At 31.8% G+C, this 144,179-nt stretch overlaps 11 protein-coding genes across 15 annotated transcripts; 7 read left to right on the top strand and 4 right to left on the bottom strand.

The window, feature by feature from the left end:
- Positions 1–8,094: 8,094 nt before the first annotated feature.
- LOC110998716 (RNA polymerase II-associated protein 3) lies at positions 8,095–15,925 on the bottom strand. 3 transcript variants are annotated; one of them, XM_045630807.1, is made up of 10 exons: positions 15,806–15,925; positions 15,294–15,407; positions 14,964–15,083; positions 14,390–14,517; positions 13,916–14,048; positions 13,296–13,373; positions 12,413–12,604; positions 11,616–11,894; positions 10,089–10,281; positions 8,095–9,539 (listed from the first exon to the last, which is right to left on the bottom strand). In XM_045630807.1, the coding sequence occupies exons 3-10, from the start codon at positions 15,057–15,059 to the stop codon at positions 9,451–9,453; spliced, it is 1,188 nt and encodes a 395-aa protein (XP_045486763.1). In that variant the 5' UTR covers positions 15,060–15,083; positions 15,294–15,407; positions 15,806–15,925; the 3' UTR covers positions 8,095–9,450. The 3 variants fall into 3 exon arrangements, with proteins under 3 accessions (XP_045486763.1, XP_022123166.2, XP_045486764.1); XM_022267474.2 differs by having other exon boundaries at positions 15,642–15,918; XM_045630808.1 differs by having other exon boundaries at positions 15,294–15,433; positions 15,806–15,914.
- A 9,666-nt stretch (positions 15,926–25,591) lies between these two features.
- Positions 25,592–31,560, top strand: LOC110996280. 2 transcript variants are annotated; one of them, XM_022263876.2, is made up of 4 exons: positions 25,592–25,697; positions 25,881–26,544; positions 28,911–30,036; positions 30,070–31,560. In XM_022263876.2, the coding sequence occupies exons 1-4, from the start codon at positions 25,689–25,691 to the stop codon at positions 31,484–31,486; spliced, it is 3,216 nt and encodes a 1,071-aa protein (XP_022119568.2). In that variant the 5' UTR covers positions 25,592–25,688; the 3' UTR covers positions 31,487–31,560. The 2 variants fall into 2 exon arrangements, with proteins under 2 accessions (XP_022119568.2, XP_022119567.2); XM_022263875.2 differs by having other exon boundaries at positions 28,911–31,560.
- Positions 31,561–38,700: 7,140 nt separating this feature from the next.
- LOC110996274 (pro-resilin-like) lies at positions 38,701–41,754 on the top strand. Of its 2 annotated transcripts, XM_022263869.2 has the most exons (4): positions 38,701–38,746; positions 38,852–39,713; positions 40,102–40,378; positions 40,409–41,754. In XM_022263869.2, the coding sequence occupies exons 1-4, from the start codon at positions 38,738–38,740 to the stop codon at positions 41,625–41,627; spliced, it is 2,367 nt and encodes a 788-aa protein (XP_022119561.2). In that variant the 5' UTR covers positions 38,701–38,737; the 3' UTR covers positions 41,628–41,754. The 2 variants fall into 2 exon arrangements, with proteins under 2 accessions (XP_022119561.2, XP_022119560.2); XM_022263868.2 differs by having other exon boundaries at positions 40,102–41,754.
- Positions 41,755–46,560: 4,806 nt separating this feature from the next.
- On the top strand, positions 46,561–48,125 carry LOC110996276 (cuticle protein 3-like). Its single transcript, XM_022263871.2, has 4 exons — positions 46,561–46,643; positions 46,904–47,292; positions 47,504–47,634; positions 47,877–48,125. The coding sequence occupies exons 1-4, from the start codon at positions 46,635–46,637 to the stop codon at positions 48,077–48,079; spliced, it is 732 nt and encodes a 243-aa protein (XP_022119563.2). The 5' UTR covers positions 46,561–46,634; the 3' UTR covers positions 48,080–48,125.
- A 3,538-nt stretch (positions 48,126–51,663) lies between these two features.
- On the top strand, positions 51,664–53,568 carry LOC110996282. The gene is made up of 2 exons (XM_022263878.2): positions 51,664–52,654; positions 52,726–53,568. The coding sequence occupies exons 1-2, from the start codon at positions 51,865–51,867 to the stop codon at positions 53,556–53,558; spliced, it is 1,623 nt and encodes a 540-aa protein (XP_022119570.2). The 5' UTR covers positions 51,664–51,864; the 3' UTR covers positions 53,559–53,568.
- A 17,871-nt stretch (positions 53,569–71,439) lies between these two features.
- Positions 71,440–80,070, top strand: LOC110996275 (pupal cuticle protein 36-like). The gene is made up of 4 exons (XM_022263870.2): positions 71,440–71,567; positions 72,578–72,909; positions 73,041–73,315; positions 79,063–80,070. The coding sequence occupies exons 1-4, from the start codon at positions 71,559–71,561 to the stop codon at positions 79,419–79,421; spliced, it is 975 nt and encodes a 324-aa protein (XP_022119562.2). The 5' UTR covers positions 71,440–71,558; the 3' UTR covers positions 79,422–80,070.
- An 11,596-nt stretch (positions 80,071–91,666) lies between these two features.
- On the top strand, positions 91,667–92,915 carry LOC110996264 (41 kDa spicule matrix protein-like). Its single transcript, XM_022263854.2, has 3 exons — positions 91,667–91,779; positions 91,975–92,299; positions 92,428–92,915. The coding sequence occupies exons 1-3, from the start codon at positions 91,771–91,773 to the stop codon at positions 92,865–92,867; spliced, it is 774 nt and encodes a 257-aa protein (XP_022119546.2). The 5' UTR covers positions 91,667–91,770; the 3' UTR covers positions 92,868–92,915.
- A 1,841-nt stretch (positions 92,916–94,756) lies between these two features.
- On the top strand, positions 94,757–97,666 carry LOC110996272 (pupal cuticle protein 27-like). The gene is made up of 4 exons (XM_022263863.2): positions 94,757–94,843; positions 95,179–95,383; positions 96,845–97,093; positions 97,490–97,666. Exons 1-4 carry the CDS (start codon positions 94,832–94,834, stop codon positions 97,591–97,593), a joined length of 570 nt encoding a protein of 189 aa, XP_022119555.2. The 5' UTR covers positions 94,757–94,831; the 3' UTR covers positions 97,594–97,666.
- Positions 97,667–99,290: 1,624 nt separating this feature from the next.
- On the bottom strand, positions 99,291–104,526 carry LOC110996285 (cuticle protein 3-like). The gene is made up of 4 exons (XM_022263881.2): positions 104,405–104,526; positions 103,714–103,902; positions 101,117–101,315; positions 99,291–99,866 (listed from the first exon to the last, which is right to left on the bottom strand). Exons 1-4 carry the CDS (start codon positions 104,411–104,413, stop codon positions 99,766–99,768), a joined length of 498 nt encoding a protein of 165 aa, XP_022119573.1. The 5' UTR covers positions 104,414–104,526; the 3' UTR covers positions 99,291–99,765.
- An 11,416-nt stretch (positions 104,527–115,942) lies between these two features.
- Positions 115,943–118,444, bottom strand: LOC110996263 (cuticle protein 3-like). The gene is made up of 4 exons (XM_022263853.2): positions 118,387–118,444; positions 117,966–118,203; positions 117,083–117,310; positions 115,943–116,097 (listed from the first exon to the last, which is right to left on the bottom strand). Exons 1-4 carry the CDS (start codon positions 118,393–118,395, stop codon positions 115,979–115,981), a joined length of 594 nt encoding a protein of 197 aa, XP_022119545.2. The 5' UTR covers positions 118,396–118,444; the 3' UTR covers positions 115,943–115,978.
- Positions 118,445–123,994: 5,550 nt separating this feature from the next.
- LOC110996262 (cuticle protein 3-like) lies at positions 123,995–128,161 on the bottom strand. Its single transcript, XM_022263851.2, has 4 exons — positions 128,116–128,161; positions 127,626–127,818; positions 125,770–125,997; positions 123,995–124,156 (listed from the first exon to the last, which is right to left on the bottom strand). Exons 1-4 carry the CDS (start codon positions 128,122–128,124, stop codon positions 124,056–124,058), a joined length of 531 nt encoding a protein of 176 aa, XP_022119543.1. The 5' UTR covers positions 128,125–128,161; the 3' UTR covers positions 123,995–124,055.
- Positions 128,162–144,179: the final 16,018 nt, after the last annotated feature.

Genomic DNA, 144,179 nt, shown 5'->3' with positions numbered 1-144,179 from the left:
GACTATATATCATTATATATTTAAACCTTGGCAACGCTTACTGATACATAAATAAGAAAAATAAAACAGAATATTTAGTTAAACATGAACCAACACAAAAAACGAAAAGAAAAAGAATACATCAATTCATAAATTTTAAAAACTAAAGAATATATTTTCAAAAAATCACCAACAATATCTTGTTAACCTGTCCTATGCTGATACAGAAAATATTCTTACTATGCAAAAATAGTTTGAATTTAATGTGTTATGTCGAAGACATTAAATACAATACTGTTTACTGAAAATGAAAAGTTTCCTGCCAACAACACAGGGAATGTTAGTGTGGAGACCAGTGCACTTTACTTCATATATATTGTTTCTAATAAAGATTTTTTTTAATTACTATTCGTAAGATTAATGTCGCTTATAATAAAATTAATTATACCACGTATCATAATGAGGTAAGTATGCGAGATTGTAAGCGGTTCTCATGCTGAAGACTACGTGCAAAAGATTAGCTATAATAAATGAAGCACAATGTATTGTCGGTACATCATTAAAATTGCATTAGGGCTTGTTTATATAGTGCAATGCGATAAAATTGTCAGTAATGGGAACCTCGATAGTTTATCTTTCGTAATAAAATTGTGTGCTTCAGTTTATGCGTGGAAATTTGAAAATCATTTACCACAGTGGTACTAAAGTTACAGAAGTATAGAAACGTGTCTCAGGTATACCAGGTCAGGTAGGACTCAGGTATCTGTTACTAATAATGTCTTTGTTTGTTCCTTCATATTAAATATATATTTTAATCTACCAATCAATCAATCTTACAACTGTGCTTTATAAAACTGTGGTTTATGTTTTTGTTTCAAAGTGTATTCCGTTTTGGCTTTTGTGAATAATGTAATTGTTTTGATATTGTTTAGTGATTAGCTATAATACAATAAATGAAATACTATGAAATAATAAATGGAATACTTAAAAAAAAAGAAAATAAAATGAGATAAAATAGAATAAAATAAGATAGAATAGAATAAAACAGAATAGAACAGAACAGAACAGAATAGAACAGAATATAATGGAATAGAATAGAATAGAAGAGAAGAGAATAGTTGTTTTTGTTGTTTCACAACTGAGCGTTATGTCAGTTTCTGCGCGCACCACCACTATGCGAACCAGCTGCCCACTAAAGTATTTCCGAACCAACTAGACTTAGACTTAGGGTGAAGAAAAGTGTACCAATTCTTAAAAGGCTGGCAATGCACTGGCGTAACTTCTGGCATTAAAGGCCGTGTGATTTCCCAAGCATGAGGTAATGTATTCGAAGTCCGCTTCGTATGGAATTTTCAATATATAACGGTTAAAGTGCAGAAAACTTTTATCGATTTTACAGCGGTATATATGAAACAAACACATATGGAGACATAATGATGCCTTCATTATGCTACAAATATTAATTTAGTTCGAGATTATTTATACATTGACTTTGTGTTATATAATTAGAGAACTATAGAACACTGAACGCCAAAAATATAGGTGGGACCACACGCTCCTGAATTCAAAGTTCATGACGGGAATTTCCAAGGCAAAAGAAAACGTGTTAGACTTGGAAACGAAGCATCATTGCAGAGACGATAAAGAAAGTGGTAGTAAATAAAATATATCAATGGCCCTACAACCTTTTTACTTCTGGACCTAAGATTTCTGTATCTGTTTTATGATCATTTGTTAATTAAATGGTTGATCAGACGACTTTTTGGGTCCATTGTCCACACTTATTCTACCTCTTATGTAATTTACTTTATACATGTTTTATTTTTAACAAAATAAGATGCAATTATATTTATTTTAAAACAATACGTGCATATAAATAAATAATAATATATGGTCCATCTATTTAGTTTCACTAGTTTGAATAATAATTATTTGCACGTCCCAAGAAATTATCTAGTTTTGTTCCAAACTTGAGATCTCCAAGTTTGGAGTTCTATTGTCTCAGACGAATTAATTTCATGTTTTGATAACTTACTCTTTGAATTAAATACGAGGGTCTTCTACCTGAGTTTCATAATTGAGAAAAGCCTCGTTTCCCGGATTCAATTGCGTTAAATTTTGTCAAAAAAGTATTGTATAATATAACTAATTATTTTTACAAACATTAAAAATCATATAACTAAATGTTTGTATTTTGTGACTATTGTTTTACATTTCAACTTCAAAAAACTTGTAGAATTCTAGTAGAATTTTAAATATCTACTAGTGGATCCGACAGACGTTGTCCTGTCTACACGTCTTTAATTTCAAAATTTCAATTTTTAATAAGCCATTTTGATGAAAATTATTATTCAAATGTTATGACAATATCTAACGATCCAGCACATGGTCACACACGATATAACACAATGATAACAAAACTTTTTTTAAATTTCGGGACAGACTAAAATTAAAATTCGAATATTATATAAAATTTGACACTGCGATGGTAGCGCCGTCTGTCGGATCCAATGTAAAACATTCCAAAATCAACAACAACTAATAAATTGAAAATTAATTGAAAAAAACATTGTCCAGCGGACAAAATTGTGAATCTAAACCATTCCCAGATCCCCTTGAACACACACAAAAAATTTCGTCTAAATCGGTCCAGTCGTAAGAAATATATATATTAAGATATATTCTAACTCGTTTACAAAGTCTGAAAATTTTGACCGATGTCAAATATGTCAAACTTTATAAACCAAAAATTGACTGCACTTGAACTAAATTTAACTTGTATTTACATTAGGGACTTAGACGACAAAGCACGTTTGCTAAAGTTGTATACACAAGTTTCTTGGAAATTTAAACCATATCGAAAAGATGCTTTTTACTCCAACTTCACAACAGTCCATGTTTCATCCGAATGGTTTATCAGTGTTTGAATTTCTCACTCTCTCTTCGGACCTTGGTAAATAGCATTACCAGATATCTGGAGTGACTTTCATTTTTCAAGTCTCCTCCTAAACGACTGGACCGATTTAGACGAAATTTTTTGTGTGTGTTCAAGGGGATCTGGGAATGGTTTAGATTCACAATTTTGTCCGCTGGACAATATTTTTTTAATTAATTTTCAATTTATTAGTTGTTGTTGATTTTGGAATGTTTTACATTGGATCCGACAGACGGCGCTACCATCGCAGTGTCAAATTTTAAATAATATTCGAATTTTAATTTTAGTCTGTCCCGAAATTTAAAAAAGTTTTGTTATCATTGTGTTATATCGTGTGTGACCATGTGCTGGATCGTTAGATATTGTCATAACATTTGAATAATAATTTTCATCAAAATGGCTTATTAATAATTGAAATTTTGAAATTAAAGACGTGTAGACAGGACGTCTGTCGGATCCGCTAGTATTGTATATTTTTTTATGTAGCCCTCTACTACCAAGCTAACCCACGTTGGAAAACTTAATTTTAAATAAAAATCTAAGAGAACACTAAAGTACTTCTTTTATTCTTTTTTATAATTCCTAATGCCATTCACTAGAAACTTGTACAATCGAACACAGACGAGTAGTCATAGATAAAAAATTTTGTTGCTGAAAGATACTAAAAAAATAGTTGAACATAATAACTTTAACTTTAACTAGGAGTACTTTAATTCTTCGTTATAACACCTTAATAAACCTTCGTTTGGCATACAAAACGTACCAACACAGTGATCGTAGAAAAAAATTATCGTCTATTGCTGAAAGATATCGAAATGTTGAACATATACACTCGATTTTATTCATATGAATCATGTGATTCTTATATATCTTTAAACAAATGCACATATTAAAGAAGTTTTATTTTTTTATATTACAATAAAGTGTCCCTTAGCGAGTGAATCCTAATAAGAAGAAAGAAAGAATCCTTACAAGATTTATTAATATGTTTTATATGTATTTATTTTTTATTTTTTTTATTATTTATATTTATATGACAGTTTTTATTGGACATAAGATAAAAATGCAGGTGAGTTACTTTGATTAAAATGATAACTGCCGCACATGTACACCTGCAAAACCGGTGGCTAGTGGATGTATTGCTGACCTTTCAAAGGTACGCTTTCTTCGTTAAAACCCCTAAGTCGTTATTTATACTTACCTACCTATCAGAAGACAAAATATCCCAGTAATTTATTGAACTATCATCATGCCTTTCAACTTTTTAAATATCACCAATAAACTTCAGCGGTCAGTGTTTAACAAGATGGTTGTTTATGACCGGTGTACAATTTCTGAAATTAAGATTGTTTTCCAATTGATTTTATTTAAATACAATGCAAAGAGACAACAATTAGTATTGAACGCGTTTTATTAGTGTGGCTGGTCGAAATCTGTAAATTTTTTGAGAGGCCAAACGATTTTTTTTAATATTGCTTAAAGTTGATAGGTATTTTTTATCAGAGTAGATAATATAAATATAATGCTTCAGAATTTTATACCGCATGCGAAAATATAAAATCAATACCTACGAGTAATAACTACGAGTTTATTCATTTAGAAAATGAAAAGTGGCCGAGACAACAACTTTGCTAATTAATAATTCAGTATAGACAATGCTAATGACACTTTAATGAATTCCAATTCACTAACCTTATTAAATTGAAATTTATTTCGAGTTTTTAGATTTATTATATACATATATAACGCCAAAAAGCTAAATGATTAAATATATGAAAATAATCACATTAGAAGTTCTATCTTCTACACTTTACTACATTCTAGAAGAAACATGTTTTACGGATTGTAATAGCATCTGTCCTATAGGTCGGATCGGTGTATGTGGATAGACCTTTGTATGAAAATGACAGTTCAATCTGCCAACATCCTATCTTAAGATTTTAAACAACCGTTTTAAACACCCGTTTTTAAAATAATTAAAAAGCTATTTGATATGTTTTAACCATAGACATGTATATTTTAATAATATTTGTACGGTTTAATTTATTGTATTTGGTTTATATTGATTATCAAATATGAGTGTACGAAGAGATTGTATTCCATCCGTCGCCAAAATTTGGATTGTCTTCGTAGGGTTTGGTTATTGGGATGCAGATAGGAGTTCGATCGACTGTCACGATCTGATCTCAGATTGAAAACAATTGTGGATTCATTATTGGGTTCGGGGTAAGCCGGGTTGTGGCCAAGCCAAGACCAGATTCACATAATCGTATTTTTTTAAATTAATTAATTTAGTTATTTCAATACATTTTTCTATCTTAACAGTAATTACTAATACGATAGAATTCCAAAATCCCACACCAACTAAAAACAATTAAAACATTAAAAACATTAAAAAATTGAACTTATATTCCTAAATCTATCTATCCATAACTAACGATATAGCAAGCAAAATTATATTATATATAATTATATAGTATTATATTGTTATTGTCTTGCTAAGTCTGACATTGTTGGCGTAGACGTCCAAGTTTGACTTCTTTTGTGGATTTGAAATGTGGGAGTCCGTTGCGCTAAGTTTCTGAATCTGACCCTGATTTTCAAGTGTAGAATTATCGCGAATATATTCCAAAGTGAACTGTGTCCACCGGGAATCAACCCATGTACCAGTGCGTGTCCTTTGGAAACTACTAATTAAACCTTTACATTTGGCGCATTTACTTTCTTGTAAATGTTTCTAGACTAGGAGAAACAAGCGAAGTATAGTAATAATAAAAAAAATTCTCGACAGTGATTGGCAAATTCATTTGATTATATAATTATGCATTCTTTTCAAAATTACTAAAACGAGTTAATTGTAAATTATCATCGGTTACAACCGTGCCCTATTAATAAAAAATATCAGAGTAATTTTTAATGTAACATGTAGTGACACTGCTTTTTTTTAATTTCCATGACTTTAAAGTACGTAACTAACTTATTTTTGTTTAAAACTATATAAACTACTTCCTATAGTAAACTCCTACACTATAACTCTGAGACGCTCTCATCCTATTGACCCAGAAGCGACCTAATTGCCCCCTGACCCCCTCCAATCCAAATAATTTCCTCCCCATCAAATTGTATTGTGCTCGGAATGTTATTATTTTTCTGTTCGCTCCACCCCTATGTCAAATCTTATATCTCCACTAATTCGTTGATTTACTAATAAAGAAATGTACCGTTATGTTTTCTTTGTATTTTTATGGTTGTGTTATTATTAGATAAAGATAAATCTTCTAAGCAAACAAATTTTGTTGTAAATAAACATATTGTCCTGTAGTGTCTGCCAACTTGTACTAGTTTAATGTATTGTTTGACTATCATAGACAAATCTATCTATAAATAGACGACTTAAAAATTTGAAAAATGCAAACAGTTTTACTTAAATCATTGTTAGTTTAATAATGCATAGTTCCTAAGTCTATGGACTTTGCTCATTGACGTGTTCAGGCTGTAATTAAAATTTGACGGAGGTTTCGACCAGTATTCTGCTGAGGAACACTCTGCTCCTCAGCATAATGCTGAGCCAGGGCCATTTACACCCACAGCACACACGCAATACATGCTTGAGACGAACCGAATGGGAAAAGGAAAAAAAATTATATACCTCTCTCTTTGATTACTGCTGTGTTGTGCATTTATGTGTGTGTGTTTTGTTTGTAATAAATAATATGTCTATATCTATTCGGATAACTTTCGTATCATAATATTGAATTGAATATGGTAAATTTGTAAGACAAGCGCTTCGTGAGGGTACCAATATAGAACATACCTACCATCGAACATACAACAAAACATCGTATTGGCGTTTACGATCGTAAATTTGGAACTGATTTGTCAAAAACATTTTTGTGTATGCGTATGACACGTGTACATTTAAATATATTTTTACATAATACTATTATATTCCTTTCTTTTATACTATATTGACAATACCATTTAAGGTGGTTACCGTGACTAAATAAATACACCGTACATATACAAATATATTTAATCATATATTTCATGACAAGCAGATTGTTACTTGTTAAAATTTTCGAAAAACTTTCTTAATAAAACGAATTTCACAACCAAGTCGAGAATAAACAATCCAAGCTTAAACCGTGCTAGCCCGTTATTAAATAAATTACTATTGAGGATTTATCAAAACAAAACTAATTTTGTTCTTTGGTTTCAAAAACACGCCAAATAATTAAGGAAAACGTAAACATCTGAGCATTGTTTTGTAATTTCTTATTCCGCTCACGGCTGATTACTAAAGCTTGTTATCGGCTAAACACTCCCTTGTTAATTTAACAAAAGATTAAATTAGCATGGGATAATTTTCTTACAAGGAGATATTTCTGGATTCAAAATGAAAGTCGTAAGCTTAATTAACTTAACCACAATATCGGTAAGAACACAGGATTATATATTATAACGAAGTCCGAACGGGTTCTAAATTTGTTTTCACCTATAGGTTTTAATATATCATTGATAAATTAACTGAAATAATACAGGGATTATTGTTGAATAGGCTGGTAAAAATCTTGCCATGTATTCAAAATCCACACAGGATACACATATTATATACGGAGAGAATAAGGTTTCTAACAACTGTTAGATATAAATGCTATCAATATCATTATATTTAATAAAATATTTATTTTAATAATATACTAGTCTAACCACTAAAAGAATCCCACAAAAGCGCGCTACGACAGATAAACAATAAATTTGTCATAGACAAGGAAATGTAATCTTCAGAAAAAAGTTAAATGAAAACTCCTTGGCGACAGAAGCTTCGTGGAATTTACCATTAAATTATACCATAATGAATATTTGATTGCTTCCTTATATAATCGTTTATACGTTCCTTATTTGGAATCTACCAGGAAATTGTTGATGATGATGATACAGTAAATACATTTTTAAAATAATGAATAACTGAAATACAAAATCCAAATAATTTTAATAAATATTTAAATTGGGTCCTAAGAAACGTGGGCCCGTTGGGTGACACTAGTGTATGGATTCTCCATAGACTAGTGTTCAAAGGCATATGGAATGCATTCTCAGAATTATTGTAGTGGTATTCAAAAATGCTTCTCGACAAAATAACTTAAAACATTTTGAGGGTTAAAAATGAAACACATATATATGTATAAAACTTATATTTAGAAAATAACCCTTCGCACCATTAAAACCATAAAACCTTTCAATGTGATTTGATCAACTTAAACTATACTTCTGTTAAAAAATGAAAAACTAAATGATCATTTTATAGTCTATTACCAAGAATTTGATTTATACTCTGACATTTGATTATTTTATGTACTAAAACGATCTACGGCATCAAAATGTATTTTTTTATTATTCGATTCAAAAATCTAATCAAAATTCGTTTATTCAGTTTAGATGCATCTTAGGGCATGCTTATGAATGTTACAAACATTTACAAATAAAAAAATGATCATTCATGTCTTAAAATAGCATATTGTATTTCCATAATATCATAATTCATTTTCAGTTAAATAAACTGTAGACAACATTTGTGTGTAACTGTTTTTGAAAATATTTAAGAAAGTGATGGCTAACGAATTTGTATGGAATTAGTGACGTCACAGGCGAGATTAACCGCCATTTTACCCGTTTTATGACAAGATACTATTTTCATAGACAACAATCGAATTAATAAACGATATTCAGGGTTTTATTAAATGAATATATATTATAAAATGAATTGGCTATATATTCATAAACCTCCAAAGCCATATATAAAGTTTTGACAAAACGAGAATTGTATTCCTGAAGACTTAGGTTTAGTTTTATAATAAAGCCTTGAAGTTCCTATTCGAAGTGAACAAAATCCTATAGTTTAATTTTGCAATAAACATATACTAACAGGAAGGATCTTTGTTTCAGATATGCTAAATAAGATACGGGTATTTTATTAAAAACATGAAAATGTGACAAAATGTATTGGATTGAGGCCATAAGAATCATCACGCGTCACATCACTTCCCTTCCATAACAGTAACTATACGTGTTTTCAAACGTACCATAAACATATTGGCACGCTTTTGTCATCTATGACAGTTAACAGATAACAGACGACGTAAATTTGATTTAAGAACGCAATACAAATACTTTTTAACAATGGAATGAGGTTCAATTCGAATTCTCTAAATGTCCATAGACTGAATTAAATTTAAATATGGAATTGGTTAAAAAATATTAGGGCGAGCATATACATGAAATTTTGTGACAATTCAAAATAAGAATATTATATTATGCGACATGCCTTATGCTTGCGGCACGCTTATTAAGTTCCATATAATTTTGACGTACGGCAGACATACTTGCTGTATTGACTTTGAATTCATTTTTTAAATCTATTTCGTGTATTAAATAGAACTTTTAAAACGTTTTAATTTCAACTAAAATTAATGTAAAAAAATTGTAATCACACGCGTATTCCGTTAATTAAATTATTATCTACAAATTAATTCTAACTAAAGCTCGTATTTGTTCTTCAGTTCATTTATCACGTCATCGCTAAGACCCTCCTTTGTTTTACAATGTACCAGCATTTTATTGACCACTGAAAAAAAAAATACAAAATTTATTTATATGTAATATTTTTTACATAATTAAGTATTAAAATTTTGACATATTTAAAAAAACAAAATAAACATTTATTGATCACCGAGCCCCATCACCAAATAGCGACGTTGATAACTCTCCCCCAAGGCACATCTTAACCAAGTAAAATGATAAGAAACATATAAAACTCTAATAAACACAGTATTTATGACACGATCACACACACACAGCCATACATTTTCGAATTTAACCAAATTTAGTTTTGTACTCCACATTTTTTGTGTATCCAAATAATACTTTTCAAATTTTTGGTATGCCTGGGTTGGGATTTGGTTGCACCACCATGTTATATGTATGTTGGTTCTTATTTTAATTTTGGCATGGAAAATTATTATTTCTGGTTACAGCAACTTAAAACTTTAAGCGGATTGCTGTAATTGTTTATGTGTGTGTTTTAACAATTATATTATTATCATCTAGATATGTTAAAAAGTGTATTTTTTTATTTTGACAACATCAACGCAAATTAAATAACGTTTATACTTACAAAGTTTATCATTATCAGCCAAAAACATAGCTAGAGCGGAAAATCTTTTGACGCGTGTGAAGGCTTGAAGGTAATGACTCAGACCTCGTGTGTATCTGTCCTTAAATTCGTACAATGTACTCAATAATTCCGATAAAACATCACTTTCTAATGCATTCGCAAATATCGATGGTATATTTGTTGGATCTATTATCTGAAAACCACATAATTTAATTAGTAATAGAAATATCCCCCCCCCCTTCCCCTCTTCTAATAAACCTACTAATCTACCCCTCTTAGAATAAACTAGGAATATCTCAAAAGCAGTACCTATCAACATTTACTACCTCCAGAATAAACTTGAAGTATCTCAAAACTTACATAACAATATCTAGCAACATTTACCCCCTCCAGAATAAACTAGGAATATTTCAAAAGCAGTACCAATCAACATTTACTACCTCCAAAATAAACTTGAAATATCTCAAAAGTTACAGTACAATATTTAACAACATTTACCCCCTCCAGAATAAACTAGGAATATCTCAAAAGTTACAGTACAATATCTAATAACATTTACCCTCTCCAGAATAAACTTGAATTATCTCAAAAGTTACAGTACAATATCTAACAACATTTACCCCCTCGAGAATAAACAAACAATATCTCAAAAGCTACAGTACCTATTAACATTTAACCCCTCAAGAATAAACAAAAATATCTCAAAAGCTACAGTACCTATCAACATTTAACCCCTCAAGAATAAACAAAAATATCTCAACAGCTACAGTACCTATCAACATTTAACCCCTTCTTGAATAAACTTGGATTAAGTCAAAAGCTACTGAAGACCCTAATATGATGAAACTGGGTATGTTCCCTGAGTTGAATATCCTTCATCATAATATCAGAACTTATTTCAATAAAAAAAATGAGTAAACCTTCTTTGTTAAAGACGGCAAAAGGTTTATTTTGCCCAAAGGGCAATTTCAATTAGAAACAATATTAATAATATTTCAATTTTTTTTAAAGAAATAGAGGCTTATCGGCAGGAACGTTACCATATGTTAAGTAAAACCGCAGTCCATGGACACTCAATGCTAGTACTCGCGAGTGCACTGCCAGCTGTTTTATGGGAGTTATTTCGCTTAATCACAAAATCAAAATCCCTATCATTTTATTTTTCTATTATATTTTATATGTACTATGTATATTATTAGCTGTTGATTATGCTAACAAATGCTGACCATGCTAGAAAAGCTGACCATGCTGGAAAAGTGCTATGTATGCCGACTTTTACGTTACAAGTACTAAGTATTCTAAAGTTTACCAATGATTATAATAAAAATCTATAAATACCATGCTTGCTAAGCAAAACAATGGTTTTAAATTTAGAATTATACATTTGGCAATAAACCCGTTTATATCTGATCAAAAATGTCAAAACGACGACACGACTTACAATTTATAATCAAAATAATACAAGTTTTAAATAGTTCAAAGTTCAAATAGTTCAAACTGTAAATAAAATATAGTTATTATACTCACATTTAAGTAGTTACTTCTAGCCTCAACCGAACCCTTCAAACACTTCCATTCATTCATAAATTGAACACTATTTACTGGCGGCACCATTTTGTCTATAGATTTAATTTCGGGTGAATTAATTTCAATATTATCGCCTTTAGCTGACAGAGCACAGTCTTTTGTTTCATCTGAGTTATTGTTGGTGTCACCTTGGGCTAAATTGTCGATTGTTTTGGCTTCCACTTTGGGTACAGTGCAGCCAAGGGGTATTTCTTGTATAGTAATATGTTTTAAGGCTCTCTGAAAGTCAATTTAAAATATATATAAGCAACTTTTCTATTGAAACGAGCATGTGTGCCGTACGCTGAGCAAAACGGTGCCAAAATGGCTTAACAATAGTGTATGTAGAAAGTTGAAAACTTAATTTGTATGAAACTGACAGTTCATGTCGTCTGTTGGTAGCCCAAAAGGCGTAAGTCGGGATACAATAAGCGACGCCATGACAGTGCTACGAAAAAACACAATGTTTTCGGTAATCAACTACCAATTAATGTTTCGACAGTTAAGAAAAAGCGGCATTCATCCGCCATGTTTTTACGTGATCTCAAAAGCTGCTGTTAGCAAAATACAGGGGTCTAGACAAAATGGCTTAACACTACGTATGTAGAGAAGAAAAAAACACACACTTTTCGGTAGTCAACAGCTAATTAATGTTTAGGCAGTGTAGAAAAAACGCCGTTAAGTACACTGTGTACTTGAAGTTTAAAATACGCAAAAGTTCGTATACCACAGCAAAAGCTCAAACTATCAAAGATTACCTTGGATCTCAAATGCGGCGGCTTCTTCACCGTTTTAATGACTGTAATATTTTCACCAACAGCGGTCCTCCATTTTTCCTGTGGCGTTGATTCAACTGAACTGATTTCCACCACTTTTGCTTTAGAATCGGTAGGGGTTATGGCCTTGGATTCCAAAGTTGGAGTTGATAACGGCGATGACTTAGATTTAGACTGGAACATTTTTATATTACGTGAACATGTGCAAATAAAACTCTTGATAAATCTTCTTCTTCTCTTGATAAATCTTGATGTTCTAAAGGGGCAGTCAACGCAGCCCATTGACACCTATCTTACGCATGTGTTGCCTGCCTTTGAGGTAATATGCTCAATTTTTAACTAGTAGATAGACTTTTTACCAAATCTTCCTTCCTAGCAGCTGCTTATTGTACAAAGTAAAAAATACTGGAGGGTCCTAACTCTTATGGACTTAAGTGTAAGATTCAGCACTAAGCATGACTCCTATATGTCAAAAACGAATTGGTTTTCTGAGTGGGAGCCATTTCGAGCTTAGTACCGATCCTATTTACAAACGTTATTTATATCATCTAACATACACATATAAACATTGTTAAATATAAATATTTAATATATTTTTATATGTAACAACTTCAAAATTACTGACAAGGTTAAGTAATATGTTCAACTGGAATATCTCTGAAATTTTCCCATGCAACAAGAGCATTGCTTTGTGATCTATTTGGCCCAAAAGAGAATTTTACACAATGTTCCACTCAAAACATAAACTTAAATTCATAACAAAATGCAGGTACTTAAAATAGTTTTAACTACATATTACTTTATATAAATATAGTCACATATAAATACCCTCTATTATAGCAAAATAATATAAATTAATACTTACGCCTTTAGTTCCCATCCTAGTTTTAATATTTTCCAATTGTTTTCTCGCAGCTACATTATTAGGCTCAAGTTTTAGCACCTATAATTGCAATAATGCCATACAGTTATTTATAGACTTTTAAACTGTTCAGAAAATTAGAAAGTACAGTGAAACCCACTTTGAAAACGAAAGAGAATTTAAATTTAATGTATGTGGAAGATTTTATTAAGTAATTATGATAAAATAATATCAATTTTTTTTTTACCAAATTAAAATAATATTATATAGATAGGAACACATTTAGTTTAGAAAGTTATTTAAAAGTGGATAACTTGTGTACAGCCAAAAATTTTATAACAATAAGTTTTTTAAATATAAATTTAATAAAGTATTCTGTTTTACATATATACTGCCAACTTCAGAATCAAAAAAATATTAGATCTATCTATTCTAAAATATTTCTTTTTTGTTGACAGGCCTTTATATCTATCTTTATACTTCACCATATGAGTGAGTTTTAACTGTGTATGCTGTAATGGGAACACTCTACCCCAGGGTCAAAAGGTGCACAGAGCACAGGCACAAGAGGTCAGAGTCTAGGACAGGTCATTTTAATAATATATAAATAGTTTATTCATTACCTCAAAGAGATCAGCACTGGCCGATCTCAGAGACCCAAGTTTCTCCCTAGCAGTGGCTCGTCTCTGTAATGCTTTTACATATGTTGAGTCCAATTTCAAAGCTTCAGTACAGTCTTTTTCTGCTTGATGAAGGCTGAACAAATAATTATTATTATATTGTGTAATAAAATTAAACAATAGGTTAAGTGAAATTAAAAATTAATCCCAGAGAGCTCTTAATATATAATATTTTTTTTTAGTTGTTAAATTTTTCTGTATATTTTTTAAAATAAATCCATACATTTGGACAGTTATTTGCCTTTATGATTAACATCGTCTTTTAGTAAGTTGTATTATTAGTCAAAGCTCTATCTACAGCTAAAAATAATTTAAAACGTAAAAAGAATTTTAAAACTAAATAATATTACCAAAATATCATAGTGTCAATTAATAACAATACTGTTAAATGTCTATAGTTCTAAACTGAATACTAACCTGTCCTTCTTAAGATAACAAAGTCCTCTATTAGCATAGTAAATAGCATCATTTTTGACTAATTCAATAGCTCTATTATAACAAGATATTGCATCATCCCATTTCTCTTGCTTAACAAATGTATTTCCCTGTTAATAAAAATCTGAGAATATCAGTCTTATACTTGTAAAAAAGCTATGGAACTAATTTAAAAAATAATTCTTTATAGTAAATATATTTGGCCCATGTCACTTGATTGACACAGGAATTTGTAGTTGTAAGAGTTTTTATACTATTGACTGATTGAAGCAATGATATTAAGGAAAAATAATCTATTAATAAATCATATATTTAGTTAAACAATTTATTCAAAACTCTAGTAAATAGTTTCAGTAAGAAAGAAGAATTTTCATAATTTCAAAACTAAATTAAAATTTAAAAGCCTTGAATTATTTATATTGGTATGAACATTAAAAGTTAAATAAAATTACTATATTATTTTGATTTATTTGAATGTTCCCTTTTAATGAACACTTCTCAGTAAAATTATTACTACTTGTTAATAATATTATAATGAACACAAAAAAACCATTACCCGCTCTTTTTCATATTGTGCTTCCTCTCTTAACTTCTCCTGTTTCTCTTTCTCACTCTGTTTGCTATCAAAGGACATCGGGCCCATTTCTGCCATATCTACTTCTTCACATGCTTTGCCCTAAAATAAATGTGTTTATCTATAGCTATCATTCTTACAATTTTATTTTTTACCTTAGCTAACTAGAACTATAGAAAGAATACATACAAGAATTTATCTTAAAATATTGTGTGATAAAAAGTACCATAGAGCTTTTGCTATATTTTTAATTAATTTCTAGATGAAAAAGGTAAAAACTTCTTAAACTGCACTTCAGACCGAAATACATACCACATCAAATTTCTCCCAGGCACTGTAGTCTGATGAGGAAATTCTATTTTGTTGCTTCTTTTTCACTTGAATTGGCCTCTCTTTGCGTGTCTTGCTTCTCACTGGAGGTAAATCCTATTGCCAAAATTATGCATCAAAGTCTAAAATTAAACTTATTAATATACAGTAATCGTATACTGCATAGACAAAGATACCAATAATCAACACTTGAACTACAAAATAGCGACCAAAGTAATAAGCTAAACACATTATACAAATGTGTGAGTGGATTTTACTTGCTATTATTATAGGTCTAACTATACGACAATACGTTTTATAGTGCAAAAGAACATGTAAATGACTCTAAACCTGCTCAAAGTTTCCGTTGAGCGCGGCCTCTTTACGTTTCATCTCCGATTCCCAATTCTGCAAGTCTGTGAGATACGTTTGTAAGGACTTCACATTGTCTCGAGCATTTTTTTGGATCTCAAAAGCTTTATCCATTTTTATCGCAAGAAAAAAGGGTTCTTTACCTGCGTTCTGCTTGGTCAACCTATTATACTTAATGATTTTGTTTGGTCGATATATTTTTTATTTATTCCTTTGTCAAATTGCCAGGCAACCAGCTGTCAAAGAATTACACCAGAGTCTAAAACATTAATTTATAAATATCAATTAATTAAATAAAAAATGGGGAAATATGATTTTATTTTATTGTTGTCTGGTCAATTAACGTTAATTTTAATCAATATAAATAAGTGGTTAGCTAATCACTTTCAACTGTCAAAATAATATAAAGACACACGAGATGGCGCTTTCTACACTTATGACCAAAGAAAACATTGCATTTGAATGATTTTAATTTTATTCTTTTATGATAGATGACGCTTTTAGCAAACTAGAAATAATAACTTTTGACAAAACTTGACTTTTTTGCTTAGTTCTGTCGCTTGTTCTTGTGCGAATTAACAGAATTTTTTACCATAATTAGTTTCCGTGATGACGCTATCGACCATACAAATTGTCAAAAATAATGTGTTTCTCATAAACACATGACTTTCTGCAATATAACGATTATTGTTTAGAAGGTAAACGGTATTGACGCAATGCTAGATAAATATTATCCTCAAATATAGTACTGATAATATCTGACCTTACTTTATATCATGAGTCACTTAGAAACATTCATCACAGCCAATCATGATATTTGCATAATCCATAAACTACGTGATTTCAATTTTCTTGCTAAAATTACACTTCCAAGGACGATGTCCTACTTTGATGAACTGTATTATTTCAATTACAATTGTGTGTCAATTTTGCATTTACTTAATAACTACCTATAGTTATTAGTAGTTAGTAGTACCTATCTACTATCATTAAATCCAAAGAAACATTCATTAGTATCATTAAATCTAAAGAAACATTTAATCATTACGAAGTATTGTTAATTTAATTTCCTAAACCTATAAAAATTTAAAGGCCGCAACACACTCGCGAGCCTTCTGGCATTGACAGTGTCCATGGGCATCCTTCACATAGCACCACATCATTTGCCCTCTGTTCCATAAAAGTAATATTAATTTTGGTTTAGAATTTTCTTGTATCATTGACTGGTTCTTCTCGTGGTTTCACCCTAGCATTAAAAAAAAGTGTATCTTTTACAGCTTAGTAATTATACAATGTTTCTTACTTACTTTTACTTCTTACTTGTTATTGTACAAGCAACAATTGTTCATACAGTAATAACGATTTGCCTCAGTGAAAAAAAACCGGTGCCTTGCGTATTTATAAATTACAAAAACAATACTGATTTCCCCACGATGTTTCCATTGCCAACATTGAGTATGGCTAATGTACTCAAACGCAGGACCTCTATGAATTGTACGCTTAATTCTGGTTTTCTAAATACAAGAAAATCGTATTCAAACGTATCAAGGAATCCCAAACGGCTGTTGGATCCGTCGGCCAGCAAGTACGATGATTCTAAACAATTGTTTCGCCATGGCTACTAAACTATTTAAAAACCTTACCAAAAGTTACACATCACTGCCGAGTAATTTCAAGAAGGTGATTCCATTTTTAAAGGAAAGGTGACTTAACAATATGGAGAGGTTTTAAATCAAAAGTTTTGACAACAATAATTATAAATAGCTTGTTCTTTTTATTATGAGATTATATTAAATATTATGACATTTGCATGAAAATTTAATATGGCTGATTGTGTTTTTTATAAGTAATAACTCTGAAGCTTTAAACGGTTTATTTATCTTAAAAAAATATTAACATTTTATCACAATCATAATTCACGTAGAGTCTATTTTATTTTTGATAGTTTAGATACCGCCGCAAATGGACACTCAATGCCAGAGGGCTCGCGAGTGCGTTGCCGGCCTTTTAAGAATTGGTACCTACGTTCTTTTCTTGACGGACCCTAAGCTACAATGATTCGGAAATACTTCAGTGGGCAGTTAGATTTATCCCCTCCAAATATAGGCCCTTTAACCTTTGTAAGTCAAAGCGAATGCCATCAAGAACTTAATTAAAATATATAAGTACAGCAATATTGATTCAAATATCGGATCGATAAAACGTCAATCTGAGGTTGCCTTTGAGTACAACCATTGAACGATTTCATCACGAATTATTCATGCAATTTAGACAAAGTGTGTAATTTGCTTTATTATGGGCGGGTGTAAAGTAAAGTGAAAATTATAGGGCTGATGAAATTACGAAGACTGTATGCATGTGGAAAAATTTTGCAACCTTTTGACTGGATCTCCTTCTTCAAAATCTTTATTACAGAAGATCGTTCCTGTCTTATTCCTGTTTTGGTCCCTAACCGATTAGTCGACATACGTCTCAGCCAGTGCCGGATTAAGCCAGCGCGGGGCCTGTAGCAAATGCTATCAACCCTTCTGAAGTTTAGGGTATAACAAAACAAAATCGTTACAAATACTTTTTTTTATTTTATATCGGAAAATATAGAGACAGTAACACTTTTAATTAGACATATGCAAATTATAGTCTATATTCAATAACGGGAGATGATTGAGACATTCATATACAAAAATAAAAATCTGACTGCTTAGGTACCAAAATAGCATACCAATTCTTAAAAGGCCGAAAACGCACGCGAGCTCTCTAGCATTGAGAGTGTCCATGGGCGGTGGTATTATTTAACATCAGGTGAGCTTCCTGCCCGTTGGCCACCTGTTCTATAAATAAATTACAATACTAAAAATTAAATTGCACCGTTATAAAAAAGTACATCTCGTTACATCACAGCTTCAACACAATTGAGTGAAATAAGACAGATAGTTGTCCCCTTGTTCATAATAATCAGATTTTAAATATTATCATAAACATTTTTACAGTAAGTACAAATATTACCTTCAACTTTGAATGTTTTTTTAATAAAAATGTTGTTGTATTTGTCAACCATATTTTCCATAAAAAAGCAATGTACACTTAGTATGTAGAATAATGACAACCATATTATCATACATTATGCTAAATAGTAAATAAGGTTTAGGTGTTAAGTTAGTATATAAGCATACTAAGTTCCGGATTCCCAAAACAGACATGTACTTGGGACCAATTATCCAGTCGGCGGTAATGTGCGTTCCGGACTAAAACGTGCTTTTCGGATCAGCTTCAGATAACTCGTGTGCCGTGAGAATACACTCAATCACGTATTCACGGAAGCTCTAGAAACCTTGACCCAATCTCCATACATTTAAAGGATTCTAACAATTGTCCTAATCTATGTCTTGGGTTAATTCTAATAGAAAATAAATATTTCTGATATCAAGCTGCAAGTTCGGCTGTTGCTTTATTTTGTCTATGTGCACCAGTTCTTTTCTTGTCTAGTAAATTATCGTTTAGTTACTGTGATGGTTCTACCATTACCAATAAAAAAACTCTTGCTGACATATTGAAGGATAGCACAGGGAAGATATTAATTAGCACTTCACATATAAAATCGACGGCGCATGTGACACAAAAGATTGGACAGGGAAACCGGTTTCATCTTAGTTTTGACGCAACTTAGTCTGTTATTTCAATATTTTTTTATAAACAAACAAAATAATAAATCTTTCATTTAATGCATTTGTAATAATGAAATGAATTACACAAAGCAATAAAAATTGTCTTACACATCGTGCACAGTATTTCGTTTCGTCAAGGAAAATTTTAATGTTTGATATATTTAGTTGACTTTTAGGTTTTATGATAAATGTAAAGAATTATATGATTATGCGTATGTACTTTGACCTTATCAAAAGGTATTCAATAAATAGTAAACTTTATCAGTAAAATGTTGTAAACTTACCCGTAGTCGTACGTGTCAAGAAACGTAGTTAAGTATTTACATTTTGTTTCATAATTAAAGTATAATTTACTTCTTTTTAAACATGAAGGTAGAAAGAGAACATAGAAAAAGCCGTCATTACCTAATCGAATAGAAAATAAGATAACCCATCTGAAAAACAATTTCTAAGCTTCTTTGCGAATAGCTAAATCCATGAAGGCGGTTGCCGAAGACTAACCATAATTAATAATAGCCTAATTTATTACTTAACTTGACAAGTTCTCAATGGTTTGATTAATTGCTCTCACAGTCCTGTCTTAGATACTAATCGCCATGAACCGTTTTAACGGTTAGTTGACAAATTTTTACAAAATGAAAGTTCGTTGCTCTTGTGTTATAATAATAAAAGCAACTGCACACAAGGATAATTAATCTAGTGTATATTTCTTTAAATAAATGATTTTTGCAACGCTAGTTGTGTGGTTTCACGTCTTATTTTGGTTGTAACTCGCAGGTTAGGTAGACAAATAGCTTAAAATTACTTTTCAGTTAGAACCAGTAATTTCAGAGATTACCGCGATAAACAAATTTTTACTTGATTTTTGTTCATACAGAGGGTTGTTGTACAAAAAGAGGTTCTTCAACCTTTGGTTATGGCCTCCAGATTTATTTATCTTTCGTTGGTTCGGTCTATTATTTTTATAGGCAAGTCGACTTTTTGGGTTTAATGCAGGGTTCTTCACGAGGTTTTCCTGCATCCTAAGAGTGTGTACTACTAATGCGTACATAACAAGATAAGTTGAGTACACAATTAGGATTCGTACCTTCAACTTCAGGGATTACAATCCCAGGCTCAATACACTAGAACAATGTTTTCAAGCGTTTTTGTAATGACTTTTTCAAGATTTCATCCCGCGAACGATTCATTACAATTTGATTTTTGAAGTGAAACTTCTTTAGGCGCATGAGGTAAAATTTTTACGGAACGTCACGAAGCTGTGCAGCGTTTTTGTTGAAGAAAAGGGAGAGAGTGATTGAGACCGTTTGATAGAGAGTGAGAAAGGGAGATCGAGAAAAAATACACGCTATTGGTTGATGTATTCGTTTAGTAGTTACATATTATTAGAACTTTAGATGGAAATTCTGTCGCATAACGTTTTGTGCAGTAAAGGTAGATTTTTATTTTTTTATATTATCATTAGCACGTATACAGTATGTATAGTATACGTGCTAATGATATAGTATAAACAGTGTCAATATAGATATACAAATACATTGTTTACGCAAAATGGACCAATTAGGTGGGCTCAGTTTCCGCAACTAGACTCCTATACTAGTACATGATCATCTATTGCGGCTTTTTTTCGTTTCACTTCTGTCATGTGTACTTTGTACGCACGCACTTTTTTCATAAATGTGTATAGAATTTTTTTGATTGTAATTATTATTAGTTCAAGATATAGCATTTTTATTTTATTTTAGTCATATTTTATTTTATTTTATCATTGTAATCGTACGTTGAACAGAAAGGATTTAATCTATTTATTTTCCACCATCACATATTTTCTTTATATTTTGATTATTAAAATAAAGCATAATAAATAAGGTATATCTAGTAATATTAAGTTTTACTTGTAATATTTCTACGAGTATATGTTATAATTAGCTTGCTTATTAAACTAGCTATTCTATTAAGAATGTTATAAGGTAGAGCACTAAAATAATAGTTCAAATATACATAAACGTTCTCCATTAAGTAAATATTATTATTACACCATAATATAGTAAGTGGCATACAACAAGAGTTTTGTAAATGTCACTGTGTGGGCATTTATAACTTCCCTTTCATTATAGGTCAAATGAAACGCTTTTACAATTCTTACTTCATTATCTACGTGAATATATAATAATAATAATAAAGCTGTATTTACATATTAGGTACATAAAATTGTGCAATACTAAAAAAAGTTATGACACTAAAAATAAAAATAAATACTTATTAATAATTAACCGTCAATATACTATAATGTAAATTATTCGAATCGTTTAAAATGAAAAGATTTGGGAACGCCTTGGGAAATATTTAAAATTTAGAACGTTCCCATTTTGTGTGTTATTGTTATAATTATATTTAATAAAAGACAAATACAATAAAACTTTAATTGTTTAGCTGTTAACTAAAATTTTACAAGACATTCCTCAATCAATAATATTCACAATAATAAAAAAATCGCTTATTATTTACGTCTTTTCCTCATTATGTGAAATTACATAAATCTGTCTTTGCGGTAATGAATATACACGAAAGTATAAAAATATTTTTAAATAACAACTGTACAACCGTGGAATGACTTTTGTTTTATGTCTACGCCATCTTTATTTAATATATCCGGTTCATATGTTTTACGTCCTTTGTTTTAATTTTCACTTCTTAAATTGAGAAACAATTCATTTGTAAAATGTTTCATAATGATCCTACTGAACATTGTAGTCATTACTCAAATATGTATTATTTATTTATTTCCCACATTTAAGTTATATCTTTATTACAATTTGTTTTATTTTTGTTTTGTGTAACAGGAGGCAAACTTCTGTCACACAAAACAAAAATATTTATATATAATATATAGGTATCGCTCTCGGCGCCTTGCCAAGTTGGAGTGTGCGCCGGTAGAATTTAGGACATCCAGACACAGTCTGTATAATGTAGACCCAGTCTCTTCATTATATTTACATTATGTACTTAAATCATGTTAAAAAGACTGAAGGTACGGCACGTTCGACAGTTGACTGTTGTTCGAAATTTCCGGAAAAATCTAGATATATAGAAAATGTGTTAATGTTTGCTATAAAAATTTATATGCGACATATTTGCCTTTCAAATGACAATTACTTTAAAATACGCTAAGCTACTCGTCGCAATTTCTAAGATATTGTCACACCTAAAAAGTTTTTTCTTCACAATTATTTAAAGTCAACTTGTATGCAAAACCCTAGTTGCAAACAATAAAAATTAAAGTTAATCAACATAAAGCTGCATGCTTTAAATCATCTGTGATTGACAGCTACTTATAATATACAATGTAGATAATTTAAGCACCTCATAAATCCGGAATAAAACATTATTCTGGTGGATTTAACGCTTGTCAGTGCTCAAGGGCCTATCTGTAGCGAATTCGTATGAAATTTAACATTTGAAGAATGTTTGATTAATTAAAACTTCCGCCTATGAGTGAGTTCGTTAACGTATAGTATATACATCGTAGATAAGGTAGTGGTCAATCTTATTTTACAAAATAATACGTCATATATTACATTTGAAAACCACTGTGATTTATAGTAATTTGAGCCTCTTTCTTGAAGGACCCTAAATCGAATTGATTCGGAAATGGTTCCACAAAGTGTTGATGCGCGGCAAAACAAAAAACATCTTCAAATGACCGCAAAACTGAACGTCCGATGATAGCCGTGGCTTTAAGCTTTATGAAAAGAGGAGTAGCGACAAAGGGTGTTTTTAGCGAAAAGGGACTTTTTCATAGGACTGTCCTTTTCAAATGTCAGTGCAAGAAGTTGTTCCTTATCTACAAATAACCAATGCATAATTCATTTATTAAAGCTTTTAAATATACTATAAATAGATAATAATGCTGAACGTTGTACGTTAGTATTTGTGGTTACTTGACGCAATAGTTTTACCCTTTATTCGTCAGTCGATTAATGGATATATTAACAAAATAAACCTGTAATAAACACCAGTGATACCTTGAAACCCAAGGAGACTGTTGACGATTTAAATCCAGTGATGCGGAAATGGGCACGCATATAGGTCTCAAAGAAAGAAAGAAAGAAATAAAAAATCTTTATAGATAATAAAAAAGTATTTATAGTTAAAAGATAATGTTCTCCCACATAGGATTCCCTGTGTCGTGGGCAGCTAGTCCCTTCCATTTGTGGTCTTTATTTTAGGTCATTGACCTAATAAATACTACATAACGCTAAATTGTATAATTAACTTGTATTGTAGGAGATTAATACATGGCGCATAGGATAGGTTGAGATTTTCTTAACATTCTTAGTGAATATGGGGCATGGGGTAAGTTTTATAGTCGAGACAGCGACTCGAATATGTCAAAAACGTATTGGGTTTGACCTATAGCAGTAAAATCTTGAATTAATTAAACAATAGCATGCTAAGGTTTCTCAACCAAAACGTCTCATAATTAATATCGAGCATCATTCTACAGGGAGCAATGACAGCCAATGTTTCATACAAATATTTATCGTAGGTTGTAAAGATAATGAAAACATGAACCATACATGTTATGTACCTATGCTGATGGGATATTATCATCCTGTTGGAAAAAATCCCCTGATTCGAGTTTAATAATTTGGGATTCCCATCATTATTGTATCGTATTCAGTGTGTAATATTATGTTTTACGTATTGTTGGCTATCTCTTAAGTTGATTACACACTCGTCTTCAAAGTACTCATGTACAAATTTATGGTTTATATCATCATATGTTGACACTTGCCGATGAACAAAGATGGTTTAGAAGGTACTGTTCTTCAAAGTAAAAAAACAATGCTCGTCCAGACTAGACCTAGACCAGACTTCAGACAGACAGAGCCTTCTGCCAATGTGATTGTCCATGGGTATCACTTAAGATCAGGTCAGATGTCCTGCCGACATCCATCCTAACTAAAAAAAAATTCGATTATTTTTAAAGCATTTACAGTTACACTTTATATAAAACAACTTATTTAAAAGAATTAAATAATATTTTCGTAGACACAAACACACTTCGCGTTTTTATTTATTTATTTTATGGTTGTGCAAAAAAATACCTAGTAAAAATACAAGTGCATACGGTACATAACCAATTAGGGTCGTACATACCATGCGCATGAGTTAAAATGTCAATGAATTGTTACCACGTTGCAGTATTATGGGACGACATTTTAATCACTTAACCATCAACGAAATAAAAAAAATACATCCGCGATAAACTATTTTTACAATTTCAAGGCGTCTGAGAGGTTTTTAATGCTACTTTCAATCTTCTGATGGATTCAGAAAATTTAAAATGCTGACACGGATAATATAATATCCCTCAACTCTGAAATTTTTTTTTTAGTTTTATATATAGAAAGTTTAATTATTTATAGACAATTATTGATTATTTTATGAAATAAAAGTATTAATCGTGTGGCACGCGCTGGTATAGGTCATACGTACATATATCATATTTACTACATTACAGGTATTGACAATGACTTTTTTATAAGGGTATACACCACACAACTTTAACTAATAATAAAATGGTAATGGAAGGTCGAAATAATGTAACATTTTAATTGCCATAGAACTGATTTTCTGACAATCAGATCATAATACTTTTAATATCATACAGACGAAATGTTTGTATTTCTGTAATACATAAATTTGAAAAAACTACTGTACGGATTTTAAATACTCTTTCATCATTCAAGGGCGTCATTATCTATGAGTAACATAGGTTATTATTATTATTATTATATATATTCATTTCTATAATATATAAAAAAAAAATCAGCAAAGCGTAGCAAGCTGGGACCGGCCATAGTTAACTACGCTCAAATTATAATATTATTTAAAAGCTTAAAATTTTCTCTTTCGGAACAAAATTCTAACAGAAAATTAACAAAATTTAGACTTATATTGATTTTAAATAATTTTTTATAAATTCCTTGACACAATTTTGACCTTACCACGTCCTATTAGTATAACATTTCACGACACACATAAAGGCATTTTAAATCTTCATTAAACCGATTCATTCCCAATTAAAATCGTGTGTTAATCACTCTTGTAGGCACTTGAACTTGAAGTCTATGCCTGCATCAGAATCAGAGCAGCAATATGCAGCTAAACGATTATATTTTAAACCTTATGCTTGTTGTAATAAGGAATATAGTGCTATATGAGAATGCATTAACAACTTGGTGGAAAGCTATAAGCACGTTTTTTTGGATGAGTTTGGTATCAATATAAAAAGCAAAAGTCGGTTTTTCTGGGCATCAGTGTGTGGTTACTCATCAGTGTGGAGCTGTGCTTGAGGATGAAAGCGGTAACGAGCTTTTGTGATTGTGTTGTGAATTAGTGCTTCCTGCGTGGAAAGCTTGGTTAATTGAAAATGGCTGTTGTTTTAAAAATACGATTTTTGAATAATTTTGACAATTTTATTATCGCTTAAACTCTTATTAACACTTGTAAAGAAATAAAACTTAATAGTACATAACATTTTTTCCAGATTATCTTCACCGCTTTAATAGCGGTCTGCAGCTCTGCAAATCTAGATCGGACATATCTTCCGCCATCTTCAGCTAAAGCGGCTGGAGGCTCATCGGAGATCCTACAACTTCCGAACCTACCTATCGGAAGTTATGAGAACGACCATCAAGGAGTCGTGGTTGATGCCGCAGTTGGAACTAGAACCTCAGAACAATCTGGGCTGTCAGGTCTAGGAGCTTCAAGAATCAGCTACGGGTCCACAAACTCAAAAGTAGGAGAAGCAGCATTCAGAGACAAACATCTTCAGGGTGGAGCTTCTTTTCTTTCGCAAGGTTTTGTAGACTTTAATAGGCCAGAGAGGGTTCAGGCCAGTCGTGATCGTGTCTCCAATATAGTAAGGCTTGAGAATAATTTGACCCCTGATAGCTATAACTATTTGTACCAAACTGACAATGGTATAAGCGCTGCTGAAAAGGCTGTTTCCGTCGATGGAGTGAAGGCGGAAGGCGGGTTTTCCTATACTGGTGATGATGGGCAAGTGTACACCGTGACATACACAGCTGATGAGGATGGGTTCCGGCCCAAAGGAGCTCATTTGCCAACACCCCCACCGATCCCACCAGAAATTTTGAAGGCCTTGGAGCAAAATGCTAAAGATGAAGCTGCGGGGTTGATTGATGATGGTGAGTAGATTTAAATATATTTATTGTTGAGAATAACATAAATCTAACTGTATTTATATATAGATACTAATTAACGTAATTAGAGAAACATAATATATTAGGGTTGGTAGGCAATATTTTATCAGGTTCTTCCCTTAAATAATGATGAACCATCAATGGAACAGAATAAAAAAAATTTATATAAGCTAAACAGTAACAACAATAAGCAAGCTAAAAGTATAGTTTAGGTTGGACATGACGAATTATGACCCATTTTATTTATTTTTTAAAGTGTGTGTCACTTGTGTGTGGCACGAAAAAGCCTGTAATGTAGGAAAAAATTGTGCATGAGCACTAAACTAATATACTAATAGGGTTTGGTTACTTCTAGAAATTTTCTAACATCCACTTTGGTATTTTACTTAACGCGAGTCTATTATTACATTAGATGTAATTTTATAAATTGTCACTGCCCACTATTAATCTATTAAAAAAATCTCACTGTTAAAAATAACTGTTAAAAGCAATAAACTAAAAAGTTATTGTTTATCTGATACATCTTATTAATGGTCGAGGTTGTTGACCGAATCTTAACTCGATTCTACGATCGATTAAGTGAAATAAATGACTTGATAGCTCCCGAATATGTAATTGAGAAACGGATTTCATTATCGTGATGATAAAAATCGTAATAGTTTAATAGTTGTTGATAGAAATGGATGGGAATTAAAAATAGCTGAGATTCAGGGTTTGATTCGCGGCGGAACATTGAAGTAACAAAGAAATATGAAATAAATAAATAAATCAGTGGCGCTTCAACCTCTTTAGGTCTTGACCTCAGATTTCTTCTGTTTCATGATCATTTTTAAAAACTAATAGGCAAGTAGTAGCCTCTAGTGCCTGACACACGTCGTCGACTTTTTGGGTCTAAGACATGTCGGTTTCCTCACGATGTTTTCCTTCAACGTTCGAGCAAATGGTAAATGCGCAAATAGAAACTCCATTGGTGCACAGCCGGGGATCGAACCTACGACCTCAGATATGAGAGTCTCACGCTGAAGCCACTAGGCCAACACTGCTCTAACAAAGAAATATAACCGTCACAAACTGGACGGTAACATTTATCCAATTCACTGGACGTCATAACGTACAAAACAATTTTGCTGCGTTTAACACGATAATTTATAGTTGTTATGATAAACAAAAGTTTATGTGAAAGCAATTTTTATACGGAAGTAATGAAATCATTATAATATAAACCTGTTCACAAGCAGGTTCGCCCACAATAATTATGGTCACTTAATTTAAACATTGTTTTTTTTAAGAACGTAATACATTTAAATATTAACAAACATTTATGACACCTTTAATGCACTAAGCAAATTGCAGTGGCGCCTAAGTTTAAGTTTACTAGCTGTTGGTATTTTCTTAGATTGATTAAGTGTCAGAATAGCATGAACTTGAGGGTAAATTATTTTATAAAAATATTAAAATAAAAATTCAATTTTAATCTAGTAATTATCGGGCTAAAAAACCACGATTAATTCAACCTATTTTATGATTTCTGTACACATAGAATAATATTATAATTCGATTTAGATTATTAAGACAAATTTGAGTACTTATAGTAAAGATTATTGCGCAAACAAATACAATTAAACATAGCCCATGTTTTCAGGAAGAAACTTTGAAGACTTATTTGTATCAAAGATATATACATAAATGCCATTAATAAAATATAATGTTTTCACATATTTTTTAACTATTTTTAACGTAATATTTTCGGAAATGTCCTCAAACTGAAATTGATTTTTATCTGACAATCCGTTGTATTAAGTGAAAGGTTTCATTAACCTTGTCATTTTGTGTATATTTTTAAATGTCAAAACAATTATTCTAGCACATAAAAATTTAAAAATAGATGTTTAATTGATATTTAGCTGCCATTTTAGACTTGTTTTTATTATTTTAAACAATAATTCTATTTCCCCAATTTCTCTAGTTTTATAGTAATATTTAGATCAAGTTCATTGAAGTTCAAAAGAAAGTACATAATTATCAAACTAACAAAAAAATAAAAGCGTTTGTAATCAGAGAAGAACCGCTAATAGAAAATAATATAAGATGAGCGTTAAATGATAAAATAATTAACATAAATCACTGAATAACAGTAAATATATTATTAAGATATTAATGTTATAAAACTGACCTACCCATATAAGTTACAAAATCCTTTTCATTATAATTACTATTAAATCACAAGAAAATCTGCGACAAGACCGATTAGTGTAATCCCATTGTATTATTTGATGAATGTTTAAGCGGCTCATAAATACTAGTCAGAGGCGTTGACAAATGATCAACTAACTTTCATTTTCTATTTACAGGCTCCTACGACGCGCAGAAGTACAATACCGCCGGTGATTATTCAGACAGCAGCGATAATGATAGATATAACGACAGACAATCAAATAAAGTGGCCAATCGACCTGGATCTAATTCCCCTACAAGCTTTTCCATCAATCAGAACAATCAGGCGTTTAAACCAAACTTTAATAACCAGGCAGGCGACTTTAATAAAAAAGAACAAACTAACCAATTTCAAACATCAGAAGTTTCATCTAATCTCGCAAGTGACACTACTCCAGGCCTCATTAACAAACCAGATATAACCCAAGCAAGTTTTTTTACCAGCAATAGGTTTGTAGAAACAAATCCCTCACAAAATTTTAATCAGCAGACAATCTCAACAAGTCCACAGTTTTCTGAACAAACTTTCGAAGGAACGTTAAATGCATCGGTCAATGATGGTAAACCTGGACCATCGCAAGATATTGTAATACCTCTTTCCCAACAACCTTTACAAAATGAGGATAATGCACAAGCCGCATTTCCATCGGGAAAGCCGATTAATATAATGAATACTATACAGGGTATTCAGCCTACACAAACTAGCTCTTTAGTTTCAACCATAAACAACAATGGAAACATAATCAAACCATTCACAGAGACAAAGCCATCAGATGCTTTAAATTCACAAGCAACTATTATACCAACCAACCAGCCATCGAGGGAGCTTACTACTCCTTTTGAGACAACTGTAATGTCAAACGTTGAAACAGACCGTAAACCTGTAAACACCTTTACATCTCAGGTGTTTGAATCAGCAACAGCTAACTTATTTACCTCACCTCAAGCTGGAAAGCCGCAGGACAACGGACAACAGAGTCAGTTGACAAATAAATTTGAAGACAACATTTATAATTACAATAAACCATCATTATCCCCAGACACTATATTCCAAAAGCCATCATTTCAAGGATCTGACGATAAGCAAAACGTAAATGGAATACCAGTCACACCGGAAAACGCTTTAACACAGCAACCAATTACTTCATATGATGATGAAATTTACCAGTACAATAAGCCAATATTGTCTCAGGGGTCTTCAAATATTCAAGGCTTTGGTCAAAACCCTTCCATAGAGAGCTTTACACATAGTTCAGATATTAAACAACAAATATCTGCAATTCAAAGTACACCGACAAATCAACCGGGATCAACATACGAAAGTAATATATATCAATATAATAAACCAACTTTACATAGTCAATCTACGCAGAGTCAATCTACAAATCATGGTGAAAAACCGGATCAATACAATAAGCCGTCACTGCAATCATTCATGTTAAACCAGCAAACTTCACAATCAAGTATATCAACAATTTCTGGAGAAATTTATAATAAACCTATGTCACCGTTTCCAAACTTGAGCGCACAAAACCCATTTCAAAGTAACTTTATGCAATCTCAACTAAATAATAATCAACCACAGAACTTAGTTGGGTCAGTAATAAGTCCAAACTCCAAACAACCAGTATTTCAAAGTACCCATAGCTCATTTTCGCCAACAAAACCCTCCTTTGCAAGTAGCTTTCCAATTATGTTAGAACAAAATTATAGCATACAAACCCCTAATTTAAATAAAGACCAAACAATATCTGAGAATTTAAACAAGAGACCACCACAAAGTACAATTGTACAACCACGACCCACTGTACCTTCGTTCAGTCAAACAATAATTAATCAATTCAGACCACAAGTGCCCATTGGTACCTATAATTATGACGTACCTTCCAAGTCCTTCCAGCAACCACATTCATCCTCTGATCAAAGTAAAATAACTCAAAGTGCTCACTCTTTTGGAAATAATAATAAACCAACCTCGCAGCCGATTCTACCATCCACAACTGGTCAATTACCGGGTTCATTCCAAAACAATGGCATTACTCAAGCTTCAATTTCTTCATTTGCCCCGAACACTGGCTTACTATTAAACCAGCCAACGAATTCGCCATTCAATATTAGACCTAGTTCTACATTTGCCCAAGCTGCTGCATCAACGGGACAATTTCCAACATTGCCCACTTTAACACCTCAAGAACCAATGGCTACTTCACAGTTTCAACCTTCTAATACATATGACGGTGCAATCTATCAGTACAATAAACCCCAAGAATCCTTCCCTGCTAAGCCTGAAAAAAGTGAAGAGAAAATAATAGAAACAGCTCCATTAAATGGTCAACTCAATCCCCAATTTATATTTAGTATAGATAATAAAGGCTCTGTTATTGAAAAGTTTGAATTCAAACCTGTATCATCGCCCCAGGGGATTCCTACACTTCCTAACACACCAACTTCTGATCAATTAAAACCAGATCATAGTAAGAATGAACTCACCAAAGAAGCGGATTCTCGTCCGATCGGTTCAACAATTCTTGGTAGCGCCTGTTGTAGTGGGCATTTGCAACAGAACAAACAATTTGGTAAGCCCGAAACGAATCGTAATGAATTAAACGCACAATCGTTAATGCCGCAAGAGGCAAGTTCAACAATCAAAGGGGAACGATTTGATGTTAATAGAATACCATCAACCTTCGACTCAACGGGCTATCATTATTAATTAACTGAAACGCATAGCAAATAATAGTGTGATATTATTCTTAATGTTTGGAGCAATAAATAAATTATTTTTTTGTAAAATTGTTGTTTTTTATGTTAAATTACTTACTATTTTAAGTTACAATACTAAATATATTTGTAGTCGATTAATAATAATTAATAATTAATTATTAATTAATTAGTTATTCGTAATAACTAACCTTTAAATTATAATTTGTAGTATTAGACTTAGAAAGTATGTATGGATGACAATAGTCAAATGAGATTGAGGTAATACATATTTTTTTACTTAACTACGTAAAATTTAGACACAAATATTACAGATATTACAAAATTGAAGAATTTCTCGAAATGCTAGATCGAATTAGTCTATGTTTGTCTAGATTGTGCTAAAGATTACAGACATCATACTATTATATTTAAGAACGTAGAAGTTTACTTCTAACAATTTTATAATTAATTTGTAAGATCAACGCGAGCACACAAAATGATGTTGCAAATACCGAAGTCCAATCAAATCTGTTTATATATTTATTAATTAGGGGTAAAAATTTAAAAAAACTTCACTAATCCGTTTTATCAATATTTCACCTTCAATGTTTTACATCTATCGTTACGTCCATCACCTTCATTGTAACGATCTACAAATATCAACCAATTAACTCATACACGCAACACGCAATAAAGGGCCTATCAATAACATATAATATTATAAACTGGTCTGTGTGCAAATGGTTGAGACATGAAATGAAATAATGAAAAATACATTTAAAATATCATAAAAAAAAACAAACAGAAGCGATCTTTAGATACAACTAAGTATTTTGTTTTATACATAGTCTGTTATATATTGCGCATCTGTAGATTTGATTGAATGTAAAGGCACAATAACTCGTGTAAACGAGGATTCATTTTTAATATTTATTACTAATTTTATTGAAGTACGTTTGCTGAAAATCAGTTTGTAAATAATTATTTAAATAGATTAAATCTGTGTAAAAATAATGGATAGATTGCGTTACATGTTTCTAGAATTATACGAAAACGATGTATCACAAAAGGCAACCGGGCGGAACCTAATACTACAAACCTTATACAAGAATTATAATAATAATAGATATGTAATCAATTAAAACACGTGTATAATAATATATTTTAGATACCTAAATTAAATCAAGAGAAAATGCTAAACATGACAGTTTGGGTACCTTACTTGTGGAGAAAGAAAGGTGCGACTCATATGATATCCTTGATTCGTCAACATCTCACTGTCAGACCTGAAAGCTACAGTAGCTATGGTTAAGAAGTTATAATATATATCCTTAGCGATCGGAATAATTTTGTTAGGACGTTTAAGAGTACGCGAATCATATACCATGGTAGATACGATAAGTATACAACATTACCATGAATAAAAGTCGGATACTTATGGTAATATTTAGATTCGAGTCTTAGCGCTAATTAGAACTTCCGTATGTCAAATCGATTGATGCATACAATCACCCTAAACTTCAAAATATAACTTGTAGCATTAGGCATGCCCGAAGTAGCAGTGAATAGTTAGTTCGGGATGTCTTCATTAGTGTGTTAAATTACAGAAATAGGAATGATTTAAGATTTTAAAATGTTTTAGCAAACCCTTTTGCACTGTACCTAGCACTTAAAGCTAGTGTTATTTCCGCAAATAACAATGCGTATTACATTTTATTTTATTTGCCGCCTTTAGAGTCACAAAAGGTCAATGATATTATATATAAGCCTTTATAAAGTCAACAACGACTTTAGGTAATATATCAGTACAAAAATGATACAATTATGTGTATTAGATTCTGTTTTTAACAGATTATAAAAAAGGTTTATTTTTATTAATTTTTAAGTTACGCAACAAAGATATTTTTTATCTTAAATTAATTGGTCGTTAAATATTGCGCAATGAGTCCATAGCCATCAAAATCTATCTAAAACGGAGGTAAATGATAAGAACCCATCTCATTTGGTCTATTTATTAAATTTCTTTAGTTTGTAAAGATTACAGTGCAACATAAACTGTCTTTTTTAGGGTTTCCTCTGGCTTTAATTCGGGTATCTTAAATAACTGGCTTATTAAGTTGTTGATGTTATTTCTTAAGCTTTAGTAGTTTAAGTTCATAATGAAGGTTTACATGTAGGTATTGACAAAGCATATAATATATAAAAAGAATTTCATATGTCGATACTCAATCGAACCTTTCAGTGGAAAGCGATCAAAAATACAGTGACAAACAATTTTTATATAAAGATATTCCCCATGTAAAGGCCGTTACTTTTATTGATTACTATATTTAAATCCTTATTTCTTAGAAGTACAAATGTATATAAAAAAATCTACTGACTCAATGACGGCTCGAATCCTTGAAGTTAACATACTATCACTTTTTTGTCCCACGCTTATCCTATTTAGTCTTTTTACTTATTAATATTCTGCCTATAAAAATATATTCATAAATTTATATAGAAATGTGCCTATAGAGCTTGAAACAATATAGGTGCATTTTTCGATTAAAATATAAAAAAATCTATATTTGGATATCAAAATCTAAATTATAATAAATTACAGGTTTGTTTTGTAATACTGAGCCAAATTGAGAATAAATGATTTTAAAAATTGCCTGTTTTAGTTACCGCTTGCTTATAACGTAATAATATTTACATAAGTTTGATAATATAGTGTGTTTTGTTATTTTATGACAAGATAAGGCAAAGTTCTATAGTCTCTGCCTACCTTTATGAAAAACGTAAAGAAACTTAAATAGCTTAATTTATAGTTCGGAATGTAAAGTACTTTTATTCTTATTCGAATAATAAGTAATAAATAAACTGAAAAATAATTATTGTCTTTCTACTAAACAAATGACGCTTAATATTATTGTTCAGTATTTTGATTTTTAATATCTGTTGTAAGTCTAGCCTTCATCACGTGAAATATGAAATGTTGAACACGTCAATCAATAACAAAAAACCATCAACAAATCACGTTGATAGAATTCACAGGTCGTGGTCAAAGTATCCGTACATAAATTTGTTCACTGTAAACTTTGTTTACTAATTGTTTTTTATAGTAAGAAAAACCTGGTAACAAAAAAATGAAAATAAAATTAACATGCACAAACAATTATAGCAAATTCAACTCTTTCTATTGCTTCTTTTTATTAAACATTTTCCGTCTTTTGGATTGAATGTTCATAACTTAAAAATATAATAAAAATTAATCTGCAATATAATTTTTTCATAACCGTTTCGTAATACTCTAAATATGCACAAAAATCCTAGATTTAAAAATATAATAAAATGACAGACATGGAATATTTTCTAACGCAACCAAAACAAATATTGTTTTCTTGGGAATAAAACCCATTACTATATCCACGTTACATTAAGCGAAGTCTATTAAACTACAGCGGTTATAATTAAGAATCCGATAAATTATGTATGGAATTAGAAGCAAAGGTTTCGTCCAAGACAAGACGAGTATTGGTGTCAAAACGAACCCAACTAAGACAAAGATAATGACCAACAGCCGAAAGCCAATTATAAATATTGGAAGAAAAAAAAAATTACAAGATACACATATTCAGGAAAACAATTACCCTTTAATAAAAATAATTTTGAGGAAGAAGTGGCAAGTTTCAATATAAAGCTTGGAATAGACATCCTCTTATACCTGGTCAACGGGAGCTTATCATGGCTGTTCAAGGACTGGTGCCCAGAGAACAATAGAAGGTAGCATCTTTAAAAATAAAAAATATACACAAAAAGGTATAAACGCAGAACACCGACGCGTTATCCCACGCCTGGTTTTTGGGGGGCGGTGGATGGAGGAAGCTAACAACAGATACAAATGGAAATTTCAGGAGGCCTTTACCGAAACGGGGTCCATACTGCAGAACACAAAGATACCGAAATAACAATAATTAGACGCTAAAACTAACGCCCATTTGATATGTAATTTTTTAACAGTATAAAATTAAAGTGGCTTTATATTATAAATTCTGTATCATAAATGGCTAAAGCCAGATCGAATAACTAGCATTATAAATTAGCTCATTCACGAAATAATCGTGGGCGAGATGACCTGATGTGTTAGCGTCACTTGATGAACAGTCACGCAGCATTAAACAAATAATACGTACATTTCGTTATAGCTACCTCAATACTTTAGTTAGGGAAGGTTTTGCAATGGCAAGGTAGTAGGTCCCTCCCACTAAGGGTTCTTAATTTAAAAACTTCTTTTTTTTAAAGTAATCTGGATCAGCAATGCTATCCAAGTTATTCAGCCTATGATTCTTGGTACTCAATTTACTTGTACTTGCTCGGAAAGTGATGGAGAAGTGTAAGGCTAGCGGATGGCGGATGTAGTGCAGCTACATCCGCTAGCCTCCTAGCGAAACCACCTGAGGGAGTGGTGTGTTTGAATTACGGCAAATCTTTCAATGTCCGAATTTACTCGAACCAAAACTCGTCTTCGACTCAAAAATATAGCTGTGTCAGGCAAAGAAGGCTGGTTTACCTATAAACATACATAATATAACATACCTTTACATATAATTGATTATTTTCTATAATTTTATAGAAAACTATACAAATATTCAATTGAAAAATATTTTTCTCATATGTATGTCAGTATGAAAAATAAAATCATGTTTTTTCATTATAACATCAAATGTGTAAGATTTGCTAACCCTTTTAGGTAAAAAATACCTGTGTCAAGGTTCCATAACATAACTTTAGTTAACAATTTTAACACAAAGCATTACGCGACGCGTAACACGCGAAACATAATTTCATACATTCATGAAAAGGCCAATATTTCATTTACTATAGAAAATAATCTGAAGCCTTCTGGTATTCAGATATGATTTTAGCAGAGCATTTTTTAAATTATCGGCTGTCATGCTACGATAAACAAAACTGTCGATGCGTCTAACAGTGAATAATGTAATTTATTTGATTTTATATAGAAGTGACCATAAAAATCTTGATGTCTTAATAAACCTACAGTCATATTATAATGATTAAAAAAATTTAAAAAAATCAGTGGCGCTACAACCTGTTTAGGTGCCTCAGATTTCTGAATCTGTTTCATGATCATTTTTTAAATCTAATAGGCAAGTAGGTGATCAGCCTCCAGTGCCTGACACACGCCGTCGACTTTTTGGGTCCAGGACATGACGGTTTCCTCACGATGTTTTCCATCACCGTTCGAGCAAATGTTAAATGCGCACTTAGAAGGAAACTCCATCGGTGCACAGCCGGGGATTGAACCTACGACCTCTTGTATGAGATTCGCTCGCTGAATCCACTATGGCCACTATGGTCCAACACTGCTTTTTTTTTCGTGATGACAATAAATACTTTTTAATATACATATATAGATCAACAATGGATTTTTTAATAACTACGATTATGCAACATGAAAATAATGTTCAGTTCAAATCAGTGGGTCAAAGCTTCCTAAGCTAAACTACAATTAGTTAATATAAATTTTAACGAAGTACCTACCGTCGTTAAACTAATATTAAGTGAATCGCGCCTGTGAAGGGCATTGCATCAAAAACTTGAGACGAATTATGGACATGAATGACTATAATTAACAGCATACTTAACATTACACAATTGTTTAGGAATTTTAAATAGATGAAGATGCTTAACCTAGAATTAAATTATTACGCCTCTAGGTGTAAATTATATGATATGTGATTACTGACGAAGCGCTCTTGGTTTTAAAGAGAGATGGAGCCACTGTTCGAAACACGGTTGATATTATCTTCAGGTTACGTCAAATCAAAGCGACTGTCGATGTATGTAGGTTTCTAGAGACTCTAATATCTGTAGTTCCATAAATTTACAAGTCGAGGGTCTGCTACAAACGAATGAAACAATGCCTTATGAATCAATTTAATTCAGACGAATAACTAGGTTTCATAAATTTATTTAACGATTTTCTCACGATGTTTTACTTTATACAGATTTGAAAATTACACCAACTATGATGACTATGATATTAGATATTTTAACCTCAGTTATATGTGTCAAAAATAATTGGCATAGAAATCGGGCAATTTTTTTTTTCATAACGGGTCCATTTGACGTGCTGTAAGCCAATAAAGACACTAACTTTTAAGTACGCTAAAGAGGCTTTTATTAATAATTCGAATAAACTATTTTTTCACCGGGAATCAAACCCAGGGTACAGGAGGACCTTTGATTATTTACGCATTTTTCTTGTAGATTTGTGGTTACCAGATCGTGCGTTTGCATATCACTAGATATCTCAGAAGTTACTTTAAGTATTTGCCTATGTATTTGTAAGCTTTACAAATAATACATTGCTGCTAATTAATATTATTGATTAATTACCTAAATAACAAATACTGTAAATCTCGTAAATGCTATGCTTAATTTCACTGTTAACACATTACCATTTTATGCCCTTCTGTAACGAATACCAATTACTAACTGTAATAAATATTATCATATAATGTTAAGCACTTTCATAAAGTAATTGGAATGAACATAATTCCAACATACTTGAGAAATAGTTTTGGTAGGCTATGAGGATTGTGATAATATGAATTTTTTCTTGTATTAAACATAATTTAAAAATGAAATCATATTAAGTTTGCCTTTTCGGGTCCTTGCTTGGGTCTACAAAGCTGTTTACGCTAGTACCTAGTAATATTTATATTTTTTGTTTTTTTTGTTTGACCAGTAAACATTTTAACATATTGAAAAATCTATATTTTCTATATACAATAACTTTGTAGACCGAAGAAGGTTTTCCTACGATCCTAAAAATAATAATATTTTTTAAGCATGATACATTGCTTTATACATTGCTGAATACAATATATTATTATTTCAAACACTTTTACCAACAAAGGGAATTTCACATGTACATTTTTTTCATTATATTTTAAATAAAGATAATTATTATTATATATCTCGTTTATTATGAAATACTATATTTATACAATGAGTCGCGTGCCTTCGCAAAATCAACAAATCGTCGATCAAAATAATTAGTGTATCAACAAAATCGATCGGAAAATTGTGTAAGACGGCACTCACACAGTGAAATGAAGATTCACCTACAGTCAAAGGTTAGGTCCGTGAGCGCTTTTAGTAACTAAGGTGAACGAATTTCGAGATATAAATATAGCATGGTTCTGACGAACGGTACATTCTGTGTCTGTCCTTACATCTAGCAACCGTTATGAAGCTGGTAAATATTTAATTTTACCCATACATAAGACAAACAACTTTAACAGTAGAAAATATTGTTTTACAACACGAAAATATTTGACTAAAATATTACTTTTATTTTCAGCTAATATTATTATCGATAGTAGCATGTAGCTACGGGGATAAATTAGATAGAACGTATCTTCCACCGGCAAATGCAGGGTCTGCTGGTGGTAGCCCGGGATCTTTAACAGCTCCAGGCTTGTCGAATTTCGGGACCACAGGACCAGCCAAACAACCACTTGAACAACGACCTATTGGACAGCCTTCCAGACCTAATTATTTCGGTCAAGCTAATCAACAAACGCCAGGACAGCAAGAGTCAGGATCTTTGAATTTTGAATCAAACCGGCCATTTGGATTTACTTCTGGATCTGGTGCGAGGAAACCCAGTCCAGTTTATGGACCAGCTGACAGCAGACCAAACCTAGGAAATAATGGCTTCGTTTCTGGTTTTGGACCAAGTAATTCACAAGGTGATAATCAGGCACAATCTTTAGGGATTTCCAATAGCCCCAATGAATTGGGTCAGCAATCTTTTGGACCCAATGCTGCATCTCCCGTTGGATACAGCCAGATAAACGGTCAAAACTTTGTAGGAAGTTCTTCACAACCTGAATCAGAACGCCCTCAGGCGGCTGCTGATAGAAACGCTGAAATCCTCAATTATGTCAACGAAAACGACGGGGACAGATTTAATTACAGGTTTGAAACATCTAACGGAATAACTGCTGAGGAAGCAGGCGTAGCTTCTGGTGGTGTTAAAGCCCAAGGAGGGTATTCCTATACTGGTGATGATGGAAAAGCTTACACTATTACGTATACTGCTGATGAACAAGGATATCAACCACAAGGAGAACATTTACCCACACCTCCCCCAATTCCTGAGGAAATATTGAGGTCAATAGAAAAAAATGCTCAAGCTGCCGCAGCTGGCACACAAGAAGGTAGGATTGAATAAAATAATGTACATATTGTGTGATTAATTAACAATTAAATAACTATAATAATCGTTATGGTTTCAAAATTAACAAAATGCTTAACTGATATGTTGCACTTGAAGATCGCTATAAAAATATATTATAGTAATTATAATAGTAATTAAGACATTGTAGTGATGTAATACCGATGTTTATTTTGTGTGTGAATTATAGGATAGTTAACACATTAATGCTTAAAAAAATTGTTTAAGCATTAAATGTGTTGAATAATCTTACAATTACTTATGCACACACATTAAATACGCTTTAATTCAACTTTATCAAAATTGATTTATTTGTGTTTTGCTGTAATTTATTTTAAAAATATAAATTATAATTGACTTTTTTATTTCAGGTGCTTACCGTCCAGAAGATTATGAAAACGAAGATAATTCCCAAGGTTATTCAGGCGCCACTTCTATTAACAAACCTCAGGGACAAGATCAGTTCTCATCTCAACAATACATCGCTCCAATTGATAAGCCAGCAAGTTCTCAAATCGGATTTCAACAAACGAAACCTGAATTCCAAAATGTACCGACAAGTGAGAATAATTACAACGATAGACTCACAAATGGAGTATCGAGTTTCGAACCGATCAGGTCTTCCAATGTAGGATCAATTAACCAAGCTCAGTCACAGAGAAAACCTGGCTACGAGTACTCTCGCCCTCAGAATACACAGGACACTAAACAAGATTTTGTTAGTCAGTTCAGCCAATCTCGTCCCCAGTTTGGATCCCAAATCCCTTCAAACTCTCCATTTTCAAAATCTGGAAATGGACAGGCATTAAACCCTTTCAACGGTGCCTCCAGACCTGAGTCTCAAATAACACCAAGTGGGCAAGACTATTTTAAACCAAGCCAAGTGTCACAATATCAACAATCTGGGTTTAAACCCACATCAAACCAACCAGGTCAAGGACCTCAGTCCAAATTACCTTCAGCTCAAAATTACAACCAAGAGTCTTCAGGTTATCAGTATCAACCAGTAAATTCAGGTTTTGGCGTAACAGCGCGCCCTAGTTTCCCTAATCAGCCCAGTTTTCAAAACTTAGACCAGGGTGTTACAACTCAGGGCGGAAATCAATATCAAACCAACCCATCAAACAAATTTTCGAAGAGACCTTCTTCAAACCAACCAGGTCAGGAACCACAGTCCAAATTATCTCCAGCTCAAAATTACAACCAAGAGTCTTCAGGTTATCAGTATCAACCAGTAAATTCAGGTTTTGGCGTAACAGCGCGCCCTAGTTTCGCTAATCAGCCTAGTCAGCCAACCATAAACCAGGGTGTTACACCTCAGGGTGGAAATCAATATCAAACCAACCCTTCAAACAAATTTTCGAACAGACCTTCTTTAAACCAACAGTATCAACAAAACACGCAAGGTTTAACCCCTTCCCCAAACGGTTTCAATAGACCTAATGGTGCTCTTCAAAATCAAGTATCCTCAACCAACTTGCCTTTAGGATTCGTTAACTCTATTGCAAAACAAACCGCCCCAATTCAAGCTCCATATCAATACCAACGGCCATCTCAACCCTTCAACCAAAATCAGGTGTCGCAAAATGGTTTCAGACAACCAACAAGTCAAGGTCAGATACCATCTGGCGCCAATGAACCAGCATTTGGTTCGCCACAAACTAGTTATAACCAGCCAATTCAAAGCCAGGGCCCATTGCAATCTACTTTTAATCAGAACTCAGATCAAAGGCAGACTAACCCTTCACAAATTCAAGGATCATCGATGCCTAGTTTCAACAGGCCAACCCAAGGTCAAGGCTCTAAACCGGTATTTCCATCTGGGAACCAACCGGAGCAGTTCAGTGGACCTCGTCAACCTCCAAGCTATAACCCAGATGAAGGCTACAAATACTAGAATAGTTTAAGTAACAACGAAAGAGGCATTAAAATGTAAAAAAACAATAGTTTATCGGGCATTTGTAAATAGAACAATTTATTATGTTTAAGATCACCATGTGATCGTGGCAATAAATGATTTTAAAATATTTCCTGTTTTTATATAATTCCTTGCTTCATGAACTTCATTACTTCATATTGTTCTAAATATTATAGATGATTTATAATTTAATTTAAGAAATGTAATTAATATCATTGTAGTTAATTCTAATATACCTAATAACTAACCTTAAAATTCAATAATTAAAATATATTAAAAGGAGTCCCTTTAGGCAAGGTTCCGAAGATACTGGCAGCGTTCCCCCTTTGAATAGCTGAACTAATTCTTTGTCCGAGGTAGCTGCCAGCTCTTCGGTTTCCTGTGATGTCGACTAACCTTTTTGATATTTTTTTTTATATATAATTAATTTTAAACATATTCCTACGCAACATCGAAATCTACGGCTCACGCACTCGAAGCTTTTTTATAGGTATAAAAGGTCAATCTATAGAACACGCAACTTTACTATGATAGCATGACATTACGGATCAGTAAAACGATTGAGTAAGACATGACAAGACATGTAGAGACTACTAAGAAATTATTAAATTGCTCTAAATTTACCTTGAGGGCTTTGAGCTTGTTGTTGGCCTGTCATAAATATCATGAGATGATTTTATTAAATCCCAAATACGTATATGAATGATTCATTTGGGTAGATAGAGGTATTTTCATAAAAAAGACATTTAAAACAAATATTGAAATTGCGACTATAAGCATGATGTACAATTTATTTGTTCGGAATAAGAAATATTTATAAATTTCCAAATAGGTTTTTTCGAACTCCAAGATAAATTGAAACCGAAATTATTTTCCTTATTTATAACGGCTGATTACTTATATATAGCCGCGTCTTATCAGATTATTGTAATTGAAGCAAAACACGAGAAAATAATTACAAAGACAAAAAATTATTGACCTTCTTTAGCTGGATTGTCGTGTAGTCGACTTTTTAGGATGGCACTTAACTTTTTATTTTAAAAAAAGTTATATAAAATATAATAAGCTATCTTTGTTTTAGAAGTTAGCGTAGTTTTACATATTGGATATAGAGAGTATTTACAGCTTGATAAAAAAAATGTTTGTCTCTCAATTTATGGTCCAGAATAAATGTCGATACATTATTATTTAGGTATTTATTTTTATAATATTGGAGAAATTTTCAGAGAACCGGGGGAGAATAGCTACTAAACTCTTCGGGTATGCCTCTCGATAAAAAACTCCCAACGACTCGCATGTAACAACACAATTTATGACACGTAGAATACTAAAAGCTCATCATAACATTGAACCATAAACAAGACGGATTACATGAACATTACTTACATTGCAACGTTAAATTAAAACTGTTACAAAACTAAAAACTTCACGCTTGGATCTAATGAGCCATCGTTAGTTGGACTACTCCACGTACACTATTAAATTAATTTATGACTTGAATTTTTTAGGAAACATTCGATGCTGATATAAAATATTTTTATTTACACCATTTATATTCCTTTTAAATAAAGATTACTTAAAAGGATTGGAATGGAAATGTATTGCATCTTGTGAGAATGAAAATCTTGTATAAAACTTGGCGAACTTAAAGACAAGAGGTGTGTTTGTTTTATGTATTAACCCGAACCTTATATTTGGTATAAATTCTTTCATATACATATAATCACATATTAACACATGCAAACCACTCATGCTTTAGATTCAGTTTGTTGAGTTTAGTCATAATATGTATTTGTCTGTTTGTTTATTTTCTGGCCGCGATGGAATGCTGGTGACGTGTATCACACGACTTCTATAGTCCTATAATAGATACCAGCCTCTCACAAGATTCTATACCAGCAGCACATAATCTATATAATCCAATATTGTTAAGAGGCAAATATATTATATTGATTATTAAAGTCAAAAGTCAAAATTTATTTATTCATATAGGTAATGTACACTTATGAACGTCAAAAAATTACATACCCCTAGCTTGATTTTGCCTAAATAAACAGCTTTATTCCTAAATATCCTAGAAGCAGCCGATCTTAAATATCATTTAAAGATTACACTGGTAAATTATAGTAGTAAGAAATAAATTTAATAAAATAAAAAAAGATTCAAATAGGTACAGTCTCTCAACTCTTTTACTTTTAACAAAAACCAACAAAAGACCTAAGTTAAAGACAGAACATCACCATTCATTCTTGTAAAAAATCCTACATACATTTAACAAATAATAACAATCCAGTGGCGCCTGTACAACTGTGGTCCTAGATTTAAGTTTGTTTTCTTTTATTTGTTCATAATCTTATTAAAGTGAAGTACCTAGCTTATTAGCGTGCCTGATACATGTGCATTTTTGTATCCGTCCAATTGATTGTAAAAGTCACAATCTCTAATTTATAAATCCTTATATGGAAAAAATAATTTCACAACTCATTTTCAAAATTTTTATTTTATTAAGTTAATACTTAAGAAATAAAAAATTTCTTAACCTTCTATGTATTCAATTAACACCGAATGTTTATGCGGAGATAAAGAAAAGTACATTGATGCTCAGTTAATTCGCACGTTCAAAGCGATAGGGACAATTGAACGAAACCCTATACAAAATATTCAACCAGCTTGATCCTTCATAAATGCAGTTATAAATCATGTTTTTTGTTTGCAGCAAATTCATAATGCAATTGCACGGTTCATTTGTCGCAGGTCGTCACGAATTTAATTGTATATCCCTTACACATTCATTAATAACTAACTCGTTATACATTAATTGAATTATATTAAATTAAGCTATATAATATAGTATATGATTTCACAAAGATAACTTTTTAGGGGTCTAATTTCAACTCTATTTAGGAATGAATTAACCCACTATTTATTTTGTAAATAAAGTTACAAAAATTACATAATGGTGGTTACAGACTAGCGTACTTTTCTGCACGTATACAGTTGTTTCAGCATTCGCACTTCAAAAAACAGGACATGAGTAAACTTCGGCATATTTTAGCATGTTCGCTCGAACTGGTAGTAGCATCAGCATCAACATGGATTCTGACGATGAAACGACGATGAAACGAAAAGTGTAAAAAAAAAGAAATATGCATTAAATGCATATTTCATTAAAGTCCCAAATCATTTTTTTTATTTCTTACCTGTATAAGAAAAGATTTGGGACTTTGAGTTTGACTGTCTTGCGTCGTAGAATAATCTAAGTGCATAGCGTAATTCTAGTTCACGATCGAACGATAGACAATAGGCCAACACTGCTTGAAAGCACAGAGCTATGAAAGAGTTCAATCATTAGTTGGTAACGTTAATTAAGAGCTTAGTTAAATAACATTTTGTTATTTATTATTGCAAACATAATTTTAAAAAAGTGCGTGCGTATAAACGATATATACATGTCAGAAGTCGAAACTTCATCTTCATGTACCCGTATATGATCACGCCATGTATTTGCATATCTATAATCACACCGTTTACACACTATTTACATGCTAATGATAATGTAATAAAAATCTGCGTTTACTACACAAGACATTTGACAAAATTGCCATCTAAAGTTCTAATATGTAACTATTAAACGAATACATCAACCAATAGCGTTTATTTCTTCTCGATCTCCCTTTCTCTCAATCGGTCTCAATCGCTCACGGGGCGTATTTTGGTGAAGATCCGTAAAAATTTTACCCTCATGCGCCTTAAGAAGTTTCACTTCAAAAAATAGGTTTGTGGTGGAAACATATACTACTTTCTATTCCTCAGGACGTTGAAAAAATTTAAAACTTATATGCATGCTGTAGCATTACATTATAATTATTATTATATTGCGCGTAATAAGACAGTATTAAAAGCCCATCAAAATATTCATATAAAAAATGTTCCTCGGATAATAGATTTTTGTAACAAAACATGCACAGCAGGCTAACTTACTGACTTATAGATCTATTCTTCCACAATGACAATAGTTTATACATTTTTTCATAATATAAATTGAAATATAATATAAGAGAGGCTTAGGCGCATAAATAATACTTATTAAAGCTATTAAGTTCTTCCATTTAATAGTCTAGATCAATGTATCAACACGGATTTTTAAAATCACGAGTGCTAATATACCACTAATTAAAATAAAAGTAAAAATATTGAGGTCGGGCGGTATGCAAGGTCGCGGAGACCATAAAGAAGCTTGATCGTAGAAGTTACGTTTGTTACTGGTGGATGGTGCTATGCAACCTCTAAATGGGCATTTCTAGGCATTTTTTGTCTTATGATAAAGAGATTTAAGAATTTTCATACAGCTTTCACTAATAAATAGAGTGAGTTCTGATAATAGTTCGTTGTAATAATTGTTAAAAATTGTGTTATGTGCTACACATAACATGTTGTATGAAAATAATAAATAAAACATTATTTTTATTTTACCTTGTGCCAATTTATTTAATATATTGTTATATTAATTTATTATACATATTATATTGTCAAAAATAATGTAATAATAGAACACGAAGCCATTTTATTAAACTTGCAGGTTGTAAATTGTCACTGTGTTAATATCAATTACTCAGTAGTGTCTTATATATTTCTGTACGATTTTTGTATTTCTTTTCATTAAAAGTAGATTTCTACTGGCCACTAAGAATGCAATATAAATCTCAGTGATCAAATATTTTTTTTTTCGGAAGAAACTAAAAATATAATAAATCGCGTCGATAGTTCATTCTCATGGCCTCTATGTTCAAGTTCGTCATGCATAACACCGTCCAATAATGATACGTCCATCTTCACGTATTTAGATTACAAAATCAAGACACGATTTAATAAAGAGCAGAGTATTAATGTAGATCGATATGAAGAGCATTCGCTATAAATAAGCACATCATTTTTTTCTCAACACATTCGGACTATTAGCGTTTTAGCAGTAGCAACATCTTCGCAATGAAACTGGTATAGATTTGTTATTATAACTTCGAATTTAATTTAATTGCAAGATCAACTTTTAAAGATAAATTTATAATTGAGTTATGTGTTGAACCACTCCACCATTGATCTGTTAGCTCGTTATAATTATCATTGTTTAAATAGGCATCAAACCCCTGACTTCTAAGTATCTAATAGTGCCAAATTATACACATCATTTTGAATGTGAAAACACTTTTTACCGAATCTATTACCTGTATTTTCTAGGTTAATCAATTTTTTTTCAGTTCATTATCCTAACCGTGGCTGCCCTATCTAGCGGAGCCAAACTGGACAAAACGTACCTGCCTCCTTCATCAGCCCAATCTGCAGGGGGAGACTTTTTGGATACACCGAATTTCGGTTCTGGTGATACCTTCACTCCCGATGGCCAAGACGTCAACAGATACAACTATGAAGGCAACTTTGAGTACCGCCCGGAGAGAACGCAGGCGGCCTTTGAAAGGAACGCAGCGATTCTCCGACAAGACAATGTGAACAGTGGTGATTCCTACTCATTTGCATTTGAAACAGAGAATGGTATTGCTGCTGAAGAGAGCGGTGTAGCGACAAACGGTGTAGAGGCTCAAGGCGGCTTCTCCTATATTGGTGATGACGGAAAGCAATATAGTATTAGGTTAGTAATTCCTTTAAATTTTCATTCATTATTTTTACACTAGTTTTCCTAAATCAATTAACCATGTTAAAGGTCTTTTTGGAGAAGGGCGTTGCACAAAAATTTATAAAATAAGTAAAAGCTTACACTGAAGTTAAATATTTTTAATATTTATTTCAGTTTAATAGAGAAAACTAAACCTTTATTCTCTAATCTACAAATTTTATTACAGATATATCGCTGACCAAAACGGTTTCCAACCACAAGGTGATCATCTTCCCACGCCCCCACCGATTCCAGAAGAAATCCTTAAAGCTCTAGAACAAAACGCAAGGGATGAAGCCGCGGGAATTTTTGATGATGGTTAATACATTATTTTTCAATTATTAGCAATAAACTTGAAAAGATTTTGAAAGTAACATCTCTATTGGAAATAATTAACTTAAGATTTTTCAATATTGGTTCAGCGAGTTCCAGTGCAAAAACTTTGCTCGTTTTGAAATTATTCACGTATTATTATTATTATTGTTATTATTATTATTGTTATTACTATTATTGTTCTTATTATTATTGTCATTATTATTATTATTAATTTTGAATTTCAGGCTCTTACAATGAGGCCAAATATGAAAGCAACTACAAAGAGAACTACGGAAACTATGAAAACAGATATACCGTTGATCCATCCAACGCCCAAACAGACGATGACTCCGTCATCACGGATTCCGCAGCCTTCAGAAACCCTAACTATTATCAACCATCAAGAATTCCTTCGGTGACCAAAGCTTACTTACCTCCAAGATATTGATATAGACTGATGCCTTCCGACGGACTTAGAATTAATAAATTATAGAAGAAAATTGTTTTTTACTATACCTACTCTACACTCGTACAACTACGTAATAAATGCTTATCAATAAAAAAACTCATGTCCATTTAAAAAATGCAATTTTAGCCGAATGATATAAAAACGTATGTATGAAATGACCCACTAGCTTTTTATTAATAAAAAATAAATCAGAATGGCATTTATAATATTTATGACGAATTTAAACACAATTAGTTAACAATAATAAGCCTTTATTCTTCCACATCCTATTTACATAAATTAAATAAAATAGATATGAATACAATTTTAACTAAGATGCGGCCCCTGTCTATTTATTTTGTGCCATCATTATCAAATTTCTTCCAGCTACCCTCTCGACCCATCAACCCATCGCTCTATTGGTAAGGCAGCAGAAATTATTTAATAAGACCTCATAAATAAAAAAAAACTACAGAAGTGAGAACTTGAATATTAACGTTGTGCATTTTTGATTTTTTGGAAAGCTTAGGGAATAATTTTGCACGAATTACTTTAATTATCAATTTTAAAGTATTATCTTGTAGTAGAATATAATATTTAAATATTGCATACGATACGGCACATGACAATTTATATTATATTAAATACGCCGCGCCAACTCTCCATCCGTCTTACAAATTTTCGATCAGGTACCGTGTCCTGACGCGAGTTTCACATTTTATACCAATTCCAAAAAAAGTGAACAACGCCACTAAAGAAGTTTTCACTTCAAAAAAATGATGGCCCTAAACAGGCCTCTGTGCCTGACACACGCCGTTGACTTTTTGGTTCTAAGACAAGCCGGTTTCCTCACGGTGTTCCTTAACCGTTAGAGCGAATGTTAAATGCGTACATAGATAGAAATTCTATTTCTACACAGCCGGGGATCGTACCTACGTCTTCGAGGATGAGAGTCACACGCTGAAACTACTACGCTAACACTGCTCATTAATAAAAAAATAAATCAGAATACTATCGCCGTTTTGTTTGCTATATTAACACAATTAGACAATAGGTAAATAATATAAAATCTTTAAAAATAAAAAAATAAAACTACAAGTTTTTTAGATCTGGGGCACAGATTTATGCATCTGTTTCATGATATTCCTATAGATTTAAAGGGCAAGTAGGTGATGAGAGTTCTGTGCCTGCGTTTGACCCAAAAAGCCAACACACAGCGTTGGCTTTTTGGGTCAAAGGCAAGTGCCGTACGTGCGAATGTTTTTTTTTATAAAACAGGGGGCAAACGGGCAGGAGGCTCACCTGATGGTAAGTGATACCGCCGCCCATGGACACTCTCAATGCCAGAGGGCTCGTTGCCGGCCTTTTATGAATTGGTACGCTCTTTTCTTGAAGTACCCTAAGTCGAATTGGTTCGGAAATACTTCAGTGTGACTGAAAGTCCATTCGTGCACTTCCTGGGATAGAATCTACGGCCACAAGATAAGCGTCGCACACTGAAGCCAAAACTGTTCAGTCTTTATAATTAGTGATATATATTATGTAAGTAGAATCTCGATATTGTATTATCTAATATAGACGCAGACGTTAGCACTTTCACAAAATTCGTGACGGTGCAGATTTTTAAATTTAGAACATATTTCAAATCTAGATAGAGAAAAGGTTGAACGTCTTCAAGATATTTCAAACAACTTGATCTGATCTTGATAAAATTTCATACTACATAGATTTTTATATTCAGTCTTGCAAGATCTCTACCAGAGATAATCCTACGTATCAGGTATTGCACGAACAAAAAAAAAGAAGCGCGATGAAGAAACAAAATCGATATTTTATAACATATAAAAGCTAGCTAGGCGTATCTCCTTTTGATATTATATTTCATACTATAAATAGTAAATTAACGATTTATTAATAATTAATAAATTAAGATTTTTTTAAGTTAAAAATGTGCTTAACACCATTTCCTTTAATCAGTCTTTGATTTCGTTTTAGAACGTTCCAACATATAAATTTGTTTTACATTTAAAAATATTTTCTAAGCGTAAACTGTATTTATGAAAAATTATTGTTTAATCTTATATTCTTATAAGTTATTTAAATTAAACACTTCAAATGTTTTTTTTTAAAGAACAGGGGGCAAACGGGCAGGAGGCTCACCTGATGTTAAGTGCTACCGCCGCCCATGGACACTCTCAATGCTAGAGGGCTCGCGAGTGCAGTGTCTGTTTCATACAGACATTATATTATATGCAAATGTGACTTGTTTTATTACTCAAAAATAATTTTCACATTTGTCAACTTCCCAGCAGTTATTTTTCACATAGTGATATCTTACGACATTTACTCCCATAGAGTATCATTATAACGAGATGTTGCTAGGTGCAAGCTGATGTTCATAGCGATGGCCTGCTTTTAATTAATTCATGGTCAGTACATGATGATCTGTCTTGGATTGACAGTTCACTCATCATGAAAGGCGCTAAAATGTATAAAATCTAAAAGTCACTTTAAGTATAAACTGAATTCTATAAGCTTGTACTAAAAAATACATGTATGTAAGATTTGCTTTTCATAATAAAATTGTCACTATTACATGCCCTTCGAAGCCGTCAATAGTTAATTGGTAAGTGATGAGATCAAGCACGCATAGACGTTAATTATATCGATATTGATTACAAAACTTGCCAGAGTCAAAGATCAGACCAAATTATAATGGAGACAATGGTCGGACGATTAGATTTCGTGTCTATTTTGACCTTTCGCAAATAAATGCTCTGAATGGTAAATATTGGTTATCTATATCCTTGCTTCAGATAAGGGGTCACGATTTATGGATGAGGATCAAAATATGATTAATGGTCCTAGACAATTTTGTTTAGTCTGCCACCAAAAAATATAGTGAAACCGCTTTCCCATACATGCTATGTTGCGGCCTCTCTATAAATTTCCAATTACTGGTTGTGTAATAAGAAATATCCTTTTCATTTCTTAATAGACCAATACAAATTACAGATCTGAAATGTATGGACAAATGCTTGATTAAAGATGTTTCCTGGCTAAATTATAGAATCGAAATATTTTTTACCATTAAGTTTAACTAACGCAAAATTCAAGTTTACGCTTAAAATATTTTTTGTAATTACAGTAATTCATCGTTTTTTCAATTATATATGTTGCAAGTTAAATATTTTTAAATATGTAAATACATTTAAGTTATATAAAACTATTATACTACAACTTAAACTATAAAATTGCTTTAAAATATCATTTAGAATAATTTTATATTACATTTTTAACCAATATGCCAAGGATCAATTATTACACGACTACGACAATGCGTTGCCGAAATGTGAACGAAATCGTCTTCACATTAAACATTTGACAGCAACAATTAGACTTTTGTCACGTTGTCTGTCCGTCACGTCCAGTTTATAGCAATTAGATAAAGATACTATAAATATCGATTTTGGATGACACAAAGCACACATCAAATCTGGTGGCTGATCTTAAAACATCGCTATGGAAATATTTTTGGTTAGTACTTCTTAATATTATATTGCTTCAACACTTTCTAAAATATTAATAACCTTTTACAATTACAGATTCTCTTGTTTCTAACTGGATCTGTGTTGTGCGACAAATTAAGTCGTAGCTATCTACCACCTCCTGGTGCGCATTTGTCAGCGGGAGACCTTAACTACAGCGATCTACCATTAGAATTACCAAATCATGAAGTGTATACGGAATATACAGCCCTGAAAACTATTCCAGGACTTAAGGAAATGGAAAATTACTTTATTGGCTCTCACGGCAGTGAACCTGTATTCCATGATATCGATAATAATACACCAACAAGCACAACACCTGCTTCAGCGACCACTACGAACTTAGTTCCCGAGTATATTTCTACTCTATCTACACAGGTGCCTACAGAAGCTGATTTTACTTATGCCACCACGGAATCCAGATTTCCACAGGTTATCAACCAATCACAGAGATTTGATGAACCCTCCAGCTATGGCGATGTTAATAACTTTAACGGTACAGAAGTAGCTAGACCAGTTTATGGAATCGATGAGAAATATTCATTCTCTTCAATGTCATCACTATCCAACTTTGACCCAAATACAATGTTCGCAAATCAAATGTCTAACATGGACTATCAATATCCTAGAACTGATTCAAGTAAAGAAGTTGAAATAGAAGGTGTCCAGCGACAATATGATATATTGTCATCTGCTAGGAGGATGGAATCAAAAAATAGTGACAGAAACGCTATAATAACAAATCAAAACAATAATTTAGAATTAGAGGGGTATTCCTATAGCTTTGATACTTCTAATGGTATGCACACTGATGTTATTGGTACTGCTAAAGATGGTATAAAGTTAAAAGGATCTTTCTCTTATACCGGTGATGATGGCAAAGTCTACAAGATGGAATATATTGCAGATGAAAATGGATTTCAACCAAGTGGTGCACATTTACCTACGCCACCTCCTATTCCTAAAGAGATACAAAAAGTTATTGAACAAGCTTATATCAATAAAGCTGCAGGAATAGTCGATGACGGTATTATATTTTTTTTATAATTTTAAATTTTACATAAAGATAAGTGAAACTATAAATATATTCTTTTTCAGGTTCGTACAATGAAGAAAAGTATGGATATAAGAATTATATGCCTCGCAATGACAATAAAGTTACGAAACAAAATAAAGGACTTCTTACAAAGAAAACGATAGTCCAACCTTCGAATATATTTTACGATAATTTAAATAATATTGACAAATCAAGTACAACTAGTAAGGTGCCATTGAATAATGAAATAATCCCAGTGCAAGTAATCTATGATCAGGGCTACAGTTATGATCAACCACAAAATAGGTTACTTTCACCTGAAGCTATTGGTAAAGAAACAGAAAGTAGCTTATCAGAATCGCCAAAACCTCGAATGCGAATAGGTAGCATCAAATCTATAGAGAATGTTACTGATGTAAATTTATATAAAAATTCTCCAAATAATGACACCAACTACTCTGAAAAACCAAATCTATTTGATTCAACAGATGAAGTAAGAATTTATGAAAATAATCAGCCATTTATATCCAACAAGAAATATAAATATGAAAGCGATAATTATAAAACTACAATTTTTCCAACAATGTACTATATGAACTTTAATAACCTAAATGGTGATTCTAGTCGGGTAACTGATTCCCAGACTAAGATAATGACAAATTTTCCAACAACTGCATCACCAAATTATTCTATAGAAAATGCAAGCACCGAACCATCATACATGTCAGAGAACGACGAACCAATGATATCTACCGGGAATCCAAAATGGGTAACTTCGGCCAGTCCTCGCACGGAAGCTATGCCTGTTTACATTCAAACGCAGGTTCGTGGAGAAGATTTCAGCGGACCCAAACAAATACCAACATATAATCCTAAATCTGGTTATTATTATTAAAATTGTTACTTAAATGTTGTTATTAAATATTTAGAATGTACTAATGTTTTTTATGACCTAATTATTATTCAAATCTATAATATTTTTATACAATCCCACACATCATAAATAACAGGACATAATCGGTGAATAATTACACATTCAATATAATTCGTCTCCATCTAGTGAAGAAAACGCTGACCAAATAAATGCATCAATACAATCGATTGTAATAGAGTAGGGCCTTTTTCTTAGTTCGGTGGATCGTTGGAGCTTCCATAGATGGCGCTGATTACAAATGTTGCTTATTTATTTACGATCTCTAACATTATTGTGGTAAACGCTTAATATATGAGATACATCAAATATTCCACAATTCCTAAAATTATTTATTAATTATAATTATAATTATTATTCAAATATAAATTAATTTATTAAAATTAATTATTAAATTAAACTGCTTAAATAAAGGGAATACCGTGGATTTGAACTATAATCTCGCTCAGTCATAGCACTTTATTTAAAAAAGTCTAATAATTGTGATAAATTAATTAAATCTATAAATTTCAAAAAGAACAGTGTAACTATATAGCAGTACGTTGTAAATCAATGAATTATCTTTCTATGAGTCTGTACGATAAAAATTCTTGATAGTGGCATGTCTTAATCGTATTGAAGTATGTCGAAATGAATCTACACCATGCCCGATGAGTGGGACATCATACAATATATTTATCATCATTTTAGAAGCCTTTGTTTTAGGTTCATCATTTTATTTAGACATATCAGATAGCCTACATGACACTTATTTCAAGCACCCATTGTTCAAGCTCTAGATATTGATAACTTGAAATGTCAAATATAAGTGTTAAATTACCCTGTTGTTTCTGTAGTGAGTTCGTTTGTTGGACAATTTTTGTACAAAATTAATCGATAATTTTCTTTATACTAATTAGCTTGATACGCTACGCTGAAGGTGAGAACAGCGCCTATACTGTTATTGCCAACAGCGAGATCCCAAACCCGGCGTTTTTGTATGCATTTCTGATGTTCACTGAAAATCAGTCTGATGTCACCTTGGTACAAAAATGCAGTATTGAAGCCGGGATAGCAATTGCTGTTGTTCATTACAAAACAAAAACCAAATCATAAGCGGGATGCTATCCATGCCATGACAGCCAACTTTTTCACTACTCACATAGGTTCTTAGTCTAAATTAATGCTAACCTATTTAACGCACAACGGATCGATTTTCTAAGTTCAAAAACTGAGAGCTGATATCAAAGAATATGGAGATTTTTTATACATTAAATTGCCAGTAACTTGTTCCTTAAGATGAGGCCTTTGTAAGGTCAAGTATCGTGTTGAGAAATTTTAGTTTCGATAACAATACCGTTTATGAAACTATAAAGCCTTGATATTTCCTAAAATAAACTTTGATTGTAACTCTTAATAGAACTAGAATTGACTTAGGATCCTTCAAGAAAGGAGTGTTCAATTCTTAAAGCCGGTAACACACTCGCGAGCCCTGACATTTAGTGTCCGTTTTATCACTTAATATCAGATGAACCTCCTGCCCGTTGCCATGTAAATATTTCTTCTCAATTTTCAAATTTAATTTTCCTAGCTGTAAAATCATACACATCATAATAAAATAAAACCTAAAGCAGTATCATCACCTACATACTGTTTGTACCTACACCGTTTGTCCAAATTAAGAATCGGATGTTTCTTAAAAAAAATACCTTTATTTGCAGTTTTATGTTTGCAGATCCTTATAGGTAGTTATTAGATAGCTGTTCTGAAAGAGAAAAATACTAGAATACCTTTTAAAAATAATTGCAAGCTAATTTCTGAAGAATCGTATTTAAATTGCCAGCTGATGTAATCTAACAAATGACCTTTGTAATACAAAATTGTATCGTCTGCGGTTTAATACCATAAGCGAGTAGAGATGTCTTCATTAATAAATCATGAGACTACTTATTAGGTGATGTGAGCCAGTTTCACACTATGGTAAGTATTTCTCTACCTGTTCATCTCGAAGGCTATGCTCTGACTACGAAACCTTCTTACCAAAGAGGGTGTGAGGAAATATTTTAGGTAGTGCCAGGACTTTGACTTTATTTAGCAGTAGTAATAATTTGATTTTTCTTTAAAAAATAATTTGTTTTTTGTTCAATGTTTGATTTCAGATTTCGTTTATGAAGTTACTTTACTTTACGTTTACTTTTGGCGCGTTAGGGAAAAAGATGAGAGTAAATTTTTATGATGCGAAAAAACCACCAAAGAAACTGACACCCGCACACCGTCACAAAAAACTGACTGACAAAAATATGCCTGGAGTTGGTATATAATTATAGTCAACATTTTAAAATAAACTTTATTTAATTTATTGATTGAATTAACTTGATAATGCGTTATATTAAAACTTTCAGTGCCTTTATCATTAAATGCCTTTTTCTATTGTTTTAGTCAGGCAAAAGTTGAAATTTTTTAAAAGATTTTTATCTTGTTAAGGGATTAAATTAAGGTCTAACCCTTAGCTTACATAAATTAAATATTAAGAAATTTAATAAATCACTTATCAATACACACAAACAACTGAACATTTCTAATTTGGTTAGAATCAGTCTCAAGTCTTCACTTTGTGTAATACTTGGGCCCCACATTGGGAAACGCTACTATAGAAATTCATATACATTTGCCTATGAAATATGAGACATTTATTGGAAAATAAGATGAATTATTATACTTTAAGCACGAATTAATCTAAAGCAATCTTGCACCGTAATGTATTTTATCTAAGCAAAAAGATTCATTTTGTTAATAACAAAATTGCAAGGCGTCTATATAAGGCTATATATATATTTGGCTCACACGAGTACTACAAATTTAAATTAAACTTTTCTACAGCTTTTTGGCTATCTTCAGCGAGAGACATCGTCTGCCACGGTTAGAATGAAAATTAAATTATGTAAACTATAAAAAAATGTTTTACTACTACTATCTTACTTTTGACGGTACTTAAAACTTTGTTGCTCAATTTGTTCGAGTAAAGCTTATTTCAAATTAGAATATTCTTAATCAAAAGAATGATAAATGAAAATGCAATTTTCTCAAAGTACTATCAGCAAGGAAATTAATATTTTGAGTTTCTTTTTTTGGGTACTATTTATTTCTATCTACTTCTGGGAAAAAGGTTATTTTCGTTTCGAAAAAGGACCCTGTTTAAAAATGGCGTCAGATGAAAAAATCTGACATTTTCAAAATTCTTATGTGTTTCAAATTTAATACATTTTATTTCTACAGAGAATACAAACTATATATAATTCTTCTACTTACTTCAAGGTGAAGAAAGGATATATATATTTATATATATATAATATATATATCTTAATCATAAATTATGTGACAAAAAATATATAGTATAGATATAGTCAAAAATGGAATATAAAATATTAACAAAATGAAAAAAAACAATAAAAATGATCCAATTTTTTTAACTAAGTAATATCTCATTCAGATGTATTTTCTGATGGTGTGAAAGTGAGGGTCTGTACGAGGTGTGTATGTGCTCATGATGCAGGTAATTTTGCGCTTTGGATATCATTAATACTCCTGTTAAGCATATCCCGCGATACCTTAAATAAGTCAAGGCCTTAATATCGGTATTTATGTTACATATGTATCGATAAATTCCCATAAGGTAGTAATATATATTATGAATTATACCAAACGAGAGTATTTTAAGAATACTTTAACATGTATTACCGAATACACATTTCCTTCATACACGCTATAGTCATAATGATACAATCACTCTGCTGCTGAAATTTCCATATTTCAAACCAAACCTACATTAATAGTTTTCCAACAACGCCATCTAGTGAGCTTCTGGCGTAATAATTTCTGCGAAATCTGAAATGTTTGAAAGTCGTTTGCTGATAGTACATATAAGGCTCATGGGAAAGTGAGCTAAGCTAATTAAGTTTTACCTGCGGGCGAGCGCTAATGAAGGCATCTTGATAGATAATGCTTCATCTTAACTTCTTGCACCACAGTGTACTTAGCTATTTGAAATAGACGATTTAGTTAGGTAAATGGTTTGACGTGAGAGGCTCTTGAATGTCAAAGCAATAAACTATTAAGAATTTTTTATATGTATGTAGTTACAGTTTTCTAAGCTTTTGTAGTATTTTAACGGAATATGGCTATTTATTTCCTCTTTATTAATAAAATAAATATTCAATATTGGGACTTTTATACTTTCCAAAAAAATTTTTTACCAGAGATGTGTTACCTGATCTTTGTTTTTTTCTCACTATGAATACTTTGCCTGATACACGCTCTCTTTTTGGGGCTCATATCCGTTTCCATACGATGTTTTCTTTTACCGTATATAAGTGTTGTAAATAGACGAAAGGTCCATTCGCGCACAGCCGAGATTCGAACCTACCTACGACAGTCACACTTCCAGTACTTGTTTAGGCCAACACTGGTCTATATAAAATTAAACGCTTATTAAATTTAACATTTATAATATATAATTTAACAAAATTGAAACATCTATTTAAAATAAATATAATATTTTCGAAACTGTATCTATGTTATTGCTTAAGAAGGGAGCGTTCAAGGATGCGCAAACGATTTGCACTAATTACTGAAGTTGAACTATTATATTGCATCGTTTAAGATTACGGTCGCGACATACACTAGAAAGTAAGTCTAGGTTACTTTATAAATAAGATATCCATTAGTTGTTACGTATTTAAAAAATAAGTGTAATAAAGAAAAGAAGAATTGACAAAATAAGTAACAAGAATTTAAGAGATAAAACAGGGTTTGCTGACGTCGTATATAAAACAAAAGAACTAAAATGGAAATGGGCTGGACATACTATAAGAGAAACAGATAAATGGAGTAAAATTGGAACACTATGGCAACCAAGAGGCCATAAAAGGAACCGAGGTAGGCAATTTAAAATTGTGGAAATGGCTGGAAAGTCCTGGACGAGATTGATATACAATAAGGAAAAATGGAGGAAAAAAGGCCTTTGCCCGTGGGCCCACGGAATCAGTTACCGTTGATTAACAAAAACAATAGCTATAATGTGTATATTTTATATTCTGATATAAGGCTATAAATAAATAAATTTAAAAAATGTAGTATGAAATAGTTTATTAACGATGTGGTCATGTCAAGGGAACGAAGCGTCTTATAAATAAAAATGATTAACAAAATTCGAAAAGACCACTTTAGTGCGAACAATAAGGTCACAGACGCACTAATAATTACAGCTAAAATGGAAATAGGTGGCCACATTGGACCCTTTAATAAAAAGGAACTTGGAAATAACACAAAAGAGACATGTCGGCATCGTCCAAATTAATATTATTATAGTATGAATCGTCATTTAATAATGAGGTTAGAAGGGTGAACATTAAGTTGTATACATATATATTTGTTTATGATTTTCAATAAGGTTCACAAAACAGAGCACGACTTTACATGAATTACACACTAATTATAACTACTAAGTAATATTATGTTGACTCAATTTTCTACAATACAAGTGAATAGCTTTAACTAATGTTCATTAACTAAGTCTAAGCGCCCGTAGAAGGTCCTTCACCGATCTGATAACCAGATGAGACGTATTTTTTATAAAGAAATATAATATGCTTGCCTATCGAAAAGTGGTACTGGCTATTTTGAATTAAATTAACTTTATCGATTTTTTTTCATCACCTTCATCCTTTTGATAACCAAATGAAATTTATTTAACTGATAGTTTTTGATACACAGAATATGCCTAGGTATGCTTGCCTCCCATGGGCTCTCCTACTATTAGTATTCTATAATGTTTTGACAATATGTTCGTGTGTTCCAGATACCTCACTTGCACATATTATAATATTCACTACATTGGTTTTAGTAACTCTAAATATTTAGATTTCTGCGTCGTGTTCTTATTGTATTTAGAAGTTAGATAAATTATTAAGAAACCTTAACCTGCTCCTTCAACTTGTTTGAAGATGATAAAATTAAATGTATAAATCAAATGTAATCCAGATACCATATCTACTAGTGCCACCATTGAATGATGATCCAAATTAATACATAATTACCCAATTTACTAAAAAAATATTACTTATTTAATATAAGTGTTATTCGCGAGGATTTGGTTTACGTCATGCTCTGAGTCACATTGATACTGTTAACCTTTTTGAAATCCTTATCCTGTTACTGCAGATATAAAGGGCAAAATTAAAATGACGTAAAAATTTGTTATTATTAAATACCAGTTTGAGTTAAAATAGGACGCAATCACAAGGATATGAAAGGGAAATTGTATTCGATTTGCAACAAAATCTCAAGCGAAATTAGAGAAATATCACTGAATAAATTCAAAATTAACGTTATTCGTAACTTAATCAATAAAGCTTTTTAACATTTTTACGAATATTTAGTTCCTAATCCTACGGATTGATTTGCTCTAGTTTAATGAATTTGTATGACTCAAAACTTTGCGATTAAAACTAATGGCGGAGAGTTGCTTGCCAGTTCTTCTTGCCCGCTGTACGCCCTTGACTTGCAAACTTGCAGTATATGTAAATGTAGAATATATTTATATATTTTTTGTTAACGTACATAAGTGTATTTGTTTAAGGAAACAAGTAAGTAAAGACTTATTTAATGAATAAAGTTATTTTGGGTTTCAATTTGAGTTTGAATGCTTCGGTGGTTTGGCCATGTAGAATGAATAAGAAAATCTTTATAAGTAGGATATGACAACCGTTGATGGTTTAATTGGGTTGGGAAGGTACATTCATACTAGGTCCAAATCCTAGGACAAACTAGAGAAGGGGCAAGTTATAAGTGTCCATAACTGACAGGCCTGCATGGTGAATGTCATGAAATTGGATGAAGCGAGAGAGGAATCTCAGGGCCGCATCGAGTGGAGGTGCGTGATGTATGCCTACGGGAAACAGCACGCCGATTTAATTATAATAAAAATAAATTATTATATTACCGAGGCTAAGTTTAAGTACACGAAATTCAAGCACTTTTTTATATATTTTTTTTTCGATTCTAATCTCACATGAAACTCTAATAGATTTATTTAGGTCAAAACCTCTTGGAATCAAGCCTTATTAGTCTGTTGACCTTAACAATATGTTGCTTCATCTTCAGTATGCCCTGGGCACAATAAAGTTTTTGTTCGTTTAATTACAGAGAAACTTAGAAAGGACTGTCGACCCTTGACATTAACGCTGTACTGTGTAAGTGGATCACGCAAAATGACATGCAAATATGGGGGACTTTTTATACATTCTCGTTTCCAATAATGTTATTAACATGCAAATAACAAGGTGCTGAAGAATACGATAAGGATTGAATTTTGAATTTGAATTTGGGGTCTTCCCTAGGAGATACGACTTTTAATCGTGTAAACAAAGTTTATGTTCATGCCTCAAAGGCCGACAACGCACCCAATTAAATAGCCTGCGATAACTTCCCTTTTGTGATTCCTGTATGCTTGTTGGTCCCCCTATCTAATAAAAAACCATGTATTAATATCATCTATTTATCTTTTTACTGCGATACTGCAGTTTTATCACACATGGTCCCGAAGACGTGCATTACTTAAAAAACTACCGCACAAATACAATGCCTACTTCGTTGACAGCAGTTTATTGACGTTGATAACCCTACGTACGTGTCATATTAGATGTATGAGACCCCTAGAACTTAGGACCGATGTCATCCACAATTCACCTTAGCATTCTTCGACTCGGCTAATTTCAAACTCTGACCAACTATCTTAACATTTAACGTAACGGTAATAATAACGCAACGCAATTGACGAATAACCAAGCAATTAATAGCTTTTAACAAATAGTGTCTATTAGGTGGGCATTTCATATTTGTTGTTATTTATTACTTTTAGACTATATTACATAGCTTCCGTGCTTTGCGTAACTATAATTGATTTCACACTAAACACTAAACAAATAATTGATTCAGCAGAAGGAATTTATACCAATCTAAGGTCCTCATACTAGTTGTGGATTATATCTATAAGAAGCTTTTTTGTGTTCTCGTTCATCTGCAATCAGCCATAATCAGATATTTTCTGAGGTTAATTTGTGTTGGGTGCGATTCCATTGAAAGGCACCGTACGTGTTGTAGAAACTGGATTTTAGGTTACTTTCTGGTCTAGGCTCCCTCTTTTTAGACGAGTGACGTCATCCCCTGGACTTAACAGATTCTTGGCCAATTGATTTGTATGTTTTCTTAACCTTTCCCGGAATCTTCTACTGTTTTTGTGGATTACTTCTTTTACGGTTGGCATCTTGAAGGAGTGCCATCCATGAGAAAGTAAATGTAAACCACACAGTATGGCACTTACGTCGTCAGTCCGTTGCTAAATATTATATAAATTGAGTAATTTTGCAAATTATTGGTCTGTATAATATCCATACAAAGGCTTCGAAGCACACCTAACAAATAAATCACCGGTTATTATGTAGAAAATTGAATATAAATTACACTTCACGTTTTGTATGCAAAAGTGCTGATTTGAGCATTACTAATGCCTAATGAAGCTTTTTGTTAATTAGCCATCAAGAAATTAAGATTTTATTATTAATTTATTCATTTTAAAAATAATTGAACAGTGGATCTTGTAACCATATTGCGACTGTGATCTCTTCCACGTAATCAAAAAAAAATGTTTTATAAAAGACTTCGGTTTCTTTCTAGATTAAAGATCTTTCTGAATAAGGTTTCTTGCGCTATAGAGGCAAGTGAACCTCATTATTCCAATTAAAAGATATAATAATTATTTCCCAATTATTAGGGATCCCTGGAGATAATCACGACTATCACAGCAGAATAACAGGAACCTTACATATACGCGACCTTCACCAAAAAAGAGTACGACTGAGAAGAGAGACTGGTTATATGACAAAAAATGCAAGAACTCTTTGAGGTTAAATTTAAATAATTCTATTAATTTTTATTACTATTAGGTAGGTTGATTAAAACTTTCCTACAGCTGAAATATTCTTTATACTTTCTTTTGTCCTATGGAGCAGTAGATTGATATATGTCCTTTTTCTCCAAGCACATTTATCGGTAACATTGAAATGAAGAATGTTTAGAGAATAATGATATCATGTAAATTAAATCTGGTCTTTTGTAGGTGACGTTAACCTGTGAATGTATTTTCCATTTGGGCTGTTTAATTACTTGTGGGTTGGGTGAGATTTCTTCTTTTGGTTGGATAGTTTCTGCATACATTTAGTTTCATTTCATGTTTCTTTTTAGCTTTGATTATTAAAACCTTGCACAGGGTATTTTGATTATTAAAAATTTGCGCCTGCGTGTTAAGTGACGTCCCTATTTACTTGATTAAAAAAAATGCTTGTAGTTATCTAGATCATCTGCAGCCTGTTTAACATTTCGGCTGTTATAAACTATTTATTGTATCTTTATATACAAATACATATTATCAACAACAAATATACGATATGTTTAGCCACCTATATGTATGATATTACAAACTCATTTAATATTGTTGTTTTCCTAATTCCGTATCTGCCGGTATTTATTTTACATGTATAATGTCTGGTTATTGAGAAATAATCGTGACTAGAGCATCAAGTAGTACTTATATATTAAAAATAAATGATATTGTGGGCGAAACGTTTACTTGTTAGTGGCGTCTTCTTGAGGAATCTAGGTGTGTAGATCAATTAATGTACCTAGCTCTGGAGGCTTATTCACGTAACTAAGGGCTTATAAAGCATATAAAGCTTGCTTTAAATCGCCCAAAATAAATAGGCATTAGTGTTAAGGTAGCGACTGACATCGAATTTTCGCTTGTTGTAAAAATTTGCATGAACATATTTTGTTCGTTGTGAGCATTCTCACAACAATGCTTACAACACCAGATTATTCGTCTCTGCTCCATCTCATACATAGTTGCAGTAAAAATGGCGGACGTACAGGTGGTGGCGACTGACGTGTAATACACTAGCTCTGGGATCACTGTTACTATTTCAATTTAAATGTTTAATTAGTGCCTGTGCACTTAAACCCCACAGCCCTTGAATTTCTACTCCAAAGGGAACCTAATTAAGGAAATAATATTTCAGCCATAACATTTATTATGAATATTGTAAATACTGTATATTTTTGGATTTAAGTAAAATTATAATTAAATAATAATAAGAATAAACACCAAAGCTCCTACGCGCCGCCTCAAATGAGGGTCAGCTAAAATTAAAAAGAGTATGTATTTTTTAAATCAATTCGGATATTTGCTGGCATATGCTCGTCATCTTCCTTTGTTACTATATATAACATAATATATGCTGAATCTATTACGCATAAGTAACTCTTCCAATTTCTCATTTCTGATGGGGTATGATTCGTAATAATTGGTGGATCTGGTAAAGCAACATTTGTTATATATTATCCTATTGTCAGTCATCTTCTTTGACTTCTTAAAAGGTTTTAATCGTATTACCTGAATAACCCCGTTAATTACTGCGACTGAATTAAACTATCCGTAGGAAAATTACAACTTTTATTGATATTGACGTAAATTAAATTGATTCAATAATTATTTGTTAAAAGGTTAATTTAAAATGTTACGTTAATATTAAATCCTTTTTAACTATTATTTTTTTTATTTTAGTTATACATTTAAATATAACCTTTGTTTACATAAACTAGCCTTTAGTATTTTATTTTTCTGTTAAATTGTGTTTACGCTACGACAGAAAGAAATTTATTAATGAAAACTACTAAATTAAGGAAGTTTTAATCATACATTTATGATAAAACAGGTCACCGACGTATGATACCTTGTGCACTTCATTTATTAACAAAAACAATTTAGTCCCATTCTCTTATGTATATACATTATCCTCGTATATAATATATGCATCGCTGAATACAAGATAACACAAATACGTTGTAAAAATCTAGAGTATTAAAAATCTGGACATATAAGTTTGAAACTAAAAATTATTATTACAATTTCTACTTTAGATACGAAATTCTATCCGTATCACTTCTTTCGTCGTTCCAAAATTGAGCTTTTAAATGCAGTTTTACGGTGTACCACAACTATGTAGAACCAGCTGGCCACTGCGTATTTCCGAACCAATTCGACTTAGGTTAACACACGAAAAGAGCGTACCAATTCTTAAAAGGCCGGCCGGGCACTCCCGATTTCTCTGGCATTCTTAAAATGTCTAAGGGCGGCGGTATAACTTAACATCAGATGACACTTCTGCTCATTTGCCTATTCTATAACAAATATAACCAATTATAGATAATTCCAAGCAAAAAAAATAACCCTATTAATATTTGCTTTATTATCGTCTGTTGTTCTATATGTTTATCGTCTGGATGTCATTCGAATTAATACGCAATTTTTTTTTAAAGACATGTTCAGGAGATCTATTACCATTATCCATTTACAAGAATTAATCTCCAAGGAGTATTCATCTGTTTTGATAAAATTTGGAGATCAAAATTATCTCTGTAATAGTCCAATATATCGAGATTAAACGAGCGATACAATTTGAAAAGGTCACATCAAGAAGCAAAGTGAATTCGCAATACATTTCAACAAGTCATGAAGATGAACAGTAAAAGTAGTTTTGGAATAGTCTCAGTCACGATTAACACAAACTAGTTTTATTAATTATTGAAACATTCAAAGCTCAATCAAGTTCATAAGAGCTTAGATAGATTAGAACATACCTCTGAATAGGAATTTGATATTACCTTTCTTACTTTCAAATTTAAAAACAAAAACCGGTCTTAAAACAAAAAAAGAAGGTTTTTTTTCTGAAAACTTTCTTTGCTGAAAACCGTCGATTTTAAGTCTAAGACATGCAAAATTCCTCACGATTGTACTTCAAGGGAGTATGAATTGGGCCCAATTAAACACAGCCGCGATTCGAATTCGAATGGGTTGATGGTCACGCCTTAAGCCACACAATACTACGAAATAAAGGGTTTGATTAGATGCAATTTTAAAACAAAATAGAAACTAGGCTTCTATAAGCTTTCTTGCATCTAAGGAAAATAAATTACATGAATTATGTATATTTCATTGAGCGATTTAACATGTAAAAATTTTAAAGTCAAGAAATAATGTACCTACTTGATTATTTAAGGTAAAATAAATAAAATGCGTAATAAAAGTGTAAAGTGCTTTGGTATTTTTGACGCACCGTTTTACTTAATTACGTGGCCTTGAATTCTATGAACCGGTGACCTGCTCAGCCTTGCTCGAAGCTTCATATAAAATTAGAGCGTCTGATATATGTAGTTTACTAATGCGTAGTGAAGAAATTATTTTAAAAATTGGTCGATTTTAAATAACCTTTACATTACTAAGAAATTTGAAGACTATAGCCTAACTCAAAACCGAACGTGATGGACGGTCACTATGCGCTGGAGATAATATAGTATATAGGTCATTAAAGAAATGGATGGATTAAATATTAACTGTATTAATTTCTTCCACAGAGAAGGATATTATAGACCTACGGTTAAACTTAAATTTGCTTTAATTTTCTATTTATTATTTTTTAATTATAAACAATAAGATATCTAGATTAATTATTATTGAACCATTTATGTTAAGAACATAGTATATATAATATATATATATTTTTATAAACGAAACAAAAGAATTTTGTATTCTTTTACAATTATTATTTGCGAAACTGTTAAACCTACACGCTATGGCATAAACATTCGGACTTTATGTAATGTGATAATCATATAAATATTACGATTTTACGTTCTATTTATTATTGAGTGATTACTGTACAATATACAAATTATTATAATAAGTTGATTATGTACAATATTAGCAAATTATAGGTTACCATCATTCTGATATTAAACATGTAGAAACTTATAAAATATGTTTGTAAAATTACCTGTACTATAAATGTTTTATTGGAAATCATTCAAACATAATATAGAGTATTTACAATTTTAACAATATAACAACCTTAATATAATTTCTATAATTCTAAAAATTAGAACAAATTTAAAAAGTTTGGTCTTTTGAATCTTTAGGGCACACTCTGGCAGCATTTCCTCGTTGTATAACCTTTAATATTTATTTTAATTTTCAATTTAACCATTTTAATTATTATTTTTAATATGCATCTTAAGAATATTGTAGATTTTTGTATTTTTATATTTTACAAATAATATAATATAATTCAGTTTTTTTAAATCTTTTTTTTGTCTGTTAATGTATATTAACTGTTTAAAAAATTGAACTAATTCAGTTCTTTTCATATATATGTAAATAGAAGACAACCATTACTTGCGTTGTATGACATACATATATTAATAATATTCGGCACACCTGCTGCGCCGATTCGGTCACGATGTCAAATTCTCGTGAAGAATCCGATCAAACAATGCTTTTCATGATATCAATTTAACCTCTAGTGAAGGGACAAAGATTCGTGCTCATAGGTCTGCCGCACACAGGGTGTTAAGGCCCTTCAAGAAAAGAGCGTACCTACTAATTCTTAAAAGGCCGGAAACGCCTTCAATGGCCTCCTGGCAATGTCTGTGAGTGTCCAGAGGGGAGTGACCCTCCTGCCTGTTTGCTACCGTTTACATACAAAATGTAATACAATATATTTAATAAAATATTGATAAAGATAAGCTTCATTAAAAATGCCTATGTGTTTTTGATAGATAATTGTAATCTTGGTTACCAAAAAAGCAATTAAGTATTAGTTTTTGGAAATATCTTCCAGAAAATACACAAAACAACTTAATCTTTATCTAAATATCCCTTTTATCGTGTATAATAAAGTTTTTTCTGTTCTTCTAAACGTTTTTATTTTATTTTATTTATTTAAGTAATTACTAGCTTTTTTGTATATATTGCAATAAATAAAGAAGTGTCATAATAATGTGACGTACCATTATATATTGCTATGTAATTGATAAGAAAATTATTTGTTTAAAATGCATCTATCTCTAACTATAAATAATACGCATAATATTATATATTTAAAAAAAATAGTAATTAGTATTTTCTAAAACTCAAGGTGTTGCAGATACTTTTTTATATTGAAACAAAAACGGAATGGTATATAAGGCTGGTTAGTATATGAGCGTTAAAATATGAAATCTCCGGTCACCTTAACAGACACCTACACGAAATATTCAATATGTTCGTGATTCTCACAGAACCATCTTGAGTTATGTAGAAATGTTCTCATTATTGTATACTATAAGTACAAAATGATCACTAGTATAGAACAGTTTTGGCTCAGTAGCTTCAGCGAGCGTCATTTATGAGAGTCCCGAACGAACCCCGGCAGTGCCATAATGAAACTGGCATGATGTCGCCCCAAGTCGACGTCATAACCAAACTATCAAAACAAATACCCAAATCTAAGACAAAAAGTTTGTAGAGACACTTATAAAAATATATATATTATAATAGAAGCATACAAGCGCGTTCCAAATATGTGTGTTTAAAATACCGTGCCCCGTTTTGGTATGGGGCAGACATATTTCTTTGTCAGGTCTGGCTTTTCTTAAGGATATAATACTGTATTACGGCTTCTATACTAGCCAACTCAGTTACTATTTCGCCTAGAATAGAGTACATGCTGAATGTTATTTATGATAAGAATTAATTATAATAGACGGTGAAACATATTTTTATACGAGAAACACGAACTTTTTTATTCGAATTACGAGATATTTTTATAATAATAAATCTTTACTCATAATTTAAATAATTACCGTACTAAACATTTGAAAAAGCCTGAAGGTTTTTACGAATAGACTGTTTTTATTATTTAACTCAAGTTAATTGAGGAAAAAATCGCACCCATTACGTGATTTGTTAATACCCTAAAATAGTATAGTAATTTAGTTAATTTATATTTTGTTTTTTATTCGGTACCGTAAACATTTAGAACCTCTTTGTTCTAGTAAACAATGGCGATCTTTTAGAACTACCGTGTTTGTTACCATGGTTACGGGTTATTAATGGATATAGATTATTAATGATATATATACATTGAACTGCTTTAATCTAGAGTTTCTAGGTTCGATTAAGGTCGAAATGAAAGTTTATTCTTGAATACTTGGCTTGAATACATCTAATTGTTCATAAAAAAATTTAAAAGAAGGGATAGAAGTATGGCTTTAATAGACGCTATTGCGGATCCACTAATATTAACCTATTTTTTTTCCGAAACTGTCAAAGTATGAAAACATTTATATATTTTTTTTTTAGTTCTGTTTTATTTAATCAAAATATGTTTGGAGTGTAAATATGCAAATGTACAAAATATATACACATATTTTAATTTGCTTTTAAAGTAACTTAAATTCCAAGTTCATGGATTCGAAAGTACTTTTTATTAATAACCTTTATTGAAAATTAACCTTAGATAAAACTGTATACTAAAATTTTCTCATTAAGACATAATCAAACTAAAACAAAATTAACTAGTTAATACGCAAAAAGTAAGCTAATTTGCACCAACAGTAATCTCTGCGAAATGGCTGTACCCTTTTAAGTGCACGAAATCGTTCAAATAACTTGTATAAAAAATATTTCAAAACCATTCATTGTATTCTCACGTTAGAATGAGAACATACGGATATAAAACTTGTCAAACATGGCTGGTTATTAATATATTATGTTTTTGTTTTGAAATTTAGAGGGTATGAGTTCTCGTCCGGGGAACAGAAGCCATGATCCTGGAGCTGGTTTAAACAGCATATAAGCATCGCGAATACAATACAGCGAGAAAATGCTGCTAGCATAAAAAAATAATTCATCAACTTTTTATTTGTACAACGGGGAGCAAACCCGATGTTATCATCAAGAGAGCGTCGTGTCCGTTTCTGTCAACGATGCTGCTACCAAAGGATACTCACAACTTTGTAAGATTCACGTGTGCGTCGCAAGGCTTTAAAAAAGAACACTCTTTTCTTAAATGACTTTAAATCGAATTGGTTCGGAATTCGAAATTGGAAATACCGCATCGGCAGGTGGTGTCACTTACTCGTGGTGTGCACCAACAAGAAAAGAGTTCTATTATTAAAAAAATAAGACGTTACAAACCCTAACAGAATATAACTACGTAGTATACGTTAATATAATACATCTCTATTGGAATTAAAATAAATATATAAATTTAATTAAAAACTTGAAATATTTCTAAATATCAATAATATTATCCACAATGAAAACTTAAACAGAATGCTAGGCTTTAAGTATACACTTACAATGCATAAGAAAAAATTATACCCCATATGTTTTCACAGCAAGAAGCTAAGTAATTACTGTCCCCTGAGTAACATAATAGATAATATAAATCGCATCTCCGTTGTTTCCTAACGCGATTACTTCGTACATTTATACAACCTGTGAAGTTTATGAAAATATTCTGTAATAACTGTATCATTTTATTTATTGAATTAAAACCTGGTGTTATGACAAAAGAAAACGAGGAAGATAAATAAAAAGATGGGAAGAAGATATTATGGCCCGGTGGCTGAATAGCTCTTAGAGAAGGCAATACAGAAATTAACTTGCTTGCAGTTTAATTATTATTAGTGTTAATATACTTCACATTTTAATGTACTAGGATAAGTATTTTACATAAATAAAGCTATTATTATTATAAAAAAGCCTGGTGTTAAATATTGCTTGCTTAATTATCAGATTTTTACCCCGGCTGAATGTCAATTTCTTTTTATATCTTCCTTATTAACGGGTGCCGGCCTAAATCAAAACTATGATCTAAAAATCTACCGATTATAATTATTGCAGAAATCTTAAGCTAAATGATACATCTTCTTATATTAACGATTAATTTCTTCCTTAGTTCGAGTGGTCTACATATAAGTTTATAGTTTCCATTATATTTTTATGAAGATTTTGACAGTTGTTTCATTTATTTAATTAATTTATATAAAAATTACAAAAAGTATATTATAGCTAATAAATAATACGGACGCTAGTCCTCATGATGTAGCTGATACTGTCACGTGGACCCCGTGCCGTGGATGACCAAATACTCTTCCGCGGTTCATATATACAACAATACATAACAGTTAAGAACTATTTCCCAATGTCCGGATAAGTTCCAAATAAGCTATTTACCTATTACTTATTGGTAGGATAAACAGTATTTTTGCGTTTCACGGCTGTCAAATAGCGCTATTCGTCATGAAACGCGAAGTATCTTATTCGGAACTTTTATCTTTCGAATAATTTATGTGATATTTGGTACTTTATCCATACATTGTGAAACAGGCCCTTAGTCTAACATGTAAACTACTAATTAGTTATTGAAACTTTAAAACTAAACAAAATCGATGATAATATAAATGATAAATAATTTCAGATGTTATTAGAATTTTAAAACTTTTTATTAATTCATAATATTAATTGAATCTAACGTTTGATACGTTGATTTTAATATATCCTTAACTAGTCGACAATAAATTATACAGCGTAGGTATAATTGCCATAATTACGAAATTTATCAAACACTTTTATTAATATTCAATAGATACTTAAGCCTATAAATATTTTATTGAATCCATCTTTGAAGTCTAGAACCAAATAACAAAAGAGTTCTACAAATGCTACCATTTATTGCAAGAATAATATTATAATTATTAATTTCTTTTCTTGCATATGATTCCTTAAATATTTTTTTTGACAAACCTTGATATAATAGATTATAATAAGGATGCCAGACTTTGTCGGCTGTAAAAAAGTAAAATTCCAGTCCTTATCGCAGTTAAAGATGCGTTCTCTTAGAAGACCTTACTATCGAATTGACCGTGATACCATTTAAGCTGGTATGGCAATCTTAGTGGTATAAAACCTAGCTCCTTGCATCCATCAGCACAGTTTGTGCCTAACCGGAGCAAACATCACTTAGTTAATATATTTATTAATTTATAAATATGAAACTGGTAAGTCATATTTGTAGCATCTATCGCCTACCTGCTTTTAGTAATGTGGTGAAGTTTTCGATATTTAGTATATAATTTTTTTTTAATTTTAATGGGTGTTTTTTGAAAACCTACTTTTAATATTTAATTTATTTAGTAAAAATATTTTTGATATATTTATAAAAGTTATTAAATTCTTTTGAGGTTTGATATAATTCCAATTGTCTTGTGATTTTTAGTGAATATCTTTAATGTCATAATATCTTACGGGTGTCCGATAGCTTCTGAAGTTTACGACAAACCATTTTCATTGAATTTCAATAAATATGAAATCTTAGTCTAGTCGAAATTTTTCTACATTAATATACCTTTAGATACCTTTTGGCGTATAATAAAAGATTTTCGTTGACAAGCATATTTTCCAAGTTATATGGGTTATATAACAAATTTTCTTCTCAAGTTTCTTACGTCCCAAATACTCAAAATAATTTTTTGAATACATAAATGTAACTTGGTTTATATTTGAACTGTATAACATTTTCATAAATACAAATGCGTTTTAGCAATGTTTCAAAACATGAGTATTATAAAAATTACAGTAAAAACAATGTCTTAAAAATTATTAACATAATGTGCTTTTAAGTATTTCTAATGCAAAGTTTCGTCTATAAGATATCGAATCATACGTAAGATAAAGATGGTATAATTACATCAGATTTCACAAGTGCAAATCGAGTGTTTGAGCAAGTGCCCTACAAACTTTGCCCCAAGCCAACTGTCAGACACGAACTACATTTGTTAATGCATTCGGTTATCGGAGCAACCAACTCATCAATTTATGAAATAAATCAAAAGGTCACTTATATTAGAGTTTTAGTTTGTCTGGATCACGTTGTACAATACTTAATTCGTAGCTAATATAGATAAATACTTCAAAGTTTGTTAAAAAAAAGTTAGTTTCATAATTTTATTTGTGGAGTGTGTAATTTAAACCTTATAAATGTATTACTTTTTCTTTCTTTTCTTTTCAGTTCATTGTTGCCGCCGTTCTCGGTGTCTGCTCAGCAGCCCGCTTAGACAACGCCTACCTTCCTCCTAGAGGAGGAGATGGTGCAGGCTATGGAGCCACAGGTTCTGGTTTCCGAGGATCTAGTTTTGGTTCCGGCGGTAGCGGATTCGGTTCCGGCGGTGGATTCGGCTCTGGAAATGGTGGCTTTGGAGCTGGAAATGCAGGTTATGGTGCCGGCAACAGTTTCGGAGCGGGAGGCGCAGGCAGTTTTGGAAGTGGAGGCGCTGGTGGTTACAACGCGGGTAGTGGCAGGCAATCTGCTGATGCCAGTGCTCAAATTCTGAAACTTAACAGGTAACAACATACTCAGGCTACTTTTTCATATGTTTCAGTTCGATTAGGTTCGATTCATTATTAAATTTCTAAGTATATAGTCGAGTTACGTAAAGATATTATTATTTATTTATATTTAATTTTCATAACAGTGAAGTCACCGCTGAAGGCTTTTCTTACGAATACGAAACCTCAAACGGAATCAGAGCCGATGCCTCTGGTGTAGCCACCAATGGAGTTCAGTCCCAGGGAAGCTTCTCCTACAAGGGCGATGATGGTCAGGACTACACCATCACATACACCGCTGATGAGAACGGCTACCAACCCCGTGGTGCTCATCTCCCTACCCCTCCCCCAATTCCAGAAGAGATTCTAAAGAGCTTGGAGCAGAACGCGAGAGATGAAGCTGCCGGCATTGTTGATGATGGTAAGTTATAATCAATTAATGTGTTCCTATTAAGTATTAAGTATATAGGCTTTCCTGGCTTATGGAGACACGGCGATTAAGCTTAATTAACCCTCCCCATTTACCCAGGAGATGTTAAAGAGAGAGAGAGAGAGAGATGCGCAGGTGCGAAGTGATACGAGTGCTTTAGTAAGAGTATTGGTAATCCTCTTTACCTTTGGAAATGAGATCGGTTTTTAGTTCCAGTTTTACATTTTGAAGAAGCATTTAGATACCTTACCCTACTATTACCACTAAGAATATATCGACGCAGTTTTCTATAGTAACTGACACAATACCATATAAACTGACTTACAATACCCAAAGTGATTCTTGGCCTCAGAAACAAGAGAACATCACATATACCGATCAGCTTGCTTTTCCCATCTTTCAAGACGGGTCGGCGGGAGAGAGCCGCTTTTTTAACACTCCGATCTTCTTTTATCCACTCAAAATACTGGTCATTTTAACGTAATTACGTTTCGTCCTACGTAAAATAATATTTCTATTAACAGAGATGTAAATGCTGGTAATAGTATCCAAGTAGACTTCTACGTTACATAACATTTGCATATCTTCATTTGCATTTGTATATTGAACACTATCTCTTATGTCGCTATAAATCTTTGCTAACAGACGTATCAAACGTATCTTTGTTAATATGGGAGAAATTTTATTCCAGTAGGTTGAATAGTAGATTGAAAGTTTTTAGAGACCTAATTAAAAATGACGTTGATTCAATTATTATGTGTATATTATACCGGTAGATTTTCTATAATCATAGTAATCATAATCCCATAATCATTCCAGTCCATAGTTTTCATCATTGTATTAATAAAACTAAGTTACGATAAATTTGATAATGACGAATAAAAATAGTGATGTAATTTCTGGTCTAGTTAATAATAGCAAAAACATAAGTGCTTACGTTTTGGTAATTCAAATTGCATGAACCACACTTTGACCTTCATCACATCAATTGAAGGATAGCGTGACTATGAACAAAGGTTTTTTTTTCGATTAAGTTCAAAAAATCGTAACAATAATAAAAATTCAGTTAAATATAAAACAGAAACATATAAATTACTTAAACTAATTCAAAAAGTTTAAAATAAATTTCACATTAATAGTGCTAGGTTTTTTTACCTCTTTTAATATAGTACAAATCCAGATATAAGTATATTTTTTACACGAATTTCATGAATTTGAGATCACCCTTCGTAAAGTGAATCAGTGCGTAATATACAGACAGACCGGCAAGTGAGGTCATGATTGCTATAGGTCATTAAGCTAAGATTACCTTTAGTCATTAAGTTTATACGTAATTAATATCGCTTTTTTTATTCAAAATTTTTATCTTAGATGACGATTGCATCTATAGAGATAAATATTTTTTGAAACATTGTCATAATTAACCAAATTACTAGGAGTTTCGATTTCGTATTATAAACATTAAGATATTTCGTCTTTTTATGATAATTATGTTTAAGCAGTGATAACAAGAGATAGGTGAATGAGTAATCGTTCCGTTAAGAGAACTTTTTACAAACGAAGATTTGATTAGGTTTACGATATATCAAGAATCTAAAATTCTTACTGCTCTCGTCAATCAGTCGCTAATGGGAATTACGTAGCTGATACATTCTTGCACAAGAAGCCCATATTTCGAGTTCATACAAATACGTCAAGATGAGCTGTATGCGTTCTAATTACCAAACGCAGCCTAAACTTCTATTTTAGTAGACCTCAGGTGATAGGTCACTCGCCTAATTGTGCACTAAGCGCGCCAATATACCGTGTAAGCCTGCGAAATAGGGCTGACTAATTTAAATTTTTGGGTCTAAAATTGTTTATACTTTAAAAGCATAAGTTTTTCTACATAAAACTTGCACAAGTTAAACATCTTCCGAGACAGTTATTTTTTTCTTTTGTCTTTCATGAAGTTAACAAGTCAGGCACTGTGCATCACATAGTTATATCCTTACTAAAAGTATAAGACAGCCTCTCCACGGTCAATTTGGCATATGTCTGCTGAGGCCTAAATCTGATTTTCCATTGTGCTTAGACGCAGCCCTAGCGTTGACATTTAATGAGAATACGGGCAATAATGTCGATTACAGACGCTTCAACGAACCAATTAGGCTTACATTTTGCGGTAACCGGACGTACTCACAAATTTGGTGCAGTTTAAGTCGAACGCTCCCAAGTTTGTTATTCTATGTAGATGTCATTCTTCGTGCCCAAATATGGTGCATTTTTTTTATAGAACAGGGAGCAAACGGTAAGAAGGCTCACCTGATGTTAAGTGATACCGCCGCCCATGGACACTCTCAATGCCAGGAACTCGGCGTCTGTTGCCGGCCTTTTAAGAATTGGTACGCTCTTTTCTTGAAGGACCCTAAGTCGGATTGAATATGTAAATAACATCTCTATACTATATCTTTATATATATATTACCATCGTATTTTTAAAGAATGGAGTATAGTATCAATTATTTAAAATTATGCAATATTTAGGTCGCAAAAAGTTTGAAAAACTCTAAACGAAGGCACTGCTAAAAAGTTTAATTTTAGTAAATTTTATAATTTCTTTGTCATGGATTTCAACTGTTAATATATTTTGTATTTCCAGCTAGTATTTATAGTTCTTTAATATTTTGGGTTCAAATTCTCAACTGCACAAAGGCATATTTCACAACGGCTAAGTTAAAGGGTAGGAATGAGATCAGAATAAGTTTGCACCTTTGATCGTGACTAGAAAAGGTCGCAACTTGTCATCCGTTTGTGGCTGCCATTAAATGAGTCATGCTGATATCGACTTCTATAAGTTCTCTAGTAATGAAAGATATTAAAACTTCTTAGTTTCGCTTGCCAACTTTTTTTTGTTTATTTATATTATTTTTTATTACTCTTATTTCTAGACGTAGGACGATGATTTGAAAATTCTCCGAAATTTTGGCGTCTGTTTTCAAATCTGAGAACAGTACCTAGTGGCTTCAGTGCGACTCTCATACCTGACGTCGTAGGTTCGATCCCCGGCTATGCACTTATAGTTTCTTTCTATGTGCGCATTTAACATTTGCTCGAACGGTGAAGAAAAACATCGTGAGGAAACCGACATGTCTTAGACCCAAAAAGTCGACGACGTGTGTCAGGAACTGGAGGCTGATCACCTACTTACCTATTAGATTTATAAATGATCATGAAACAGATATCTGAGGTCAACACCTAAAGAGGTTGTAGCGCCACTGATTGGTTTTTTTTTAAATCTGACTTAAGATCGAAATTCCCAAAAACAATTTTTTATTTATTTAGCAAATTTTCGTGATTTTAATTAATAAAACCTTATGTACAGTTACATAGTTATACATTCGATTATGTTCAACTATGTTCAGTTTCCGTTAGCGTTAGCTTCATAATTACGAAATAGGCGTATCAAACAAGTCGTGAGTGACCGAAATATAATTTTTTATTTGGCAGAAAGCTTATCACCTGTCTGTAGAAATTATGAAGTAACTATTAAAGGCATATATTCCGACATTCCAGACTTTATAATAGGTATAATTCATCGTGATGAAACTACAATATTCTTAGTTGCAAGTTGCACTGTGGCATCATACGCCACAAATGAATTTTAAGATTGCTCGAATTACTTCATTTGTTCCCTTAATGCGATTCCCACGATTTGAAGTGTAGAATCAAAACATATAAATTCTTTTTTCAAATAAATAAACTGTATGAACATCACGCGTAAATCTTTAACCTTTTTTCTTTGTTTTTTTTTTGTTCCGTGTTTTGAATCGGCCTCATACGGGTCACAAATTGTTTCTTTTAACTGTTTAACATAAAGAATCTTAATTATGTCCAGTTAAAAAAAAATATTTCGCAAAATGTATTTTATACATAATCGATTTTTTCTTCTTTTAGCATCGATAATAGTGTAAATGTATATTTAAAAGCGAGGTCTTTTTGACATTAATTTTGCACATGAAACAAAAATCTTTGTTTAAGTATGTTGTTACATTTTGTATCTATCTTAAAAATCTTGTCAAGGTCCATAAAAGAGAGTTTAAAACTTTTATAATAAAGTAATGTATGCCAAAATGAGCAATTAATGACGGACATTGTGTGTGATTCACACGCTGATCTCTGTACTAAATCTCACACATTACCTCTGAGAGAGGTTGCTTAGGTTAATTCGCATCACTTAACATACACGAATCTTTTCAAAATTGCATTTAAATAAGTGTAACGAGTGTGAAATTACATTCTTTTGACACATTTAATCACTATTTATTGCAAAATATCTAGGACATTTACGAAAAAAAATAAGTAAGGTAGATTCAAGTATGCAAAGCGTGTCATTAATTCTAGCTCAACCTTTTTACTGAAGGCTTTTACAATTTTATTTTACTACCACATATTCCATTCACTGTAAATTTTTCTCTGTTTAAAGCTCAGAATTCAATTCATAAGTTTTCAATTAACAAATAAAAAATAGGGGTTTATCGTGGGGGGGGGGGGGGGTCATTAAAAACCTAAGAAAATTGTCTAATAAATAAAAAATCTTTTTTGGGATGGGCACCCCTTTTCGGTTAGGGGTTTAAAATATAGATACTTAATAGATTCTCAGACCTACTGAATATGCATAAAAAATTTCATAAGAATCGGTCGAGCCGTTTCGGAGGAGAAGAGGATAAACAAACATTGTGAGAATTTTATACATTAGATCATCATACATTGATTTAACCTGACATGAGTGCCGCTAAGTGGGACACAAGAACACCAGCCTTATCGGTCCTGGCCTATATTAACAATATTAACAATTTAATATGATGATTAACTTAAATTGCATCTTCAAAACGGTACAGCTTTGTAATTGTAACGGAAGACGGCCTTGAGCTTTCGGCTGTTACGGTTCTGTTGTGGCCACAAAACAAGCGTTTTATTCATGTAAGTGAAGAAGATATTAAAGTTTATACAAAGTCTCGTTACAAAAGAGCAAACATATTTCCACGCTGTTTCTTTTGATTTATTTAAAGCTCATGCCAGACACGTCATCATTTTAAAGTAGAATTATAAATTTGTATCCAACTATTTTTTAAATCGGTCCTCTTTAGTTTTCTGTTCGTAGTATGATAGATGTTTCAATATAGAAGTTGCTAAAGCCTTTTTTAAATTAAACTATACAACTTATTGTTTCTCAAAGAATGATAATTAATTCAGAATTTAGCAACAAGAATTTGGTGTAACAAAAACGCCATTTTCAAAGCTCCATGTCATCTGCAATTTGCTATGCACAAAACACGTGCTGTTATTTCGTTGCGAAACATAATTATTGTAACTGTTTAATATCGTTCACGTTTGAGCTACGTGTATAGCTTTGTATATCGTTAAAATGGAACATTCAGGTAATTAGTACCACCAATAGTAATTGTAAAACATTATTCTCAGTATAAACACATATCATATTTCTGGTGTATAGTTTAAAGCAGAATAAAGTAAAATTTTACTTGGGAACCATAATTCCACAGTGTATTTAACCCGAGTGAAACTAAACCAGGCTTTTCTTTAGTCAGTGTAGGAATATAAGCCTGAAGAATGATTCTTCTTCAGTTGCACTCTTCTGGAAGCCCTGTCAGTGGTGCTGCCTTCCTCCGCTCTTCTCCTTCCCTGTCTTTGTCAAATTGATGGAAGGTACATGTTTTAATAAATTTATATTTTCTTTAGGTCAGTACCGCGGCGAAGGAGCTGATGCGGGTCGTGGAGGATATGGTGCTCAAGGATCCGGTTATGGTAGCCAGGGATCAGGTTTCGGTGGCCAAGGATCCGGTTTCGGTGGCCAAGGATCCGGTTTCGGTGGCCAAGGATCCGGGTTCGGTGGGCAAGGATCCGGTGGACGTGGTTCCAGCTTCGGCGGTCAGGGATCCGGGTTTAACGGCCAAGGTTCAAGCTTCGGCGGTCGTGGTTCAGGATTTGGAGGACAAGGTTCCAGTTTTGGAACTCCTTCCAGGCAATACCTGACCCCTAACGCTGGACGTGGATCCGGAAACGGAAACTTCAACGCTCAATCTGGATACCGTTACTAAACGCATCCTTCGGTAATTTTGCTTTTGACCACCGAATTACCTAATTGTTTGAAGTTACCAGCTATAACTTTGATGACGTAGTTTAAGTTAACTTTTTTCACTATTTCGACTATAGCCTACATATACACATAATATAGATTGCGGGTATATGTTTGTAGAAATTTACAAACTTTACTTTTAAAAAGAGATAGCTATTGTTTTGAAAGCACCGTCAACTATAATTGTTGTCTATTAGGCATTAGTTTCTATATTTAGAAAAAGGGAAAAGTTTTGAGTTTTAATTAAGCTAAGGTCATCAATGTTGAGCCCGTTTGTACTCCTAATAAGCTGTGAACCATTTAAGTGATTTGCTTTGATTTCTCCAAAACCATCTAATCAACTCAATAATTTCTTATATTAGCTTCTATACAAAATTGTGTTATCTGTGGTGAAATCAAATAGTCCTTCAAACTTCTATATCCCATCCCTTTCCCTCTTCATTAATGATCTCAACCATAACATCTTCCCTCTCTCTTGTACTTGCTTAGAAATAAGTATAGATTACTTGGCAATGTAAATGGACAGTACTAGGTTTAAGCATGACGATGGATTACAAATAAATTATAGCTTTTAATTGTAAATATGAACTAAATAAATGTTTTATAGCAAATTTTTTACTTTTATTTATTGATCGCCTGACATTGACGGACAACATCTACTTTTTAGACAAAATTTTATTTTTTATGATACAAAATTACATACAACCCTTAATTTTCACCCCTTTAAAATCAACTCCTATTGTTTATTTGTAAATAACTAGGATTCGCAAAATATTTTAATGAGTGAAAAACTGGCCTGGACTGCGAATATTTTTTTTTATTTATTCGTTGTACTCAGAGGATAAAAATTGGAAAAAAAAGAATTTAGTTTTGTTAGTACAAGCTAGTAGTTAGTTTTTATTTTTTATTAAAGCGAAGATTCCAAGAAACATAAAATATTGGTATGCAGCTACTAAAAAGGTGTGCTTAGTAAAAAAAACATATTAAGGCAAAACGAAGTTTTCGCGGGGGCAGCTAGTGATTCTTTAGATAATTAATACTTACATACTTTATTACACAATTACTTAAAGAATAGAAAGCAAGTTGCATCGCAATATTTTATGGACTGACAAATGATTGCATGTTTCTTTTATAAGTTACGAGAAACAAATCGAATGTAAAAAGTGGAGTAAGAATAGTAACAATAACGCAACTTAAAAATTGTTATTTGGCTCATCTGTTGCTAAGTGATTACATGACATAGACACTCTTAATACCAGAGGGCTCTCGAGTGCGTTGATATGGTCTTAACATGAAGAAAATTTGGTGGCTAGCGGCAAAAACTGAACGGCGGATGTCAAGGTGATATGGTTGGACTTTCGTGTTTTGCCCCGACGTCCGCTGATCTCTCCTGTAGGAATAACTCCTATAAATAGTTTTTGGAGTAGAGACCTTTCCTCGCTCAACGAATTAGTATTGTAATACAGCGAGGAATTACACTGCCGTAGGAACCAAACTTATTATATTTGTTTTAATTTTCAAACAAAAAAAACAATATCTAACTATCCTTAAAATATAGTAACTAATATATATTATTAAAAGATCTAGGCAAGGTTCCGAAGATATGTGGGTAACACTGAAAATGTTTAGAAAATAAAAAACTGCTTAATGTTTCCAATACTTTTTTTGTTTTTTTTTTCGAATTTTAACTTTAGTTCTTCGGAATAAATAAAAGTCGCAGGTCAGGGCTGTCTGGCGGATGACTCATTATGACACCTGCCGCAGTCAAATATTCAACAGTCTGTTTTGCGAAGTGCGCTGAAGCATTGTCGTGGTGAAGGAGAATCTTTCATCGAGGGCGCTGCTGTGGAAGTTTTTCCAAGACACCTGGCAAACAGCAATTGACATACCAGTCTGCAGTAATTCTTCAACCTTCTAGCACAACTGTCTCAAAATGACCAAAACTACTGGCAGCGTTCCCCCTTTGAATAGCTAGGCTAAATCTTTTTCCGAGGTAGCTGCTCTTATTAATCTTTTTATTAATTTTAATATTACTTAGTAGGTTAAGAAAATTGCAAATTCTGTATATTCTAATTGTTAAGGATTAAATAAACGATAATGTAGCTTCAAACATATTACTGGATTATCAAAAGGCTTTCGGGTTATTTTATGCAAATCAATTGATTGTATAATACTTTTAAAATTTGGCTGTGCATAAGCTGTAAATAAATATATAAGTAAAAAAATTATGAATAAAATAAATACAACAATTAATACTTATGTAAAAAACAAGTCAAGATTAGTTATTATTAGTTCATCATTGCTATTTGCAATAATTATAAAATATCTGTGTCATGTCATTGCGTCTTCAGATAAATTTTAATTCATTTTGTAATTACTAGATGCTATTTTATTTGTGGTGAGTGTATACTGTATAACGAATGAAATAAATCTTGTAATAAGCAGTGATATAGGTCGATAAAGGGCTTGCCCTAAAACATTTAAGGTTTGGTACCATATACGAAGATATAAAATAAATAATTATGACCTCCAGTAGAATTATGAAATAATACCATTACGGTTCTTATGATTTGTGACCATTACTATATTTATTCATGTTAAAAAAATAGCTTTTGTTGGTCGGCAGGACATATGTGGTAGGAGTAAAGACTGATGTATGAATTAATAATAATAAAACTTTTTTCGTGACAGAAATATGATTGTGATAATATTTATCTAACGCTAGGTGAGTTCCAGAATCTTCAGGCGGTCAAAGGAATGAACAAAAGTGACAGGATTTAGCTACCTACCCTATACTAAATAAGCTTAGTATAGGGTCAACACACAATAATCTATTTAGTTCAAACGAAGATCTTATAACCTTTATGCTCTCATAAATAGTCATTAGACTCATCTTAGCCATATACGGTTTTATTCAGAGTTTTTGCGATAGCCAAGTTTGGCTTGAGTCGGAATACCGCAAGATCCTTCACGCATTAGGTAATCTATACATTTAATCGCATCAAACATTAATTATTATATTAAGTGTAAATAAATAATAATATGTTTTCAATAAGCTGACATTCTTATATATATATATATATATATATATATATATATATATATATATATATATATATAATGCAGTGGTTAGAGTTTAACTCGTCTGTTTTGGCTCCGCATGAAACTAAGTACTGCCGTAGGTTTGAGCGCGTACATGGTTAATTTTAACGATTCCTTTATTACGGACTGTATGGTGGCTATCCCTATAATCCTTTAATGCACCCAACGTTTTTTGTCTTAGGGGTACAATAAATTGGAAACAAGACGGCACTTACAGTTGGCCTACTACAAGTACATACTGTAAGTCTTGCGGGATCAACTCAAGTGTTAAAAGAAAAAGAGGGAATATAATAATATTTAATGAAACACGTGTTCTGTTTCTTTAAATACTAACGTGCTAACATATAAGACGTTATATAAAAATCTTAATTTTATGTAGTAAGTCCCCATACACGGGCAGATGCTTATCCAGTTTTACTTTTTATCCATATCTAGATTGTCAGAATCAATTGACAACTTCATGTAGTTGCAAAATATGTATATGAATGATTCATTAGCTTTTCGTGTGAATGAAACTGTTTAATGGCACAGATTTAATATTGCACTTATTCCTGGATTGCATTAACGTAAATCAAGCAAACAAACAAACCAAAATCATTTATTCATATTGATTTATTATAGGTAACATAAAGTACACTTATGAACATCAAAAAATGAAATATACATTAAATGCTTCTAATTCTACATTTACTGCCAGTTCTCAAATCAAGGATCTATAACGGAAAAGAAGAACTGGCAATAAACTCTAATAACGCAGGCCAACGTGACGTTTATAAGTGATTTGGTGCTTCCCTTCGGGTGTAATTTAAGACCCCAATACAATTTTAATGCCGAGTCATTTAAAATATGATTTCATTTACAATTATCATCTATATGATTAACTAAGTCATTTATATAATTTTATAAAAAAGCTATGAAAGATTCAGTCACAGGGGTTTTTATCTCCTGAGTTAAGACTAAAACTCTTCACCATATTTTGAACTAACAAATTCGTCTGGACTATGCGTTACAGTCCCATATTTCATTCATAATTGCGGGCTCTTGAACATTTTGTGGAACCAGCTGCCCACTGAAGTATTTCCGAACCAATTCGACTTCGAAAAAAATTTAACTTGCCATTCATAAAACGACCACATTTATTAAAATAACAATACTAAGAGCGACATGTACAATCTGCGCTTACAAATCACTGCGATGACGCCATACCCTGAAACAAGCTTACGAAGTTATTCAAGGTTATATAAAACTTCTCGACCAGTCAGTGGTTAGGTTCATCCCATTTGGTTTGAAAAACAGTACAATATCCTTCCTCCACAATTATCTTATATTGTTCTCATATACTGTTGAAGAGTCATATTGTGTCTCGGTTAAAGGAAGATCTCAAGGGTCCTAAAAATGAAGATGATGACGAAGTAGTCGTTGCGTTACGCGGTTTTTAGGTAATTAGGAATATATTTTTTTGTATTATACATAAAAAGATAATTTTATCATCTTAAAAACGCTACATAAATCTGAAAGAAAAATAACATTCCATAAAAGATAATTGCGTTATATTCATTATCACTTTTTATTGAAAAACGTTATTATATGTAATCGTTTAAAATAGAGCCTAACTTACATAAAACATAACAGGGATTTTAAAGAGTATTAAAAAAATAAATACCATATTCAGATATATCTTGAAAGCATTCCTTGAAACCGCAGAAATCAATTATCATTAAAATAGCCATACTATTTAAATACTTCGCTAATCGAGAGTAATTATGTGTCTTTGATTTACGACGATATTATCTGTAGTCTTCGTGTTCGAGATTCTGATGTGTAATCCTGTTAGACTGTTATGGGTTGACTTAGGTCGTACCAAAAATTGGTACATTTACCGTTTGTTTTACTACTTGCAAAATATTTAAGATTTAATGTATTGTTGTATTACACTGTTTCATTGTGGATAATTATACTGACTTTACTTGCCTGCGATTTTATTTTGTCACTCAAGACTCATGAACAGTGTGGCTAGTGACAGCATTTGTGTTTTTGTATTAATTTTTGAGGAAGCAACATTAATCAAATAGATATTTTTTCCTTCTATTTGCATTGAATGAGCAGTGTTGGCCTAGTGGCTTCAGCATGCGACTCTTATACCTGAGGTCGTAGGTTAGATCCCCGGCTGTGCACCAATGGACTTTCTTTCTATGTGCGCATTTAACATTTGCTCGAACGGTGAAGAAAAACATCGTGAGGAAACCGCCATGTCTTAGACCCAAAAAGTCGACGACGTGTATCAGGCACTTTAGGCTGATCACATAATTGCCTCTAAAGGCATTCCTTTTTAAAAATGACCATGAAACACATTCAGAAATCTGAGGCCAAGACCCAATGAGGTTGTAACGCCAATGATTTATTTTATTTGCATTGCATATAGCATAATTATGTATTTCTATTCTTAATGAAACATTTGGTTGGTCTCCGTAGCAGATAAACCTTAACACTGGAAGCCCCTCTAACACGTCGAGTGAGGAAAGCATCAGGAAAAACGAATTTCAATTCCAAAAATTAAGTATTATTGCATTCAATGGTTTTCTAAAAATTACACTCTTGTCTGTGAATCGTACCGACTCAAATCTAAACAAAAACACATCTTATTTTTTTTGAATTATTATTCTTAAGTAACATAGTATTTTGAAAGAAATAAACAAGGTGAAGTTATTCATTTTAACCAAATTAAAAACATACACGCTGAAGTACATTCAAAGTATTTCTGAATACTTAGAAAATCATTGAATGCAGGAATGCTTATGATTTTAAAATAAAATGAAATCTTTGTTCATCAAAATGCCGTATCTACGCTATTTAAATTACTTTCCCATGGAATCTGGTCTTTAGACGCCATGTATACCTAAATACATATATAGTAAAATACCTAAATAAAACAATTTCATTTTATTACACTCTTTTATATGTGATAATTTGATAGTCAAACCTGAATTTAGCGTAGACCAGTAATTAGCATCATTTAAAGTATAATATCTCGTGGAAAAATTTAAGAAGGTTAATAAATAGGCTAAATTTAAAGGCCTATTGCCTACAGTAGCTCGTATGGCAAAGAATTCTTGACCAAAGCAGGTCAAAAAATTAATCTCCATCAGGTGAGCCTCCCGCCCGCTACCTCAGCACCACGTTTACCAGCATCATTAACTTCAGTTAAGTTATACCGTCGCCCAGGGACGCTGTCAATGCTAGAGGTCTCGCAAGTGCGTTGACGGCCTTTTAAGAACTGGTTCGCTCTTTTCTTGAAGGACCCTAACTAGAATTGGTTATTTATGGAGTAAAAAGCTCTTAAATCTTGTGAAATGCCGGCTTTTTTATAAGGCAAACAAAGGGGCGGATAAATAAAATAACTATTAGAATTTTGTCAGTGTGAACAAATATGCATGAGGCATACATTTCGCATAGTAACATTTAAAGAGATTTTCAGTTACTGCCGAACAGTTAACATAACTTTGTTAAAAAAGCGGATAAGGCTCTGCTGTTACCGCATTCCGCATAAGGCGATTGTTGGTGGCACCTTGGGGTTTTAGTGGGTATGCACAATGGCGAGTCTCACATAACCCTTCTGCACCAAGCAGTCGCGCCGCGGAAGGGTATGCGCAATGCATTTCCCCAAGAAAAAAAAACATTCTTAAAAAGCGAAAAATCTTGGAAATTATTGCGCATGAATGTATTTTTACTAGAAAACTAAACGATCTTACTTAGAACAGTTTTAAGGTCGTTTTCATTTTAAAATAATAAAACTTGCCCCCTCTGGCAAATCATTCAATGTGATCTCAAATTGAATGTCTATTTATATTTATAGGGTCATGAATACCTTGACTTGTTGACCTTGAATTTACCATCGAGTTCAATCAATTAAAGATATTTAGAATCAATATTTCTAATGTGTATGAGTTCAATATACTGTCATAATCGGGTTCTGTAGTTAATTAAAAGTTTTTTTTTTCAAGCAATAATTGTAAACACATTCGTTGACGACGCATTTGGTGTATATTTGCCGCCAATTTACCAAGAGGTTGTAAAGCATTTGAGTTTGTTTCAAGGTATTGTGCGTCTACGGCAATTCTCTGGCCGTTACCCAGAAATTTCTCGATAACTTGAAGTAACTTATAAAGCGCGGTAAAATGGAAAGACGAATACAATAGACATGTCAAATGTCACAAACCCTTGTCACATACACAATACCCTGACATCTGACAAGAAGCGGGAAATAAGAAGCTATTTTTGTAGTAGTTAAATTATAAAATTTGATAAAATACCTCGATTAATCATAAAAAAACTTCTTGAAATTCTTTAAATTCTTATTTTGGGGCGATATAAATCACATCTTTCCTAACAGTACATTAAGACCTGATTCAGCAGAATTTTACTGATACCTAATTTTCTCGAACTTAACCTGATTTTTGCAACATTTCTTACAATACATATATATTTTCTTTGGCTAATTACCCGACTGTACTGTCGATGGAGGTTTGAATAATGTATTACATGTATTAGCAAAGAAGCATTTGTAACTATTCATATTTCTATTAGCAACTTAACTTAAAATGAGTTTATACATATTATAGTATAATATTTTATTATTAATTGTTTATATATATTATAGCACAAAAAACTATTTTATAGTTTCGTTCAATCTTGTTTCTGTTAAAGTGTTTTATTTATATTTAACAAAACTATTTTAAGATAATTTTCATAAACGGGTCTCTATAAACACTGTACGAAAAACTCAATACCAATTACTAAACATCAATATAATTAAAACATGCATCACGATATCGTTGGGAACACATATGTTAGTATTAATAAAAAAATAGTTTGATTTGTAATATATTAGGCTTTTAATTTTTTGCCTATATTGTATATAATGGCGTTTGGTAATGGATTTATATCACAAAGACCCACCGCCAAATTACTTTAAACAGAATTCTGATACTTCTTAAGATTGTCTACAATAAAAAAAAACACTTTTTTACAGGATTAAAGCTATGTATCTTAATATATATATTTCTTGTGTGCGTGTGTATGTGACTGAACTCCTCCTAAACGACTGGACCAATTTTGATGAAATTTTTTGTGTGTGTTCGTGGAGATTCGAGAATGGTTTAGATTCACAATTTTGTCCGCTGGACAATGTTTTTTTAATTAATTAGTAGTTGTTGATTTTGGAATGTTTTACATTGGATCCGACAGACGGCGCTACCATCGCACTGTCAAATTTTAAATAATATTCGAATTTTAATTTTAGTCTGTCCCGACAGTTAACGCTGCGATCAAATTAAAAAAAAGTTTTGTTATCATTGTGTTATTGTAGACCATGTGCTGGATCGTTAGATATTGTCATAACATTTGAATAATAATTTTCATCAAAATGGTCCAGAATGTTTTAGCTTATTAAAAAAAGTTTGAAATTTTCAAATTAAAGACGTATAGACAGGACAACGTCTGTCGGATCCGCTAGTAAACTTATAATTATTTAACATATTTTTTAGGCGACGTTTCGCGTGATTTTATAATACATAGATTCAATCTGGTAAAAAAGTGTTTTCTTTAAATATATTTCTAGACATTCTTCTTTCTACACATTTATTACGATTTATTTAATTAATTCTAACTACGCCTTTTATACTAAAACCCTTAAAAATTCAAAATTATTTGATTTAATTTAAATTGCATTACAGCGTGCGTGGTCACCGTTAAATTATGTTAAATAAGTATAAGTTTATACATAGCTTCAATCCGGTAAAAAAAGTGTTTTCTTTAAACTTCTTAGGATTTCAGGTCTGGGCCTCAGATTACTAACACCTTTTCGTGATCATTTGTTATCAAATAGGCAAGTGGATAATCAAGCCTTTTGTGGCTGACATACTCCGTCCTTTTTTTATAGCACCCTTGCGATGTTTTCCTTCAATATGGCAGCGAGTGTCAAATGTCACATCTGTCTGGGTTCTACCTTACGACCTCAAGAATAAGAGACGCATACTAAGACCATGTCTTTGAAATTCCATATTTTCCAATTCCATCGTAATATCATATAAAGTAACGATTACTAATACTATAATTAAAGAATAACGAATTCTGTATCCAATTATAACTTAAAATATATAAATGATATATTCAGTGCTTCAGTTATTGCCTGGATTAATCTGTGTTAATAATATCTAGTACGATGAAGGTAAGAAAGTGTTGTTCACTAGTTTGCCTACCTTACATGCTTAGAGCTGAGGCCTTAACAGATTTTAAACACTGGATAACAAATGAGATAACTTATATTATATTTAGCGAGCCTTAACTCTGCTTAAAGCAAAATTAGTTTATTGTTTATTGCTAGTAACTTATTAAAAGGCAGAACAAAATTTCGAAGCATACAATCTGAGCAGTGAATGAATTTGTTGAATATGTTCATTCTTTGCGAACTTCAGATACCTTTTTATAAAGGCGTTATGTGTTACATGACTTGTTTATTTTTAGATTCATAGTCGAGACTTGAAGCAAACTTTGATTCCCGTGTGTCCAAAACCAATACATTATGTTTCTTTGTCTAGTTTTCTAATTAAAAACATATTTTCTTTTATCCGAAAAATATATGTCTTGATAAAACAAACAATATCAAATCCGGTCTGGACATTCGGAGTTGCACTCATTTTGTATAAATTAAATGATGTATTATTTTCATTATTTATTCATTTAATTTTTAAATATTAGTGAAAAAGAATATTTTTTTTATTATTAACATTTTAAATGTTTGAACCTTTTTGTACATTATTATGTATTTCTTTCGTAAAATTTTCTTTGCCAAATCTTTATGTATAAACGAAATTTACATTACATAGGCTTTTGTACATATTCCTACATCCTTCGGGTATCTTCTATCAAAATAAATAGAGAAACATCTATCTAGACACGCTTACATCATTTTATTGCAATATGAACAGTAAGACACATATTTAATAACATTAATATATAAAATATATTATATTAGCTAATGTACTTGACGTGCGCTGCCAAAATATTGTAGAAACAAGAGCATCGTAGGCGCACATCACGATCAATTTACCAGATAGCCTTAGGTGTACTATTATGTATTATGTAATAGAATATTGTAAGTTATTTTATGAAGATCATTACCATTTTTGATGTACTATATTTTGTAACGATTTGAAGGCTGATTTTTATGGCCTCTTGAGGTCCAAATTCAAGAACTATTGCAGTACTCAGAGACGGTAAAAAGTTTATTGTTATTTCATATAAGTTTTATATGTTTTATAGAAACATGAACAGTATTTTACTAGTGGTTCGTTTATTCAGTTGTTAATTAATTTAATATTAAAGAAAATCCTATTTTTTATATAATTAAATTAATTTTAAATTCAAATTAATAAATATTAATTCATTAAGGTAACACAATTTACACGTCAATAAGAGATACATATTAGATCCTTCTAATTTTGCAATTACGTTGATACTTGTTGGTCCGAATATCGTTCATAAACCTAGGTAGGCGAACATTTTAATGATCAGCCTTTAGTTGCTAACAATCAGAGCTAGCTCAGGGAACTACACTACGCGAAAACCCACGAGACGGTTATTTTTTATTTGCTCATCAGTTAATCATTAAACGATATTCAAACAATTACATTATACACAAAAGCCAAAAACGAAATGCACATACAGCAAAGTTAACAATTTTTACCTATTTATGCAAAAAACATATAAAATAAATTCCAAGATGTAATTATAATAATTATATATTTCATAAACGGAAAAAATAACAAAGCCATCATTAACTAAAGATACCAATGTTTTTTATATGATTTTTTGTCACAATTAATATATCTATTTGTTGGTAAATTGTGTTATGATATGACGCTATACGATACATGACTGTGTTTCGGTAGTTGTTAGCAATGGTAATCAATACATTGGTCTCAAAATACAGACGTACTTAATAGTAAACTTATTTGGCAACGGTAGTTTTAATCAAAAAAATCAATAAACGTCTAAGGACAAGCAAATTAAATAAATTCTTAATGACACTGGTAGGAACTAGCGTTTTAGATACAGGCTAGGCCTAGTTTAAACGCTACTGCTCAAAGAAGTATATTATGTATTAGGTTAACCACACTGAATATTGTATTTAGATTATAATGTTTGTTTTGACTTATATATAGTAAAAAATTTATTTTTTCATTTTTAATTACTCACAAAATTAAATTAAATTAAATACATTTATTATGGAACATAAGATAGACAGATATCACTTATTCCACGTCATTAATTTTGAACCTGTAGGCATTCCTACTCATCGGCAAAGAAGACATAGGGTCTAGGCCTAGAGAAAAAGCCGGCGTAAAAAACTCTCGGTACTCTTTTAAAAAAGCAAAACACTTATTTTAAAACAAATATAGCAAATTAATTAGAAGTAGCCTGCCCAGCACTAGTCCCAGGCCCTTTTATCAACTAGATAGTCGATAACTTTATATTAAGCCTTGTTACACAGCTTTTCTTTAATACATTTCTTAAATTTATTAAAAGGCAGAGATAAGGAGCCTCTGGGAGGCTCCTTATCTTATTAAGGAAGAGTATCCATTTTTCGAAAAAAGGATTACTAACTAAAACTTTAAATACATTTAAATCATTATTTTACCTAAAGTCTCACAGTGTCAACAATGCCACGCCATTTTGACAATCACGAATAAATGCTTTGACATGTTCAATTAGCTTAAAATATTTCTCATATCCAAAAACACGACGATCACGTACGTTTCCGTCAATACAAAAACTGACATTGCAAAATCCTACCAGCGAATTTATAATTTCAACTAATGGTCTTCTATTCACAAATACATAATAAAATCACGATCTCGTCATAACTGCAACAAACAAAAGCTTTCATAATGAAATCGAATGCGGATTGCGCTGAAATTAATTAAGCCGAGTACCCTTGATTTGACTGACGAGGTCGGGTCCAAAAAACGATGGTAGCTAATTACTTGGCCACGTATGTGATATCTTGGAGTTATTGCATGACGTCAGAGCACGCGCAAGATGTATCAGGATTAGAAGCAGGTCATTTGGTATATAATAGGTCAGTTTCTTCACAGAGTCACAGTTTTGAGTGAGCCTCTGTTTAGGTACTACACCTCCAAGAACCCAAAATGAAATTGGTAAAGAAAATTTGATTTGTATATTTTATTTAAATTTTTATTAATTAATTTATAAAGTTATAAAACTTTACAAAATCAAAACTATACATAATATGTTCAAATTTACCTTTTCTATAATTGATATACTAACCCTTTTTTATAAAAGCCAGCAGTCGACCTTTTTGCTCCATTTATGACAATCTGTGCGTATTTCAGTTTTTGATTGCCGCTGTCATCGCTGTATCTTCAGCAGCCCGTCTGGAACATCTGGAAAGGTCCTACCTTCCACCAGACTCCAACTCTGTATCTGGAGGCTTTGGATCCCGCGGGTCCAATGGATTCGGATCTGGCCACTTTGGCGCTAGTGCTCGAGGATCCCAAGGAGGCTTTAACGGAGGTAATGCCGGAGCTGGAGTGGACAGCGGCTTCTCTGGATCCCTGAATGGATTTGGATCAAGCAACAACGGTGCTGTCGACGGTTTGAAACAATACTTGCCTCCTCATCAATCTGGATCCAACTTTGGTGGATCTGCTATCAAACGTAAGGATTTTAATTTTGATTCATATGCTATCCTCTAAATAAATATATATCATCCAGGTTACATCCAGGAAGTAGTTAATCAATTTTTTTTTTTGAATTTTGAATTAATCAATTATAATCCTGTTCAGCTGCCTGCTCATCATGTGGATTCGCCCGTCAACAGTCATTCGGAGCCCAGGTTCCAAGCACTCAGTATGGTCAGCCTCAACTTGCTGCTCAACCTAGCAACCAATACGGTCAGCCCCAATTCGGTGCCCAACCTAGCAACCAATACGGTCAGCCCCAATTCGGTGCCCAACCAAGCAACCAATACGGGCAGCCCCAATTCGGTGCCCAGCCTAACCACCAGAGCCAGCCAATCGGTGCCCCTTCCCATCAGTTTGGATTATCTAGCTCCCAAAACCAATTTGGTGCTAACTCCCAATACAACCAGCCTCAATCAGCTCCATCCAACGGCTTTGCATCCCGCTTCGGCCAGGACTCTGCCACCAGCCGCCAATATTTGGCACCGAAGACCCAGGAGATCCCTCAACAGCCATTTGACGAACAAACTGGTTACCAATACTAAAAATGTATGTAATGTATCTTTCAATGTAAATAAATGATTGAATTTAAATAACGTAGTATTTCTTAAGGTACACGAAAGCTTTTTAATCCATTTCTATATTAGTTATTAGAAGTTTTAAATCTTTATTTATTGTTACGAAATAAAAGATTATATATTACGTATGGGAAACACTTTAAATAACCATTTGTCTAATTAAGGACTTAGTCAAAAATTATATAAACCAATGAAATGTCTCAAAAAAGCCAGATAAAACTGTATTGTAATATAATAAAATTTATATCAAAACTAGCTGTTACACACTGCTTTAATTAAAAAACTTATAAATTTAGAATTCAAATTTTTGCGTGATATAATACGCCTATTTACTTTTCGATGCGCATCATTTAATAACTGGTTTAAAATAAGGTTTAGGCTTTTATACTCGTACGCGCTGTGTTGAACACGTATAAGCAGAAGCAGACAACTCTTTCATTGCAGTGTTTAATAATTAAAGGCCTAATTTCTCAAAAGTTTCTTTTTACAACCTTTATAGCAGTAGCATCTTAATGGCAGACTCACATGTCAGAGATTGTAGACCGGGTGTGCTGTGAAACCCAAAAAGTCGACGGCGTGATTCAGGGACAATATGCAAGTCAAGGTCTATTAAAATGAACTTATGTCATAATTACAATTTAAAATATTAAAAAGAAATACTCTAGTCGCCCGTTCATAAGGAACTCTTTCGAAATAGTTTTTACAATATTTTGGAAACTATTTGGAAACATTAATTTATAAAATAATGCTGATCACTAAAGCCAACTAAATTCTAAAAAAACTAAACTTAATTCTAAAAAAAACATCGCAATACTAACCACATTTACTTCCAATTGCTTTCTTTTTTTGCTTCTTCTTCTTGCTTTTTCTATGTGTATCCGTAAAACACCAACCATCCTATCTTTAGCATTAAGTTTAAACGTCTGGCGTGTAAAATTCCTAAGCTATCAAAGCTTAAAGTTTTTACAACCATTTAGTGTATTAATAGTAATTGCCCGTAAGTTTTCGCGGTCAAGTTGAAGCTTAAATACGGAACATGATTTAATTATTTTAGGTGTTATAATTTGACGTTTCGGCATCATCAAAATCCTCTATCACTATATTAATTAAATTGTTATACTCACTGTATTAATAACATTCAAATAATTAATAAAAACTTAAAATTACTTTTTCAACTTTAGTTTTACCTGCGGTTATTATGATTCTGTCAAAAATAAACGAAATGATAACTAATAGGTTTCTTTAGCCATTTAAAAACAAGAGTAGTGCCAAGTATAAGTATATTTCTTAAACAAAAAAAATTGGCGGTAAAAAAGAGTGGCGGAGAGTTTATTGCCAGTTCTCTTCTTCCGTTCTACTCCCTTGATTTGGAAACTGGCAGTAAATGTAAAATTAGAAGAATTTAAGGTGTTTCTTTTTGATGTTCATAAGTGTACTGTGTAACCTAAATAAATGAATGATTTCATTTCCACTGGCGAACAACCAAATTGCTTACTGCCAAGTCATCGACGATGTGACTAGTTTCCTTGGTTTTCAGATGTTTATTGTTAAAATGAAATAAATAATAATCCCTTAGAAAAAAGCGTTCGTTCTGTTTAAACGCTTAATTGATATATCTTCCAGCAGCCGTACTCTGTAACTTATCATAGTAATAGCAACAACTATCCCCCATTATTGAGAACACTGCTATATCCAACAATAATTATCAGTCCAATAAGAAGAAAAATACAAATAAGATATCTAAGGTCAAAGATTGTACTGACGCCGCGATTCTACAGAAAGTTAAATGTTTTCAGGGACATCTTCAATTGTTTAAATATAGTAATTTTATAATTTTTATTATTATTTTGGCGCATATAAAAGCCTGATTTTTTTAAGTATGTCACAGTGCACTTGTTTACTTTAAACAATCAATACAAACTATATTTAAAATGTTCAGCTTGGTGAGTTAATAACATTTAATTAAATTTTGAAAATTTTAATACAATTTTGATTTCATTTTTTAAGATAAGCCAATATAACGATTTGGTTTGAAAAAAGCTCTATTATGTTTTGATGCACCTTTGTGTGCATTTATACGTACTCAAATATAATATTTATCAGTATTAGCCTATTATTAATTTATATAAATTTTATTTTTTTAATTAAAATTAATATTATTATATTTTATTAATTTATATAATTGTAAATTAATTCGTGATTGTTTTCATTAATAATAATATTTAGAAATTTTAGAAATAAAATGCCTTATATGTAAATAGTTTTTTATTATTTTCAGATCCTACTATCAGTTGTGAGCATCGCTTTCAGTGCTCAGCTGCCACCATTTCCGCCATCAAAGGGTGCCTCTTATTTGCCCCCAGGACAAGGTTCAGGGGTGTTTGGCTCTGGATCACTTGGGTCAGAAGGCAATAATCGACCACAAGCAGCTGCTGAGAGGAGTGCAGCCATTTTGAAACTCGACCAAGATGTAGGCGAACAAGGTAAGTTGTAAAATTAAGTTAAACTAAAAATTCCGCCAACCTATTTGCCCACCGGCTGTGCATCGCTCAACATATGAAAACCCGTTTGGCCGCTGTATAATAAATGTATACAAAAATTTATAGAGATAGTATAAATAGAAATCAATATTCAGAATACTCTCGAAATTAAAATTTTAATACTATATCGAATAGTATAACAGAAATAACTACTGTGTATAATTAGACAAGCGATTTTTTTAATTTTACATTTTTAATTGTACATATATATATAATATATATTATATTTAACAAAAACAAATATACATAAAAATATAGCATAAATTAAAATTTTTCTAAAGGAACACATGACAAAATGGTAAAAAGATATTCAATAATGTTTAAAAATTAAATGCATGAATAATACATTAATCATTTATTCAAAAAGAGTGCAACTTCGAATAGTATTGATGACGTAATTAACGTTTTCCTAGCTAAATAATATTTAAATTTATTCAAATTACAACACCGGTAGGAACCCGAACTCTGTATATATTCGTTCCTCACGACTGAGGAAGATAATTAATCGATGAAAGCAATTATCCGTGAATCACGTCGGTAATCGAGAAAAAGCCTCCATAGTCATTAAATTTACACTAAAAACCTTTACAAGGTTCCGACAACGCTTAAAATAGTAGTTTATTAATTATAGCATAACGTTATTATGCATATACAGAAAATAAAATAGCTTCCCACCATCAGTATGCTTAAAAATAGAGTAATTAATAAAATTATTTGTTTAATTCTTTCAAACCAAGTTGCTCCTTTTTGTCTGTACACTTTAAGGACTGATATCTTGCGACATTTTACGAACTACTATTCGTATTACATTATATTTATTTTGAATCGATTTCAAGTTAAAACAAAGCGTGAAAAAAAATACATTTATAACTTGGCTGCTATTTTATTATAATAGTTTTAATAATAACGAATTTAAACTCTTTAAATAATAAAATAATACATAGATACATACATATTAATTTATAAGTTTTATATATTATTTATAAACCACATGTATGCTTAGAAAATAAATAATTGTATACATACAAATCAATTAAATTATAACATAAATGTTCCAAATTGGCTTAGCAAAAACACATGCAAAAAGTAAACATAAAAAAAGGAAATTTAAACTACAGCTAAATCGAAACGGTGCAATTGGGAAGAAATGAATACTAACTAATCAACTAATTTTAATTTTAATTTTTTCTTACATTCCTTGCCTGGAAGAGAAAGCAATAAAGTCCCCAGTTGCTCTCCTTTTCATTTAAGTATGACATCTGTATTATAATATGCAACGAAGAAAATAAAATAAAAGTTATATAATGATTTTTTTCAGTCAAATATTTGTTTCCTTTTTTTTCTTGAATTTGACTTTGTTTATATTCCTTGAAATATAGGGTAGATAAATTGTATAAATTCTAGGTTTTCGGTACGCCTTTGAAACCTCTAATGGAATACAAGCTGAAGAGGCTGGTGATGCGTCGCAAAGTCATGGTAGTTTCTCATACAAGGGTGATGATGGTATCACCTACAGTGTGAGCTTTACTGCTGGCGAAGGAGGATATCAGCCCCAGGGTGCCCATTTACCAGTGCCACCGCCAACTCCTCAAGAGATCCTCTTAGCATTGGAGCAGAATGCCAGAGATGAGGCAGCTGGGATCTTTGATGATGGTATGTTAATATAAATCTAATGGCACCAAAAATGTTGATTGGATTCTGTACTTAACAATTCCAAATACTTAGTTTCACAGGTAATTAAAAATAAATTCAATAAATCATAATTACCCTTATAGTGCTTAAGAAATTGCTATTCAGAAAATATCAGGCGCAATATTATTAAACTATACATACAGAATAATTTTTTGTCCATTACATTAATATTTATGTATTTTTTGCAAGCTGTTCTTGTTTATAAAAAACCCTGCAAATCTATTATATCTTATCTGACGTAGGATATGTTGTCTCTATCATATCATATTATCTTCTTTCAATTTTTTAAATGAATACAGATTTTGCTATACGTGTTTATATTTAATATTGTAATAAATTCTCTTTTTATAATTACAGGACAGTACCGTGCTGAGAGCTCTGGTTCAAGTGGAAAACAAGGCGGCTTTGGTTCTGCAAACAGACAGGGCAATTTTAAACCCAACTCTGGTTACTCATACTAGAATTGGTATTTAATACCATTCTAAAAGTTAATAATGTAATTATTTTCAACAATAAATTTAATTCTTGAAGTAATTTTCTTATTATCTCTTACAATTATCGAAGGATTGAGCCTTCCGTAGTAGCTTGAACGTATGACTTCAACCCAGAGGTGAGAACAGTACCCATTTGGGGCCCGGAATTTTCACTTTATACAGTTTTACAAGTATCGTTAAGTAAGAGTTAAGTATCGTTTCGAGCACACCAAGCTTCTTTAAAGCTTGCCTTTCAGCTACTAACTAGCTGAGGCTTCAGGTGTTCCAATAATGATGTGACGAAGCACCACATTGTGTTATATCTGCAAGCGAGAACATGGCGTCGAATCACGTGTTGGGTGCAAGAAATTGCAACCCTACTTGTCCCACCTTTTTTGTGGTCTACCTCTCTTTCTCTTTCCTTTGTGAAAAAAATGGATTAAGCGACATAAGCGGTAAGAATACTGTATCATTTTGAAAGACAAAAACGCTATTGATGTCGTAATCATCTATTAGAGGTAAAAACACGTAACGCGATATCATTAGATAGATGCCAGCAATCAAAACTTAGCCTTGACTTCGTTACCAATGGTACGTATCATATTAATGTATATAGAAATACAAACATTCAAACTTGATACTAAAGTTCGTTTTTGTGCTCTCTTGTCTGCATGAAAATATAAGAAAATTTAGTTCTCAAGAACAGACAAAGAAAATTTTAATGGAGTTTTCTTGGAAAAAACTTAGGCATAAAACTTTTTTCTGTTATTTCGTTAAAAATTGTGTTCAAACTTTAATAGGTTACCTCAATAATTTTGTTCGTTGGGTTTATCTACGGGCCTTCTGCAATAGTTTGTTTTAGTAAATAATGACAAATTTGTAGTTTTTTTGGCTATTGGGTGAAGAAATATTTTATGCGTACTAATTGAGTCTGGCAAAATTTGTAAAGTTTCTTTAGTTTACTGCAAGACATTCGTATACATTTAATTTCTTGATAAGATAATTCTAATTTTTCAACACTTCGTGAGTAAATTGTGTGATGCTAGTTTTGTATAATGCCGTCTATGACGTTCTAACGTCACAACCATTCTAATATTTATAAATAAAGATTGTGTAAAAAACGTAAAGGAACGGAAACCAAATAACAGAGAAATTTTAAATTAACTTACTTCTACGATAAAAAAATCTATCTGGCGCATATTTATTATATTTATCGCAATGAATTTATTTAAATGTCGTTAAAACTATAGAAACGAATAATTGGTAAGTGGATTATTTTATGTAATGTACTCAGCTATTTACACCTAGAAGCTGTATGGTGTCGCTAGAAATATTATTGTGCCTGATTGAATTTTCGAGCAATGTTGTAACAGATAAAAATATTTACGATCTTTGCTGCTGCTTTTTTGTAGAATATTTTATTATTGTTTATTTTAATAGAGTAAACTTAAATTTTCCTGGGCATAATCACGAATTTTAAAATAGTTTTAATGATGCAAACAATGATGCCAACGTAAACCTTAGGCAAACAGAATGGTGTATGTTATTTTACGTGACTCCATATACCCACAAAATAATGCAAGCCAGCGTATTTTATTTCTCTTTTTTAGCCTTAATTTGGTTATCAAACTATTGAAAAGATTTAATTATATTAACACACTTAGGAGGGTAAAAATAAAAATATGTTTACAAAAGAAATTTATTTTATTCATAGAATAAATATTATTTCGATCACTGGATCAATGACTACTATAGAGTACAAGTAAGAGTATTTTCTATCACATTTTAATTATAATTGCAATATCACGATTGGGAAGCCTCTTTAACATTTAGATAATATGTGTAATCCTTGTTAATTTGTGAAGTAAGATAAAAAGGTGGAAGTATAGTATCTGGGTTATCATGAGCTTGGGAATGGACAGATTTTTCAGGTGGGAAGAGTAAGGACAGATCAAGTGGATTACAAACAGATAATTACAAAAGTACCACAGAACCCTACAATTAAAAAAAAAATTCTTAATTCAAATAAATGTCAGCTGTCACAATCGAGTGACATTTGAAGTTGTCAATATCATTTGACAGTTAAAAACATAGAATATTGAAATGTATAAACGTAATACCACATAGTATCTAATGTATAGGTTTTGAGCTTAAACTAGTTTAGAAACGTCTGAATCCAGCGGAGGCCTGGGCGCGGGCGTAGTTCTGTTGGTAGGCGGGAGAAGCTGGGGCACCACCGTATTTAGCAGCGTTGTATTGACCTGTAATAAACAGTATTGATTATAGAAACTGAAGAGATAACATGATTTTTAATGTTGATACGAATGTAAGGTTCGTCGTTAGTCACTATGCAAATCGTAATCGAATTGAATTTTTAAGTTGATATAATCAATCCAAAGTAATAATACCGAAAATCTAACTATTAGAAAGTCTATTGATAAAGGACCTATTAGAGACTACATAAGTATAAAAATAAATTATCTATTAAATTTTACGTTAATGATAAAATTAAATTCTTGAAACGTGTGATTCTGTGTGGCTCTATCAAAATTACGAAACATCAGCCATTTCACATGAACTTTAAATCCAAATAATTCATGAACCGTCACATCGTTGACTTGAACGAAAACAGGCTTTATGCAATTTAAATACAGTCTAAAATCTCCCATCGTAGATCTTAATATGTTCAATAATCTTACAAAAGAATAGTGTTGCGAAGTAGTCTGGAGAGCGATATACGTATTTTATAGAATATCAAATAAATTATGACTAAATTGATTAACGATATACTCGTTGTATTGGAAATAGGGTTCAATATTAGTGTCATAAATTGCAACTAAATGTTATACTTTAAATAAATATTACTAAATGGAATTAAATCATTGTAAAGGTGACATTATATCATAATTATTTTGCAGAAACATATATTTATTCTGGTATATTGAGCAATCCTGCATATATCAGTTTATGAAACAGTCTACATAATAATACATATTATAAATAGGAAAGATTTGTATGTTTGTGACGAAATGGCTCAAAAAATACTGGGCCGATTTTCAAAATTTTTTCACCACTTGAATGCTACATTTACGATTAATTTAGGCTACCTATTTAAATTGCAAGGTTACCCAGGGTGTAAAAAAACGCCTATTGGTAAAATATCTGTCATCACATGCGCTGCGAAAACTATTGATGACAGAAAAAAAAATTCTTCAATATTAAAAAACATATCAATATTTACAAAAAACATTTTAAAAAACTGTCCGCCACATATAATAAAAAGGAAAGGTTTGTATGATTGTAATGAACAAACTAATAAATAACTGGACCGATTAGAGAAATTGTTACACAATTATGCTTTATTATCTCTGCGCAATAAAAGTAATATCCAAATTAAATAATGTCCTATAACAAAAAAATTGGCCGCTAATCAAGTCGTTAGAAACCCTTTTCGATATCTTCCGGCCTATTTGGACTTCTTAGATTGATTATAGCAACAGTTATGTCTTACCGTCATCGATGATACCAGCAGCCTCATCACGAGCGTTCTGTTCCAAAGCCTTAAGGATGGCTTCAGGGGTAGGTGGTGGAGTGGGGAAGTGAGCGCCCTGGGGTTGGAAACCACCCTGGTTGGCAAGGTAGCTCACGGAGTAGACCTGACCATCATCACCGGTGTATTGGAAGGCACCTTGAGCTTCGATACCGTCAGCCTGAAAAATTCGAATAATTTATCAAAATGTCTGTATTTTATCGAACTCTCATTTAAGGAATAATATCACTAGTATATTTTTCGTCAAGTTTTTATGTTAATAGAAAATAATATTTTATAGATTTGTATGGTTTATTAAAACAACCTAGCTATTAATCAACATTGTACATTTTAAAATCAATAATGCAATTCCTAGAAGACGTAGACTCTGAAAATCTAATTTAAATACGTTTAATTATTAATACGTTGTTTCAATATACATTTATATGTTTTATAATTTGCAAAGTTGCTGGAATGACCTAGTCAAATGAACATATAAAGAATCTTGTAAAGATCCCATTGTTCCCACGATTACAAAGCTGTGTGTTTTCTTCAAAAGGATCGTTTTCCAGTTCAAATATGAAGCTATAAATGGTAACAAGTAAACTTCGCATCACACAATTACTATTGTAATTTTATTCTGGTCACGAATAAAATACAATAATCACTGAAACTCCACCAACATTTGCTCTAGACTGGGCGCGCTGACATCGGAGTAAACTCTTATCACTCGATAGTAAATACGTTTAGTGATAGAAAATACCAGTCTTTATGTCGAATTCTCGTTCAGTTAGCCAAATAAGAGAGCTTGTCTTTCAAACCTATGTTTGTAATGGCTGGCAAAGTTCATCGTTAGAAGTTTAAATGTTAACTAGTCTAGTCCGGAGAATGAAAACATAATCTGTTTTAGCATCAGTTGTACTACTTTTGCTATGCAATGCTAGAAGCTGTAAATGCTATAAAATATGTGCACAATCTTAAACGACGCCTTAAAGTCCTTGAAACAAAAACCTATTATGATTTATTGCGAGAATTAACCAACTTGATACATGGATTACAGACAATACTGAGACTAGGTCAAATTATTTTTATCTGAGGCCTTTTAACTGATAATTTTTGTAATTGCATATATTTTTTAATTACATTTAGACGAATAATTAATTAGTAGCTCGGTTCTAGGTGACGTGAGACTCAGTCAGTCAGTCAAGTTGGTTCTAGGTTCGCGATTGAGTCCATAAAGTTTCTTAAAAAACGTAAAATACGTAGTTAGCAATGAAATAATGTATTTAGTATTCTTGGTCAACGTTCTGACCCAAAATCCTAACCTAGTACAACAAACCTTCGAAAATAATTAATCACATTGACATATAGAATAATGACGACACAACTAGGCATAATTTAAAATAAATTATGTTTAATATACGTCCCTTGTGTTACAATACATCACAAAATGCTAAGGTTGTGTAAACCGACATTTTGTATAGGTTGCAATGTGGTCAACTTTAGAGATTGCCTATGAATTATAGGAAATAGCCTTGGGGTGTCTAGGTCTGAAGCGATGTAAGTTAAGCGTTCGATAAACGATTAATAGGCTTGTGATAAATTATTTGACGCCTCTTTAATCATCGGATCGCGCTTTTACTTAAATTGAACGCGATTAGGATATAACATTGCTATTTTGAACTATTATTGTTAGTGAATATGATTATTACTATGTTTTTTACTTTTTAAGGTTTGTAATAGCTTTATTTTGAAGAAAAAGAAAATTCTAATGGACGCGCTAACTGCATTTTATACCTATAAATGCCAAATTTACAAATATTAACAAAGATAATCGTTCGGGTTATAGAGATTTACATTGGGCAAATGTTTTAAAAGGTAATTATGAAAAAATATTATTTAATTATTAATTATCACGTTTATATTATGAATCTCTAATTTTTTTAGTTTTATTTTCGGGAATCTTATTATTTATTCCCTTGTATATATCTCAAATATATAGCTAATAAGTGTCGTTAAATGCTGCTTCCGTACCGTTGGAGTGTATGGATTTCTAATATAAAATGATAAATTTTATATATATTTTCCTCGATGCCTAGACTCTATTTCGTGCCTTATAAATACAGTAAAACAAATGTTGTCACAAGGTGAAATATCTTTGTATACTGTGACATTACGTTAAATATTTATCTACGTTTTACCCATTAATGCTTCTTTAGACGACTAAAACGTGGCGCTAATTTAGGGGCGTAAAAACAAGGAGAATCAGATAAATACCAATATTATATTGCAATCATTATATTATTAATTAAGAACAATAATATTATTATATTATTAATAATATTGTAACGATTATTTTTTTTATAGAATAGGGTGCAAACGGGCAGGCAGCTCACCTGATGTTAAGTGATACCGCCGCCCATGGACACTCAATGCCAGAGGGCTCTCGAATGCGTAGCCGGCCTTTTAAGAATTGGTACACTCTTTTTTTAAAGGACCCTAAGTCGATTAATAAATTCCTTACAAGTGTACTAGCGTAAACGTAAACATTATAAGAATTATATACAATTAGTACATACCTCACGACCCTGCTCTTCGGCTTTAATGCCGTTTTCGGTTTCATAGTTCCATCTGTAAGAATCCTCTTTGACCTCAGAGTCTAGAGCGATGATTCGCGCGTTCTTCTCTAAGCTGGCTTGTGGGCGGTTCGAGTCATAGCTCGGTAGGAGAGCTGCAGCGGCGAAGCCGACGAACGAGGCGATGATGAGCTGGAAAAGATTTTTATTTATCATGAAAACAGAGGTACAAACATTTAACACATTAGCTTTGAATTAGTAACAAATATTTAGTTATTTGGTCGTGACATTTTGTCTTAATAATATAGTTAGTAGTAATAAAAATATGAATGTTATTTTTTTTTAATTTTGATATTTATTATAAATTTTGAATTTTTGATGATTTATTCGGAATTTGTATTTTCCCGTGAAATCTATGATTACATAATAATCACACAAATATAGAACGATTAATGGACTTATCTAAATAATGAATATGACTTAATCATTTTAAACAAAAACATACAAAATATAAATTGAGCAAGTATGAAAGAGACTATTATTTTATCCAAATTTATCCCATATGATAAGAAGAAGCAAACTTCCAGCAGTAATCTTAATAAATCCAATAATAAAAAAATGCACTTAATAATGATGATAAATGTACAAAAATTGATGATAGTGAAAAAGTGATAGAAGTCGATTGGCTACTCACAACTTGCATGTTGAATCGAGCTAGGTCGAAGTTGAGACACGAATGATGACTTGTATCGCCTCCTCTGATATTTATACATACGATTCGTTACAAAATTTATACTAGATTATAATGAAACAGCTTTTCTCAATAAATAACTGAACTTTAGACAGTTTTGCGTAAGTTTTTTTTATGTGGGCTTATACTAAGAAATTGTAGCCTTGAAGATGGCACCTACGTGTCAAAGGCTAGAAGTTTTTAAAGCGATATTGGTAAATGTCAAACCAGATATACTTTTTAATATTAAGATGAGATTAAGTAACAAATACTAAATTGTTGCCATTGTTCTGTCCCCAATAACAATTACAGAGAAGAAATACATAACATTTTTTAAATTGTATATTTATTTTAATATTTGTATTTCGGAAACTACTTTAGTGTCGTATTTTTATTGTATTGTGTCTTTTTTTTTCTTTTATAATTGTTGCAACATGCATTGATGCATGTATTGTTTTTTGTATTTCGTGTGTTCTCTGTCTGTGTTTGGTTAGTGTGCCTTTTTGAAATTCATATACTAGAATCCATACAGACCTTTAAAGAGACATACAAATAGACACATATTAGATGCAAATGCAAAAAAAACGTTATTCAAAGTAAAATTTAAATTAAGTTCCATCGGTATTATTGTAAATGTATTTTCGTAGAGCAATTTCCTTTACCAAATTTTTCTATTATAATTTTCTACCTTATTGTGAAACGTTACAAAACATCTATATAATAGTGGCTAGCGCATGTTGCATATAAAGTCCCATATAAGATTCTTGGTTCTATTACCGGAGAAACAATGAGTGTACCGCGTTCATACAAATACATATTCACAGGCATACCCTTAAATATCAACGATCGCGAAAGGTTGCTTCTGTACTAACGGGCTCCGTGGCTTTTTAGTGAATTCAATTAATAATTCCCTGGTTTAGGTTCGGTTTAATAAAAAAATTATGGTCATGAAATAAACACCCTTATATTTGTTGATTTAAAAAAACGAATTCGCTAAGACGACCTTTATTTAACACTCCTAATATAGAATATTTTTGTCTAAGCGTTCATATTCATAAGTTCCTCCTTAAAATTACAGACTATAAATAAATTACAACAAGGATTAGGAAGAAGATTTTATACATCCAACATTGGTATGTAACCACTAAGGCATATTATATTAATAATTCTAGAAAGGGCAGCTGGATGTCATCGTATCATCTGTTGAAACAAAAGTTCAATGTCAGCTTTTCCATTCACCTAGACCATAGTGAGTATAAACTACGATAGATTTATTAATACTGATAAGAATTCCGGAATTCTTATGGTATGGTCATTATTATTGTATTTTTAATTTAAAAAAACGATAAGAATAAAATCATTAAAGGTTTTATTAAAGAAAAGAAAACAGTGGCTTTTCTATCTTTGGTATAAACTTGGTACAGAGATCCATAGCAGAGATCTGAAACTTAAGTCCATCTTTGAATCTATTAAGTGTTTTTTTCTTATAGGCAAAGGTGATCGCCCTTCGGTGCCTGACTACTTTTGGGTCTAGGGTATGGGGCAGTTTCTCAATGTTTTCCTTCGCTGTACAAGTAATTATTAATTGCGCACTAACCATGTCTATCAGTGCATAGCCGAGGTTTGAGTTCGGGTTTGCTGTCTACTAAATTTAGTAAAAGAGAACAGTAAGTAGAATAACGATACATCACAAAAAACTAGCGTATTTTTTTTCATTGCTTATCCAAATTAGACTTTGGCATTCTTTTTTATGCTGTATCACACTCCTGTTTAAATATAACAGGGTTGCCTCCTCAAGCCGAAAGCTCATCTGATGTTAAGTGAAACTGCCTCGCAAGTGCGTTGCTAGCCATTTAGGAATTAGCACGCTATTTTCTGGAAGTGTCCTATGTAGAATTATTGCGGAAATACTTCGTCGGACAATCAAAAAGTGGTGGTGCGCGGCAAGAACTTCCGTAAAAATGACGTGATACGGAATTCAGTACTCTGCCTCGAACTCTGATGGAAAGTAGATGCGGTAGTAGATGCTCTCAGTTCAAATGGACTTCTTGCTCGCTTACGTATATTATTAAGATTTTTTTAAACAGTGAAATGCTTCAACATTATATTCCGCGCATACACTTAAACTGACTTTGTTTTGATTACAAAAATATATATTTTACCACACTCTTAAATGCATCGCGTGAGTGTTACAGAACTTAGGTAACACTGAAAATGTATGGAAAATGAAAACTGCTTAATATAAAAAGTTAGATACCTATATTCTTTTTTGAAGTAATCTACGTTCCTCTCTACACATCGTAGCATCATTGGAATCATTGAGAAAAGCAGTGAGCCCTTCCTTCCTTAGGGTCTATGAACTTATTATCTACTTATCTTATTGCTACGTCCACGCTTAAACTCAAACCAATTGAAAATAGTAGCACGAGATGGGGCTTTATTAATACAGCTAATCGCAGCTTATCATAGCTTTATTGTTGACTAAGCAGCGAAAATAGAAAGAAGAATAAATCATTGAACGAAAATTTTCTCGCGTTAGGTTCATTTTCATATGTAACAAGAGTTTTAAATTTGCCGCCAATTCACAAAAACAAATGACAAATACTATATTAGGTTACCAAAGAGTTCTAAAATTGAAATTCAAAAAAGTTTTTATTAGCAATGTTTCTAACTGGCCCTAAACATTTTCAGTGTTATCCACGTATTACAAACTGTTGTATAGCAATCAGCTGTACTGTAAATGCTTCTAAAGTATGACAATTTTTTTTTTATTCCCAACAGTCATAAATACAGTATTTTCAATAGTCTTAATCTACATAAGATACATAAAATAAGTATACAGTGAGAAAATGACAGATGGGCATAGCTTTTTAAATTAGTTTTAATTTTATTAAAAATTTTACTAAAATATTATATTTGTGATATATTCAAGCAGATTGGTTTTCTACCTTATTAAACATTTGATCTTTACCAGTCAAGTGAATTAGTTGACGATTCTCGCCTTGAAAGATGCGTTAGCACCCCGCTGTGTGACGCTGATAGCAAACGAAAGAATATCCAACATATTCTTTCGTTCGCTATCAGTATATGAAATATATCGTAAGAAAATGAGCTTGTACGATACATATAACATACGATGATACGACAAAACTACTTTAATAGAGAATAGAACAAACATATTTTAATAGAGAAATTACAAATGAATAAGATGCTAAGGGTTTATAGGGCCAGGTCTATAGATTCTATGGATCCAGTGGCCCATAACGTGTAACATTATACATAATGTTAACATCATACATAAGATTAACGAAGTAAATATAGAAATAAATCATATTAAACAATAAAAATATAAACATTTCAAAACTCGAAGGAGCATTTATTAGCATACTAATTAAAAATTAATTCAACGATATTAAATCAAAGCCAATCAAAAGTTTAACAATAAAACCTTGGAAAACCGGTAATATTAGGTAAAGTCTGTCATCAGATATTTAATCCGCCTCAAAAGGTTTGAATCTCGTTAAATTAGATCGTAAATAAATACATCTATTGTATTACGATAACCACTGTGAGGTCAAGGGTCAAATTGCGAAATGGTTTCGTATGACCCACGTAAATATCTAACTAACACCTGCGGCGGTGCCTGTATCCAGTTTGGCGGCTTTTGTTACTGCCATGAAGATTAAAAAAAGTCGTGATACAACACATCTTTCAATTTATTAATTTTCATAATTATCAGGTGTGAAGACTGAACTGATTTTCTGATTTAATAACTTTTTAAAACAGGGTAAAAGTTAAAGCTTAACTTCCTGTACATGCGATTAGCACCTTTTTCCATGCTTAAAAGAAAAATACATTGTAATTATGTAAAAATAAAATGCACAGAAAAATAAGAATCCTGGCCATTATTCTCTTCCAGGGCCATACTCTATTCGTTCTTTTCAATGCCGTAACAAAGAAGTTGCTATGACGCTGAAAGAAACTTGCGCTTTAACTTAAGCTTTATGCTTTTACTTAAGCTTTACGCTTAAGTTTATTTCTAAATTCCACAAAAAAGAGGATAAACTATATGTAAAATATCTGAGAATATCAGGCGATTTATACAAGATTTTACACGATGCAACTGTGCACTATTTAGCATATAATCTTCCATACGTACATCACAAGAACAGGACGCAATCTTGACCGACCTACATAATTACCTACTACTATACGCCCGTGGGAATTTTATTATAATCTATGCACTGGTACATACTTAGATATAAGGACAAATTAAAACCAAATGAAATACTTTTTAAATTTAAATAAAACTTTTAGAGATAATTCTTTTGAAAAACATAAATATATATGTTACAGGAGGCAGACGGACAGGCGTGAGTGTCACATAATCAGCTGCCCACTAAAGTATTTCCGAGCCAATTCATCTTAGGGTCCTACAAGAAAACAGCGTACCAATTCATAAAAGGCCGGCAGCGCGCTTGCGAGCCTTCTGGCAGTGCGGGTGTTCAACGTGTGTGTCACTTAACATCAGGTGAGCCTTCACCGCTCTGATGCTCTTTTCTTGAAGGACCCTAAATCGAATTGCTTCGGAAATATTTCAGTGGGCAGCTGGTTCCTGGTGCGCGGCAAAAAATGCATAAAGAATCGCTTAGTTGTGGAACGACGGAGGTCAAGGTCAAATATAAACACAATTTAACACAAGTGCTTAAAAGTATTATTAGTATCTTTATATTCAAATACAAGTAAATTGCAACAATATCACATACAAGTCAAACTAATTAAATTATAACAGTCCGTTGCCAAATAAGTTTAACAAATAATATTAAATGAGTTATATAATATGTTTCAACTCTTGAAGCATCTATTTACGATAACAATGACTTAAGGAAATGCCAGATTGAAACCACTTACGCGTAATCTTAACTTTAGGCTATTTTACATTACTTTCACTTCGCAATGCGTCTTGCGCCTGAATGTGTCTATGAAAGTAATACCTACCGTAAATGTTTATTTAAGAACATGTTTATACATCTCATATATATATACTTAATTGTGTGTGATTTACTTCTTTACAATTAGGCTCTATTGAAAACCTAAAAATACCTAATGTTTTAATAAACGATCTGCCAACAAATCCAAATCCAAAGAAAAAGCGGCGCCATCTTTTTGGTCTAGGCAAAAGTTTTGTTTTTGTTTCGTTATGATTTGCTTTTTCTAAAAGGCAATTAGCTGATCAGCCGTTTGCACCTGGCATAAACGACTTTTTAGATAGATGTTTTATGATAGATAGACTTTTTAGATAGATGTTTTCCTTCCCCGTACAAGCGAGTATGCGGGTGCACATTTGCGGATCGGAATCAGGGAAATGAGTCGCATTATCCAGGGTAACACTGCTCCAAATATTTAATGTTAAGGGAATATTTTTTATGAATTATTTTATGTAATTTTTATAATATTTTCCTCTATCGAGACAGTTTATTGTTTGTTCTCTGACTCTGGCTGGCAGAGCTGCTTGTTATATTTACAAGTTACAAGATCTAGGTTTTTTTTATAGAACGGGGAGTAAACGGGCAGGAGGCTCACCTGATGTTAAGTGATACCGCCGCCCATGGACACTCTCAATGCCAGAGGGCTCGCGAGTGCGTTGCCGGCCTTTTAAGAATTGGTACGCTCTTTTCATGAAGGACCCTAAGTCGAATTGGTTCGGAAATACTTCAGTCGGCAGCTGGTTCCACAAAGTGGTGCAAGGTATATACATTTCTTTTCAAATGTACATACATATTTCCATTGTAGAATTATCGTTGAAGGTAATATTGTGTATTTCTGTCGCATTAGTAATAACTAATAATAATCTATATATATAAAAGAAAGTCGTGTTAGTTACACCACTTATAACTCAAGAACGAAAGAACAGATTTGAGTGAAAATTGGTATGGAGGTAGCTTAGAGCCAGGAGACGGACATAGGATACTTTTTATCCCGTTCGACAGCGTTCCCGTGGGACTTGACATGAAACGTCAGTCACTATAAAAAGTGGTATAACAAATAAGAATCAGACTTGGAATAATAAAACGCAAATGATAGCTATGTAATTGACGTATAATGACAGCTATGTAATGACGTATATATGACAATTTGATATTTGTAAGATATCAATATTCAAAATATTTCTATTAAATAAATACGTTTAATTATTTTTACAATTTACAATTTAATTATAATGATAGTGCTATTGCCCATTCGTATAAACAGTGAAGAGAACTATAAAACTCGGTATTGTCGTATGTATACAGTTCATCCAAAGAATGATGAATGTTTCTATTTGTTGTTGTTGTCGAATGACGCATTTAATCGAGTATTGGAACGGGAACGTGAATATGATCACCAGGAATTAGATTTAGTAGTTCAAACGAATGTACCCCTGTTGAAATACCAACAAAAGGAAGTTTATGATACTTTAATGAAGGCAAACGATGATGAAAATGGTGGTTTATATTTCCTAGATGCCCTTGGTGGAACTGGCAAGACATTCCTCATGTCATTAGTTTTAGCAACTGTTCGGGCGAGATCCAACATAGCGGTTGCAGTTGCTTCTTCTGAAATAGCAGCCACATTGTAAGAAGGATGCCGTACGGCTCATTCAGAATTAAAATTACCGTTAAATCTTCAAACTATTGGAGAACCAACATGTAATATTGCAAAACACTCAGCAATGGCCAAAGTTTTAGCGGCATCGAAAATCATCATCTGGGACGAATGCACAATGGCGCATAAACGTGCATTGGAAGCACTTAACCGAACATTAAAAGATTTACGCAATGAATCGAGATGTTTTGGAGGAGCAATGATTTTACTGTCTGGCGATTTCCGCCAAATACTGCCAGTAATTCCAAGATCTACGGCTGTCGACGAAATAAACGCTTGCCTCAAATCGTCAAATCTATGGCGCTATGTGACGAAACTGCAGCTGACAACAAACATGAGAGTTACATTGCTTACTGATAAAAAAGAAGAAAAAGAATAAAGATGTAGATGACCTGAACTACATAATGGTATGCGTTTGGTGGTTAGAAAATTGAAGAACAATGTAATTTACGCTACGATAATGATAGGAAAATTCAAAGGTGAGGAAGTTCTTATTCCGAGGATCCCGATGATCCCAACCGATATGCCGTTTGAATTTAAAAGACTTCAATTTCCGATACGTCTTGCATTTTCCATGACCATCAACAAATCACAAGGCCAATCCTTAAAAGTTTGTGGTTTAAATCTAGAACATTCATGTTTTTCCCATGGTCAATTATACGTGGCATGTTCACGGGTCGGAAGACCATCAGCGTTGTTTGTTTTTGCGCCTGATAATAAAACAAAAAATGAAAAAATGTGTATCACAAGGTACTTAAGGGAAGAGCAACCTATGTACTAAAATACAGAAATAATAATGAATGATTAATGTAGGTATTTAATTTTTTTGTATTTTTTCCAATAAAAAAACCCAAACTGCTTATTTATTGCCATTAAGGCGGAACAAAGTTCGCCAGGTCAGCTAGTTAGCAATAATGATAATAATTATATGGAAAATAAATTTTAGATGTTTCTTGTTATTGATCATTTTCTTTATAGGAAAAGTTCAACCCTACTGTGCTCTAACATTCTCCTACTATGGAGCTATTCATGCCAGGTATAAGACAAGCAAGAACCAAATAATATCATAAATCATCCATTACCATCTTATATTCCTTCACAGGAATCAGTATGTACGGTGTTACGTTTGAAAGATGTGCGCCTACCCATAAAGCTAATACTGCTTTAGGCGCATGCGATATTTTTCTAAAATATTCGGACAACCTTTATAATAAATCAGCATTGCAGTCGTGAACATGATCTCTGCATTGTTATGGGGTGAAGGTCGAATTACGATATGATTATATTCTCACCTTACTGTTTGTTTAAAACGCTAAATAGCTAGTTTAAAACACAATTTATAAGCCTATAACGTATCTAACAACAGAATATTCGGAATCAGTAATAATTGTAATCTCCAAACTTTGAATTATAAAGAGGTAACGTCTTAACAACTTGTATAAACAAATCAAATCAAAAATCATTTATTCTTGTTGGTAACAGTTGGCAATAAACTCTCCGCCACTCTTTTTAATCGCCAAGTTTTTTTTGCACAACGTTTGTAAGGCAACCATTACACCATGTTCCATAATATGACATCTTGCGTAATCAAGATTGATAAAAATAAATTAAATATATATTAAGTGATTCAAAAAACTTGTTACATTTTCGTCTCTTTCCTCGATAGAACGTTTATGAAAATTTAAAATATAACATTTACATCGAGTTTAAGAAAAGTTCATAATTACACTTATGGACTCGATTTATAAATATCTAAACCATTATTATCATACGATTATATTTTATTTTGTTTGTTCATATTATCTAAAATTCATTTAGAAATGAACTTATTTTATATAAGAAATCCAATATTTTGTATTATTATATTTGTCCGTTAAGATCATACGTTAGTTTGATAAGAAGGCAAGAATGAAGAAGATGAAGAAAAGATGGGTTAATAACAGCAGAGCTAAATCTTTCTCAAATATTCTACAATAAACTTGGTATTTATTAAGTGAATAAATGACGTTCAGAATAAAACACACAGATGCTTTATAATTATTATAGTTGTCAATAAATGAACAAATATCTCAGATGTTCTAAGTTATGATAATCACTTAGGTATTTATAGTTCCCTTTACATAACTCCCGGATGCACAAAGATGGACGACAGTAAAAGGCCTTGACTGAAGACCTTTATCCGTTATTACATTTTCCTACTAATTATAAGATTTAATAAAAATATGAGTTTTTAGTATGAAAAATGATTTATGATATAACTTCCGTATAGCTCAAATTAGTAAAAAAAACTGAATAATATTCCGACAACTGGGGGCTAAGGGGGCAAGATTATCATGTTAAATTATACATGACATGATCTACTACTTGTTAAGTGATGGGTACGGCCATGGACACTCACATTGCCAGAAGGCTCGAGTGCGTTATCGGCCTTATAAGATGGCCTAATGACATAATGCATTTACTACTAACGAAACACACAAAGTAATTATAATAATCAAAAAATAACAAAAAATATGATGAGAAAAAATACGGTACATTTTAAGAATTGGTACTCGCTTTTCTTGAAGGACCCTAAGTCGAATTGGAGAATTCCTGGAGTATACACAATACAGAAATACTTGAGCATACTAGTTCCACACAGTAGTGGTTAATTATAACCTAAACATTTAAATCAGCTATACTCTATCCTTGCCTTAAGATATAATATCTTTGACATTATGTATGTATTAACGTATTAATAGCATAACTAATGTCCTCATTCACAATTCATCATACAATATAGCTTTTTTCATACTCTCCTTGACATAATACATATCATTAAGCTAAATCTCCATTATCAAAGTGCTTTGGCATATTTGACATAAAGAAAATATTTGATTCGTATGTTATTTATGCCAAATACTCTATCGTACGAATGGTCTAAGCCTTAGCCATCCAGTTTATTAAATGTTGTAACGTTTGTTAACGAAAGTGGAAGTAAATTTAAATTAACAGTCAACAGGCTAGGCAAGTAATAAAACGTCATCGATCCAAGTCATTTGCCTAGCTGTTTAATCAACTGGCTGAATATCTTTCAGGCCGTTAGTTCGATGGCTAGGCTGTTAATTGAATGGCTAATTAAGCTAGTTGGCAGCGACATATATAATATTCAATAGGTTTAGTGAGGCTACAGATTTTTATGTGGAAATGTTAAAAAGTGGCCTCTGCCGTTTTAATGATGCATGTATAGGTCCAACCTATACATGCATCGTTAAAATCAAATTCTTTTATTGTATTGACGAAACTAAACTATCTTAAAATTAGTGCAAAGATATACGCGTATTTCTCATCTTTTATACATATAAAGAATAAAGGTTCATAACCGTGTCTAGTCTTTTTAGAATTTGAACTTTAAATAGCAATTCATGACTCAATGGGTGTATTCTAAGCAAGCAATGTGGGATAATTTCCTCTCGATTCTATTGTCCTTGACTCTGCATTTATCTTGGATTCCACTTGGTTCTAAGCACTTACTCTAACAAAAATATAGGATTACGATATTTATCTTTGTGTGTAGTTAACATTTCTAGTTAATCATTAATCTAAGGCTCTATATATTTATTAATATTTACCCGTTTTTTTCGAAATTGTAGGCAGAGACCAAGGATTTTCACTTGGTACGGCCCTGACATACCTACCAGTCTCGGTTTATGCGCTTTATAATATTCCCTATGTATGCTTGTTATAGGAACTTTTGAGATGTCCCTTCTATAGTTGTACCTCCTTGATTTAGATATGTACGACAAGGCCTACCTAACCCGTATTCAATGTCTACTGTTTCCTTGTATATGCTAGTTGTAAGCCGCTTCTCATTCATCTATTTTACATACCAACCACTCTCCCTTTCATATCCTTGCTACTACGTCCTGTTTAAGACTTTAATATGAGCATATATCACCCAAGAGACCTTACTGAATACTTGACGAAGGAATTAATTCAGTTGCGTCAATTAAGCTACCCATTTAACTATTATTATGTACAGAAGAAATTTGCATTTCCTATATATATAATACCTCACTAGTATTAGGATTGTAATCTTAAATTTAAAATATTTGATTATTGCAGTTTTAATTAGTTGATGAATATACGATTATTACTCACTTACAAAATATATAATTCGTTTTATATAGAATTTTGAGCGAAACTTTTGTAAAGATAGATGAATGTTTGAAAGAATAAATGAGGCTTCATTCTCGCGTAGGCTAACTGCTGGTATTACATTAAAATCTTAACCAATGAGATTTAGTATCCGGATAAGCTTCATGAATAATTTCTGATGAAATGAAATGAGCTTATCTAACTGTTTGTATAGTTTGTTCGAACTCAGTATCACCCAGCTAAACCCATTAAATGACGAACGAAATAGAAAATATCTGACAAATCAAATTTAAAAAAAAAATTACGCTCAAAGTGGAACAACCAGAATGAAGACGCTCAGGAATTTGTATGCATATCTATTACAATAAGTGGGATGATGGATTCGTAATCAATGTCTCTGTTAACCTTAAATTTTCATTAATACATCGTTTGTAAGACATATGGATGGGCTTAATTTGCAGCTAAAATATTGAAAAAAGTTTTAAGGACAATTATTATAAAATACTCAAATGTACCAAACTTTAAAAAAGTACATTTCTTTATAGAACAAACGTCCAGGGGGCTCACAATGCCAGAGGGCTCGCGAATGCGGTGCCGGCCTTTGAACTTTTTAGGATACTTTAGAAATAAACGGGTTCGCTATTGATAACAATAATTTATCATAAAAAAAGAAAAATTTTAAGTAATTGAAACAACCTTATTTAAAAGAACATTTAATACAAAATCAACAAGATATAAATAAATAACAATAACTTATCAATGGTAGCCTTCGTTTATCTGCGCTTGCGCATACTCTTGTTGGTAACCGTCGTAATATCCCTGGTTGCCGTGTCCTAGGTTGCCTTGGTTGCCTGAATGTTCGTCACGGTAATGACCTAGAAAACACATTTTAAGATTACGCCAATCTGTTAAAAATTATATTACCGCCTTTAATTTTTTTTTTATGAAAAGTTTCTTGATAATTGAAAATTCCAGCCAAATACAACATGTGTGTGTCAATGTGTTAAAATTTTTAAACCTTCATAGTAATAATAAAAATTAATTAATTAATGCTGCCAGCGTTAAAGGTACGGTGGCACGTGTTAATTAATTAATTTTAATTAATGTTAATTACATAGAAGTCAGTATTTTCATTGATACTGTCACAAAAAATTTGTCGTAGTCAAAAACAATAAAACTTTACGCAATACTTAATGTATGTTATAAAAGAAATAACTCAAAATTTACATTTCGGACGAATTACACTGTAAAACAATTTAACGAAACGTTTATTTTAACTACAGCTCTCAAGGATATGTATAACGATTATTCGGAATTTGTTATGTGAAACACAATTGTGTTACATCCAAATTATGTTTAGTTCATACTGGGTATTTAAAGTATTGACATTTTTTTTAGTATTCTATTTTTATATGTTAGTTTATATCAGCTTCAGAGAGTTTATTGCCAGTTCTTTTCTTCCGTTCTACGCCTTTGGGCCTGTATTTGAAAACTAGCAGTAAATGTAAATTCACAATTATTTTAATTTTTTTGACGTTCATGAGTGTCGTTGTTTAACTATATGAATAAAGGTATTTTTTTTTTAAATAGCGCCACCATTCCCTACAAGGTACGTCCTATGGTAGATATGGTGGTCCTAAGGTATTTCCTTTAGAAAAAACACTTTTTTGGTTATATTTTGGAAGTAATATATAAAAACTGCTTCTATTTTTAGGAGCAAGTTTTCTATTTTTAAAAATGAGGCCTTATTTTGTAACAGGCGTTTAATTTTTGCTAAAAAAATAGTCTATGTTTCATCGGACCCTTCAATAACCATTTGACAGTTTCAGCTGTAGTCAAGCAATAAAGAAAATACTGTACCATCATCAACAATGCCATTGGCTTCGTCCTTAGCATTCTGCTCCAAAGACTTTAGGATTGCTTCAGGAATGGGTGGTGGAGTAGGCAGATGAGCACCCTGCGGTCTGAACCCATTTTCGTCAGCGGTGTACGTCACCGTGTATGTCAGTCCATCGTCTCCTGTGTAGGAGAACGCACCTTCCGCCTGGGTTCCTTTTGAAACTTGGCCGACCTCTTGAGCTTTAATACCTGGAATTCCAAAGTTAATTTAATTCTAGTTCACAGAGTAATTCTTATATAGAATATTTTCTTCAACATTAATAACAAGTAACAAAATGAATTTTAGTGAAATGAATTTTTCAGTTAAACTTTTCTTTATACATGTAACTTCACTAAGACATTGAACATTACGATCTAGATCTTAAGACTAATAAGCAATTCAACTAAAAGGTTTTAATTTTCGAGTTAAACGATAGGCTTTACAATGTGTCAGTAATGGCTGATATATTTTAAAGGAGATTATGCGTGAATTAAAAGTAAATATAATCCCTTTTTTCATAATAAATTGTTACACATAAAACACGCAACAAACATGTTATAATAACTTGTATTGCGGAGTAAGGATAGAGCACCTTCGACCTCCGAAGTTCCTTGACCACTCTGACTGGCTTACATGGTTACTTTTTTTAAAACATCTCGCTGTTGGCTTAGCTTAGCTGGGGCTGTTTTGGAGAGCGTAGCTCGGCCGGAATGGGCTTAATTAAGGCCTTAGCCTTATTTGTATTAAGTTGTATTTGTGCGGCTAATGACTTCGTTAGCGTGATTCAGGATATGACGGCTTCATATTGATTGTGTAGCAGTATCAATGGACAAGAATACTATCGTAAATTAGTAAGATGCTTACCGTTTTCAGTTCCATACGCATAATGATAATTATGGCCGTTATTTTCAGAGTGGTAGTTGATAATCCTCGCTATTTTCTCTCCAGCTGGCCTCTGGTAAATGTGGTTCAGCTGTGATTGGTCTGTATAAACGCCGTGCTCCAACGCAGGCTGTGATTGGTAGACATCGCTGCTGTATTGCTCCGGTTCGTAGACTTGGGTTGCCGCTGTCGCAGCAATGATGGCTGTGATTGATGTGAACTGGAAAACAATATTTGAGAGAAAATTTAATAGCACACCGGCACAGGGACCAGATTTATTACATTTGTTTCAATTTTGCTATTTATTCATTTATAATAATAATTATTGGGTTAAGAATAAATACTGTATAATTAACAATTAATTCTTGGTATAAATATTTTTTTAACTTGAATTTTAACTAACCAATTTCATTGTTTCGGAGTACTTGATTAGGTGAAGGCAAAAAAATATCTTACTTAATTTTGAGCCGAACTTATTTTATATAGCCACTGTTATGAAGTTGCACGAGTTTTGTTGATTCAGTAACCACAATGATTGTAGACTTTTCAATTTCCCCCACAATGTTAGTAATTCATTACTAATGATTTTCATTCCCTATACATGAACTTAAAGATCTGAGCTGTCTTAGATAACTGTATATGTTTCGTAATTTGTTCTTATTTATTTCATGACGGTTTTCTCTCGTTGTTTTCCTTCATCGTCTTCACCGGTTAAAACAATGTAAAAATAAAACCCTCTATAATTATTACTAATGAAATATCAGAAACATTTCATTTGGTGATAATTCTTTAATAAATAATATAATAAACACAGATTTATATTTTATTAAGATTTCTAAAATTGCGATTAGGTATATGATTATATTTGATATTTACTATTATTAATTGAAAAGAGCGTACCAATTCTTAAAAGGCCGGCAACGCACTCGCGAGCCCTCTGGCATTGAGAGTGTCCATGGGCGGCGATATCACTTAACATCAGGTGAGCCTCCTGCCCGTTTGCACCATGTTCTATAAAAAAATATTTAATTTTTAAGTCCTAAGTTCGAAGTCTTGGTACTTTAGGCCGAGAGCGGTTAGGTAATATGAGATAACGAGATGCACCCGACCATTGAACAAGTGGAGCGGACTTGGTACAGAGTTACGCTAATTGTAGACTGGATCTACAGCATCCTTTAATGGGAAAAAAGGGAGTCAGGTAAATTGCCACAGGGCCCGAACTTTCAAATTACTTTTTTTTTAAAGTATTTATATTATTACTATAAAACGTAACTACTGTACCTTATTGGAAAAATCGAGAGATTGTATTATTATACCTTATAGATAATTAATACAAACTTTTTGGTTTAATACAAGAAATATATTTTCTTAATTATTATTATTATATATAAAAAATACATTTAATTATATTAATATATAATTACAAACTAAAAATATATCTAATAACTAACCTTAAAAGTTAAAAAAACATTAATTAATTATTATTATTTAATTAATGTTTTTTCCGTTTAAGTAATAAATTTCCTTTGATGTATTGAAAGTTTTTAGTAGACGTACTTTTCAATGATTTTTATCTTAATTTAACGTATGGAAAGTTTTTAGTGCAGAGGTTTATTTGATAATTTACCCATCATATCGGGAGTTTGTAAAAGGAATGCTTTCGTTTAAAAAAGTAAAAACAACCAAATGGCGTATCTATCATGTTTAGATCTGTAGCGCTTACTCACACTTTCATAACGCGGCTAAAATTCATACATAAATGAGATCAAACGCCGAACTCCTCTCATTATTAGCACTCAGATATAAAGGCGCTTATACGACGGATAAAATTCTTATTAACAATCGATTAAGATCTTAATCTGTAGATTTTGATTTATTTTTTAATTAAAATTTGAATAGGACGTAATATCGTTATTTTACATTTGGCTTTCATTGTGAGTCAGCTATAAATTCTTTTACTAAAATATTGTCATCAAAATGTCATAAAAAGTAAAAAAGGTGTAAAAAAACATTCCGTGCCACTACAACATATCTCAGATATCTGTATCTGTTTCGTGATAATTTCTCGATCTAATAGTATGTGATCAGCCTCCTGTGCCTGACATACGCCGTTGACTTTTTGTGTCTAAGGCAACGACAACGATGTTTGTTTACACCGCTCAAGCGACTGTTAAATGCCAACAAATTCCATTGGTGCACGGCCTGGGATCGAAACTACGACCTCAAGGTTGAGAGTCGCACGCTGAAACCACTAGGCCAACACTGCTCCTGGTTTTGTATATCACGATATCTAAAATTTCTATCACTGTCTATGACATTGTAGCGACACCTACAATTTGCGGCAATAATCAATGTTACTACGTCATATCGATACTCGACTCTATCTCCAGGCTCCACCTCTGCAACCGAAAGACAGTAGGAAGAATGGTCCCCTTCAGCCTGATCACTTCACCCATGAGACCATTTGCGACGCAAAGCTGAATTATTTGACACTTCAATATCAAATTGGTCAAGATGCAGTTGTTATGGTAACCTTCTGGTTTTAAGATTTCCTCAAAATCTTGCCAAGTTGCGCAAGATGAATAATCAAGAATAATATTTGTTTGTAGTGTGAACACGCCTTAATAATGTTGTAATTAAATATTGCAATTTCATTTTCGTTACATTTTAGAGGAATTAATGTTATTTAAACTACTTTTACGTCCGGTCAGCAAAAAATGTTTTAAACAAAGTAAAGCCTTCTATATATTTATATTTATTTCGTAATTCTACAGCTAACATAAATTATATACAATAAAACACAATTTAACTAAATATATAGCCAAAGATAGTATACATTAAGTATTTCCGAACGAATTCAATAAAAAAGCGTACCAATTCTTAAAAGTCCGCCAACGCACTCGCAAGCCTTCTGGCAATGACGACATTATTTAACATCAGGTGATCCTCCTGCAACAATATAAAAAACTAAGAAAGGAAAAATCAATAAAAAATATTGAATAAATTTTACTTAGTAAATTAAAAATAAATTTATCAATTCCGCTATATTGATGTGACAATGACATCGTAAGGTGGATGGATGGATACTCCTTTTTCTGAATACTTAAACAATGGATAAAGTAATAGCCGGAAACTAAAAAAAATTATAGCGATTTTAATTTGGTAAATATAAATAAATGTTCGAAAATATATACGCATGTTTAAATTTACTTTTATTAAAAAAAACTTCGGATCCCAGTGTTTCCATGAAACAGATACAGCAATCTGAGGCCCAGAACAAAAAAAGTTGGAAGGTCGTTGATATTTTTTCAATAACCATCATCCAATCCACTGGAGTTAGTAGATTGGAGGATTTTTTTGTAGTTAAATGTATCAAGACATTTCTAAAATATAAAAGATATCCTTGTGGGATGTTCTAGCTATCTTTGACATTATGAAACAATTTTATTGTCTTACAAATACATATTAGTGCAATGTCTTAATCCTATAATTTACGATACAATGGATTACATAGAGTAGTCAAAAACAGAGGCATTCGTTTATACCCATTTTTGATAACAGCAAAAATAAGTTGCTAATTTGAAAGTTTTTTTTCTCTACGATGTATTACTGGGGTTGCGATAAAATATATCGTGTATTTTTCAAAATCATGTCATATGTATAAATATTCGTCATAAAATGGATTCAAAGTTTCAAAAATTCGCAATGTTTATATTTTCTTCTATTGAGTGAAGTTATTCAAATCGTGTATCGATCTTTCAAAATGGATACCTAAACTACTCAACTTCACCATATATTTTTTCCATTCACCATACAATAAAAAACTATAAAAAATAGAAAGGAACACTGTACTTTTTTGGAGTTTGGCGATAGTATAGGTCCTTACTGGTATTTAAGGATAAGGATAAGAAGAGACAATTTATATATTATGTATTTCAATATTCATATATTTTTTCCCTCCTTTCTGTTTCTTGTCACAATTACTTTATCCACGAAGATATTAATTAATAATACAAATAATTAAAAATTTAAAAAATATTATAAATAAAATATAAATCTGCTGAATTTTTTGCCCGAGTTTATTGCCAGTTCTTCTCTTCCGCTCTACGCCCTTGATTTGAGAACTGGCAGTAAATGTAAATTCACAATAAATTTAAATTTTTTGATGTTCATAAGTGTATTTGTTTACCTATATGAATAAATATATTTTTGTTTGTTTGTTTATAAAATTATGACATGGAACTTTCCAGCTCTAAGTGAGCATTCAATTGCTGTACAAGAATCTCTGTAAAACATTACTCTGTATAAATTTTACACATGAAAGAAACAATGCACTCTGGAACAAGACACAGCAATTCTGTACATGTCATTATCTTAACGAAACAAAACCGTGATGTCTGCTTAATTATTCAATTGTACAAAATTACAACCGTATTTTCAAAAGAAGGAAATGTTATTCAAACATTAATTAATTATCCGATGAAATATTTTGACGTGTACACGTTTTTGAAGTTAAACAAAATTATACCACATATACAAATAATTAATTACGATAAGCGAGAACAGTGACGCATCGGTGGACGGGTAAACGCCATTTTGAGATTATTATTTTTGTTGCGTATTTGCATTACGTATATTAGTGGAATATTTAACTCGGAGCAGCTGCAATGTTTGTTTTAACGTCAGCTGTCTAATTCTATTGCCTTGTTTTAACCTAAGTAATTTTATTAAAAACATATAAACCGTCACATAAAAGACACCCACACAAACACACGGCTGCGTCCATATTTTGCTTAAGGCGGTGCGGAGTGGAGAGCTAGAGCAGAGATCCGCCAGCCCTTAATAACAATTTCTTATGTTATGTATAACATTACATTAATGTAATTTTGACATTTTTTTTCTACGATGTATTACTGGGGTTGCGATAAAATATATTGTGTATTTTTCAAAATCATGTTATATATTCGTCATAAAATAGATTCAAAGTGTCAAAAATTCGCTATGTTTATATTTTCTTCTATTGAGTGAAGTTATTCAAATCGTGTATCGATCTTTCAAAATGGATACCTAAACTACTCATGTCCACTATATAATTTTTCTATTCATCCTACTTTAAGACACTATGAAAGAAATGTAAAGGAACACTGTACTTTTTTGGTGTTTGGCGATAGTATGGGTCCTTAAATACCAGAGATAAGGACTCTATTTATATATGATAGGAGGAGACTATTTATATATGCTATTTTTTCCCTTCTTTCTGTTTCTTGTCACAATTACTATAAAGCACTTGTAACGTCGAGTAATGTTAAGATTACTGGCAATGTTTTAACATTTACTACTTTACAACATTTACTACTTTAGTTTAAAGCCTGTATTTGTTATGTTGGCAATACGAATTGTCATTGAGTTCGGTCACCAATATAACATCTTGTCTGAAAATATGTCTTTTTATAATATCAATTCAAGTTATGTAAATATCTCTCCTTTACGTTTTAATACTATATTTAAACACATTTGTCTACTACTTTTTTGTCAATCTAATACTTTTCGTTGTGTTTATTTTGACTTTGACGTCTTGCGTAGGTCTTACTTTTGTTCTTACTATTTTTGAATCGTCTTCAAACATGATTTCAATACCAAATTGTCACATAATTAACCTTATTAGGTAAGAATTAAACAAATAATGTTCATAGCTAATATTGCAATCATTTATACTTATCAGCCGTTGAAGCTTATTGAATAACAACCTTATTCAATAAAAAACAAACGAATTATTTTTTCATCTTATAAGCATTTTTTTTTATATCACTGATGGCAAACAGGCAGGAGTATCACTAGATATTTAGTGTTGCCTGAAAGCTCACAAGTGCCTTTTAAAAAATTGTACATTCTTTTCTTGAAGAAGCCTAAGTCGAATTGGCTCGAAAACTTTAGAAAGGCTTTCATTTGAATCGAATTATATTTGCTGCTAACAAAGTGCCTGAAGGCTTGGTAATAATAAAACATGTAAATAATCGAAAAATATCACTTTATTATATAATTAATTAGAATACTATAGATGGCACTGTGTTCTTAGAAGCGATAAGGTTTGTAGGCAGGGGCGACATATTGCTGTGGTTTGTATGTCCGGGCAGCGAAAACTCCTGAATCGTATTTGCCGGAATGATAGCTACCTGTAAACAATAAATCTTTGTATTAGATTTTTTTTTGTTAATAGACAAAAGTGCTGTGTCTGTAAGGTAGTATATGATCTTCTATTGAAGGCCTCTTAGTGATAACGGCTCGGAAATATCTGGAATGGCAGCTAGTTAAGGTAGTACGCTGCAAGAAGTGTCTTAAAAATCGTAAGGTCGAAATTGGTGATTGAAGTGTTGAAATTTTACTAGATTTTTGTATTAAGCTAAATATACATATACAGAAATAAGTCTCAATGTTTTGTGATTTATATACTTTATGTAATTTATGAGATACATATCGACGATCTATTCGTCAGCTAAACTCAAAAGCCTAATTAATTTTTTAATACAATTATACCGCTGTTACGCAGTTCAATGTAAATTACTACATAGTTCCAACTACTTTAATGAGATTTAAATATCAGGTGTAGGCCATTAATTATGAACATCTATCAATTTTATAACCTTCACTAATGCAGTAATGCCTTAGGCTTTATAGCCAGGGCTGACACGTTATTTGTAGAACATTACGATTTTGTTATATTCGTTATAAGTTTTTAAAAATAGTTAAAAGATTTATAACCAACGCATAGACTAAATTTTGTGTTAGTCTAAATTTTTTACGCAGTTTCCAAAAGGAGAAATATATTTTTTTATGGGTATTAAGTATTTATTCAATATTAATGTCAATTTTAATATTACCAGTTTATTAATTAAATATATTATGTCAAAATTTGTCTTCTTTAATTTTAAAAGACACAACCCTAGTGTTACCGTAAATCATTATCATCTAATTTAATAAGATTTAATAAATTTATGGGCAAATCCTATATTTATTGCAAATGGCAATATAACTTTTCAGTTTTAGCCGATTTATTTGAAAGATTTCTTAGGATCTTGTCATATCATCAAAAACCTTAAATAATACTGTCTATTCCGTAACACCAAGGTCCTTGATACGCCTTTACAATAAATATTAATATTCAGTAGATTTTTGTCGCAATTTGCGATCAAGATTTCCACATATGCGTCGAGAATGTAATTAATATATTTACGGGTAATTAAACGGACGCATTTCTTATATACATATATTAAATAATAACATTTAAATATGTGCCTATATTTTTACTTTTAGTGACGATTTTATAAATTTCGTAAGTAGGCAAATAGAAAGTTTGAAGAAAAAATGTTATTTTTATCTTTTTGTAATTATCGGTCAAACCGACGACTAATCTTAGCATTGAACAGATTTCAAACTGAAACTCAAAAATATCTTTATTCGTATAGGTAAACATGTACACTTATGAACGTAAAAAAAATTAAATTATTTGTAAATTTACATTTACAACCAGTTCGCAAGTCAAGGGCGTAGAGCGGGTAAGAAGAACGTCAAGAAATTTTCCGCCACTCTTTTCAATCACCACGGTTTTAATACAAATTGTTTGAACTGGAGCAAATCAATCCCAAGGATTAGGATCATTTAAGTATTCGTCACATTTATAAAAGGCTTTATTAATTTATTGACTTTTAATAAGGGACTTTTTATAACTTAAAGAATAAAGATGTGAAAAAAACGAAATTTTTTGTACGAAAACAGTGCTTGTACTAACCGTCATCGAAGATGCCGCTGGCTTCATCCCTGGCGTTCTCCTGTAAAGCCTTAGCGATGGCTTCGGGAATTGGTGGGGCGGTTGGGATATGAGCTCCCTGGGCCTGGAATCCGTTAGCATCAGCGGTATATCTGATGCTGTAGACTTGGCCATCGTCACCAGTGTAGGAGTAACCACCTTGGGCCTGGATTCCGTTGTTTTCTACTCCGGTCTCTTCAGCTTGGATGCCTGGAATTGGAAGAAAATTGTGTGGATTTATTAAAATTAATTAATAAATTGCTAGAACAAGAATTTAATTTAGACTATTTGGTCTAAATCATTTTTGAACATTAATCTATTAAGTATATGTTGCAGGCTGCGGCCAGCTAGCTTAGCTAAGCAATTTAATCAACATCCTAGCCTCCTTATTAAGCAGCGCCGTTTAACTAACTTCCTGAATATTGTCAGCTAGTTGAATAAATAGCTAGGCAAAGTATGACCTCATCATTTGCCAACCAGTTTATTAATGTTGTAATAAACGCTACGGCTGAATATCGTTCAGGCTTATAGTTAAACGGCGGTGTTTAGTAAAGAGTCTAGGCTGTTGATTGACCTGCTAAGTTGGCTGCGACATATATATAAACATTGTATACTTCTATAGAAAAAGATTCTAGTATATTTCAGTGCCTCTATAAGAAGGTATATGGTTGAATAATTGAATAAAATATATATATATTATTTTCTTCTCTGTTCATCGTTGATGGTTTCATTTGTTTGCAAAGAATTTTCTCTCGTCTCATTGTATGTGCTTGGTTAGACAGTCGGTTAGACATCTTAGATAACTTATGTGCTCATGTCAATGAAAATGGTTAATATTTATGGGCATCTCAATTATGAATGTGCGCAATAAATATATGTAAAATTGCGATTATTTATGATTTTTTGAATAAAATTTTACGATTGATATATTTGCGAATATTTTTGTTAACGGGATATAATATTTCGTAAACAGAACTTTAAGTATAAAAATATCGTTTGAAATAATACTGAATTTCACTCAAAGTAAATCTCTATTGGACAACTATTTTGGATTATATGTATAATATATTGTGTAAAACTGAATTGAATTGATTGAAAAAATTGATTAAATTTATAATATATATTGTAATAGATAATATATATGAAATATAATACAATAAATATTATAAATTTCTTGCCTGCTTTTATACTTTTTAATGTAGCAATATACAAATAATTAATAAGCGTAATGTATAGTTATAGGTATAGTTTCTTATGTAAGTTAATGTTGCAATGTTCTAATGAGAAATAAATATCCTAAACCGTAAAGTTATGTATGGCTAACGTGACGAGACGTCCCATTTTGATCGGAACTGACCCTTTTTCCTATTACGAGTTCCCGAAATGAACTGTGGGACTCAAAAGACTCCCGTTTTCAGAAACCGTAGAATTTAAATAAAAACGTGCCAAGAGTTTAATTCTTATTTGATCGTCAAAAGCTTTATTAAAACAAATTTTGTTCTGTTGATAAATATAACTTAACATTTTGGGTACCTATATTTTGTGATTATTTTGAGCCAACTAACTTATTATAAATAAATAACTTTAAAAAGGTTTTCTTTTTTTCATTGATTATTAATTATTAGACCCATATTAAACCAATGTCCCGTTTTGAGTCAAAGAACTAATCGTCGCTTTATATATGGCCCAAAGAGACGAAATTCGCAATGTTACATGTTACCTCTAATAGATAACTATTTATTTTTATGCTAAGCTATTAATAACGTTACAATTAATGAACTACTTCGAACGACTGAACTATATTAAATAGCTTAAATAACGTTACAAAAAGTAATTACCATTTTCAGTGTCGTAAGCGAAGCGGTAGCCATTTTCGTTAGCATCTGACACTGATCTTAAAATGGCTGCGTTCCTTTCGAGTGACGCCCTAGGCCTCTCCGGGTAGTACTGTCGGTTGTACTGTGGGAGGTTGAAGTTGTTGTATGGAATGGCGCCGCATGCGCACAGTCCGATGACGGAGGCGATGATTAACTGTAATTAGAAATGTATAAATACATAGTAATATTTAAAGTTAATTTGAAATATTGTCGTCCTCTGTAATTATATTTAATATTTTTAAAGTAATGATAAAATTACTGCCCGTTTGCCCCCTGTTCTATAAAAAAAAAAATTTAACCAAATGTAAATGAAAAAATCATTTTTGATTATATCCGGTAATTTGTCAATCCCGGAAAATGAATCATGAAAATTATTATGAAATTGATACAATAGCGCCCTTTCTCTTAAAAGACACTTGAGCAATAATCGTGATAAAAATTCTCGACCTACCAATTTCATGTTGTCTGTATTGGATTATCTTCACGAATGATGCTTCTAGTACCCTTGTTAACTTTATATACCAGTTGATTGATCCACTGCCAAGGTCATCCGTAGGATCCTCAAATTGTATCCACCCAGCATCTAGTTCAGAAACTCCCACGACACGATTGATACAATACCCAGTCTTATTGTCTATGAAATAAAATAGAATATCCTATACAACAATTTTTGTTTTTAATTCTATAAAGCTAAACTGTAGCATAGTCAGCAGTTCCAAATTTGAACTTATGGAGGCAACCTTCGTTCTTAAACGCTTGAGATTAAAGAGAAGTTTGCTTTGACGATTCGACTTGTACAATTGCATAGTTTTATGATATTTACAAGCAGGTTAATGTGATAGTAATGTTTATGTACACACGCATCGGTGGCTGAATGAATGTTTAATTTAGAGTTTTATTGGAGAAATATGGAAATTGCGCGTAACCTTTGGATTTCTTTGCGATTGGTAATCTATACTTTAAAAGGATATGTACAAAATTGTAAGCGATATTTTTTTAATGTAAAACATTAAGCAAAAATATTATCACTGAATCGTGTCTTGAGAAAATGTGTAATTATATTCATTTTATTTATTATATAGAGTATATATTAATAAATGTACCATTAATCAACTTCTGCGTTGATTGAGTTTGTTTGACCTGTAAACAATTGACGATCACAAATTATCATGTAAATGATTTTACGTGAAACAAATTTATTTTAATATACGCATTTTAATGCAGTGCTTAATAGTCAGTGGCTAAAAATAGTACATAAGAACAAAGTTAGGTTGTTTAAAATAAATAGTATTTATGGACACTTTCTTTTCTTTCCGTAATAATAAATTAGGTTCCTTTTTAATTACTTATTCGTCTTAAGTTAGGGTAGATCTTAATGATAAAATGTGCAGAGACAATCAAGTATTTGAAAAAAGAAAATCAAATCGATTTAATTGAATTACTACTTGAGATCGGTTAAAAATTCATTTTTATGCAGCATCATTTGTAACATTATAATGATCTACGCAATACAAGAGTAGTGTAATCATGAGAATTAGACTGATTTCCGTAATTAACAAGTAGAAACAGATTCTGTAATCTTCACTGTAAGGTTCTGAATTTGCATTTTAACTATCTCTAGAACACACTGAAGATTTTTATAGGTATCTGAAAAAATAAAATCGTAGGAAAAACAGGAAGGAAATTTCATAAATTATTTTCCACACTTTAATACTACACATTTTGATTATCCATTATTAGCTATCATTGATTTTTTTTTCCATTTTAATAAACATTGTCTTAATCAATTTTGCTATATATAAATGGCCCAAGGAATAAGTGTTTAAATACACTATATTAGTATCTATGAAATTCCCAAGGATTAGTTTATTAAATGAATTAAGAATCTCTTTAACAGTTTTACTAAGTTCATATATGTATATAATATAACATAAACATTTACTACTAACAAAACACACACAAAATAATAATTATAATCAAAAAAGATAAATAACAAAAAATATGTAAAAAACGGACTAACAGCTGTACTGTGTGTTATGTGTGCGTGCTGGCGCCTCGGACGCAAAAAATGTAATAATAGTAGAAATTTACAGTGTAAGTAAATAGGATGTGTATGTAAAAGTAAATAGTTAATAAAATAAAATAGAATAATAATTACTAAAACTAACATGAAAAATAGATAAATAAATATTACAATTACCTAACTAAACAATAACACAAATACAATTGCCTAAACGTTTTAATTAAATAATATCTTTAATAAAAGAGTATATGTATAAAAATTTGTGTATATGAAAGGCAATATAGAAAAGCTCATGCTCAACAAATCATGGGATTTCAATAATAACCGTGCACCCTTGCTCTCTTAACATCTGGTAATCCTCCTGTTCATAATTATTTTATTATATAATATGGTAGTCGCCAAAAGTTTGTAAAGGTTAAATAGTATCTATAAAAACTAACCTAGAATGTGAAGATCAATAAATTCGTTAAAGATGTATCGATAAGCCCACGCTCTCAATCAAAAAGCAATTTTATATGTCTTATAAGGTTAAATTATATACTTATATTATACGTTAATATGCAATTCAAATTATTCAATCAGGATCTGTAAAAAAATCATTATTTTTTCTGCCTTGATTTTTAATAATAAATGACACATTTAACACTTGCTCGTACGGTTTTAGAAAATATCGAGGGGATGTCAGATGCCTGAGAGCAGAAGACGACCACGTGTGTCAGGCACCGGCGGCTGAATAACCCAGCGACAACGTCAGAATGCGTACAGAGATCACAAGATTAAGGCTGGTATCTATTTAATATTTTTCTGTCTTTAGTTTATGTGTTAGTACACAGAGATTTTAAAAATATTTCATATAATTATATATTGTTGATAAAAAGTATAATATGGACCAAAAAGTATAAAACTGGAAAAATTGTAATGCAGTGTACTTCAAATAATAAAGTCTCCGCCATTAAGAGCGCGTAATATTTTATAGATCAGTCTTTCAGGTGTCCGGATTTTTTTAACCGGGAACCAAAATTAAATCCGAGTTTCATGTGATCAACGGTCATTCTAGTTTTTTTTTTCATTCAGTCCTTTGTAGTACCAGTCATAGATCCTTAAAAATCTATTATGAAATTATCATGTATGAAGAAATATTTTGTAATATACTACTTAACGTCGTAACTGATTCAGTTTGTGATAATCCGTTCCATTCGGCGGATGTTTCAAAATAATTATACTTATTTCAGATAAATTAGTTATCAAAGGTTTAGTTATTAAGGTAGTTATTTATTTCAAATTGCTAGTTATGATAAAATAAAGACCTATAAATCGCCAACAGACAGTCTTGTCTAGCTCGCCTGTAAAACAAATTAAAACAAACATCTTAAATGATAAAAATCAATATTACAATCAGTCTATACAAAGCAGCTAAACAATTATAGTGATGATAAAATATTCTGTCTAAAATTTACGTCTTATTTTTCAAATTCAATAAATTATAACACCGATATGAATTGATCTATAAAACTGAATTTACGATATTGATTGTGACATCTATTCCGAAATGTCTTGCTAAAGTTAAGCACTATACCATTTAGGATGAAATAATATCTGCATAATAAAGAAATATGTTTATTATTATTAAAATATATTAAGTCTAGACGACGATCTTGCTTCTTTAACTTTATGTATCCTTTCAATAAAAGGACACATAACACAAGGGTCTGTGAGTGTTAGATATCGGTCGCGATCAAGTCTAACAAGAAATAGAAGAAAGGATTCTTTGATTTCAGTTCGTAACAGCGTTGAAACGATTTAACGAACTGGCAAAAAAAATATTTATTTTAAATTTCAAATAACACATATTAGAGGATTTTCAATCGAGGTGGTGCGGATTTTGAAATTATTTTAAAGCGAAAATTGGGGTAAAAAATATAAAAATATAAATCGGACATAGAAATATGTCTAGACAAGCGTAGACATATTTCTGTCGGATCAATTTATTGTAAACATGCCTAAGAATTTGCTTTGTGTCGATCATGTAAATGATCATATCAATCAATCGTGTAGGCCCAAAACAGCGGGCATCGACTAATTTAAAACTATTAGGAAAACATAAACAATGTATCTAACATTAAATTGAATTTAAACAATGTTTAACCATCAATATCCATATAGAGAAAAATAATTGAAACATATAGATTCGTTAATCCTACTATTGTGCGTCCCACGCGTGTGTCAAGGCGATGTGATTCAGTAAGGAAGCTGTGTGGTATGCAAAGACAAAAGGTGGCCTTCGGGATGGTGATAGATTTAGTGTGACGACCGCAGACAGGAACTTTTACATTGTCAATACATACAAAATAAAAATTCATTAAAGATTTAAATTTTTAGGGTTTAGTGTCTCACATTTGAAACTTATTCTGTTCTTTATGTTTTAAACTGACTGTTGCCCACTGAAGTTTCTGTACCGTCCAATTCTTAAAAGGCCGGCTACGGACTCGCGAGCCCTGAGGCATTGAGATTGTCCAAGGGCGGCGGTATCATTGAACATCAGATGAGCTTCCTGCCCGTTTGCCCACTGTTCTATAAAAAAGGGCCTGCAACGCATTTCCGACATTGAGTTTCTATGGACAGCGGCATCATATAAATCAGGTGAGCTTCCTGACCGTTCCAGCCCTCTCCTACTCTATAAATAAAACAAAAGACGGTGATTAATCGGGATACCTATATTCGTAGTAGTAAGTCCTATAGTGTATTTTTTTGTAGACTTAGTAATTGTCTTCTTACAGTTTAAAAGTCATACCAATTGTACTAACTTAAAATGAACGAATAACGTTTAGATATTAAATTTCAAATAGCTTAGCTGAAGTATAAAAATCTAGTGTGTGCGAATACCTTTGAGTAGCGCCCATGAAGATGTAAACAATTGGGAAAGCTCTAACTTGAACTTAGGTGCGTCACATTCCTTCATCTGTAATTTAGATTAGCGAAATGTCAACGCATATATTAACATGTGTTAACATATTCAGAGTAAGCTTTTCTTTATTTGGGGTAAAACTTGAGCTAAAAGCATTTTTTGAATATAGAACTTTTTTAGATTTAAACTAGCTGCCCCCGCGAACTTCGTTTCTCCTTAATGCCTAGCCTAGCCTCTTAATGTACATACCAACATGGAGCATTTTGCTATGCTACTTTAGAGACTGTACGGTTTTCCGGAATGAAAACTTTTTAGGTTGTTCTGAGAATTTTTCTCTGTATGAACCTCAGAGTTCATGTCATAAGCTTTTAATTAACAAACAAAAAATATGCTTTAATTTTTGAGAGGTTTTTGTATGCCGTACTTATATTATAGTGTATTAAAAAAAATGCTCTAAAAAATAGAAATACATTACTGGGCTTGACACTCCTTGTCGCTTAGAGGTTCGAAAGATAGATAGATATAGCCGATCCTCAGACCTACTGAATATGCATAATAGTAACAGTTTCAACCTGTGAATAGAGGTTTTAAATTGAATTTTCATACAAACACTTTTCACTTAATTTTTCAACTTTGCGTGAATGCCATCATCTATTGGCACCACCATCTGACACGCCAAGTAACTGGGATTAGTTTAAATGGCTTTACTAACTCTTGGACAATTTACCATACAAATATTATCAGGAACACAGACAAATAAAGTCCCATGGGGTTATATAAATGTCTAAGTACAAGAAATCTGGTAGGACAGTAATTATCTGCTAACCTTTAGTAAGACGTGTTCGAAACACGGTTAGAAAATTATGGTTCGAATTGAAAAAAGTTGTCTTAAATAGTTATGGCTATCAACCGCTTAGTCTAATGCAGACAAACTTAGCTCGTCGATATTAGCTAATATGTATATATTATAGTCATGAATTAGCACCATTGCATCCTGCTTGAGAAATTTCATGAATCGAGTGAATCACTTCGAGAAAATAGCAAGAATCGTGCATTAGCGGTAATTAGTCATTGTTAACATCACGAAATATGATTCAATTATGCATTATCTGATTCCATATTTTTTTATTATGTTTAACTTAGGGTATCGAAATATATAACCCAAAATACATTTTAATAAATGGATTTAAAGATGCATATAACCACATTTTTTTTGCTGCAAAACTGTATGAGTTACCTAGTTATATTTCATTGGTCTATTAGATAAATTTATGTTGAATTAATGTTTAATAGCCTTTTCTATCGATTGTTAGCTTTCATAGTCATTAAGAACTGAACATTGTTTTATTTAAATTAATGTGACATCATAAATAAATACGTAAAATATTTTAAAACCACTAAGTACGATAAAATACCAAAAATGTATATGTATATTTTGTTGCATTTTGCATTGGTTTAAAATGTTTCGTTTCAAATATATACAATGTTTAATTTAAAATTAGCTAGTTTCAAAATGATGTATATAATATAACCACTCAATAAATGGATAGGTACACTGTTATTACATTGATTAGCGATTTCAAATTCAAATCTCTTCCGAGAATGAGAAAACCTTATTCATAGAAGATTTGTAGAAGAACTAATCGATTTCTTTTGATGAATATCCTTAATAATAATGAACACTAAAAAATAATTAGACAATTAAGTAGGCCTTTCGAGGTCGTGTGCGTACATAGATTGATTAATTTTTATTGAAATAACAATAAATATATTTATAAAGCACTGTCATTATTTTTGCGTTTATTAGAACTAATCATAGTTTACCCAAGTTCGTAAGGTTCTAGAAAATACTAACAACAATATAATATTGTTAATAACTTGTAGGCGTGCCATTTTCATAACGATTAAAGGATGCCTCACAAACAGACAGTTAGACAGACAGACAAATCGTTTTGTTAAATATGAATTATTTATTAGGGATTAGGTAATGATCGTAAATTGCTTTTGCGGGAATAAAACCTTCAGGTTCTATGATAGCAGTAAATTTGACTTTGTTTGTGTTACACAACTGTATATCGACCAACCAATGTAATGCATTTCAGCTTCAGCGAGTTCAATACCTAGCATATCAATTTATAGGTCCTCAAGGTGCCTGCATTAAAGAAGATATGAAAAACACCAACTTAAGAAAAATAAAAATATGGGCAGAAAGGAAAATTTAAATTAAATCCTAATATAAGCTCAATAAGATCATACTAAAAAAGATTAAAAGTACGAGTCTCATACTAGAGGTCGTAAGTTCGATCTCCGGCTGTGAGCTAATGGGCTTTCTTTCTATGACGTCAGACACAGAAGGCTGATGTATATTTGCCTATTAAATTGACAAATGACCATAAAACATATATAGAAATCTGAGGCCCAGCCAAAAAAAGGTTGTAGTGCCACTGATATATTTATTTAATCAAGATAAATTGGACGAATGTCTAAAAAATATATTTATTTATTCACACTTCGTTGGAAGGAAACACAAATAACACAATACATAAAAATTACAAGGGATGCTACGGGCGGCCTTATCGCTTTCAGACAACCCTAAAAATTATATTTATAGCCCATATTACACTTACAATTACTATTTCGTGTTTTAAGTATTTTTATTGAGACATTTCTTAGTAAATTCAACTGCTATCAAATATAAGCCTCAAACAAATAATAAGGTAATCATTTTTTGAATCCGATCCGAAAGGTTATATTTAAAATACAAATTGTAAACAAGGTGTAATAATTGTAACGACATTTTATATATCGTAAAATATCGCAATTTTCACATTTCATTATTTGTTATTAAACAACAGGACACAATTAAACCGCATATAAAATAACAAGATGTTTTATTATTATAGTTATTATGTTAAAACAGAACGTCATATAGAATTGCTCTAAGTAAACGACTGTGTAAAGAATGAACATTGAAATTCTTAATACAATTAAAATGTTTAAGACTTAACACAATAATATTATAATATATTTTTGTTTTTTTATTTCTTCTCTGGCTTCAGCGTACGACACAAATCCCCCAAAGTCGTAGGTTCGAATTCGGGTTGTGCACTGTGGTCGTTCTGATTGTGTGGCTTTTCAAGACAGAGATAATATGTCAGGCATAAATAAAAGGACTGATCACCTATTAAAAAAACATGATGGCACAGAAATCTGAAGCCCAGACTTTTTAAGATTGTGGAGTCAGTTATCATACACCTATATGTTACTTATCTCATAATAGATGGTATAAATAGAAGAAAAATACCTGAAACACGCGCGAAAAATCCACATTTTAAATTTAATTTAACCAAAAAAAAATTTTAAAATATGGAAATATATGAAATATGAATGATGATAAATATTTTAAATTAACAACTTAATTGTTTAAATAAAAAGTACAAATATAATTACAATAATTAGTATTATTTGACTTAAGTCATAAAAAATGTCTTACTCTGACATTTTGATAAAATGCTGTGGCAAATTTTCGTATAATTTTGGTAAAAAAGGTCAAGATCTTAGTTTATATAAAAACGTTACAAAAAGGAACTGTATACAAGGTTGTGACATTTAGCGAGAGATGGGCAGCCTCCCTGATCTAGTTATGTTATAACGGCGAGGATGTAGTCAGAAGCGGAGCGAGAAGCGGGCAATATATCATTTATTCTATAAATATAAATCAAGAGATTTATTATAATTCATTGTTATCTCTAAGTAAGTTATCTAATTATTTTAAAATATGTTATTTTGCTGGTTATGCTGTAATAAAATAAGTTCGTTTCATTGGTCCTGAAGGGTATGTAAGGAGGACAGTGAATAGGTTTCTTTGGTCCTACCACAAACACCACTCTACCGTGATTGTGTCGTAGAAGAATGTTAAGTGATACTGCGGCCTATGTTCACTCTTAATGCCAGAGTTCTCGCCAAAGCGGTGCCTGCCTTTAAAGAATTGGTACGTTCTTATCTTGAAAGACCCTAGGTCAAATTGGCTGGAAATATTTCAGTGTGGTGGGCGCCAAACTTTGCCTTGAAAACGCTCAGTTGTGGAACGGCGGACGTCGAGGTGATACGGGTGGAATTTCGTATTCTGCCTCGACGTCCGATGATGAAACTTCAGCTGCGGGTGATCCGGACAGCTTTACTGAATACTCTCCATCGTAGTGGAAAGGTACCTAAGCGATTTCACGTGATCTTTGAATGGTCAAATGAAAACTGGTGATGCTCTTCATGAAGCCCAATATTTAGTTATTAATAATAGTAACTTTTTTTGACGGTCTATATATACAAACATATATGTTAGTGTTAGCAACAATAAGGTTTAATTTACTATGTTAATAGCTACTTAAGTGATTTAGTTTTGTTTAGTAAATAACTCAAGTAGCATTACAAACGTTAAATAGAATCGATTAAGCAACCTGGCTTAGTAAAATAGCTGACATTTAAGAATAAAAATTAAAGTAACGTGTCCACGCACTTACCAGCTCGTCATTTATAGCTCAATACGCAATAATATTTGTAAATCTAATTTATGATCGCAATTATTGTACAATTATTTGTAAGTTTATAAAAAGGTCGATATAAAAAGGATCTTTGATGTTAGGTCCGCTACCGCATTTTAAAAAAATGTAAATTCAATTCGTACGACTGCTTGTGTTTTTATGTTCATTATTGATTTTGTGTATCATCGAATGCATTATTAAGGATTATTGTCTACAGCATGATTATGTCGAGGCATTGTTGAGGCAGAATTCAAAATTCCATCTTTTCCACTTTAACGTCTGGCGTTCAGCACAGTGCTTTTTAGGGTATTTTATATATAAACAGCCACCAAGAATCAGAGGCCTTAGAGCGTATCATTATCTCAAAGGTCGGCAACACACCCGCAAGGCCCCAGCGTTGCAGGTGTCCATGTCTATGGGCGGAGGACCAGTTCGTTTGCCTTATGTTCCATAAAAAAACTGTATTGGTGGTTACATATTGAGTAAGGTATCAGTTACAATTTATTTCCAAAAGGTAAACAATTTGACAAACTCTTAAAAAGTTTCTGATCTTAAATATTTTTGACAGTGCTAACAACATCCTGGACATTATATTATTATTTAATTATTTTCCAATAAAGCCTTGTATTATTCTTTAAGTTTATATTGATTTAGTGCTCTTTAACTTAGTTCTACAATCTTTTTGTACAAGTTACATGCGAAGGACATATGGTACAATCATATGGGTTCTTTTTGTATCACTATTTTCCTAGCGTCTGCTCGACTGTTTTTTTAATCATTATTCCTTTCAACGAAGACCACCAACCTATCGCACTTAGACGGCTCTTTTGATGGTATAACCTGGAGTGAAGACTAGCGTTATACTAGCTTCTTATAACTTTAGATGTCATGTGGAACATAGTGTAATGGTTGCAGCTGAACAACACAACAAACTTGTAAAACAAGAAAAAAATACTTGGCGATTAAAAAGAGTGGCGGAGAATTTATTGCCAGTTCTTCTCTTCAGTTCTACGCCCTTAATTTGAAAACTGGCAGTGAATTTAAAATTAGAAGCATTTAATATATTTTTTCACGTTCATAAGTCTACATTGTGTTACCTGTATGAATAAATGATTATTGACTTTGACTTTCGCCTCTGCAATGGTGCCTCGTCGCCAGGTTTGTTTTGAACGACCACGTTTCCATTTGCCTTGGGGATTCCATTCGAGAGCTTGCTTGGCATTATTACTTGAATCCCATCGGAGCGTGTGGGCCATATACTTCTGATTTCGGCATTTTATATTTAAAACAATTATATAGAGCTGATTTTGAATTCAAATAGTGGTTGACATACAAAAATTCAACCAATTCTTCCAATTTTTTGTTTCGGGTTAATTTCAATTCTCTACTATTAACAGACCTGTGAGTAATCACTACATATTATAAAACAAAGTCGCTTTCACTGTCCCTATGTCCCTTTGTATGCTTAAATCTTTGAAACTACGCAACGGATTTTGATGCGGTATTTTTTAATAGATAGAGTGATTCAAGAAGAAGGTTTATATGTATAATAACATCCATTAAATAGTGGAAAAGTACTGTTATTTTTGAGGTTTCTAATGTGATGTCGTAAATAATTACATTTTTAACATAAACGCAGGCTGAATCCTACGAGTTTTATCAAAATAATGTACTAAGTATTGTACACACTGAAAAGGTCTACAGAAAAGTCCGTGATGGTATATGTCTATCTCTTATGGATAACCCACATTTTTATATACAACGTTCTCAGATTTTCGTAGTGTATCAGCATTGCACCCGTGCGAAGCCGGGGCGGGTCACTAGTATTGAAATAAATCAAGAATAAATCATTTTTATTATTCAGCTTTATAACCAAAATATATACATATTATGCAAAGAAGACAACTCACAAAAACACAACAGCTGTGCTTTTTATTTGACGCAGATAAAGTAGTGGGCGTTAGTAATAAATAACTTTATAATTTATGAAAATAATTTGTGACAATATAATAATGAATGGCACGTCTTGATATGCATAACATCCAATTATTATGTTATGCAAGTACCAATTACTACTGGTGTAATCAATTTAAATGATTAATTTAATCAAATAATTTGAACTTTTAAGCGTTTTAATATAAAAGGAGTACTTAGAATTAATTTAATAAATCGTAATAAATTTATAGAAAGAAGAATGTGTATATATTATATATTAAATTATTAATATATGTATTAATGCTTAGATAAAATACATTAACATTTACGGGGTTTATTAACGGGACAAGTATAGATATCTTGTAAGTTTATTTATAACCGTGTCTAATGAAGATACTTGTAATCTAGGTGAGTCATGACAATCTAATGATAATTTGAATTTAGGATATAGCCTATATTGCATACTGAAATACGCAACTCACTCGTGCAATGTGCACGGGCAAACAGGCAGGAGGCTCACCTGATGTTAAGGCCCCTGCCCATGGACACTCTCAATGCCAGAGGGCTCGCGAGTATTAAATGAATTGATATGCCTTTTTTCTTGAAGGATCCTATAAAATTATTTGTTTATTGGTTCGGAAATACTTAGTTAAATAATAATTAGTTTCGTAGTGAGGTTTAGGTGTATATTTTATTATAGTTTTATGTATATTGACTTATTAAGAATTTATTTTGTACCTTTGGAAAGTACACAACTATTTTTAAATAACATAAATACACGCAGACGTAACGGTGCGTAGGTGATGATTAGTGATTGCCATAAGGATTAAAACTAAGTGTGCACATTGTAATAATACCATCAGGTGCCTAACAACTTATACAGTGTAGCCTGACTGGCCGGCCCAAAGGCCCGGCCAGTCAGGCTACTTGTCGAGAAGTTGTATATCGGTCGGACTGAACTTTGTTAACGCGATTCAACGTATGACGTCATCGTAGCATTGTATTCTCTAATTGTAGGTGTTGGCGAAAAACAAAGAGCTCACAAGTTTGATCTTTCGAACCGAAGGTAGGTTTTGTCTTTGAATTTAGAACATCCAACTTTGGAAGTGAAGTGCCACAATTGTTTGCGCAAAGCAAACAAATCCGTACCATGTAGGTACACTTCATTTCATCATTAGAATATTCAATTATTTCGCAGTTAAGAAATAATAAAATAGATAATATGCAAGCCCATATTAGTATTTTTGGCTGACAGATGTAATTACAACTCACTTACGTAACGAAATTGAACCGATGACCTACTAGTTACGGGCAGAAGTTACAAACATTCACTTTGATAACTTATCGACACTACGTATATTAGAAGAGGAGGTAAATAGGAAGGCAAGGCATTTCGTCTGTGCTGTGTCTTTAATGCTCAGTATCAAAATATGCTCCGACACCGTCAGAGCCAGTCTACGAAACCTATAAAGCGCCATTTTTTTACGAATCTTCATATTTTTTCACCAACATTGGGTTCCATGAGCCTCTTCACAGGATGTGTTCTAGTTTGGATTCTGCCACTAATATCGACCCTTTTTCGCACTCCTCTACTGCTTCATTAAAAAATATGTTAAAACTACGAATGTCCTAAGCCTTGTATCGTTCTTATTTATTATAGCTGCTGTTAGTGGTTCTCCTAATTTATAATAAAGTATTACAGCTATATATATATATCTAACTATTGAGTTAGAAGGAACATTACCTACAGTCCTCACCAAAATAGCCGACTGCTTGAAGTGTGTAAAAAAACTGGTGTGGCGGTTATGCGAACTAGCCTCAGGACAGTATAATTTGCTACGCGACATTTCATTTGTATTATATAATACTTTTCTACATTAAGAAGCAATATTTTTTAACGAACGATGATGACATAACAATATTGAGGTAGCACTGCTGCGACCTCACATCTCATGACGACTAATGTTACCCTGTGTTTCTTTTATTTGCAAGCAGGAGGGCTAGAGGTTCATCTGATGTTAAGTGATTCCGCCGCCCATGGACACTCGATGCCAGTGGCTTTGTGAGTCATCAGCCTTTTAAGAATTGGTACGCTCTTTTTTTGAAGAAACCTTAGTCCAATTGTTTTGAAAATACTTCAGTGGATGCCACATACTGGTGGTACGTGAAAAATCCTGACTTAAAAATGCTCAGTTGTGGATCAACGAAAATCGAGGTAATATGTGATGTAAATCAAAAACGTATTATTTTTTACGTACGCCAGAAAAGAACGTGTTGCCTTGTTTTTAAATATCGTTATAAAACGAAAAATATATAACAAATAATATACCGAACCAAAGGTTGCTAACTGCAGTCGTGAAAGTACGCACTAATCTAGGTTTGGTCTAAAGGAATGTGCTTAGTAATCATGACTTATGAGCCACGAAAGATGTAATTAGGTATAACGAAATTTGTCATAAGCTGTGCAATTCACACGTTTTCATACGTTCATCATTCACATTATGACAGTGTGTTTTGACTTGTCATTAAAAGTCATTACATTTAACTGTTTATGAATCATATTCAGGCAAAGTAGCTTAAGTAAAGTAGACTATTAAAAATGTCCTATAAACCTTACTTAGTTATTAAGCGATTTCCTTATAGTTATCGTAGCAGTATAAAAGCAAAGTGCATTTAATAATAAGAAGGTAAATTAAGGTACATAATATTTGTATTTTTAAATGAATGTTAGTTAACTTAAAACAAGTGTTGTCAAAGTATGAAAACAATATATTTGTTTATCCTATTATTTCAAACTTATTCCTTTATTGTACATTTCATATACCAACATAATTTATAAAAAAATTAAAGATTCAGTAACGGACATTCTCAAAGTTCGCAATTCTAACTCTGGCAAAACAGTAAGTACAAAGTCTTGGTAAAAGTGACATCTAGTGGCGACTTTCAAAACATATAAAGATAAATAGAATTTTGGTCTCTTCCTTAGTCATGATAAAAAAGCCATCATGATTATCGAAACTAATAAAGCAACTTAGAACCGTTTTAAAATAAGTTACTGTTTATTTTTTTATAACGCCATCTAGCTATGTATTTTGAAACTGACTGAAGCTTCGTTCAGTGATTACTTTGTAAAATTCACTACATTAAATTTTCAATCGTCAGTAACGTAGCACACGACTGCAAAAACTACTAGATGACAGTGTTAAACATGCATTAAAACTATTGTTACATATATTTTTGTTAAAAAGAAACTGATTCTTGTAGTATTTTGATTTAACTATCTTTTGGATACATTAAGATTATATTGCACAAAATCAAATAAAATATTAAAAATATATATACAATGGTTTAAAGTGAACTGTATGCGCTTGAGAATAAAAAAATCAAGGCAGAAAAAGAAATATTTTGGAATAGTAGCCTCTTATCTATATTCTGAATTCTTTTTCTTCTTTAATCTTACGAATGTTTGGTTACACCTCGGTGCAAGTTTTCTAAGGATTTTCAAATTTCTACTTTGTACTAATGTTGTTTAAAAAATTAAAACAATTGTTATGTAAGTAATGGGGATCTTTTTCTGATAACTTATTATATCTAGACCAATCAGTCTTAATATAAATAAATATTTAGTTAGTAGTAAGTTTTATATGGAATAATTTCTGAGTCGGAAAATGATAACTTCCCCTTGGATCATCATAAACCAGTCCTTTACAAAATGGACTAACCAGTGATAAAGTTAAGTGAGTAAAGCCAATAAATAAAAAAAGGAATGGGTACTTTAGAAATCAGAAATAAATTCACCAATCACACGCAACCACTCACAAATTAAAGTAAAGTACATGTTTCATTACTAATATGATCTCAATTAAAAGTTGCAAGTATAATTAGTAGCTAAAGCTAAATAAACTGTTACAATTATCCAACTATATATTTAAAAGTGCTTTCGTCCAAAGCTCAAATGAGAGGTTCAAGTTAAAAGCGTCGAAGAAAACATGTATACATAATAATTAATCTACGATTGAAAATATCGATATTTATTTTTAACTACCACAAAACATAATTTGGCTTATTATACAAAACGAATGACGATTGCACAGTTCGCTAGTTCGCAAAAGAAAATATCTTGAGGACTGCGGAAGACTTCCAGTCATCAACGTTATGAGCTAAACCATGTGATGAGCATGAAATATTAGGCCCCTTCCCCATATCTGCCTATGGACGGACATCTGATATTTTGATGGGAGCGAGTAGAAGGTTTTTTATTTACTGTACTGCCTTTGTGTCCAGGGACTTTTTCTATCTCACAAAATTATTAATTTCATATATTTTTATTTACAATATTCATGGGCGAGCCGAGGCGCAGAGATAGTAAAAGTACATCGTTACAACTAAGCTGTAGTACTAGCGATTATGTTACGTCATAATGAATTTGAAGCAACTATCTTTTACAGATTTCAGTGGTTTTTGGACGCAGTCTCATGAAAGTCATTTTGTCTATCTATTAAAGCTAATGAGCCCTAAAAAAATCAGGCCCTTAACCGCGGAATTAGGTATAAATAAATATGATACTATCATTTAGAAGCGTGTTTCTTGAATGGTAGTACTCTGAACTTGTGCGCGTGGCTATCTTCGTGAAACAATATATAATGATTTTTGTATAAAAATTTGGTGCGTAAACAAAACTAAAACTTTTCATAGAATTTGGCGAACTTTGTAGGGCCACGAAGAACAACTTTTATAACTTAAACCTTTATCAAACATAATGAAGACTACCAAATAGTAATCTCAAGGTCAATGATGATTTGTTACGCAACTAATTGGGTACTAGTAAGTTTTGTAACAACAATTAAAAGCTAACCATTTGATATGAATCCATTTTTTAGCTTTGCATTCACACGACATGACCTCTATATTGGTAATCTACGCTAGTTATATGTAATATTTAATTTAGAATTTAATGACCAAGTAATCGACCAGTTTACCAGCAGTTTAGTAGGTTAATAGAATATTTGAACGGTTCCTTGGTCATCGGGGTGCTGTAAATGATAGATAACTTTTGTTATTCTGTATATTACCACGTACAACAATAGAATATAAGCAAAATAATTAAATATTGA

Source organism: Pieris rapae, chromosome 13 (assembly GCF_905147795.1).
Source record: "Pieris rapae chromosome 13, ilPieRapa1.1, whole genome shotgun sequence".
In the NCBI taxonomy this organism is placed as follows: Eukaryota; Metazoa; Arthropoda; class Insecta; order Lepidoptera; family Pieridae; genus Pieris; species Pieris rapae.
This window is presented reverse-complemented; position numbering and strand designations above follow the sequence as displayed.

What these genes read in the sequence shown, in the direction of transcription:
- LOC110996263 (XM_022263853.2), bottom strand. An exon ending in TGCGTATGGAACTGAAAACG is followed by an intron (nt 117,311 to 117,965) that starts GTAAGCATCTTA and finishes TTGGAATTCCAG; the next exon opens with GTATTAAAGCTCAAGAGGTC. An exon ending in CAATGGCATTGTTGATGATG is followed by an intron (nt 116,098 to 117,082) that starts GTACAGTATTTT and finishes TGTGTTTTCTAG; the next exon opens with GTCATTACCGTGACGAACAT.
- LOC110996282 (XM_022263878.2), top strand. Translation starts at nt 51,865, where the DNA reads ATGGAAAATTACTTTATTGGCTCTCACGGCAGTGAACCTGTATTCCAT. An exon ending in TGCAGGAATAGTCGATGACG is followed by an intron (nt 52,655 to 52,725) that starts GTATTATATTTT and finishes ATTCTTTTTCAG; the next exon opens with GTTCGTACAATGAAGAAAAG.
- LOC110996274 (XM_022263868.2), top strand. An exon ending in CGCAGCTGGCACACAAGAAG is followed by an intron (nt 39,714 to 40,101) that starts GTAGGATTGAAT and finishes TTTTTATTTCAG; the next exon opens with GTGCTTACCGTCCAGAAGAT.
- LOC110996276 (XM_022263871.2), top strand. An exon ending in GGAAAGCAATATAGTATTAG is followed by an intron (nt 47,293 to 47,503) that starts GTTAGTAATTCC and finishes ATTTTATTACAG; the next exon opens with ATATATCGCTGACCAAAACG. An exon ending in CGCGGGAATTTTTGATGATG is followed by an intron (nt 47,635 to 47,876) that starts GTTAATACATTA and finishes TTTGAATTTCAG; the next exon opens with GCTCTTACAATGAGGCCAAA.
- LOC110996262 (XM_022263851.2), bottom strand. An exon ending in CGCTTACGACACTGAAAATG is followed by an intron (nt 125,998 to 127,625) that starts GTAATTACTTTT and finishes TTCCAATTCCAG; the next exon opens with GCATCCAAGCTGAAGAGACC. An exon ending in CAGCGGCATCTTCGATGACG is followed by an intron (nt 124,157 to 125,769) that starts GTTAGTACAAGC and finishes TATTGTTTACAG; the next exon opens with GTAGCTATCATTCCGGCAAA.
- LOC110996275 (XM_022263870.2), top strand. An exon ending in CAAATTCTGAAACTTAACAG is followed by an intron (nt 72,910 to 73,040) that starts GTAACAACATAC and finishes TTTTCATAACAG; the next exon opens with TGAAGTCACCGCTGAAGGCT. An exon ending in TGCCGGCATTGTTGATGATG is followed by an intron (nt 73,316 to 79,062) that starts GTAAGTTATAAT and finishes TATTTTCTTTAG; the next exon opens with GTCAGTACCGCGGCGAAGGA.
- LOC110996264 (XM_022263854.2), top strand. An exon ending in TGGTGGATCTGCTATCAAAC is followed by an intron (nt 92,300 to 92,427) that starts GTAAGGATTTTA and finishes AATCCTGTTCAG; the next exon opens with CTGCCTGCTCATCATGTGGA.
- LOC110996285 (XM_022263881.2), bottom strand. An exon ending in CCGAAGAGCAGGGTCGTGAG is followed by an intron (nt 101,316 to 103,713) that starts GTATGTACTAAT and finishes CGAATTTTTCAG; the next exon opens with GCTGACGGTATCGAAGCTCA. An exon ending in TGCTGGTATCATCGATGACG is followed by an intron (nt 99,867 to 101,116) that starts GTAAGACATAAC and finishes TGTTTATTACAG; the next exon opens with GTCAATACAACGCTGCTAAA.
- LOC110996272 (XM_022263863.2), top strand. An exon ending in CCAAGATGTAGGCGAACAAG is followed by an intron (nt 95,384 to 96,844) that starts GTAAGTTGTAAA and finishes TATAAATTCTAG; the next exon opens with GTTTTCGGTACGCCTTTGAA. An exon ending in AGCTGGGATCTTTGATGATG is followed by an intron (nt 97,094 to 97,489) that starts GTATGTTAATAT and finishes TTATAATTACAG; the next exon opens with GACAGTACCGTGCTGAGAGC.
- LOC110996280 (XM_022263875.2), top strand. An exon ending in TGCGGGGTTGATTGATGATG is followed by an intron (nt 26,545 to 28,910) that starts GTGAGTAGATTT and finishes TTCTATTTACAG; the next exon opens with GCTCCTACGACGCGCAGAAG.
- LOC110998716 (XM_022267474.2), bottom strand. Translation starts at nt 15,776, where the DNA reads ATGGATAAAGCTTTTGAGATCCAAAAAAATGCTCGAGACAATGTGAAG. An exon ending in TGTTATCTTAAGAAGGACAG is followed by an intron (nt 14,049 to 14,389) that starts GTTAGTATTCAG and finishes TTATTTGTTCAG; the next exon opens with CCTTCATCAAGCAGAAAAAG. An exon ending in CGCCGCATTTGAGATCCAAG is followed by an intron (nt 11,895 to 12,412) that starts GTAATCTTTGAT and finishes ATTGACTTTCAG; the next exon opens with AGAGCCTTAAAACATATTAC.